The sequence below is a fragment of the Camarhynchus parvulus genome, chromosome 10 (genome assembly GCF_901933205.1).
Source record: "Camarhynchus parvulus chromosome 10, STF_HiC, whole genome shotgun sequence".
NCBI classification, from domain to species: Eukaryota; Metazoa; Chordata; class Aves; order Passeriformes; family Thraupidae; genus Camarhynchus; species Camarhynchus parvulus.
The window spans coordinates 8,883,943-9,028,121 of record NC_044580.1 but is presented as its reverse complement, the minus strand read 5'-3'; the positions used below and the strand labels follow the sequence as shown (position 1 = coordinate 9,028,121).

Sequence of the window (144,179 nt, the reverse complement as noted above, 5' to 3'; positions counted from 1 at the left end):
ACTTGTGATTAAATTCATCTTTGCCTGAATAAAAAAGTAGTACAATAAGTGGAGCATATGTACTTCTAATTGAGTAGGCAAGCATGCATATGAGAGAGTAAAGGCCACACTTAGGATCAACTATGACATTATTTACATTTCCAGAAAAATGTATGTCCAAAGATTTTTCCACTGTACTGTAGCACAGGAATTACATCATTATCTCATTAGATGGAAATAAATAAAATGTCCAAGATTTTGTTTGAATTTTCTTCAATTCTGTAAGTTTTCTTTAATGCAAGTTATTCTCCCAAAAAGTACATTTTGCTCTAGAAATATAAATATTAAAAAAATTATGCACTGTGGGACAGAAGTACTGACTTAATACTCAGTTTCAGAGTCCCACGTGCCCTATCATTAGTGGCAGACTGATTGTTTTCTACATTTCAGCAAAACACACTGGACTAATTATAATTTCACCAAGACTGGAGTTGAAGAACACAGATTAATGATCAGCAATTAAAACATCAACAACATCACAAACAATAATGCTTCATACTGTTAATTTCTGTTGCCTGAAGTCACGCTATTTCTCTTTGGGCATGAAATACATAATGCAGTCATTACTTCCAACATGAATAAAATGCTATCACATTACATGCTGAGATTCATATACTGTAGCTAATTTACAGCACCTAGACTGGAATGTGCACTTGGTGGATTGTGCATATGTAATAAGAAGCTAAATCAGTGTTAAGATCTGAAATACCAGAACTCAGATTGCTCAATCCAAACATATGCAGCACCAAACCCAGATTTTAAACAACCATAAGCTCAATGTAAACAAAGTACATCAGACTGGAATCTTTACCTTCAGAAGTTTTTCTGGCAGACCAATGCTGTCAGATTCAACTGACAGAGGTACAGCCTAGACTTTCGTGCTACATTTTCTTAGAAAACTAACATCACTGTAAACCTTTCTGTCTAGTGCAGCATTCAATTTAATCAAGTCTCTAGCACAAAGCTCATCTGATGTAATTTCTCATTTGCACCAGGAAATCAATGGCTGCAGCTGCAAGTCACTGCAGTAGGTAACTGTGGTTTGCCCTTGCCCTTTGAGCATTTGCCTGCAGAGTTTGGAGGCTGTCACCCTGCAGTCAGCATGGCTTGTGGTAGCACAACTAGGGCAGAACTTAAAACAGCCCTTTTGTCAGCATATCTGCAAGGGCATCCCATTAGCTATGGTACAAGCGATTGTGTGAACTCACTTGCTGTAACGCTGTTTCTCTTATGCTCAATATTCTCCGTTATCTTTTTCACCTACTAAAATTTATGTTGGGAGATGCATTCAGTAAACTGAAAAATAAACAAATGTACTATCTCTGTGTTGAATGTCAGCACCTTTATGTGATCTGAAACACTAAAAAGCAAGCTGGGGACAGCTTTGTTATGAAAGAATGGTGAGCAGAGGCAGACACACAGAGGGAATGAAAGCAAACACATGAATCTCAGTAGTCATTTTCAGATTGGAAATATCCCGTTCACTCAGATGCAGCCCTATCATGAAAATTGAAATGGATAATAAACCCAGCAAAGACAGGCATTAATTAATGTTTGCTACATTTAAAATTTTCCCTATATGATTCAACAGGATAAAGCAAGATGCCAGCAGCTGATGTGTTCTTTACTGATTGTTTATCAAGGACAGCTTGATAAACATGACAGCTTGTTATTCATGACAGCTAAGTCATCTCTTACCAAGGGTAGAGACTCCTGATGACTATGGAAGTGCTAGACTAATATGGAGCAAAACTGCCCATCAAGAGGAAATATCAACACTAGATATGTCCAAAACTGAAACAGGTGCAGAACTGTGAATGGACATAGAGATGAAGAATTCACCCATCAGCTCACAGGGATGAGCTGCCTGGTATAGCAAATATCAGATCACTAGGGATGTCATGAAAGTGGAAGGGAAAGTCAGGTGTTTCAAGTAACTGCAAAAACTTTCTGACTCATGTCTAACTTCAGACATTTCTTGTTCCTTTCTAAGCAGCTGGAATTAAAGCTGTTCATGAGCTGCCACCCACGAATAAAGATTCTGCCACTCTGACTTTCTGCATCAATATCTCACAAGTGTCATTAAAACCAGCTGGTATATTTATGAACAAAAATGTTACATTGTAGAAAGCTTGGCAGAATTTTTCCCTAATACATTAGCAGCCCCGGAGGCATTGTCACAGAGCTGCCAGAAAAAGGTTTGGTTTAACTTCCCAAATCCAATTCCCAGGAGCAGCAGGGATTACAGCAAGAAAGGTCTTTAGCAATTGAAAGAGACTTTCCTTATGCCACTTAATGGGATGCCCTCTGGCCAAATGAACATACCCTGTGGGTTCTGAATTCAGCCAGGTTGAAATTCACTGTGTTTCTTGCTATGATACAGAGAAGTAAGGATGCTTCCACCTGACACCTCACACATGGCATATGGGCAACTATCACAAGTGATAAACAGAATGTCTGTTACCATTTCTCAAACATAAGCATGGATGGCTGAAGGCCCAATCGAAGAAAATTCCCCTTTTAGAGCCAAACAACAGGTGGAACAGAATTATCATCATTTTCTTATGATACTTTATGGGCACTGTCAGATGCTCAGACAACGGGTCTGATCTGCTCAGCTGCACTGCTTGCAGACTAAGGAGTCGGGATATGGACTTTATATAGATGTAAAAACAAAGAGCTATGATTCACAAGTAGCTTTGCCAACTGGTGGATAGCCAAAGACATAGCCAAAGAGCTATGCATGGGCTTTATATACCAACTCAGGGAAACAGTTTACTCTCTGTTGTAAAGCTATTTCATTACTTTCTTCAATACCTTTCCTTAAGCATTACAATATCTATCACCTCCTCTTGAGCAGCATGTTCACACAGCATTATTTTTCATCATTCATGTTCCCAGTATGGTGGCATCCAGTTAAGATCATCATAATGGCAAACAAAGTGAGCCATTCTGGAGCTTAGTATTGTCATTACAGCTTCAGACAACTTTGCTTCAAATGCTTATTTGTGAAGAGTCTTTTATTAACCTTATATCCACCATCAGAGAAATTTTACATGACAGTAGATGTTCTTAAACATATTTTCTTAATTTTGCTTTTTTTTTTCCTCTTTACACAAACTTTTATAGGCCTTAAACTCGATACAAGGATCCTGGTAGAGGTGTTAAAATCACCGACACTATGGTGCTGATGTTTCATCACCTCATTGTGCTGGCCTGCCCTGTCAAAACCAACATTTCCTCCCTGAACACAACTGTAAGAGACATCCAAAAATCCTGCAGAATAGCCCAGACCATTCTGCAGTGCAACTCTTAGCCAAAAACATCTCTTCCTGGCAGTTCTACAAATCATATCTGGTGATACTGGTCAGAGGAGGACAGGCAAGCTTCATCCATCATGGCAGCAGTGTTTTTTCTTTTAAATATTATCTTCTGCAATACGTAATTGGAAGAAATATCATTGTAAGAAGGAACTATTTCAGAGGCACTCTCTCAGGAGGCCTGTGTTTGAAAGGTTTAGAAGTACCTGTACAGCTTGACCTGATATCAATAGCATCAGCAAATGCTCAGTTCCACACCTGGATATAATGGAATCAAACAAGCCACTGACAACAGCCCCCCAACAAACACCTCCCCCACCAGGCTCTGACTTTTGTTTTGTTTTGTTTTATGATGAAGCTAAACTCCAGCACAACCAACCCACAAAATGAAATTACTTTCCATTGCATTATTCATTTTGGATGTAAACTCAGAGTGGCAGATATCACCAAAGGATTTCAGAAATAGAGAGGTGTTCTTACATGGCTTTCAGCAGCAAATAATTAGGTATTTGCTCTCAGAATAATACAGTGAAGCTTTTGAGAAATATGTAAGCAAAAAGGAGGTTTTATACAGCAGTTTCACAGTAAATCAAACACATCTTATCAAAATGTGACCTATTCAAACTGCAAGTGATGTAGTGAAGAAAGATCATCCCTTAGCTGAGTACATGTTAAGTTCAGCAAAACTGTCAAAGCCCTTTAAGGCAAACAGCCCATTACAGCCCATGAACATTGTAAACTATTACCACTGCCAAGGTAATGTGGGATAATTTCTCCAGAACTGCAAAGCTGACATATTGTCATTTGACTTTTCCTCAGAACTCTACAGATAGATCATCCCTGCAAATAACATGCTTAGCAGCAGGAAGGATTTTTCCCTTCTCAGAACAGCTAACCGAAAAGATGGGAAAGGCAAGTCTGCACAGGCTACAGTAGCTACAAGCAGCCAGAAAAAAATACAGTAACAAAATCTCTTAAGAATTCCATAATTATATCTTGTTCTATGGCACAGAGCTTGGAAAAATCAGCTGATTTCTGTGTCAGGGGTAGAGAAATATTACAGCACTGACTTCCAGCAGTAGAATCCTCAATCCGCAAGTTTACATGATTAAGCTGCGACCATTTAGCTCACCAGGCATTTGATCGATATCTCTGTCACACAAGAAAGGACACAAATTGCTTTGGGAAATGCTAATGGACATCCTAAGGTGTAACTGCCTTCCAAAAGCGTTTTCCTATGTTTGTACACTAGGGGGATCTAAAGCAGGAGCAGGGCTGCAGTTGCACGGGAGAGCACACATAGGAGACATAATTAAAAGGTAGAGATAACAATGCAGAACATAATACTAACCGTGAGGCAAAAAGGGTTTTCCAAACATATTTGGCTGTTAAAAGCAAATACAAAAGCCTGAGGTTCTTTAATAAAAAGGGCAGCAGATTATCCACTGTGCCTACCAGAACAGGTCTTTCGGTACTCGTAACAGTGCAGTGTCAATGACACCTTTAGGGTAATTACTGGTTTATCCTGAGGTACTAAATACATAATCACTTCATAACAGATGCAAATAGATTATAAAAATCAAACATATATCCCATAGGAAACAAATAAAACACAAGCAGCTAATGGAAAACCAATATTCCTTTAGACCTTCAAATCACAGTTGTGATAGAAAATACTGCAAGAAATCAACTAATCTGGAACTTTCTACTCTCAGTGACTTTCCCACAAATTATCGCACCTTACTGAACTCTCACTGATTTGACATCACAGCACCCCTGATGAAAAATGGCTAAAGAGAACACAGAGAATTCACTGTGCTCAAGCGGCTGAAAACAGATGGTTTGTCCCTCAGGAGTTTTAAAATAAATAGAAGTTTAAAAGAACATACAACACAAAGCTGGGCTAAATCACTTACTGAGTAAAAGGTCACAGGCCACTGCTTTTGAAACTGAAATGCAGAGATCTGTACTATGAGTATGGATAATAGTCCTAGAAAAGGAGGAAATTTTTTTTTATAACTTTCATTATAAGCAGTATACCTGCCGATCATATGCCAATCAACGAAAACTAAATCATGTTTAGCTGCTAGAACTTGAGCTCATATCATAAAGAGTCATAGGTTGAGCTGTAAAAATTAGTCTCATTCAGACTTTAACCAATTTGGAAAAAAACCCCACTCACTGGACAGTGATTTGACTGACAAAGTGTAGCCCAGCCAAAACAAAAAGAAGGATATATCAAAACAATGCTGAACTAATTTCTAACAATTCTAAGTAGAAATTTCATTTTTAAATGTATTGTTTGTTCCAATGAAAACATCTCATATTTGTATTTCTTTAAAGATTTGATCTTCACAAAAAGTTGAATTTGTTTTTATTTAAATTAAAAAATCCCCCAAAACCCTGCATAATATGTCTGTTTCACAGCTGCTTTTCAGTATTGCCAAATAACAGAGAATTTCCCAATTCACACTGTTCATTTCCTCCCTAACGATTTCATTAAAATGCCATATTGCTCCTAAAATACTAATAGCCACAAAAATGCCAAAGATTTCTGCATCAAGGTGCAATTCCATTAAGCCTCACTTTGAACTTTCTAGGATATCCTATGGCTGAATTTTACACAGATCAAGTTGGCTTTGAGATTCAGATTGAACACTTACAAAAATGACTTTGTTTAAAAATTCACTATTCAAAGATTTTTCCGCCGAAATGAGCCCCTTTAACCTTCGAGCTGTACTTACTGTAGGAATTCACGTGAGCATTGGGAACTCCCAGCTCCCTCTTCTCACAGCAGTATTGTTTATGTTCATTGATATCTGTTCTCCATATCTTGAAATTTTTTCCCAACTGAGCTCTGCCTCTGGAGGGTACAGATTCATCCATTTCCTGATAACCAATATATTCTCTTTGGATTTCTAAGAGAGATGGCAAATACTGCAAAAGGAAAAAAGTAGAAGAAAGGATTTTTAATTTTAAATACATTTGAACTTTCAAAAATTTACTTGCTATTTTGTGTTTTGCTTGAACAAGTGTTCATTTCATTGAGTTTCATCAGCATGAAGGAACAAAAGTGAGTTCTTAATTTTCTTCTTTCAGGTATTCATACCAGCCACTAGACAGGTTAGACATCTATGGATAATGAGGACAAACACAAGTTTATTAGTAAGAACTGAATAAAAAGCATGCATCCTCATGCTTCAAAGCATTACAAAAATAAATCTAGAACTGGTATCCCTTTGCTCTATAAATAGCATTTGATAGAGATTAAAGAGAAACTTTTCTTTCCCATATTAGTGCCATAATTGCCTGATAGTACTACATTCTGAAGCAATTTTATCAGAGAGAAAATAGACACATACACACTTTGCTAAAGAGAAAACTAATTTGTATCACTTATTCTATGGTAATTGTGCATGTTTTCAGCTCATAAACAGGTGAGGGTGCTTATCTCTCAGTATAAAAAATGCAATTTATCTTGTTGGGTATACCAGGGTATGAACACACATAGGAAAGTTTCCCATGTCACAAACAAACTGACAATTTTCTCAGAGGGCCTTGCCCACGAGCTCATACCCCAGGATAAAAGACCTTCCTGTCCTGCACAAACCAGCAGCTCAAAGTTCTGTGGCAATTTGTAAACTCATAAACACCCACTTCAGAGCAGAAAGAGTGCCTGTACTCAGCTCAGAGCACACAAACACTCACAGAAAAGAAACCTTTATCAGAGAAAGTAGCAGATCTTAGAATGTATTATACTAAGAAAGAGTTGCAATTCATCAAGCAATTTTTTCACTGTCATTTATCAGCAGTAACCATTAATAGATGTCTGCAAACTTGCAGATGGCTCCATTTCAGCACACTTTTCAGGCCACTGTTTAGAATATCATGGCATTTAAGCAAAATGTTAGGAGGTGACATCTTGGGATGTTATTTGACATTGCATATGGATGGATAAACTCCCTTCCCCCTGCCAATCAGCTGGCAGTTCCAAGCCAAAGAATCAGTCTGCAAGTTCAGAGTTATGAGTCCAGAAGGAAAAACTCAGTGTGTAGAAGCAGTTCTCAATGGAGGCAAGAGGGATACTACAAACTTTACATGCTCCTTTTTCCACTGCCAGCTATGGGAATTCGTGAATTTACACAACATTTTATCTTCCAGGCATGTACTCATTTCTAATGTAAATGATATAGAAAAAAATATTGATTGACCATAAACATCTCCAAAAATAGTTTTTGTGAATAATGGACTTTTTCACAGATATTTTCATTTAGTGCCTTTGAAATAGTGAAGGCTGCAATAAATGTTTTAGTACCAGTAATTGCGAATAAATGATAGAAATATTTTATGTCTTTTCTTAAGGAGTAATTCACATAGCCATCCCAGACAAGTGTTACTACTCAGAAAAAAATATCTATAGCATAAGACAGCACTGGGTGACAGACATTCCTGAATCATACCACATTTTCCCAGGAGATCTGGAAATTTTCATCACAGCCACTTGCTATTAAAGCTCAAACAATTTCATAATGAGAACTGATGCATTTTAACTGTTGGTGCCATCATGACATTAAATTATATGATGGACTGCCCCAAAATGCTAAGCTTTAAATTATGAAAAAGTTTATGATGCATAAACTCCCCATCCTCTGTTAACATCTTTTACCAGTTCCAATTTCTTCCACTTACAGTAAATGTCACCAAATACCTTCATCCTTTTAGAAAACCACACTATAAAGTTGAAAAAAATTATAATACAAAAAACTACATTTTCAGTCTCTATCTTCCATTTATTGTGGTGTTAGAGTACATTTTGATAATAGGAAAACCCAATATGCAGACAGAACAAAGCAGATCCTCTCATGAGGTTACAACTACTAAGAAGAGGAACAAACTTTTAGTAATAATTCTGGAGGACAGAACACTTCATTTAGGTACACAGGGCGTATAGAACAGACAAAGTTTGTGCATTGTCTTCAATATACAAACCCACCAAAAAGCTCAAGGATACGGACCCTGTGGGGAAGTGAGTCAGCCTCCACATCCTCTCATTCCTCTGTCTCAGTGAAACTTTGTGCCACTCAGTGCCAGGTGATCTGGCCCCCATTAGGTGGCTCCCCCCGAACTGCAGACCAGGAGTATCACCAAACTCACTCACTGTCAGCCATGCCTAAACACGAGGCTGTGTCTAGGAACAGATGCTCATGTACCCCATTGCCAAATCTTCAATCTGTACTTGTTACATGAAGGATTTTTCAGTCCTTGTGCCTCCAAATTCTTTGTGCTTACTTTGGCTTTCTTGCTAATTCAAGTCCAGGGAAGGACAAATAAGGTTATACAGAAAAAAAAAATTATAACTGGGAATTAGAAACTTATTGTATTTAATATCTTTTCATAATAGTGTTTCAGATATTTCACACAGGTAGTGGAGCACTGACTGTTTTGCACAGCCACACGTGGAACAGCACGTGCCACACCAGCTTGCTGTACTCAGTTGTGTTCATTACAGCAGAAACAAGCTAATTTAAACATGTACACATGCATATTTTCAATGTAACTGTATCTAGGAGCGATTTCAAGCGTTCCCAGCATGAATGCAGAAATTCTGGACAAAGGTGCTATAAACAAACTTAACATTCAGATGAAAAAAATCTTCTCCAATATGACCTTTAACATTTTCTAAAATAACTGATAAATAATGGCAGTCATTTGGCTTTTAATGAAATAAAGACAACAGGAAAAATTCTATCTTGAAAGAGACTGGGGAAAATGCAGTTCTTGGTTATATAGACAGCATTCTACATCAATTTTGCTGGCTTGCAAATGTAAACAGTTTTGCACAAAGCTTGGCAACATAATAATCAAGCTGAGCTCCTCCCAGATAATAACAATTTTTACTTGAAAAGACTCTGATAACAAAGTTTCCTCTGCTGAGTTTCAAATGGAACTGTGAAAGTCAGACTTGCCTATCAAGTGTTTTCATGTCACTGCTTACTTACTGAAAGATGAAAAGAAAAACAAGACTTAACAAACAGGTACTAAAAGTAGAAAAATTAAGAAATAAATACCTGCAGCAAAAGACAGAAAAAAACTTTCCCTGGCAGAATACAATTCAGTTAAGGCTGACACAGTGTCCCTAGTAAAGACCCTGTTCTCAATCACTTGCATCATTGAGAAAGCTGTAATCATCTGGGTGATGTGTCTCCCCTAGCCTGAATTTCCTGGAAAATTTCAGTCAGAATACTGCAGCCATTCCTGAGAAAAAGGCAACGGGAAATAGCATTTGCTTAGAAAGTTCAGAGTCTGAAGACCTTTCTTTAAAAAGTCCCATGCTTTAGAATAAGGACTTGCCAAGTTGGCAGAGATCTTGCGCCTTTTGCTCTCTCATTGAAAAGCCACTCAAAAAAGTCCAACTTCAAGCCCTGTGGTCTGTGCACAGCCAGTACTTCCTGGACTTGTATTTCCCAACCTTTCTGTCTGTACTGGATGTGCTCCAGGGGCCTGAGAAGGCACTGAGAATTACAGCTCAGTGCCAAATTTGAGTTGAACAATCTGAACTAAGGCAAGTGGTCTTTGCTGCTATTTCAATACATTCCTTACTAAGTCCAAGCAACACCAAAGAGGCAGCTCTCAAACCCAAATATCCAGGGAGAGCACCAATCCTTCAGAGAACAGCCTGGGCAGAAGAGGAGCTGGAGGAATGAAAAAGAAACTGGGTAAATGTCGGGAAAAGACAGTTTGAGACCCAGAAAACTTGGACCAGAAGAAAGAAGGAGAACAAATGGTGAGCAAGTAGGCTGCTGGGCAGAGAGGCTTGAGTAAAATCCAGGAGAAGGAAGACAAAGTTCTGTTGAAGAACAACTCCCAGCTAGGAGAGATATCTAGGAATGAGGCTGGAGGAGCAGGAAACACAGAAGCCGTGTCTCTTACAGTACCTTTCCACCCCCCAACCTAAACATCCTGCAACTTAATATCACTATGTAAAGATAAAGCTTTTGTTCTAAGGTGGTTTTTTTTCTTCCTTTCTCCAACTTCTGATCATATTCATTATGTATATAGTCCTACTACCTTCCTCTGAGGCAAACAGCATTTGTATTTTTGGCTTACCTTTTAAGGATATAGGTATTTGAATATTTTCCAAAGTCTTTTACAGTCTCCTGGCAAATCTTTTTACTATTTTTAAAAATGAAAATACAACACTCAAATTAAAAAATAAGCTTTCAATAAAAATTTTGACTTCCATGAGTGTACATGAACTCAGATCAAAGGAACTTCCAGAAACACACCAAATTGACCTTTTTTTGTTTTCTCCTTTATAGACCACTATTAATTTAACAGTAAATCTATTTAGCTCAAATGCAGTGTTTGAACTGCTTTGGGAGAGCAAATTCAACTGCTTCTACAGAGCCATTTGATACAGAGTAGCTCTTTGCAAAACACTCCAATATTTCCATTTGTTTTTTAAGATTCCTTAAGCATCATAGCAGGTATGGTGTAAATGCATGTGATAACTAGTTGAGCGAATTTTTATTTTCTATAGTTTGGTTATAAATAAAATAATTCCCAGATTAATAGTATCTGACCCACCTAAGACAAATTCCACCAGGTTTGGTGTGGAGTATTAAAGTACTCCGATAAAAAATAGACGTTAAAATAATGAGGAGTGTTGCAAGTAGTTTGAATATCAATATAAATTTTCTGAGATTTTTTTCAACACTGAACAAAAATTCAAGTGCAAAATTAGCTGTAGAACCCTCATCTACCAATTCCCAGCACAAGAATATGTCTAAGTCCAGGAATGGCTCACATGTCAAATGTTCTCAACTTAATCAACAGGATTTCCTTTAGGATTATTAGAATAAAATATTCCAATAAGGAAATGTTCTTCAAAATATATAAAAAAAGGCACAAAGCTTTCTCAAATATTTTTCATTCCATTCACTGCTTCTGGCAGTCATCAGAAGAGCTGACAGCTGCATTTCAATTTTCAGATTTCAATATTGCTTTTGATAGACATTACTCTTTGAATATATCTGGATTATTTCTGAGCCTTATTCTTCTAAAAGTCCCCACGCAGTTGGATTTAGTTTTCACTGTCAGTGGCCTGAACAAGATGATCACTTAATGTGAAAAGACCCATGAAGCAGCAAGAGAGAAGGACATGTAACAGTGTCAAATTCTGTAAGATTGTTCAGTATTACTTAAGTTCGTGTGACTGAATCACAGTCTGGAAAACTTAATTTTGGAACTCAGTACTAAGTTTTGGAAGACAGTTCATAATTGAAAAGTTCATTTCTAATGAAAATATGAGGTGATGAAAGGTTGGACTAGCAGACTAGATCATTTGAGTCTTTATTAATAATATGAGTTCATTTTAATTCAGTGAAGCGCATAATTGGCATCAAGCTTTCCAAGATCAGCACTCTTTCCTGTGACTTGAATCTGTAATATTTTAAGACATTTTTAATGTTATGGTAGATGTTTTTATTATTTGCATTTTTAAATTAGGTTACTGTCAGATGGCTCTGAGGAATTATAAGCTTGTTGATTTTATTGAGCCCAGTGATATCCAGTGGCTAGTGACAAATCTTTATAAGCCTAAACCTGAATTCCTTGCAATGACTGCAGTCATCTTGCACTGTGGGGCAGAAATGAACAGGTTCCCCTGAGGTTACTCCACCTTGAACCACCAGAAAAGGGCAATAGGGTCAATTACTGTTGCAGTTTACCCCACAGCTGCTGCATATAAATCAGTTTACCAGAAGCTCTTAAAGCGCTTTAACAACATTGAATTAAATGCCATTATCTTTGTAATTCCAGGCATTGTCAATGAGTGACAATGAAATCCAGAAATAAAAATAGAGAGAATGCAATGGAAATGCTCTTCGCCATTTAGACTGAAATCACCTCTCTGAAAAGTACAGAAACTTTCTGACATTTGCCCTGCTATCATGCATTTTATTGAGCTACTTGTCTACAGGAAAGATATGCTTTAAATAACCTCATGTAATAAAAATCACTCAGTCACATCAGAAAGTCCCACTCTATTTGATATGAATTTTAATCAATAAGGTCCTTAGTACTTTTGCACTCTTAATGTTAGCAATGTCAGGAATCTCTGAATAACTCAATTTTTTTGCAAATCCATAGTCTGATTTTTAGTTCAACTTCCCAAAAGAACAAGTTCACAAGTCTAAATTATGTAATATTATTCTTTGAGGCATAACAAACTTAGGCCCAAAATGATTGACAACTAATAATCTTCAGCAAAGTGATTATCAATGAAATTATTGTTTGGCTTTTTTTTTCATAAATGGGTTATTTAAGTTATTGGAAATTGAGAATCTGCAGGGTATAGTTATTAAAAAAAAAGCTTAGAACTCAGATAAAGATAAAAGCAATCTCAAAGGACCAGTGGGTGAGTTGAAATTTACCATTATGCATCTCTGCACAGGTTTACAGCCCTCATTACCCAAATCATCTCTCTTTAAACAGAAGTAACATATTGGAAAGTGTAATTAAATACTCTGTGGTCTTTTTAGGTTTACAGAGGCAGAAATAAGAACTAGCTACCCATCTAGCAACAGAAAAGCACAAGTCTGAATTTTCAGAAAGCCTCAACTTGCCATGCTTGAGCAATAAGGTGAGGTTTTTCATATTTTAGCTAGGCTGATAAGGCTGGTGAAGGTGGCAAGGAGAAACAGATGGGGCGTGGCTGATGCAAGCAGCAAGTTCCGGCTTTCAGTTGTGCCAGGGCTGAACAGCAGCTCGCATGGCTTTACAGCATTCTCTCTTCTCTCAAAATACAGATTTGGACCTCAAACACAGCAACAGAAGCCGAAGATCACAGAACTTATGGAGTCATAAGGTCTTTAAAACCAAGATTCTCCTTTCTGGAGCAGCATCTCACCAGAGCAGGATCTGAGGTGGATCCCTTCTCATACACACTCTCTCTTTTGAAAGGGAGTATAAAAAGCATCAAACAGGCAACCTAGCAGAACTTTCTTGAAATTAACATTCAGAATGAATTATTTTCCTTGTGTTTTTAAATAATTCAGGAATACAGAATATCATATATTAAGCTGGTATTCTTCAAAAGGGAGAAAACAGGAGGTACCAAAAGGACAGACAGTATCTTAACACAGAACTTAGCACAGAGGAGTATTCAGCCAGTCTCTCAGGTCCTCAAGGTGAGAAGCCATAACCCATCACACTGCTCTAGGGTGCTTTCTCACCCATTTAAAGCACTGCATGAGAAATTGATTGCAAAACTTCAGCCCCATATTTTAACAACATTTAAACAATGGAGATACATTGCTTTTATCTGCTCAAAGTCAACTCAGAAAGAACCTGCAGAAAAGATACCAGACTGTTTTCTGCCACCCACTTGAAAATACAGTTTTAAAAGGGCTGACCCAGTGTTTTCCTTCCAATAAATTAAAAAGCACTGTTAAACATTTTCTACTAAACTGTTTTAATTCATGGGTTTAGTCTAAACTGTCTCTTCTCTTGCTGTGCCAGCAGCTATCATCATACTTCATGGTACTTCTTTAGAGAACATGTCTGCAGACCAGAACTCTGTAAAAAAGAACAAACTAACTTTGCAAACTCTGTATTCCACATGAGAAGCAAATGGATGTCTGCTGAGGGCAATGCTCTCCACTGTGATAGTGAAAGCTTTGAAGCTTGGTCAAACTTCCAGGACACTGCAATCTGCTTCGAGTGGATGACAGCATGAGCTGCACTCTGGCAGAAGCAGACGAGGGACAGGACACACTGTCACCAATTATCTGAGTTTTTGACTGCTACAGATCCAGCTTTGCTTCTTTATACAAGGATCCCAGCCCCACCAGTACTGTTCACCACTCATTCATCTCTTTTGTCAAAGTCTCTAGAAAGAGCACTTCAATCCTTCATTTCAAAACATCCCAAAACCTCAGCAGACCCCTGGGTGGCTGTTAAACACAGAGTACTATTATGAAGCTGATGCCACCTCCAAGGGCACAGTGGAAAGGGACCAGTTCTGGCTGCCCACCAGCTCCCAAGCAGCAGAGTGGGGGATGCAAACACAGACATGAAGCCCTTCAGTCTTCACGGGATGGGAAGCTCTGTTGGAAGGCAGTTTAGGAACCATGCAACATCACTGATGCAGTAATTTTTTGATAAGCTCACTCTCACCTGTCCACCCCCACCCGTCTTTTAGAAGGAGACAATTTCTACATGATGTGCTGAGGAGTTAAAAATGAACAAAACTTCAGATGTGAAGGACATGACATGGGCAGGCACGCTGGTGGGCTGTGCACCTCTAGTAAGGGAAACTCCCACTACAACTGCTGATCCCAACAGAGTTTAGGATCCTGCCAACAAAGGTAGTGCACTGATATTTATCTATACATACCATATTACGCCTTGATTCCAGTGTTAAAATCCTAATTGAGCTATTATTTCAGCATCCCAAAAGAAAGTATTACCTGGGCACTTTGGTTTGGGGATTTAGAGCCTAGAAAAATTCTATTCAGATAAGTAAGTGATATTGGAAGTCATCCAAGAATTGGTGACAAATGACAGTATTGTTTGCGATGCTGTAGGATGTTCCTTTCCTACAAAGAGAAAGTGCACCCCAGGATATGCCAAGTTCAAAGGAATTCAAACACAAAGGTAATGTTCTAGAAAACTGCATGCAAATTGAAAGCACCAAAGTGATATAAACAAAGAATATTTTTAATCAAGCCAATTATTTTTAAATTTAAACAAAACAACAACATTCACACAACCTCCACTCAGAGCAAAAGGCACAATAGTTCTCAGGAGCTGTAACTTGCAATTTCCACAGAATGTTGCTTGTGTCCTGATTCAGGCCCCTATATAATACAGAAGATTAATAAAGAAGATCAACAACAAAGTTGCAAGGATAAGACAAAAAACCAGTAATGGTTGCAGCTTTCTTATGTGGTAACTGCTGATCAGGAAAACTTTAGATACTGCCTCTCATGCAGTGGGGCACATTTCTACTATACCTGTGATTCTTAGCTGAGTTCATTCAATAAATCTGTGTCCTCAATTCTTGACAGCTGCATATTCTGCCTTCTCCCTTTTCCTCTGAATTGCCTTCACTCCTTCAGCACAGATTGAATGACTGATTAATTGTAACAATTTTAGCATTGCCTTTGTTGCTCACATTAGAGATGTCATTCATTTGTGTGAGAAAGCAGAGCTAAGCATTGCTTAGTTCACCCTTCTGCCCTTGTACAGGGCCTAAAAAGGAGGAAGCTCTAAGCGTCTTCAGGGTAATTATGCTGGTATTTGTTACTGTGGGTAACTCTGAGTGCCTTGAGGTGGAAGCATCTTGTTACCACAGCATGACCACCAACAGAAACATTCAAAATGCATGTCTTGCAGATAAAAACAAGCTGAGAATTTCCAGAAAGAACAGTTGGCAATTTTATGATAACTGGAAATTGAACATGTTTATGCTCCAATGGCAAAATATCTTACTTCCTGCCTATAAACAAGGCCCATCCTTGTGGTGTTGCTGTGCAGAAATGAAGGGGGAAAAAAGGGTTTTCAATACGTTTGTTATCAACCTGCCTTCCTGTATCCTGCCCCTTGTCCCAGGCTCTGCTGCATTAGCCTGTGGTCATGAATGAATTATAAAGATAAAATGTTTTCATTAGCAGCTTTTATTTTGCATTACTTCAGTGAGGGCAGATTTGTTTTAATTACATCTTGCATTTTAGTAGCACACATTCTCATCAGGCACTTTTGTCACCCATGAGCAGAGTGTGTGATCTCCATGAGCACATGGCTGCTCTGTACTCAGATTGAACAGGCATGAATGCAACAGAAAACCTTACATAGAACAGGAAGACCAAAGATTTTTTAATCCTACTATGACTTAACCATGGAGAAGCTGGCTGATTTTTATTCCCCTGTACCACCCAGTCCTGTCCAGATCCAGGACCAAAAGCGAAAACATTCAGATTTTCAGTCTTGTCAGCTGACACTGAAAAATACTGACAGATGCCCCAAAAGATTCTCAATGTCATGGCCCTTGAAACTTCTCTACCCTCTGCGTTATCACTCTGCTTGCTAGTCAGGAATTCAGAAATTATGCTTTGCTTCCTTTGCATCTAATTTACATCTCAGACAGGGCTGTCATTCTAAGACAAAAATGAACAATCAAGGAAAAAAAAGAATGGCTGCAGGAACACCAGTAAAGTATACATTATTATTAAGACAGCTGTTTTTAAATACACAAAAATTCTTGTAAGGCTCTGATGAAATCCCCTCACAAACTACCACCTCTAAAAACAACTTTCTGACCCTATGCTGATAGTAGGAAGGAAGATTGAAAACCACTAGGAAACAATTCTGCAGTGTGAAATTCAGTGTGTAATGAGGGGTGCAGGCTCCCTCACCCTGGGCATGCTTTGGTCAAGCTCATCAGGCAGCACTGCCACGGCTGAAGTACCACTGTGATTTGGGCAGTAAGGAACAATTCCGTTCACAGAAGCAACATCAAAGTGAAACATGCTTGGAGAACACAGAACACTGAATCGTGCTGCCCTTTAATGACTTTTATATCTTATGAGAATGGGGTAGAAATCTCTCACATTCTTTTGTATCTGCAATTCTTTGATACCATGAAAGACCTGCTGCATTTCTTCCACTCTTCTCCATCAACTTCTTTCCAGGCACCCCAAACCCAGCACATCAGACATGGGAACTCCATTCCTTCTATTTAACTTCCCCAGCGCTGTTTCAGACCAGAACAAGTACACTACTGGTTTCAGAAATTGCCAGGGAGGATTCCATAATGTCTTTAGAAAAAAAATGAGATTATATAAGCCTGCATATAAATATTTAAAGACTGGAATTATATCAGGAAAAGATACACAGGTAGATCCTAGCATCAGAAGGGCAAGAGTATAAACATTTTTAATGCAGCAGATGAGATGTTAGATCACAAACCTAACATTCAGTTAGTCAAATTCTCATGTGGTGAGAACTGACTTCCTAGCCTGAACAGAATTATGTCAGTCAAGGATGTCAGTCAAAGATGATCTTCATTTCCAACTGCACTGGCTTTGTAAAATTTAGGGCCTGATTCATCAATATTCAAGGCACTTTGCAAAGGCCATCTTTTCTGTGAGCTTTTGTGGCAGAGATAGACTGATACATCCCAATGGGTTTGTGATTCATGGTTGTAAGGTGGATTTGTTTTGGCATTAGTGTAGTCAATGATTAAATGAATTTAATTTATTAAATAAATTCTCTATCAAGTGCTACATTTAAAATAAGATGAGGTGGCTAGAAACTGCAAAAAGTCAGAAAACAATCAAAACCTATGTCAAATATTAAGAAAGCTACACAGAATGCACATTCCTGCTCTCTCTGACATGGATGATTCTATTCTTTTTCTGTCCTGTCTTCTCCTTCCTCCAAGTTCCAACTTATTTCATACTGCTACAGTATTTAAAGCCATGCAACATACAACACATCCATTTATTATAGTCACTTGTTCACAAGATAAAACCTAAAGAAGAATTTCCTTTCACTAGAATGCTGTTAACATCAGATTGTGTCATACATTCATGGGTTAAGGAAGGCATTTAAAATACTTTAAAATTTTAGAGTAATGCTAGTAGGCAGAAAAGTCTGTTAACGAATTCCCATCTCAGCAAGGAAGGAGCTAACTACTCTCATTTCAGACTATGATTGTCTTGGGCTTCAGGCAACAACTCTGGTCATGGAAACAAATACCTTGCAAAAGCACGTAGAATAAGATTGCATTTAACTCTGTATCTCTTCGGTTCTTGATAAATTTAACTTTTGGAAAGAAAGAGCAAGGATAGATTCTGTGGATTTAAATTAGTTTTATAATTTAATTTGAATAAAATAAAAAATTAAAAGCTATTGGCCATCACATCAGATAAAAATAGTGCAAACAGATGCCAGATCATGAATACAAATCCACCTAAGGACAGTTCAATATAAATACAGCAACCTCCATCCTCCAATCTTTTCCAAAAATCAGAATAATATCTCCTATTCCCCTACCAGGGTCATTCACAAAGTTTTCTATAAACTGCACTGACTGGAGTGAAGGTCCCCAAGAGCTGACCAAGTTATTATGCGACCAAATGTGGCAGCTCAAGCTGTGGGATGTGAGCAAGCACTGGCCTCCCAGCTGTCTCACTAACAGGAAGGGCTGTCATCCAACAGGAAGGTTTGATTCAGTCAGTAGATCATCAGGTGGCCACACATGAATTTAAAAGGCTAGATTTTAGATTCTCAAGTGGTTATCAGTCTGAAGGAAACTGGAGATGTATACATGATAACACAATAAAACTCATAGTTTGGGACTTGCAGATCACCATTAAGGCAATTTAAGCACAGCTATAACATTCTGTCAACAGGTTGTAGGTTTTTCTCACCCTGGGCACCCTTCAAAATAAATAGAAACCTAGTTAAAAGTCAATAGAGCTTATTAATTCATCTCATCCTAAAGCAAACATTTAAGAGTAGCTCAGATGGAACATTCCTTCAGTGTACCTATAAACACAGAACTGATCAGATTTGAAGGATTTATCTGGAATGCAAAGATTTGTGTTAAAGATTTTTGAACAAGGCAGAAATAATAATGTTTGGTTCCAGACCCTGCAATGACCATCCTAACTGAAAACTACAAGGTACTCTGACTCACCACCTACCATCTCCCTCTGCTTCTCACCTACACTTGCACTGTGCCTTTAAGACAGTCTTCTGAAAAACAGCCTAGGTTCTTACTATGAACCTTAGTTTAAAACAAACAGGATTTTTACTGTCATTTTAAAACATAAAAAATTAATCATCTAAATATCAAGGCAGCGATCTGTTGTTACAAGATTTTTTTAAGCCACAGGAAGGGAAGCCTGATTTTAGCAGTCCCAGTGTTCTTATCAGTTGAAAAAACAGCATGTCAAGTTATGTAAATTGTCACAGCATTCATTTTACTGGACCAAAGCTGTCTTAACAAAAAAAAAAAAACCAAACAAAACCCCCTGTATTTACTGAAATACAAACGGATCATCACATATGCATTTACTTTCACTTTTCTACTCCTCGGCCCAAAATAAACATTAGAGAATGCCCCCCCACCCCAAAAAAAAGAGATTGAAACAAACAAAGAAAACACAAATAAAAAAAAATCTGCATTGAACAAAACCAACCAATCAAAAACACCCTTACCTGACAGCTTTTCAACTTTTTCTTTGTCTCAAATTTGTGCTTGAAGCGCTAAGATTAAGTATTGGATAGAATATCATTTGAATTCACTTTTCATTAAAATATGCAGCAATTTTTTAAGGCATTTGTAGCTTCAAATACAAAAATGACTATCCTTCTTTCCCCCATAACACATAGTGTAAAGATGAGAATCAAGTATTGAACTAGGAAAAATGTCCAAGAGATCAAATAAGAATTAGAAAACGAGATGAAGCAGAAATTCAAAATTACATTAATAGAATTCCACTACTGAGAAAAAATTTAAATTTTTCCTACACTTTATAACAGTCTTCCATCACCAATATCCTGGATTTACAGATTATATTTTACCATTTATCAATATGAAATTTTATGCACTCTAAGTACATAAGCACTTTTTAGTAAATATCAGTCTTATTTTATGAGTTGCCTAGCAAATGCATGGATATGTCATAAATAAATAACATTTTTATTAATAAATTATTATGGCAATAAATAAGTAATGTTTCAAATTACCCACTAGCAAAGAACAGATACTGAGCAATTTGCTTATTTTAAATTCAGATTTCCTAATTTACTCCTTATTCCATGCTGCCACAATAGTATTACAGATTTCTTATCTGCAACTTTCCAAACTCTAAAGATTTTGTTAACTTTAACTGTCTCTCAAATTGACTGGATTATGAATTTATGGAATGAAGATATTTATGCAATGATAAACAAGAAAACAACAACAAAAAAGAAGACCCCCCAAATCAGACACAAAAATAAATCCAATGAAACAGAAATTGAAATTCTAAACAATATGTACCAAAAGTCAGTGGCTGTTTATACCTCAGATATTGTCCCAAAGTACTAGAAATGAAACATTTTTAATTAGAAGTAGGGGCATATCATATGAAACAATAAAATGGAAAAAGTATAGTGAAAGTTTTGAATTATTAAGATGAACACAGGTCCACTCAGGTATTTATCACATATTCCTTGCGTGGCACAGACTCATACTTTCAGTTCCCTTTTAATACTCTAGAAAGGAATAAAACTCTGCAGAGCAGAAGCATTCCTGCTGCAGCCAGCAGTAAAAACCAATCTACACTCCAATGAATAATCCTCCTCTGACTAAATACTGAGATAGCAACTCGTTGTAATATCAATATTCTTGGACTGCCCTGGGTGCTTTCTTTTGGGAGAGAGAATTTTCCTGGAATGAACATGGAGGTGGAAAAACTGGAGGTGGAAAAACTGAACCAACCCAAATATGTGATGAAATAAGGAAGAGCAAGGATGACTTTAAATATCATCTAAATTGTGAAATCATTCTCTAGAAGGATTTGAGTCAAACCCAAAGTGGATTGAGTGAGGATTTTGTGCAGCTGCTTAAATCTGTATGGTGGCCCAGAAGTGCTGAACTAGAAAGGAGGCACATTATCCTCTGTTTCATCCTCAGCTTCACACAAAGCTGCTATTGAGAAACACCGACTCTCTGAGTCTTCCTGACACAGGGAGAATGGTAGAGAGTTTTGGAGCTATGAACAATTTATCCTGAAATATTTTGGGAGAGGAGGAAAAAAGCATTTCATAAATGCAGTATATGCCATTAACAATCATCAAAGCTATTGCAGCCATAAATAATTTCCTCTGTGAGGGAAAGCAACCTCAAGGGAAATAATGCCTTAGGAGGCAAAACTTGCATATCTGCAAAAATAAATGCTTAAGGGGAAAACCTCTCCAGTAAAAATGATCTGCTGGGCTGTGGGGATGAAGTGACACAAGGGACAATCTCACACAGTGTTTATGGTGCAAATATGTAGCTTAGTGTCTTTAATGCAGTAGAATCTGCATATTGAACAATATGCAAATCACAGGCACTGTTTTCACAATCTCAGAGTGCTTAGACCTCCATCCTTAATAATCCCAATGAAGATCAGTGTCACAACCAAGCAACAACAGGTATATCTATGAGGACAGAGAAAAGGATGAAAGCCAAGCTCAAATGCTCACCACTGTTGGTTGAGCAGCTAAAAGCACATGTTCCCTGTCAAGTACCAGGCTGGCTCACACTGGAGCAGGGCAGGGAAATGGGCACAGACAGGGTGAACAGGACTATGGTTATTAGGCATTATCTGGTATTAAGCACAGAACATACCCAGAGAAATATTTCTTCACAAAACATACAACTGAACTGTGAAAAATTGCATCTGTGCCACAGTTGTTGCAAGGGCTAAACTATAAATGTCTTAAAAAGGTTTAGGTAAACTCCTGAAGGATAGGTCTGTCACTAGATATTTGATATGACAGTTCAGATATAACTCTTCACTTAGAAGTCCTTAAACTATTGATTGCTGTAAGAATATAAAATGACCCTTTTCTCAAAAGCGTCTTCCAATACTTTTCTGTGAGAATCTGCTGCTGGACTAGATAGAATTTTGGTATGACCTAGTGATATTTTTCTCATCTTACCCATCTTCTGCGAGTATATGTGGAATAGCATTGAGAGCCTTTGATTTGCCATCTGCCATAATCACTTTCTTTGAAGTTGAATTGACAAGAATACTTATAAAGCCACAAGGTATATGCATGCTGAATTACACTACAGAAGCAGTAGTTTTAAATTCCAACAAAGTAATAATTTTTGATGAAAAATAACTTACTAAACAATTCAACTCTAATTGAGTTGCTTAAAGGAGTACTATGCATAGACCGTTCCCTAGACTTCTATATTTTGATTTTTTTTTTCTAACAGTCTTTTAGTCTTTTATTGTGACTTGCTTAATCCTGGAAGAAATTGTCCCAAAAGAGATCACATTAAGGTACCACACTCTTTACCACATTGACTTGTATCTAAATTTTGCAAATCAAGAAATTAAATGAGAAATACTATCTCTCTTAGAAAGGCATAAATCTGACCCATACAATTTAATAAATGAGAGCTACTATGTCTGCCTTCCTTTCCTACCAGCACTAAATATTAGAAAAAGGAAAAAAGATTCTTCACTGAAAATCAGTTCAATGCTAAGAAGCACACTGGCATAAATCACATCAGGAGAAATCTCTATTAGTGTATAAATGTTTTTTGTAGGTAAAATCCTGTTATACTTAAAAAACTGTGGGAAAACAGTGTTGGGTTTAATCTGGCCACAGCTGCTGACACATAACAAAACTTGTGTTTCTGTAGACTTTGCTGTCATAAGAAATATATAGCTATTTCTCTCACCACATTCTTCTTTAAGAAACACCATAAGATCTGATATTTACATAATTTATAAGAAAATGGCTCTTCTTCATGAAGTCTTGTCTGCTCAGTAAAATATGCATTCCTTTCCACTACTGAGCACAGGAAAAATATTTATTAGAGCATGACTGCTTGCGCACTACAGGAACTGCGAGGATGTGTCAGCAAATATGAAATGGTACCTCCAGGCGGATTTAACCTCCCACAATACACCACCTTCCCTTCTAATAAAGGGAATTAGTGACTGCAAATCTGATCCCAGAATCACAGAATATTCTGAGTGGGAGGGGTTTCACAAGGATCATGGAGTCCAACGCTTAAGAGAATGGCCCTTACAGGAATTGAATCCATCATCTTGATGCTGTTAGCACCATGCTCTAATCAACTGAGTTCACACTGAAACCTGAGAATAAAACCTACCATGGATGGAAAAACTATCTAACTTCAATATATCAGAGCAGCAGTCAGAATTCAAACTGATTTCAGGTTCAGTGGGTGTTGGGGTTTTTGACAATTTATTTCCTGCACATGCTAAAAATTATCTAAAAGTAAAAAAATAATAAAACTTGATTCTTCCATTAAGAGGAATTTCAAAGTGGATATTTCAAATATCCAAGCTTCTCCCTTAGTAGCAACATTAAGGCATCTAACACAAAAATCTATGTCCATGATCTACTAGAGAAATACTGGTCATGTCAGAGTCTCCTTTATCCCTATCTCATCTAGGGAAGACAAAGCCGCAATAAAATTCCATTTCTGACTGAGACAAGTTGCAAAGCAATCTTTATTCACCTCTACTCTCTGAGTTCCTGAATTAGCCATATCCCACTACAAAAACTGATCATCAGCTTTGAATGTAGTTCCTCCAATGTGTATATCCCTGTATGTGCAGAGCCATGATTCAGAGCACAAAGCCTTACCTCACCTCATTAGGACAACGTTTCCAGCCAGCCCTTTAAGTGAGCTCCCCATTGAACACAGCTGTTCTTGAGCAGGAAGCAAAATAAAAGCACATCCATTTCGCCAGGGAAAATACTCCATTTCTACCATGTAGACACAGTGGGGTTACTATGACATTATGAAAAAGAGTGCAAAATTGATTTACTATTTACTTTGTATTCTGAACACTGGTATATATTATTATATTAGAAACTGGAAGGGAAAGTTTAGTCCTTAAGCAGGTGATAACTGGGAATGAGGGTGGGGGACAGAGCAGCTTTGTATTTAAAATTAACAGAAATACAGTATCAAAGGGAAATCTTCCTATGCTACACTTATAGTCCCCATATTAAACAATATTAGTATAAGATAACCCATCTACAATTAATACGAAGACATAACATATATGATACAGCTTAACTGCCTTCTCAAAATCTCTAGCCTTGACATTGCATGTGCAAGGAACTGACATGAAATGAATACTCCAGGATCCTTTCCTTTTGGGAGTGTAGGGGGTATGATTCTGCAATTTTTTGGCTTTCCAAGTCTCCTACAAGCTTAGTTAGACAAACATTTCATGAGTTAACAGTGGCTCACTACACTGTGTACCTATTTCCACAAAGACACCCTTCTATTGATCAAACTTAGTGAAGTGTTTGTTGACTGCCTCAATCTGCCAGATACGTGGTTGTTTCATGTAGAAGCCCAATACAAAGCAATTGCTAGGTAGCAATTAATTAGACTTGCTAAATATAAACTAAATAAATCAGAAAAGACACAGCACTGAGTAAGGATATTTGAATAATACACTTTTTTTGGCCAATCTCTTTCAAGCCAATGAGCTGCGCTCCTGGGACTTCTAGGGCACAAACATGGCACTAATCCCTCAAAGCATCATCTGCAGTGGTGACACAATCCAGATGCTCAAGCAGAAGCAGATTCAACATGAATGTGAATAATGCCATGGGAATTGCACTGAGCAGGGGTACATCCCTCTGCAGTACCCAGTGCAGGCCCTGCACAAACCAGGCCTAATGGTTGAGCATCACTTGGCATCTTTGAACACTCCTTGCCCTGGGGCCCTTAGTGTTTCATTTCTTGGGTATCAATAAACATTAGAGAAATAGCATGTTGAACAAGAACAGAACTCTGATTTTGCATGCCAAAACAGTAGTCAAAAGCATAAATACATTTTGTTAAGAACATCTATTCCAGGGTTTCCTTACACAGTTTATAGATTACTATAGAAAAAAAAATTACATCAGTAGAAGAATGTAAAATTTGACCTTCAGCTAGACAATGATTGGCATTGACTGTAATTCTTCATGAGATTTCACATAATCAACATGCTGATGCATGCAGGGAGAGTACATAATCAGCTGCTCTTGATCACAGACCATTTTGCCCGAGAAAAAAATCCAGCACTGGCTTTCAAGAGTGTAAGGTCTGTGAAAATTCCAACTAGAAACTGAAGTTATGGGGAAAATAGCAAAGGAAGGTTGGAAAATATGCTATTTGAATTTGAACAAAATAATACAATCCTACAAGGTTTATAAACTTCAGACTGAGAAGAGATTATTGACTTAATCCAGTGGTTTGGTCTGTGGGTGTTTGTGGCAAATTTGCAGAAGAGATTTATCATCTTTTACTTCTCCCAGCATACCAGACAGATGCAGTCCCTTCCCAACCAACTCTTTGTTTTATTCAGCAGTTCTTGGGGACCCTACAAATATGTCAGGGCTAAAGACAGACATCAGTTCCAGATAACAGTCAGACTGGGGAACAGTCCTGTTCCTTCTCCATCAAACATTTTAAGAAGTATATCCCAGTTATAAATATATCTACTTATTAATCCTGTTTGATTTTCATTCTTGTAATGATCTAGTCAGTTATTCTGCATTAGTTCATGCCGTCTCTCCTATGATGCACATCACCAACAAATGTTACCTACATTACCAAAAGCAGGGTATTGCCAAACTGTACAATTGTACATGTAAATTCAGGGGTTGCACATAAGCATTTAGTAATTGACTCTGCTCATTTTTTAATATTCATGTGCAGTTGCAATAACTGCATAGAAAAAGGGATACACAGACTAGAACAAAATCTGTTTTTCATTAATAATATGGCAATCACTATGATTAAATGAATATTTTTAGGACAGAAGAACAAGAAGTGTCACCAGGTTGAGACAATTCCCAATACAAATAAAAGAGTCTTGCACCTTTTATGGCAACTAACAAAGTTAAAAGTTAATAGTTAAGGAAAAACAGATTTTTTTTTAAGTGCTGAGCAGTTACAATTAGAACTTCCCCTTCAACAGACAAGAGCTTCAGGAGGAAAAAGTAGCAACACCTCGGATAAGGAGAACAGCCTGTGCTTCTTCCAGCTGCATAAACAAACTTCCCACTCTAAGTTTTACAAAGACACAGATGCTATGCCACACAGTTCAACACTCACAGGCATAAGTTCAGGATCAGCATTATGAAAGCTTTACATTTGCATACTAAATTTGTGAGTGTGTTAAATGTGAAACTCACCTGAGCTCAAGGTTCAATACAAATGGTTGACAAATTGAGAAAAAGGTGTATAAATCAAAATAACTTTCCTCAGTAACAAGATATGCTTTGTAAAATGCTTGATATGAAGAAAGGGAAAGATGAAAATGTCTCCCTCAGCGCCCTGCAATGTGTTGGATTTATGAAAGAGTGGATCAGGTCATCAAAAACTGTGTAGAGTAGCTGTTCACAGAGCAGTGAATCCAAAAAGAAAGGCAACTGTGAGTTCAAATTCAAATAGGCTTCTTCTTCCTCTGGTCAGCAAACAGGGGTTGTCAATCAGAACTCCTTCACCCTCGTAACAGTTTCAACCAACTTACTCTCTGCTCTGATCACATATGTACATAGTGCATTTTAATAAGAAAAAGGTGTCCCTGTTTCCTCCCTAGTATAGAGAGAATAGAATTTGTTAAAAGGACTCCTAATAAAAAAATCTTTCTCAAATAATTAAAAAGTACAAGGGTCAACAGAAACTTCCACTTAAGTAACCCTCAGCTTACACTTCAGTATAACTTAAAATAACCTGTTTTCCAGCCCAGAAGTATAATGCCTTCACATTCCCCATGAGGAACTCCAAAAAGAGCAGATATAACTGTATGGCAAAATGGCAAAACAGTTTGAATAAGAATTTTTGCACTGAATGTGTAAACAAAAGCAATTTAGAAAACGTGGTGAAATCATGCACCTTTGCAAGAAGAAACAACATTCTTTCTTGGTTATACACACATACGTAAGGAAGCAAGGCATTTCAGCTGGCCCTTTTTTAAATTATTCATTGTTGCACACACATATTTTTAGTTCTATAAAAGGTCAGTCTTCTTCTGATTCCACAACACTTGCTTGTGGAGTAAAGAGGAGCCCCATGAATATGCAGACACACACCCCTGTAACACTTCAGTCACTGTGCATTAATGTGTGTTCTCTGTATATTTCAAAGTCAAACAAATAATACCTGTCATGAACATGAATTTCTAATATCTTCTATATTTCATTTTAAATGAAATGTCAAAATGATGGAAAATATTTTCTAGAAATGCAAAGGGCAGTGTCTAGTAAGAAGCTGCAATATGCAATTCTGCACTAGTGCAAAACATCATTAAAGGGACACTGCCACAAATTGAATCAGATTTTTTAAATCATTATTTTACTTACCTTTATCAATCCTTACACAAACATTTCTAAGAACAGAAATCTGTAATCCTGATTTGTCATTCTTCAATTACAATAGCCAGCTAGATTTCCCTACAGCTGAGAAAATGGATGCCAGTATATTACTTTTCCTTTGTTATGCAGTATCATGTTGACATAATATTTACAAACTGCACTGAGCTGGAAGCCAAGTTTGAACGGGTGGTGTTTGCAAAAGATTGATTTGTCTGGCTCTGTCACCTGGCATGCATAGAAATGCTTTTATACATTTATTCCCCAATATTGGTTCAGCTGATTAAGCACCAAGGAAGTCTTAATCAGTTTATATGGATATTCCAGTCACTCACATTCAAAACCTAAGCTGCCTTTTACACCCACAAGCCAGACTCAGCAGCTCTCCTCAGCTCATTGACATCTTTCTCCTGTCCTTGGCATTCCCACCTTCCCCAGAGCACTCAGGTTGCATTTTCTGTAATCACTCCACACCCATGTTTCCTCTTTCAGCTCACACACAGCACACTGAGCTCTGCCAGGGGATCCTTGTTAACCCACTGAGTTCATCTTTCACTAGATTAGCTGTGTTCATAAAAAGAGAAGAAGTCATTAAGGCAAGTGACATAATTTTACCACCAGCTACAGAATGTGGGAGAGTGGGCTTTGGTGGTTTTCCTGGGGGTAGGGTATTGGTTTTTAATGTTGGCACAGTCCTAATTTCTTTCACCATTGTTATTTCAGACTTGTGAACCATCCAAACACAGTTCACAGAGACGAAAAGATAAATCTTAGGAAAAAGAGAAAGCATTGATTTTCAGGCAGTAAATGAATCTCTCATGTCCATACTACCTTCTCTGTGATCTCTAGCAGATAAATTATTAATGCAAGTGTATGAACATCATTTTGTTGTGATTAGATTTCACTTAAATTTTAATTTAAAAAAAGTCACAGGGGATTGAAGAAGCAGTCACATAAGATAAGTGAGTCAGTCAAAGTTTTATTTTTCATGTTTGTGTGCTGGGATTATCTGGAATCTTATCATTCATGCAGCAAATTACCAAGAACTACATTAAAAATGTGTATAGCCATTTTCATTTTTAAAAGATTCAAGACTATAAATAATTAAATGGGTGAGACATCTGTTATTTATGAGCTGAAATGACAGTTTTAATTTAGTTCTTCGTTTAGCTGAGCCTGACGTATTGAGACTAAGTAAGAGAAAACAGGAAATATTTTTAAATGACATCTCTCTGAGTTTAGAACTTCCAAGAGTGCAAATCACACACTTGGGGTTTTTGTTTGTTATATTTTCCTTCCAGATCCATCAAAAAACACTCTTCATTTTTGACCTAGCATTGCATATCCATGAGGATTCTGATGACAAGGTAGAGCAACCACAGTGGCTTCACAAAATAAATCAGCCATGTTACTTCTCTGTAAACATTCAGGAGACAAATTGTTTATTTAACACATGGATACCAGTCAGACATGTTGCTCAAACTACAACACGGTTTGAAGCAGATATTTCCCATACTTTTCCCCTTTATTTCTCTCCACTACCATACTAGTAGAACATTTATTGTTGTGCATCAAAATATTCCCTGTGAGAAAACAGAGGGCTCAGAAAACTCTGTAGCAAGGTCTGCACAGAGCTAGTTGTGTCAGATAAAAGTAAAAGATGCCCATCTCCCCCTTGCCCACTTGGGTCTGGGGAGGAAAGCTCGGCTTGCCCTAAAACTTCTGCTTTTCTCTTTTTTTTTTTCTTGTTTTTGATTTTGCTTTTGTTTTAATAGAAAGTTTACATACCATGAAATTATTCCTTAGGGACAGACCTTTAATGATTCTCCCTCATCACTGATTGTTGAAACTACTATCTCACATATCTGCTAACTTTGAAAGACAAGGGAACGGGCACAAATTATAGATTTAATATCCAAATTATTTTTGCAGGCTTCAGTGAACATAACAAAAAGCATCAAATGATCAGAATGTAAAAGTTGGGAGTTCTTTAGTATATAATACTAAAAAAGAAAAATAAGTAAAAAAGAATTTTTTCTGTGATTGCAGCTATTTTTCCATACTCCAGCTTCAAACAAGCCACACAGCCCCCAAAGCCAAAGGACCCAGAAATAAGAACTCTGAAAACAAATAAACTGAAAATAGATGCAATTATTTGTGTAAATCAACCATTAACTTCAGATCTAGTTTACCTGGGAAATGACTGTTCCCATTCTCTTTCTGAAAAAAGCAGATTCATAGCTTGAAGGTCTCTCAAGGGGTGGAGAGGTGGGATGGTGTGTGAAATTCTGCTGAGACAGAAGCTTTCCAACAGGAATGTCATAATTCTTCTCAAACTGAGGAGAATGAGCTCTTGGTTTCTGTGTGATCAGCCTGGGACAGAAGGGACAGAATTGCTTTTCAGAGGTGTTGGACATAAAGAGCTTTCTCTGAAATTCATGGGAGTCATCACTGCTCTGAGAGAAAGGGTTCATGAAACAGGTTGAATGACAGAGGCTGATGGAAAAAAAACAGGAAAAAGGCCTAAGCCTAGAGACTCGTAATAACAAGCTATCTTTCATTAGATCAGTCATTTGAGTCTGGAAAGGAGAATATTCTAGCTGATCTCATAAAAGATTTTATCTGTGCCCATGAACATAGCAATTCTTAAATCCTAAGCCATCACTGACACAACATTACTGCTGTTCTAGAACCTGCAGTAACTTTCTTTTGATATCTTACTGTTGCACAGAGGAACAACTATATATTCAGAATCTCAGGGTAGTATAACTTTCCCAATGTTACACAACGGTATTGTTTATTTTTGGTGAAGCAGATAGAAAACCAAAGCCTCAAGGTTTTGTTTCTTCACCTGCTGCAATGTAAGGAAAAAGGCATTTCAAAAACCTGTATATTTTACATCTTATCTCCTAAACAAGAAAAGGCAAAAGAAAGTAATACTGACATTTCATTCCTGCAAAAGAAAGTACAAGAGTCTTTCTCAGCATCTTATCTTATTTCTCATTGGTCATTTCCCATTTATTTACTAGGATAAAATTGAAAAGTGTTGGGGTTTTTTTTGCATACAGACAGGAAAGAAATAGGAAAAAAAACACCCAGCAAAAATGAGGTGGAGAAGGAATCCATTCTTTTTCCACTGGAAGATTAGCTTATCTATTAAAAAAAAAATCACAACCAATTTTCACATAACATAAGAACAATTACCTCACTCTCCCCCACTATACGTAGCAGTTGAGATACATATTAAAAGCGAATCAGCAAGGCAGCAGCAGGTGTTGAGGAGCATTCAGGCCAAAGACACCTGCTGTAGATGTCAAGAAAATTGAGAGAAATTAGGGACATCTACGAGGACAACCACAGGTGAAAGCTTGAAAAGTAACAGGGTGCCAGGTGAAAAAATAAACAGCGCTAATCAGACAGATGAAATTAAAGGCTTGCAGATAAGCACTGCTGAGTCGCCCACCCCATGAGTATAATCATTTGTAGCCACAGAAATAAACTTCAGAAGTTGCAGCCTGACGTAGATATACATCCTGTAACTTCCTAAAAAGCTAGATGAGCTCATTTCAAATCCAAATTTTTTTTTTTGTAAGAGGAAACCAATATATGTCCTGAAAACAGTGAATAAAAGATCAGAACATAAGCAGGACTGCACAAAATAGCCTGTTACAAGGTACCATTTCAGAGCATCTGGAAATCAGATGTCAAGTGGGTGGCTTTGAGTGATGAGAGAAACACCTGCTCGAGTGCCACCAAGGGGCAGCTGTTTCAGCTGTAGAGCTTAGGACTCTGATCTGCAGAAATGTACTGCATATGGAAAACACTTGCTGTTTAGGTGTATTTGAAATGGGGATTTCTTTGAAGGTCATACATTAATAAAGTCCAATTTTACTTTTGTGAGTCAAATTTTACCAGGAAACCCTAAAAGACAGGAAGAGCAGGAATCACATATGAAACTGCCAATAGCAATGCATCTCATAGTTCTGAAGCAAAACAAGGAACACTCAAACTGAACCAAGAGAACTGTTATTTGTAAGAGGGAGACCAACGCCACGCTTGTTCAGTGTGGGCAGGGCCCAGGGCTGTTCTGTACCATTGGACAGGTTGATGGAGGCACTGAGAAGATGTTCCTTGCCAGTCAAGCACCCAGTGGCACTGAGGGAGGACAAGTCCTGCTCCCTCAGGAGCCCCAGCCGAGGCTCTGCACAGCCAGAACCATCTGCTTGGGCCACTGGGCACATTCCACAGCCAGTCTGGGGCAAACACACTGCTGGCACTGAGGGAAGGACACACAGGGAATATTTGCTGACATTTACCAGCCCAAGGACAGCAACTAATTAAGAGCTGTGAGAGTTTAGGGTGCTGAAAATCAAATGCAGGACCATGCTCAGATTAGTAAGAAAAATTGCCATCATAGAAGATATTGACTGACCATGACATAAAACAAGGAAAGAGGCAGACAGGTGCTGAAAAGGGAAAAGATCTGCTCTGCAAACAGGTCCAGCATTCAGCACCTGAAGGAGGCATCTCAGTTTACCACTGTCTGGAACAAGATACATGTCATATGTTGCAGAGATCCACATTCCCTTCACCTGACTTCCATTCAATGTCTCTTGAATACCAGGCCATTTCTGCAGAAAAATATTTGGGCACCATAGAAAACATTGCCAGATTTAAAAGCAGGTGCATTTGTTATTCAGGTATATATTGTCTATTAAAAGCAGCAAAAAAAATATTCAAGTTGAACTAAAAGTTTTAAAGTTTACAGCAAGCTCACTTTCTTTAAAACCCTCAACATCTACAATAATGTAAATAGCATTCACTTTAAAGCAGATAAATGGAATACCCCACTATCATCAACACTGATCTCATATTAAAAAGGAAGGGAAAGTGTGTTAAAAAATCAAAGTTAATCTACCTTTCACTTGTTGTCCTCCTAATGCACCACTAAAGAGCTTAAATACTAGTGTGACCTTTGTAAAGTTCAAGGATTCTGTAGTTGTATTATGGTTAAAGTAACTAAAACAACCTACAGAATACCTTTTATCTACAGATTAGGGCTATGAAAAGAGTTCATCAAAACTTGCCAATTTTGCTTCCCCACCTAAAGAAGAGAGAACTGAATAATTTTCCAAACTGAAGTCTGAAAAAATATGCCACTTCCAAAATATTCTCAAAGCTTAATATGAATCATAGTCTTTTCAGAAAAAATTTTAAACAACCCAATAGTTTTCAAAAACATTAGATTATTATGAGCTAACACAAAGGTTTTGAAGACAGCTTTGCCTCTAGTTCAGTTTCTACTTCATCATCAAATGTCAAAATATCAGATTTAGTCATTACAAATACAAATGTGAGATCTTGATTTTAATTACAGGATGTTGATGTACAGTGAATGCTAAGATGTGGATATCAGAAAAAATAAATAAATAAAACTTAAAAATACAATAGCTTTTCTTTTTCTTTGTCAGGAAATGGCAGCAAAAGGACATAATGTATCTCAGTGCAATATCCCAGGTGTATCTTCTCCTGTACCTATACTACTGACATGTCAGGAAAACATGGAAAACCTAACAAGGTATATGAGCTCCTCTCCCAATAATACTTAATAGTATACCTTGAAAAAATAAATTGATATACACCAGAATATCTTTCTAATCCACCTATACAATAGAAAGAACACATTTCCCATTCCATAACAATGTTTCTAAAACGGAGGAAAACAACTTGATAGGATTTTAGGTTAGTTTAGTTTTTAATTATTTTGATAGGAAGAAAGGAAATCCAACTATAAGCTTTGACAGGATGAACACCTCTGCATGTGTAAATCTTACTTCACCACAGTTGAAGTACGTAAGTATTTCCAAGTGATTGTGTGCAAAACAAAAGTAATAGAAATTATCTATTCTCCTCCCACTTGCATAATAGCTGACTGCATTTAATTGAAACCTCCTTTAAAGCTTTTGAGCTGAGACTAATGATGGCAGTTTTGAGAGAGCAAAATTTTTTTTAATGTAGTTGATGGGATAAAGAGAGGGCTTTAATAAAAGACTGTTTGCAACATTAACTAGGGGTGTTTACTGGTGCAGAAATATCAGAAATTATCAACATACATCTTTGCTCAGGTAGGCTGCAGATAAAACTTATGTGGCAAAAAAAGGAAATTCTGCACTGGATTTCCACAAGCATAAGGAATCCCAAAAGCTTAGCATGACAGGGAAAAAAAACCAAAAACCTTTTTTTCCAAAAGCCACTTGCTAGAGTTCCCTGAAGCAGAGAAAAATGCCTTTAGATGTACAACAAAAAGTCAAGGGCAAACCTCGAACAAGTTAGAACTGTGTTAGCATGTCTCATGTGAGTTGTCCCAGGCATTGTTCAGGCATGAAATAAAGGGTTTGTTGAGCACAGTAACAAGAAGTGATACTTCATTATAGGGTACTAGAAACAAAAATTTCTATATCATTCAGATATTTACAGTTATATCTGGGAGGGAAAAACAACCACAACCAACAGATATTTGATGGAGAGACAACCTATCTCTGAAATAATTCAGTAATCTCTAAGTTAAGGTAAAAGGTACTGAAAAATAAGAAATTGTAACATGTCCCAGTGCATATAATATAGTCTTTGCAGGAGATGGAGAGCTAGATGCAGTAAAGGCCCAGGGAAGTCCAAGCATGAGCTCTCCTGCCTGGTGAAAAACACAGACACACCAGCCAGGAGAGGAATTTTAATACACAACCAGCCCTTGCTGGCACATTGCAGGGAAGGATGTGGATCTCATAAACATCAAAACTGGCACCAAAAAAATTTGCCATTTTCTCCAATTTCCTACATCTGGCTTCTTACACTGATTCTGTTGCCTTTTAAATAAGAATCTTCCTGATTTTCAATATATAAAGCATAAATAAATGTATAGGAAATAAATAGAAATATCCAGGCTTTCCTTATTTTTAGAAAATACTTAATAAAAGTTAAAAAAGCCCAACAAAAAGAACCACCAAAATCACCATCAAAAAAAATAAAAGACCCAAAACCTACAACTGCTTCATTGTCTACAAATAAACCACACAGAGAAAATATCTGTCATTTTCAAGCTCCTTCCCTTGGAGTTCTAGCACTGAGAACCCACTTTAGAGGTATATTTCTGTAGTGCAATGATGCTTATTCACCTATTAAGTTAATCAGTGGTATTTGTTCCCTCTGGATATGGTTTTGAAAAATTCTTTTAATCCAAGCTTTCTTTTCAGGATTGCAGTCAAGACTGGAGGCAAAATAAAATTAACTCTAATTGTACTTGATCTACCAAGTTACATGACTCAGCACTTCAGATACTAAAAATTCATCCATGGAAATGCACACAGCACGCCCAAATACCTGACAAGACCTGCTTTTCTTACTTGACAAGCTGAGTCTGAAAAAGCTCTTAATGGATTCATAGCAGTGAGGACAGGGAGTTAAGGCTACATTTGTATGGGAGCTGATCCTACACAATACAGCAGAGTCCCAGCCTGCATGAGAGCATCGGTGCTGTGCTGCACTCAGGGTAACAGGTCCTGCTAAGCTCTGCAAAATGCACCACCTGCACAGCTCCCCACTGCAAGAGAATCCTGTTTCACACAGTCCAGAGGTATTTATCTAGCTTGGCTAAAAAGCACAAAAAAGTAATCCAAAGTGTTGCATCCTGGGTCTCATGGGATATGGTAAACTACTGCAGCCTCCAGAATTTTGGCACACATGACCACAGAAAGATCAGTTCCTTAGGTGATGGATACTCAAAACAATGCAGGGAAAACTGTACCTGCAGTTGCCCACTACAGCTATAGATTCTATAGCATTGAGTACATGCAGCTGGCAACAGGCTGGTTTGTGGCATTTCAGGGAGAGCCCCTACAATGTCAGCCCTTCACTCTATCCATATAATAAACTCTTTAATGCTAATCAGCTGAGTTTTGCTTTGTATTTATATATAATTTTGCACATTCAATCCCTTCATTTAAATGCTCAGTATTACTGCAAATAATAAGGACTGGTAATAACAACTAAAGACACAGCAACTTTGAAAAAAGTTTTTTTAAAAAAATATCTTGAAGATATTGAACCTTTCCTGCTTATGAAGAAAAATGAAGGGAAAACCTCCAATATAAGACTGCTGATTTCACACCTTGTGACTAAGCAGGGAAAGGGAATGGAAAGGATGTGCATGCTATGATTCTTTAAAAAACATGATCCAGGTCATAAACCTGCCTAGCCAGATATGGGAATATACTGGACTCCATAACTCCAAGGAGCAGCTGCTTACATTTAAAATCTTCAAGTAACACAGGTATGTACAACAACTGAACTTCTGGAGCAAAATACCCCCCATGTCTGAGTGAAGAAACAGCAAAGCATTTCCACAGAGATGCTGAACTCCAGACTGCACAGGTCAGCCTGCTCCAGTCCTGAGTTCTGTGACCTTACACAGCTGCTGTGGCATGGATGACTGCAAATCATTACAGCTTAATAGAGCTCCAATGGAAGGACCAGCTCTCTGCTTTGCTCCCTGCATCTCTGGAGAGAGTGAATTGACACCCAATAGAATGGTAATCAATACAGACCTGACACAAGCAATGCACATAAATTATAGATGAAGGATCATTTAAATACATTCAAACAGCACAGTTAGCCCTTCAGATGCACTTGAAATGCAGATCTTGTTATATGAAAATTGGTTTGTGATATGTAATTGTACAGGGAACCTTTTTTCAACAGAGTTAGGTCACATTACAGGCTCTGGGATGAGCAAAAGACCAGCTGCTTCAGAGATACAATACCATCAGACTAAGAACACTGCCAGGTATTTCCTGCAGTTCCAGCTCCTTTACATTAACTGTAATTTGCCTTAAGGTATTGATTGCCTTCACCAAAGTGTTTCTTGCTTAGTGATTCTACCCCACTCATCGCCTGCTTCTATTTCCATCTTTCTGCTCTTTTGATCACTTGCATCATGCTGAAGGCATGACTAAGAACATTATTCATCTGTTGTCCATGCCTTAGTTCAAGGGCCTGATCTAAATAAAGGCACACATCATTTTCATCTTACTTACACCACATATGAACCAGAATAATTCCTCCCAGAGCAGTTCCTCAGCCACATCTCTCATCTTCAGCAGCACTATGCTGATTTACACTACTAAGCATCCAGTCTGTGAGCTCTATATAAACCCAAGAGAAAAATCAAAGCCCCGGGAGATCTGTTCTTTTGGAGATGCCAGTGAGAAATTAACTGAAGCAGTCCATTTGTCATAAGCAAACTTTGTTTTTCATCTTTATTCACCTCTATCACACATTTTTCCTTCACTCATCACTTGTTTCTCTTCTCTTCTTTAGATGCTCACTTACGAACACGAGAAAGAGCAATCCAGTTTGATTCAGAGGTATTCCTCCTCAGATAAACATGGAGTGAGCGCTCACAAGAATAGGAAACTATCTGGGTTTATTTTGCACCAAGTACCAAGGAAAAAGTTATTACTCCAGAGATAATTCAAGCTAAACCCCAATAGCTGCTATTTCAAACATAGATTAGTTTATCCTTATTTTGTCATATGCAAGGTGTGGACAACTTCAAATGGTAACTAATGAGCTATAAAACTGATTAGCACTAATTTGGTCACTAACCAAGCATTAGGTTGGTGAGGGAAATACCAAAAAATTTCTCATATCTTTAAACTTATCTGAAATATCTTTCCTTGTGTTCCATGTATACAATATAGTCACAGCTTGTACAAAGAAACTGCAGAAAGAGGCAATCCAGCACACTATGTTGCAAGAGTAACCAACAGAGAAAGTTTTGCACCAGCAAACACATTTTTATCACTGAGACCACGCCTACATTTTCTCACAAAGTTAATCCTTTTCTCGAGGAATACAATTAGCCTGCCCCAAACATAGCTCTTGCAGTCAAAATTACTTCATTCATACTTTGCCACCTCCCAGCTTTTAATATCTATTCAGCCATATGCAAAAGTGAAATATCCCATTAAAAATACAATCAAGCAGTTCTACTGAAAAACTTACATTGCTCTCGCTGTAAAAATCTTGTCTACTTTGAATTTAAGCTAAGAAAAATTGCTCTGCTCACAACAATGTAACAATGAGAGCCCATGAGAACAAGACTCAATTGGTTCCAAGAGTTTTACCCAGTACAAAATGGCAAAAAGCAGCTAGAAATGTGCTCAACCTTCTCAACCTTTAGCATTCCTGTAGCACAGAGGAAAACCCTGGCTGGCACAGAGCTCCTTCTACAGACAGCACGTGTGGTAGCTTGGGAAATACCTGGAGTGCAGTTTCTGCAGCTGCCAAGAGCACAAGTGCAAGGGCAGAATTAGTGCAAGAAAATGGGCTGCTCAACTGGCTACAGAGTGTGTAGCCTGCCTGGAGCTCTGTGCTGCCACATAGCTGTAACTGAGAATTCAATAAATTTCAGTCACCACAGCCACACATATACAAATTGGATCCTTTTGATCCCAAGTACACACAAATGCATCAAGTCAGCCATTTAATTGTTCAGAAGTCAATATAGGGCAGCACACAGCTTGAGCTCTTTCCAGGTCATATGTGGTCCTGTCAAGAATCACTCAGGACATGAGAGCAGAGGATGAGGTCTAAATAAAATAATGTGGACTCCATGAGGTCTTCCAGCTCTGCATCTTTCCCAGAGGGAACAGGGGACTGTCTGTTCTAGCCAAGGACAGTCCACAAAATGCCTTTTCTCACTCCCAGCTGCCTTGGGCGGTGGTGCGGCAACCCCTTCTGTCCAGCCACGTTGGCCACAGGAACCATTCACATTTCCCCGTTCTGCAGCCCTACCCTTCACTTCCCCTCTGGGAGAGCAGGAATGGAGACTAATAGAGGGGAAAACTGGTCTTGGGATTATTTACAGAATTACTATAGAACGTGCATTTTTAAAAGGAGGTGCCTGTGGGAGCATTTCCTTTGTGCAAGATGAGAAATCAGTTACATAACAGAAACCCACAGAGCAGGGAAGGCATAAAGCATTAATAAAGCACATTGAAGTTCACTGGAATCGAGGTGATGGGTTTGCACTGCCAGCTGGCAGTCAGACAGTCTGGCAATGTCAGAGGTCTTCCTGTCTCCTGATAACAGAGTCAGCAAAGGCTACATGTAACCTCTCTGGAGCAGTATTTGATGTGACTGGTGGACATTTAGCTAAATGTTCATTATGCCTTTTTAGCCAAGACTTCAGAATGCAAATGCCAGGTACTGTATTTCACAGCAGATCAACCTGGAAATTGTATCTCTTGATGAATTAAACAGCCAAAATACAGAAAAAATATTCTAGATCAGGCTACAGTGCAGATTTCTATGTACAGATGAAGCACACAAAACATGAAAACACATGCAGATGCTAAGTAGAACAAAACTGCCAGAGTTTAATTGGTTGGCAGTCAGTGTGACTAGGCGGAAATAGCTGCAGATTGTTCTGTATTGTGCAAGAAATGAAAGCAGCAAAAAAAAGTAAAATATTTACAAAACGACAAAGCAGAAACATTCCCAGTCATAACTGCAAATTTGGATACAGTAATTTATTAGGAACAGTAAAGAAATTAACCAAATGATAAGAATTTCAATACCAATAATAACAGTGTACTGAAAATTCAGAGGAAAGCAGGTAAAGCTTTACAAAGAACAACAAAACCCTACCCTGACCTCAGTATTTTTCCGCCACATAGTACACTAGGGTAAGAGAATGACAGTGCAGTCACACCTTTACACACAACTTCCTGCCATGCATGCCAACATTTGCAGTGCAGCCAGGATTTTATTCTGGGTTTAGTGGAGCTGTATGTAAAGAAAGAGAGAGATTGTGAGATCAAACGATGAGCTCAACAAGCCCTGGCATGAGATCCTGGGCTTAAATAAAGGCTCGAAGGTCAGGGAAGAAAGAGAAGGAGTTCAGAGAGGCAGGGCTATCCGCCTTCTTCAAGTACTACCAAGGCGTTCAGGCCACTTTTGCTTCCTGGCAAAGCCTACCAAATATTTAAGGAAGCACTAAGGATTTCCCCTTTTCTTCCTTCCTTCCCTCCTGTCTTCCCTCAAATGATTGCTATTCCACTATTTTCACCTTTTGTTCTACTTTCCCCTTTAAATTTATAGTAGTGCAAACTGGTTCTGCTCTGTCTTGCCAAAGAGCATTCAGGCCAAGCTTGACTCAGCATGAGTCTATCCTCTTGATAAGAGGGCTGAGTAAAATCAGAAAAAAATCCTCATTGCATAAAGAAAGAGAATCACTGGTAAAGCCAGCTTCAAGTCAATCAAAACTACTCATGAATAGAGCAAATATTTTTGGCCAAAGAAAGAAAAACATTCTGCATGGACTAAGAATGAAAATACTATGTCAAATATTTAAATTGATCTGGTATTCTAAACAAGGTCCCAAACTTCAATTAAATAAAACAAAACACTGTTGTTGACTAAAGCCATTTTAAATTATTCCATTTTATACTTGTCCACTAACAAAAACCTCCACTTCCCACAAGTGAACATTGCAAATCACTGTTGGAATAGTACACAGAACCCAGAAATCTGTACAAGTTCTTTTATCAATCATAAAAGGTGCCCATACACTGAGGGTGATGCTGTTATTAGAATTCAGTCAGCTGTTTTGTTACATAAAACACCACAGGGGGTTTTTTTCTGAAATAAGTCTGCAAATACTAAGAATTCAAAGAGAAAGGGATTTTGGTACTCTGCATATCCTCTGGTTGAACTTCAGATATTGCTGGTCTAGTGCTACAATAAAATAAACTCTTATGCTTCCCTACCTTTTCCTCATCTTATTACAAGTTTGATTTTCCTATCATTTCTACCTAAATAGAGTTTCTTTGACATTAATAACCAATATTTCCTACAATTACACCTCAATAACATCTACAAGGACATTTTGCTTTAATTTTTTAAGATCATGGTCTAGCCAAGACAATCTTCAATCTAGTACCTAACTACTTCAAGTGGAAATAAATGCAGCCCAAAAAATTTAAAGTTTCTACTTATACTGCACTTACTCTAAGCATTGCTCCCATTTGGCAAAGGGTGTCACAGCAGCTCTCCTGCACAAATAGTTACAACAGTAATCCATGGATGGCAAGACAATATAAAGAGACCTTGAGCATTGCAAGCTGTGCTCAGTAGGACCTTCTGAAAATCAAGACTATCGTTGAAGTGTTGCACTATCATTTCTTCCCAGTTTGGGGTTTGTGTATGTAGCCTCACTAGGGAAATTACTACCCAGGAAAATATTTCTGAAACACTGAGAAGCATGATGTTAAGTCTAGTCTGAGACTATATCTTGAAATAAGCCTCAAAGAGCCCAAATGATGGCATGCAACTAGAAGTAGGCACCAGACTGTTCTGCTTTATCAAGAGCACTGAACTAAAGCATGACCAAGGATGCCAGAGAAATATGTTTTTTAGTCACAAAAAAATGGTTTTTGTCTGGGTTTCAAGCAGACTTTGAAACTGAGCTTGGGAAGCAAATGAGATTTTTTTTTCCTAAGGACCACAATTTATGACTGGACTCCTAAATCCTTTTATGTATCCAGATTTTTATCTACTTTTGCTCAATCCCAGCCCCCAATATAATTTTAGGAAAGTTTTCAGCGCCCTCTAAGAGAGATCCAATACCTGCTCAGTGCTACTATACTCACTCAGTATCTGCCAAATGAAGGTATATCTCTGCAAAGGCCTGGAATTACCTAAACAGTTGTTACATGCAAATTCCCTGCAGAAGAGAGGCAGTAGGATATATTGCCATTTTTTATGAACAGCAAAGTTCATCTTACATAAACAACAGCCTTACTACAGAGCTACAGTGTCCCCCAGACTAGAAAAGCAAAATATCTGCCATATTCATAAATCCCAAATAGCCTTTGAATCCCAAGAGCTACTCTGAAATGAGTTTCCACCTTCACAGGAACTACATTATTCAAAGGACCTTGCACTTCTAATTTGTCATTGTAATGTGTTCTTCAATACCTGGCACTGACATTGTGTAATTTGATGGTGTTACATGAATTGCTCTCTGAGGACGAGTTATCCAGTAATATTCCCAGTGCCGTTAGTTTCACTGCTGAACACGGCCACTCTCACAAGAAGGACAGAACATGTAGTTATTGCAGAATAATTATTGCCATATTGGTTAATTTTGTTACAGAGAGTAAAAATGGCGTCACTGAAGCTTAAATAGCCTCCATCAGCCCCTCTCTCTCTGACAGTCTCTTAAAACAAAGCTGAAACTGCTGAGACAGCAGTGATCAAAATTTATCATGTTCTGCAACAGAATGTTCTATTGCTGAAAAGTCTTTGGTGATGACACTACTCTTTCTCATAAAATTGCACCTAAAATGCTTCATGCAGTTGCTCCACAGACTAAAACACATCCTTTAAGCCACACACTGCCAACAAATCACCAACCACCAGTAACAGAACATGGCTAAAGTGCTTCACAGAGCAAGAACAGACCTGAGGCCACTAAAGGAAGCAGTGATGACAAAACATACACACCAAGTCTGGCACATCCCAGGGCCTTGCTCTTCATCTGAAACATGCTGTACTCTTCACCCACATTCCTCTTCCAATAACACACTGTTCTAACACAGCTCGGGGTTTTGGTGGTTTGGGTTTTTTACAGCTGTTATCCATAGATTCCTCTGATAATGACTAGACAAACAATGTTATCACACATGTCCCTTAATGCATATTTTAACATAGTTTAATTAACAATTAAGAAACATCTATCACTGCAATCAGTGAGAAGTACAACTCATTAGACCAGACTACTATGGATGTGGAAAAAACCCTTATAAAACAGGCATATAGCTATTCAATGTTTTAAAAAATATCAAAACTATGATTATATAAAAATTACTGATAACAAATTTGGCAGAAAAATATATTGACATTTCAAAATAACAGCAGTCAGAAAAAATAAGTATGTCTTCTAAGCAAAGTATTAGGAATTTTCATTAAACTAGAGGTTGCAAAATTCTAGCTCAGTTCCCAATAACACAGTATGGTTCTCCCTCTGCTGGAAAATCCATCCTACTACACAATCCAAAACCATATAAAGTATTGCTATAACATACTTCTCTGACTCCTCCTGCTGGGAGAGGTAAAGACATTAATATAAACACAGCTCAGTGGTTTTATAATGAACACTGCATTTCCTCAATAATTTATTTGGGTGAGTGCTTCATTTTTGTGAATGACTTGCAATCTGAAGTTAAGGCATTTTAACTGTTACTATTCAAACTCTTACTTGATGACAACTTTAAAAATTATCATGCTTGAATTTTCATGGTTAAATTGTCTCCTTCCAGACAGATTTTTTTTTTCCAGAAGGAAGGGAAGGAATGTTGTATTTCAGCAAAATTCTGTAAGCTCTTTTTTAATTCCAGTGGTGAAAAAAATGAGTTGGTATTCAATTACTTTCTAAGAACGTCCACACACAGACACATACTAGAAAAACTCATCATTTTAGCTTCTATAGATGCTGAAACAAATGCTTAGATGCCAGCTGATGTTTGGTGCAAGTACCAAGTGCAGTAAGTGATGAAACTAATTTGGAGAAAACTGTTTACTAAGGTGAAGGATGGGTGGAATTAGTTGCTCTGTGGAAATACTTCACAACTAGCATAACTCATGGCACTATTTAACACTGCAAAGAGGCTTCCCTAACTTACTCAAGTACAGAGGTTCTGTAAGTATGTGTAAGCACACCTCTTAAGGAGGAAATGCATATGCACACATTAATTTTTTAAGACACATCTATGCTGCTGGAAGTGTCTGCTGCCAAAATCCAGATATTGATGAATTTGAGTTGGATACACATCCAGATTTCCAACCATTCCAATGCTTCCAAAAAACAATAACAAAATTTCTCTCAACTCATCAGAAGAAAAATCAGAGAAGAAAAAAACAACACATCAAAAGCAATTCCTTAGATGTGCACTTATTTTGTTTAATAGCTACACAACACACTTTAGGATGACAGTCTTCAACTTAGTTATCTAAATTGCATCATGATTGAACCATTTTCTGAAAAGAACAAACTGCAATGAGCTTCACAAAAGAGTAGCCTACTTGCAACTCAAAAAGATCTTATTAAATGGAAGAGTTAGTCCTCCATGAAATTCTGAGAATTGCTTTCAATTAGCAAGGCCCAGTTCAGACACCCTCCCGTGTTATGTCTCTTCTGGGAAGAAAAAAAACACCAAACAAAAAAGCCACACAAAAAAAAAAAGCGTAAGAGAAAAAATATTATTATCATTCCAGCTCTTCAGTCCTTTAAACCCTTCAGTTAGGGTTTAGTTAGCCATGGATCACCGGTATGCAGCCAGTTGACATAAAGCCCACCTTCTACCAGGTCTCTTGCTGAGAGGTTAAAAGGGCAGGAGGACTCCAGCCCTAAGAGACAAACATTTTCAAATCTTTTCATTTTTGGATCAACACAAGTCTTGTGACAATCCCAAGTCTCTGGTCCAGGGATAAACCTGAAAACCATTAATAAGACAAAACTGTCCTACTCAGGGAGCCCAAATCTTTGTGCCCCCATATTGCTCAGTCTGTGAAGCATCCAGCATGTACGAGGTGCTGTGCTCTTCAGCCCTGTCCATCCTGCAGGGCTCTGTCAGCGCTGCTCACTGGGGCTGGCACTCCCTGCCTGCTCCTGACCAGGGCTGGGTTCAGCTCCAGGGCCACGGCAGCAAACAGACCAGCAGGATGGACTGACTGGGTGTGCCAGCCCATTCTAACAGATTTCTATTGCAGACTGCAGGGACCCACAGGGAATGACCACCAGTATCTAGTGTAGAAAACCTGTTCAGCTGAAGCCAGGTAAAACATCTCATCTCTGCTCCAGAAGCCTTAAAAGGAAAAAGCTTCTATTCTAGCAATAATCATTAAACACTACAAAATTCCATTTCAAACCTGTCTGAATCACTAGTTTTCTCTTGCAAGTGGAAGATCCTCACAAGGCACACAAAGTAAGCAGTTCTGAAGACTGGCAAACAAGCTCCACCAGAACAAACACAGGCAATACTGGAGAAGTCCCTGAGAACACCCAAGAATATTGGCACCTTTGCAATTAGTACCTTCTCAGTGCAGGCAATGGCTCTTAAGCATGAGTTTCAATCTGATGAATATAGGATGTATGATAGACTGGAAACAGGAAACAAAACCAAATGAAAAAGTATTCACAGACTCATTCAACTCAGAAACAATAGGTAGGGGAACTTAAAAATTAACAAAGGAGATCTGAAAACTGAGATAACATCAACCAGAGAGGAATAGGAAACAAATTACCCTGCAAGTTCCACACACAGCTGCACAATGTTAAAAACAGACACCTCTGAGCAGAGGATACTTCTGCAGAGCTGTTTCAGAGCAAGTCCCAGCTATGAAATGCAGCAGTTTGGGGGTTAGAATTCAACAGATTTAGTTTAAAGAATATAAGAAAATACAGTATTTTCTGCCACTTTAAAATGCCAAAAGAAGTTTCCATATCTGCTCTTCAGGGCAGTCTCCTTTTTTCCAAACGACCTCAGATTTGCTCAAGTAAGGTATTAGAACAGGAATCAAAACTCATTAAACAATGTTAGTGCTTTGGCAAAACTGCCACATGTTTTTGACCAAAATGTGAATAAACCCAAGAACAAAAAGGGTACTCTTTGAAACAATACCTGAAAAACAGGACTGGTCTAGGCATTGCCTACATTTCCCTCTAAGTCACCACACAGGGTCTGTCAGCTACAGCCACCTAACAGTTTTTACAACAAAAAACCCAAACCCAATAAGCTACTTCTTCAAATGAACTACACTGATGATTTTCATTTCTTTTTCATTGCTCAGCTTGTTCCCCTATATTGCATCCCAGTTTTGTCATTTTTTAAAATAAAATCAATTTTCCTTTAGACCACTCTTTTTCAGATTGTATAAATAGAACAGAAGTCCACCCAAGTAATCTGAACATTTCCTGCAGACAACCCCTTTTTACAGGGTTTACCTTAAAGCATGGCCAAGTGACTTCCAAATTAAAAAGGGATGGTCACTTCAACTTGGGCTCTTTTTTCCAAGGATTCTTTTTTGGAGGACATAAAACAGCTATCAGTTATTAGAAGTTTAATCCATTTAGCAAACCTATATAAGCACTCTATTGCAAGTATGATTCTTCTCAAGGGAATGTTATAGTGGCTGCCCTGCAATTCAAAGAAGTAATATTTCAAATGTGCATTTCAGTTACAGCTTTTGTGAAACAATATTCTTAGAGCTTTTAAAAAATTCTGGGGAGATGCCAAAAATTAAATTATAAAAGAGTCCTATCAAATGATTAATCAATCCTTTTTATTTAAATAGTCTTTGGATTGAAGTCCAATATAAAAAAAGCTGCTGAGCTTTTTCCTTATATCATTGTAAGATGTGATAGAATGTGCTATAAAAATACACCACATTAATGGATTTTGTTCTAACAACACTTTTCAAGAGTTTCAGTAAATATTTTAAAATACAATACACACAAAACAAATTATTTACTGAATCTCTGTTACTTAATAGCAGAATATCTATCAAAGTTACCTTAATTGTAATTCCCATCATTTTGGTTTCTATGTTACATTTTCAAATCTGGAAATATTTTTCTCTATAAAAGTACCTGTGCACTCAGCTCCTACTCCTAGGCTGGGTAAATCTGTGACTATAGACTTGTCTAAATCTCATATATTTTCTTTTCATAGCGTGCACAGAAGAAATTCAGAACAAGCAGTAGGGCTTATTGCATAATTATTAGCTCCTGTAGGAGATTGTGTATGCATGAACAGCTTTGGAGTTCTTTTTTTTTAAAGACTACTTCACATCTAAATCTTGAAGCTGATTTTTATTTTTAATTTCATCACTGCATATTTATTTTGAAATGACTGCTGTGTTTTATAAACATTAATATTTCTTTTAAAAATAATAATTTTGTACCATGCTGTAATTTTGTAACTCAGCAGGCTTATTCACTTTGAGAAATATGTGTTAAACGTAAATAAATACTTAAGAAACCTCTAACAGTGACTGTTATGTTGTGAAGCAGTTTCTAATACATCAGAAATTAAGGATATTATTATTTGTAATGAAGAAATACTTGGCTTAGTTTAAACCATTTTTTCCTGAATTGTTCTCACTGAATATTATTGAGCAACTATTAATTGGGAATAATGAATGAATATTTGAACAAATATGTGAGTCTAAAGATTGATCAAGAATTGTGTGCTTTTCATTCTTCTCCCTTTAATTTGCTGTAATTGTTACCTAACTTGCCCCTTGACAGTATGATTTATCCTTCTGAGTGCAGAATGATAATAAGAAAAATAGTTTCAAATAAAGGCAACCAATCTACATTCCATGCACGTGTGTGTTTCTTCTTCATACATTATGGACTGGAATCTGGTGTATCTGAAGGCAGAAATAACAAATAGAAATGTCCTAAGCAAGACCAAGCAGCTGTTTAGAATTCAAATTGAAAAGACTCTGTTGCATTTGTTCCAGCCCAGCAGAACAACTCCACCCATTTGATTTACATACCACATTCCTTATATGCATAATATTTTTAAGCATGGGCCTGAATTTTTCCAGAGATTCCCTAAATCCAAAAATGAAATATGGCCAAAGGAAAAAACCCACCTCACTGCCTCAGCCATTTTCTTTATCTGTCTGCTAGTGCCAAGAAATGTAAACACCTCCCTACAGAAAGACACCACTGCTTGAAAATTGGATCCTCAGTACCAGCTTCATCATCTCTGCTGGCTGGTGTCTGAGTTGGATTACAAAAAAAGTAACAACACTTAAAAATTATGAGTGCTCATTAGTTAAGACTTAAAATATTGGTAGAGACTAAAAAATTCTAGAAATAACCCATAAGCTCCTTATAAAAAGTTATTCAGACTACACCACTCAGATGTGTTTCTATTTTAAATAGAAAGTTGTTGCAGAGGTGCTGTTGAAGATGCCTGCTCCTCCTCACAGTTGTTCCTCTTCACACTCATGTTCCTGTATTTTTTACCATTGGCTTCTGTGAGTGTGGATTCAGTCATCAAAAGTCTCTTACCCACATTCCATCCTTCCAAATAGCTGAAACTAGCCAAGAATTTTAAATACATCTCCTCAGCTGAAAGTTTTCCATGCAAAAGAAGAAATTCCTTTGTCAGTTTATTTAAATTTTTCCTATCAGTCATGATTTGAGAAGAGAAAGGCTCTTATTTAGAGGCATTAAAATACAATTTAAACTTAGAAATTGCACACACAATCAGCCAGAGCAAACATGTTATTTCATTAATGGCAGTAAGTCTGTGCTGCCTGAACCGAAACCTGTGCTCCCATCCAAGCTCTGCCTTGATCCCTCTCAGCACAAACCTGCACTCAGCCATTGGATAAGGCAATAACATTTAATCCCACAAAACCAGTGGGCCTCCACACACCCATACACTCTTCTGGTGACTTCAAGTGATCAACAGCAGGCAGATATTTCATTTCTATTTCCTAGAAAGGTCTCCCTTGAAAGATTTGGCAATCAGATGAATTTCATACACAACCAGAGCACTGTCTTTGTAATACCAAGAACTGTCACACCGAGTGACAGAGTCCTGTAGTGTCACTACAGCATCATTGCTTTATCCAGCTGAGGTGCACAGCCATGCTGTAGCACTTGATCTTCCACTCCCTCATCTCTTGTATTTAAGCCATCTCCCAACACAGCATCATATTTTTCACTAAAACTCCTGTTGTGCATAGGAGTCCTCACATTTGTGAGGCTGATAAGCTCCAGGCTGATAGCCTAAGGCTGTGTCTATGGCAAAGAAAGACTCCATCACACCTGTGTGGATGCTGCCTCACTGGAACACACACGTCACACCTTCACAAATGCAGCAGATAGCAGCTTGATTTTACATGACAGCAAAACAAAACACATTGCGCAACTATACCAAGAACCGCTAAAACACAAAATAGATTTAAAGTTGAGAGGTTTTAGAGGTTTGGAGCTGACAGACTGTGACTGTCCATCAGCTTTCATAGCCTAACTGAATATATGCTCTTTCAAATTGAAAGAGGATTAAATAACTCAGTCACCTTCAGAATGTTCCTAATTCCAGTCTCCCTGACAAGGCTGGATCCCAGTATTGATAATATGTGAGATGTATCAGATATCACAAATAACTACAAGTTAAATTTAGAAATACAAAATTAAAACTTTAATTAATAAGAACAGATGGTGTTGCTGCTTTCTATTCATACCTCTGTTTGTGTTGTTTGGAAAGTATGGGCTATGTTTACTGCTTTGTAAGTCACTATGACTCTGACACCTTGTTTCCCAGCACAATTTTTCTTATTCCATGTTGACTGGCACTGTCAGAGCACTGCAATCTGCAGAGCAATCTCCATGCTCATGATTAAATAGCTCTTGGTATTATTCATTTCTCTGGGAGACATGATAAATATATTCTGTACTTAAAGCTATGAATCTGAAAAAAACATGATATTTGAATATTTCAGCTCCAGTCTTGATAAAGCTAGACAGATATAAGAAAAATCAATCCCCCACTGGTCTCATTTCAATTTCACGGACTCTCCTCTGCAATCATAAAGCAGGGTAGTAGCCTGTCTGAATGGAAATATTACTTGTTCTAAACTGATCAATATTATACAGAAATGGATACTAAGGGCTATAGATACTATAAAGGCTATAGAGACAAACTTTGAGATTGGAGCGGCCTTCTACTTTGTGGTCAGCACATTTTGCTGCCCATGCCAAGACTGAAATCAGCCCCTCCATAGCATCATCTCTTGTGAAACAGATGCTGAAAAATGCAGCCATGGTCTGTGAGATTGCCCTTAGCATCTCCAAAAAAGGGACTAGCATACCGCTAGTCTTCCCTGACAATAGGAGCATTTTATCCTGATGAAAATCAATGAAAACATTCTCTCTCTTCCATAAAGCCACTCCTTATCCCCCATCAGTAAAAGATTTATTTTCCTTTCTCAGTGACAAAGAAGGCACAGCTTAGGTCCACCAAATCAAGCATGTGCACACTGCACTGGCCTGGCTCCATACTGTCTCCAGGATTTAATGTATTTATTCTCAAAGCCTGGGAAACACTGATACCACCACATTACACATCATGGGCAGATATATTTAGAACTATACAGGTTGCATTTAAAAGTAATAAACTGAACCTGAATTTCCCTCATAAAGCCTAAAGTTTAAATCATCCCCTAGCTGGACATAGATAGGCTCAGAAGCTAAATTTCAATATTAATTAGGTTACCTTCCACCTCACACTGCCAACCCAAATCATCCTTTCCTTTCTTTCTTCAACTTTCCAAAGCCCAGAAGAGTACTGGTAAGAATATGTCATCTTTGTGTCACTGGGGTACAAAGTCCTGCTTTCTGGCCTTTCTGTATCCTCTGCTGGAATAACTGTCCTTGTGACCACCTGTATTTAGGACAGTAATTTAAGGTTTTGTACAAATGCTCAGACCTCCTGCTACAGGTTGAGTAAAAATAATTAATCCTAAGGATTATTAGGATTAATAATCTTATTATTAATTATTAAGACTGGCTTCAGGAACAGGTTTTGCTTGTGAATAAGGCAAGAGTTGACACATGAAGACAATTTGTGAACTATAATTTCAAAACACATTGCAAATATTAATCAGTTGCTAAACGTATTTGCAAAACAACTAAACAAGTCCTAGGAAACCAATTAAGGGGGGCAATGAAAATAGACTAAAACAGCAATGAAGCTTTCTGTAAAGAGTTACCTAAGCCACAGCAGAAGAGAAGAATAAATCATACATTAATACAGTGTACTATTTTAAAATAACGTCAGATAAACAGGGAGGTAGCAAAGAGAAAGTAAAAATGGTTTTGCTGTGAGAAATGAAATCCTTTTCCTTCTTTCTTTCTCCATTGTTATTTAGTCCCTAATAAAATGAGAACCATTTCATAATAAGTTTGAAGTGTACTTTCCCTCCTTCATTTCCATTATTTAAGCTTACTTAAACTTTGGAGCCTGAAGTAGAGCCAGCATATATACCAGATAAAGACCCACAGACTCCAACAGTTTTTTCATGTGTCCTCTGACCTCCAGTTTCTATAAGATTTTTTTATAAGTTTATTCTAAACTTTTCAATGTCTATTGGTTCATGACCAAATAAAACCACTGGGTGTCACTAATGCTCTACAAGAACCGCAGCATGTTATTGAATTTCCCACGTATTTTCTGGTGGAATTACCACCACATGCTTTGGCAATCCCCCAGCCTTCATAAAATACCCACATATTTAGGACCAGCATTAAATTTAAGCAGATGACTAAGTGGGAGTACAGACTCTCAGGAGGTCTGTGTTTTCCTGAGAATCAATACTATCTCTTCCTCAACTCTTGACTGAATAGGATTCAATTTATCAAGCAACAAAATCCTGCCACAGAACAACAATACATGAAAGCAACTGTTTCTATGCAGTCATTCTGAGAACAGAACAACCTAATTAATTGGTGTCAAATAGAACAACAAAGCCAATGTGCTCCTAGGGTAAAAATCAAGAGATCCTTTGTTATCATTTTTTTATCAACTGATACTAAAATCCAGCACTGACAAGAACTATTCATTGTGCTTTGTATTTCTGTGGGGTTGATCTGTAAGTGAGGTTTAGAGGTGAGGGTCTATAAACTAGTTCTTTTTTTGCTGCCAGTAAATTAACTTTCCACTAGCAAAGCTCTATTTTAGTCTGAATAAAGCAAATTAATTAAAAGGTTTTCCTTTCATCAGGTTTAGGAAAAGGCTTTTTCAAGTGTCAGGTTGTCAACTTTCTAATCACTTGACAAATGATAAATCACTCAGGACAAAATATCGACTTTTAAAAAGTGTTTTCAGTATAAAAAAAAGGATATAGTTTCTACCAGAGTAGAACTGTATTTAACATTCAGTTTTCCAAGTACAATACTAAATAGTTCCTTTGATTCTGTATTAGCTGTGAAAACATCACTTCAAATATAAAACTACCGAGATCAGGTTTATCATTGCAGTTTAAGCACTTCCTTTTCTCATTTTCTCATTCTCTTTGATCTTTTCAGTCTGAAAAAAGTAGAGCATCACCCATTTCCTTGATTCTTGAAAACTGATTATTATTTAAAATGAGTCAATTTTTTACTTCTTCACAATCATTCTAGAATACATTAAGCATAAGAAATTTTAAAAAAAATGTTACGTTCACAACAATACACCTCAGTATAGTTTTATGTCATCACCAACAACTCCATTTGTTCCACACATCATTCCAAAGTAGTCCCATCCACATGAAAGCTACCTGCTGACTGACAGAAGACAGAATGTTTCTTTCCCTTTGCTCCGCTATTGTGTGATTTCACTTTAACAGCTGATGGCTGACGTGCAACACAATAGGGTCAGAGCAACACAAATGTAAAGTATGTGTACATCAACCATTTCTGTGTGTTACTGCTTCCCCTGCCACACCACTGGAACATCCAGCACATGTCCCTCACTCCAAGAAACCTTGCAAGATGACACAAACAGAAGCAGCCCGGTCAAAATAAAGCACATATAAGTTAACAAAGTTATCCTGCAACTTCGACCATACTTATATTTTTTATTAGCCATTAAAGTATGTTGGCTATGTTTCTATCAAAAAGGAAAGATATATGTATGTATAAAGAAAACAGAGATAAATATTAGAATGGCATTTCGATGAGATCGGGAATGATCCCAAAGTGATGCAAGCAGAGGTCAATCAAATACAACAAAGTGGTACCACTGCACATCCACTAAAGTCCTAAGAATCACTTTGGTACAGGTTCTTTCCAAATACATTTTTCTTCATTAGTGTATCAAGGAAAATCCTCTGGGATCAGAAAAAAGGCTTTATAACTGAAGGTTCTCTGGCATCAGTCCATTCCAAAAGAGCAAAAAATCACATACTTCTGGAAAGAAAGAGAGCTAAAAGCCTAACTGGTACCAATAGAGAAAGCCGAAGATCTTGTCTCCCTCTTCGGAATAATAAGTTTTCAACATAGGAAGCCCTATTCCTAAACAGTGATTGACTATTTAAGTTGCAAGACCCTTGTATATTCTATGGGTTTTGTACTCTTTCACTCTTATTGATGGGAGGGGAGAGAGTTTGCAGCCATCTATGTCCCTAGATATTTCCTTTAACTTAAAAAAGCTTATAAAAAGTCTCAAAGTCTTCTGCTGTGTCTCTCTAGACATCCATTCTGTCAGTATAAGTCCTTCCTGAAACATAATGTTATGTGAGGCTGCCTCTGAGGATACTTACGCAGTTTTCCAAGGAAGCTACCAAAGGATTCATTGGGAAATTATTCTGATCTATTTTGCAAGATTACTACTTACTAATACTAGCAAGGAGGGACAAATAAGAATTTTGGGACACTAATAGAAATTGAAGAATAAATGTTTGAGAACAGAATAACTGAGAATTAAGCACACAAAAAGGCTCATTTGTGGTTTTTTGGCTAGCACAAATTGTCAGAATACCACCTTGCACATCTTGTTCCTTAAGAGTTAATAGAGGAAAAGAATCCAGTTTTTTTCCAGCCTCCACCCCTTCATTTTGATTCTTCTAGCAGATATTCCATTCCTAGCCTAATCTTCCTACTGCTTGTTCAACTATGGGGAGGAGAGGATTTAATGAAAGTTAAATTCTCCTTTGATCAGTTACCGTAATAACAAGATAAAGAAAAATGTGGTGATTTTTTTGATTTTTTTTTTTTAGGAGACATGTTAGGTATTTGAAATCAAAGACATAAGGTCTGCTGAACCCTGAGAGAGAAATACAAGTGAAAAGAATTTTCAATTACATCTCACTGAGCAAAGTAATCAGCCGGAAAAGCTTCACAAGACACTTCCTATGTCCAGCCTCACATCTGGCGAGACCAGTGGTGGTTTCTACCACTGACTGGACCAATGAGTCAGAGGCTCCTCTGTTGCCATGACAAATATTTTACCAAATGAATCACAGAACTTACTCACAGCTAACGCCATCTGGCAGAGCTCTGAAACTCTGGTGGTTGTACTACCCTGTGGATACAAGCCTTGCTAAATACAGTACCAAAGACTATTTCCCTTCCCTCTACATCCAGGTAGCAACTGAAGAAATTTCTGAGCCATGGAAAAACAATATTCCAAACACACCTGCATATTTTTGCTGCCTTTTTGTAGTAAATGCACTGTCCTTGCAAATTAAAAAAAAAAAAAACTAAAAACACCAAAACCTAACAAATTATTCACACTGTCTGCACTGGCTCGTCATTTTTTCTCCCACTCCCATCTGTTCAGTTTCACTCAGCTGGAAACAAGAGAAAAAGCCAACAACATTCAGCCACTCTATTCCTTGGGAGTTGGAGCAGTCAAGAGACAAGAGTTTTAAAATGGACTCCTATTGCAGATACATTTTTTAAGTGCATTGACAAATTATACATATATTGGAAATATGTCTTTTACTACCAAAAAAATTACAAATTGTATTGCCAGGTGAACAGGACTGTAAAAGGACTAAAAAAAGGCATATAACACCATAATTCCCTTAGGCCTTTGCAAAAGATATAACCCATAAATATCTTTCATGAATTTAAAAAAATATTAGAGTTCATTTTAGTCACTGCAGTTGGAAGTGAAAAGTACTCCGGGTGCTTTTTGAGCATCTTCCAGGCTTCTAAGTTACCCACTTTTGGGGGTGGGAGGAAATTACATTTCAAACAGTTCAGCGTCTAGTACTCAAAATAATAAAAATAATTATTATTTCACATTTCTTTCAGGTTTTGAATTCCTGTTCAATAGTTGTTCTGGTTTATTCCCAATAAAATGTTTCCATTTTCTTCAGAACAGAGATTCCACTCAACAGCCAGGTCTATAAATTTATCTGGGCTCTTTACATTAGTACAACTGCACAGATGGAGAATTTACACTGGTGCTAGAGGTCTAAGCACCCAAGCATCAAATTAAGCTGTACAAACTATAATAAATAGACTGCAAAGTAGATGATTTATATCTACTGCCTTTCTTGGGGATGGCAAGACCAAACAATCCAATCATTTGTAGTGGTGATACAACTCTCCTAAGCATCTCTCCTTTTCAACATTATATGCATTTATTTAGTGCCAAGACATAATGGAAATAATTAATCTTTGTGTTGGAACTGGGCCCAGTACCAGAACCAAATGGAAACCACTTTGCTGCTTTCGAGCTTGTGAGCATTACTTTGACACAAAGCAGGCAAAATCCAAGGTTTACCTAATCCACTGCTTTCAGGAACAGAAATTGTACCACGGTGTTTTTTTTACCAGTAAAAAACTGTTGGAACAGACCGAAGTTCATCCTGAGTGTCTCTTGCTCCATGGATCCCCAGAAAGAACAGGCAGAAGGTCAGACATACCAACTATTCTCATTGCCAGCAAAATACTGGCAGATTCTTTAGCTAAGCGAAAGGTGATGGCTTCAAAACAAATTAATGAGGCACAAAGAAGTGTTAGGATAGAGAAAAATTAGAGAGCATTTGAACACCAGAATATAACTCCTATAGATATCACATGCTGTGCATGAGATCTTTTAGCACAGTTCAGTAGTCCAGCACAGCTGGTGCCCAAACAGCTCTTTGCAACAGTGTCTGACACTAGGTCTGAGACCCTCTACAAACAGACCACACCACAGACTTACTTGGGTTGCACAGCCAGTACTCAAAATAAAAATGTTTTAAATAGGTTATTTTGCCAAGAATAATGGCAAACACCCATCATTAACAAACACAACAGTAACTGTAATTATTCTATTTGATCTGCTTAACACTAAAGATGAAAATATAGACTGTCTGATAACGATGACTACAAGGTTATTCTGAAATGATCCTTTGTGGTTACCTCATCAATAAGATATAAAAAATACCGTATGATCCACATAACAAACTGTTTATCCTGCTGCCTCAATTACTGCAATTATGCATTTGCTGGAATTGAGGAAAAAAACCCCAATGTTGATGAGATATAGAAAAAAGTATTATTTACTTAGCGGAGGCTCCTTCACCTAAATTTGCAACATCCATGGAATATCAAAGTACTGTGAATAAAGACACAACCTGAATTCAGAGATAATAAACATCCAGAGAAAAAACAAAAGAAAGTTTTTCCACAACTTTTAACATAAGCAAAATGATACCATTTTCTGCTTCTCTTAATGTAGCAAATCTTTGTGAACAGATGGTAGCAGATCTGTGTGATGCAGTGGGCAGCATTTCCATATCACGCTGCTGGCAAATATCACCACCATTTAACTCATTTATTCCTGTGCACACCCTCACAACACATGGACACATTGCTACCTGTCAGAGGTGCTCAGCACCTACCATTTGAGTAATTAGTGCTCAGGTCTGGCTTCTCCCTGTATTGTGCCCAATCAACAGCCAGTTTTTTCATTGCTCCTTCAACAACTACAAAATTAACACTGCCCTCTGCTTTCCAGGCAAAAGCAGATAACCCAAACTCAGCCAGTCTAGGTTAGACCAAAAAAAAAAAAAAACAAAACAACTGAGGTAAAAAGAACCAGATGGTCTATGCTTAGGCTGGTGAAACAAGAGGAGCCCGTTCTTGTGAGACGAGGTGTGACATGAGGAGTGCATTGAATAAAGCCTGTCCATGGCTGCCACCTCCTTAGTCCCCTTCTTACTGCCCTGCCATGGCCCTTGTGACATCAACCTTCTATTTAATAGCATCACATCCACTCCCCTCCTGGGCCAGACTTTCACCACAGTTTGACCAACAGTGGGGGCCTAAATAAACTCTCTTCTCTATGCTGTCCAGAATTTCCTCAATATATACAAGGAACTTCAGCATTTTTTTAAACTGAGTTCGGGAATTCTGGAGCTTAGGGAGAGAGAAAGGGGAAAAGGGAAACCAATGGGAGGCTGGGATATGAAGCAGGAAAGCACAACAAAATCTCAAGGAAATAGACATAAATTTAAGAAAACCTGTACTCTTCCCAGCAATCAATTCACTGGCAAAATTATTTGCTTATTTAGGCCCAGATTTCACCCTTTATTTTGCCCTAAGTTATATGACTGGATAGCAGAGTACACTTGCAGTGTATTTGTTGCAGAACATAATTAACCATGGCCAGCATTACATTCATTTCTCATATCCTGTGTGCAGCTGTAGGATGAAGAGAAGGTCTTCCACAAGCATACATCTTTATTACAATCTCAGCATTGTCTGCAAGATCAGAACACACAGTTCACATCCCAAAATAACCCTAGAGATTCTCAGTACTATATGAGTAGTCAAACAAATTTCTCTTTTACATGTACTGCAGCATCCTGCAGATCAGTTTGATCCAATGTGTTGACACAGGAACCAGCAATCCTCAACTGCACTGAGAAGGTCCAGTTAGAAAAATCTACAGACCTCTCACATTCCCTGGAGAGAAGATACAAAGAACTAAATTGTTGCACATATAATCCTCTTCAGAAAATATTTATTGTCAACAGTTACTTGCTTTTCATTATTTATTACAAGTAATACAAATCCCAAATAATTCCGTCACCAGTTTGAAACTACGAAGTCGATGAAGCTTTGCATATCACCTGTCAAACTTACTGCTACCTCTTAGAAACCTTACATGATTCATTATTTATTTTAGCAACTGAATACATACATACACTTTGTTCTTGAGCTATCCTCCATAGATGCCATTTTTAGAATACAGCATATACCTTAAATAGTAATGCTCTTTATGTACTATTGCAAGAAACTTTCAAAGGCTTTTCTATGAACACAAATTATGAGCAGGTGTTAAACCAAGATCAGCTGCAAGGCAGTCAAATTGAAGTGGGGGGTGTATGGAATTTTAAAAAGATATTAATTTTCCCGAAGACTTGGTATTTTCAACTTTTTACTCTGATTGGAGGGTGAAGGAGAATATCAGACTTTCATACAGCCCCAGTTATTATTAACTATGTGGTCTGGTTTATATCCCCAGCTTTTTAAAAGTCAATTAGCCATAAGAAACTCCCTCAACATCTCAAAATAAATTTCCACACTAAGCAAAGCTGAGGAGAAGCCTCAGAGTTATGATAGTGAGATGGAATATTGATAACTGCTTCACTTCAAGTGATTCATATCTGTCCTGACAGACTGCCTGGAAATGCATAAAGCAAATAAAATACTTGTGGTCTCCAAATTACCCACAGCAAACACATTCATATCGCCCAAGCCACAGCCCACAGAGATAAATTGCACTGCTGAGCTCAGCACAAGAAAATGCCATTGAGTTAATTAGCAATTGTTCAGCCTGAGAGTTTATGCAAGAGACAGGAATACTTAAGAGTTAATGATTAGAGCCTCAAAAAACCAAACTAAACCTCAGCAACTGGCACACAGTGCTTCAGTTACACCTAACTGTGACATGTTGCACAGGGGGCAAATTCAGTCTTATTTTGCACACTTCTTTTTGTAATGCATTCCCTGTACAGACAGGAAAACAGTGAGACGTTCCAGGGGGCACTTCGGAAGACCTAGCTAAGTACTCAACATGAGGTGTTGATTTCCAAAGCCTCCACTGAGCATCTGAAGAACAAAACAAATAAACAGTGTGGATACTTCTTCCACTCTTCTTCCTCACCAAAAGCAAACATACCTTTAAAGATAGCATTTATTAGTTTTAATATTGCAAACAGAAGAATATACGAGGTTCACACTGACTTTCAGCAGCTAAATGCACATGATTGCACATGTTATTTGCATCAGCAGTTCAAAGGAAACAAAACTGACAGCTATAATGTTACAAGCTTGGTTGGTTTTACTTCAATTTAAAAACCCATACTACAATCTTCATAAGTATGGATAGCATTACAACAGCCATAAGGTAGTTAAGGTCTTACCAAAAGTGAGTATTGAAAATGTTGGATTAGGATGCATTCAGGCACCTGCAGAAAATGTTACGCAAAAAGCCCACAGCATGCAAACATGCAGATCTGCATGTTGTTTCAAGAACAGCCTATATAGGTGCCAGGAACACTCAAGAACAGTACCATATGGAAAGCGAAAAGAAAATCACAAATAGGAGACAAATTCCTCCCTTACAGATTCCTAATAACACTTATAAAGTGAGGATGTATTCATAACAGGGCACCTTGAAGTTGAAGAAATGCCCAGTACAAGAGCTACCAAAAAAGCAACACAAACCTAAACTCATAAGAAGCTTTTCAAATGTCAGCCCAAAATATTTTAGCTAAAGTTTCTCACAAGGGGTTTTAAATTCAAGCCTTTCTCAGCAGCATTGTTCCTGTGATGCTTGTAAAACTGCTGTGTTGAAGACCTAGCTGTGCTTGAAAACAGTCATTAGAAATTTATAACTGAAACCTTCTTTCGGGGTCCTCCAGTTCCTGGATGGGAATTTGCTCTGTAAATTCATGCAACAACTTTCATTACCTCCTTAAGGACAGAAACATCTACCTCTGAAATGAAGAATTGAAATCCTGAGCAGAATATGACTCAGAATGCATCTGGGATTTGTTTTGTGTTTTTTGTTCCCCAATAAAAGGGTCAGGGAAAATTCCCCAAACATCTTTTATATACACCTAGTGCCATCAGGAAACTCAGTCTGAATGCTTGTTTATGTATTAGCAAAGTTATTAGTGTGTAATTGACAATAAAATTTGTCATTCTATTAAGTCATCTTTTAGAGTGGAGGCTAAAGTACATGCTGCATGAGCTAATGCACTTGAATAAATTACATGTGGTCATTTGTGACTTTACTGGGGAGATTCTGCTTTCCAGTTGTTTGGAAGTCATATTGAAATGCAGGATACACAACTGATCAGAACTGAAAGGGAGCAGAGCACTAACTATTCTACTTGAAGAAAAATATTTACATTAAAATAACAGTGCCTCCTACTATATATTAGGATCCCAATGCTCTGAAAACTATTCTGACCACATTTGTTCAATAAAAGGTTCATTAAATATCTCTATAGGATACACATTTAACAGAAAGCACATGAATAAATTCAGCCAACAAAACTAGTTAAACAATCCTGTCAATAAAATCCAGTCATGCCATATATCACTATTAGAAGTAATTTATGTTTACTCCATCTCTGTTTTCTTAACATCTAAGTAGTTACAACTGAACAATTGCCAAATAACTCAACCCTATATTTTTCTTCTTTAATATTGGATTTGTGAGTGTTTGTGGGAATTGTAGACAAGAAAGGTTCAGGGAGGGAAACATTTAGACACTTATGCACTGCCAAAAGTGTTCAGCATTTTGATACCCCTAGGGAAGCAAGACAATCAGTTACCATGAACTTTTAAAAAAACATCAAGCAAAAGCTGTGTTGTAGCAAGGTCTTTTCAGGAATACAGTAGAAGTGACCATCCCTCTTGGGTGAATGAATGCCTTTAAGACCTTCTAGAGAAACACACAGAGATTGAACAAGAGAAATAAACAACAGTTTACATATTAAGATCATTCTGGACACAATCCTGTTCAAACAGTAATAACAAAGGTAGAGTAAAAGAACACATTACAGCTCAAAAATTAATAGCAGAGAACAGATACCACAACTTACAGATTTAAGTACATTATTTTCTCCAGGCTAACACCTGAATTTGTGTTCTAGAGAAAAACAGACAAGTAGCTATTCCAGAGGGAAAAATACACTTTGTTCAAGTGCACCCAGTGAAGATTTGAGACAACCATTAAGAATCATGAGGAAAATAGTCACAGAATCATAACAATATAGTGCTCAGAATCTGTCTCTCTCTTGTGGAATGATAAAGGCTCTCAGAAGCACAAACACAACTAAGTGGCTGAAACAGGGGATGTTCTTCAAATTTCAAGATACCAAGGCAGCATTTCACCTTTGAAATAAAAGTCAGTCCCACATACATATTTATATAGCATAATGCCTCTTATGGGTGTTTCTGTCTCTAAGCTGATCTCACTGTGAAACCTTTTGAAATTTCTGCCTTCCCATTAAACACTCCACCTTTTGCCAAAAGCAAAACATTTCTCCTAGCTCTTACCCCTAAGCAAAACTAGAAAAAGTTGTTAGATTTTTTTTTTACACAATGATGGTTTCTATATAGAAATATATTTACTTCTGATTATTTTCCTTAGCTAAGTGACAATTCTGCTTCCTATAGCAAATGGAAGAAGTTATTTTCTCCATAGCACCTATGTAGTTCAGAGTTTGCTCTCCAAATTTGGATCCCTTTCCTCTGCCTCCCTCTGTCTCTGGAAGCAGCAGAAAAGATGACTAAAGTCTCAGCCTTGGAATACCTCTAGATCTGTACCTGGAGAAGCAAAAGGCAAAGCTCTACAGTCACCCACATACCTGATGCAGACAGCCTCAAGAGGTCACCCAACTCGTCCTGTCAGACCAAGCCAGGAGCAAAGCACTCTCAGCATTCCTAACACCTGCTTAAACACCACCTAAAGCAGCTCCAGCTGTAGCTTATTAGCATGAATTAAACAAACCTGCTGATTGCATGCAGCTGACACTGTCCTGAGGTGCTGGAAGTTCTCTTCTCACAAAGTCAAGCCAAAACACAGAATTCCTGGGCAAAGAGACTCCAGCAGAAGGACTGCAGGAACTTTTGTTTAGAGTTAAAAAGAAAATAAAGTCATAGAATAAAGCAACAAGATGGTCAATAATTAAAGAGGAAATAAAAAGATTGACCCGTACATATCTTTACTATTATTTTACATTTTATATATTTTATATATATATATATATATACACACACACACACGGAAGAGAATGTTTCATGGTCTCACATATAGAAATCACAGTCACATGGACCAAAAATTACTTTAATGTAATGTATTTAAGTCACTAATAAGGAAGAATGATTTCAGGTGGGTAAAACAATCTGTCAGCAAAACTCAGGTGAAAATATTTGCTTTCAGGAAGAATGTGGAGGCCTTATCTGCAGATACTTAGAGAATGACTCTTGCTCAAAGTTCTGTGCGCAGAGGTAGCCACATTTCCTCAGCCACAAGAGCTACAGTCAGTCTTACTCTCATCAGAAATACTGAACTGAAAACCAAAACTCTCCCTTATCATGTCTGTACCTAGCCAGACAGAACCAATCATGCAGGTACTCAGCTTTCTCCGAAGACTTAGTGCCACCACAACCAGGAAAACCCTTTCCTTTAGATCATGTTGTTCATTCTCATTACAGCTGCCAATCCAAAAGCCAGCTGCCCTTTTTAGGCATTAGCTGGACTTTGTTCCACTCATTAAAACAAACAAACAAACAAACATCCAAAACAAAACAAAGAAGCCCCACCAAGCACTTTTTATTTAAGTCCTGTTGAAGGCATTAAAAAAAAATCTCACTCAAAGTAAAAATCAGTTTTAAATTACAGGTTTTATGTGGAAGAGCCTTCAATCAGAAATGTTATGGAATAGTGAGCTGAAGCACATGAACATTAGATAGTGCTTTCATATTTAACCAGGTCAACTGAAGATATCTAAATGGTTTTTTTTCCTTTTTCACCCCAGCTAGAGACACTGTGGCCTTTTTAAAGGGATTGCCTGTAACAAATATGGGAGTAGACAAAATTTGATGTGTTTTCATGACTATGTTTTTTCCATTACAATGTAACTTGACTTTGTGTTTATTTACCTCTACACTTTGAGCAGCATTTCATTTATGTAGTATGGAATTTTAAGAAGCAGTACAAGGTAAGGTGAATCTTGTAGTCTTGACTCAGGCAATACTGCCATAGACTTTAAAGGAGTGGGAGCTTTGCAGTTTCAATTACTAGCAACAGAGAGACTACTCTATTGACCTAGGACTGGAAAACAGAGAATTTTCCTTATCCCATGACACACAGCACACAGAGTATTTTTATTCCCCCCAGTCAGAGTTTAGAATCCCTTCCAAGAGATTTCCAGGATCCAGTCTTCTCCACACCTCTGAGACAGAGAAGGACAGGCATACTTAAAGGCTTTCGTTTTCTAGAGTGTTTGGCCATTACAACAAATAAAGCAGCAAGAGCCTGGCCGTATTTTCTGTGAGGTGCACGAAATTTAACTGAACACCTCAAGCAAAGTCCCCTCCCGGCGGGCAGGTCCCGGCCCCGCTGCGGGTACTGCTGGAACGACGCTGGTGCATTCCCGAGAGCATCCCAAGCTCTCTGGGATATGACCAAGCGAGAGGATTCTTTACGGAAACCAACCAATCCACCCTTAGAAGCACTATATATATACACAGATGTATACGTGTGTGTGCGTATGAGTGTGTACGTCTAACTACCGAGCGGCAGCCGTGCGAGCCAGGCAGCAGCGCGCCCGCACCTGCCGGGCTGAGGACGCGGCTCCCCCTGGGCGCCCCGCCCGCCGCGCTCCCGGGACACGCCTCCCGCCGCCCCGGGCCGGAGCAGTGCCGCCGCCGCGGCAGCCGTGCTCCCGTCCCTGCCGCCCGAGAGGCGAGTGGGGCCTGCTCACCTCCCGGCGCCGCCGCGTCCATGCCCGCTCCGGGCCGGCCCTCCCCTCCTCACGGCACCGACTCCTGCCTGCCCCCCGACACCGGCCCCGCGCGCGCCCTTCACAACCCCCGCCCCCCCGCGCCCAGCCCCGCCCGCGGGCACGCGCACAGCCGAGCCCGCCCCCCGCGCGCGCAGGGGCGGTGCCCGCGCGCGCGCGCCTCACCTGATCCGGGCGCTGCCCGGCGCGTGCGCCGCCGCGCGCCCCCCTCCCGCCTCCCCCACTGCCGGCCCTCGCGCGCGCGCCCGCGGAGCCATCCGGGTCCCGGCGGCGCGGCGGGGCCGGGGCCGGGGCCGCGATGCATCTGCACCAGGTGCTGACCGGAGCCGTGAACCCCGGAGACAACGGGTACTCCGTGGGCAGCGTGCAGGACACCCCCTTCACGGTAACGGGCGCCGCGGCCGCGGCCGGCCTGGGCACGGCGGGCGCAGGCCCGGGGACAGCAGAGGGAGGGGAGCCTGGCGGGCGGGGGGCGCTGCGGGAGCGGCGGGTCTGGGGGCGGACGGGGATCGCCCGGCGCCCTGGCAGCGCCCCGTCCTCTGTATCAACCGGGGAAACCCCCGGTGTGTGTGCTCGGATTTCGCTGGGTGCTTCTGTCTTTTTTTTTAATTTTTAAAAATATATTTGTGTGTGTGTTTATATCTCATCTGCAAAGCGCACATAGCCAGTTGCACTGGGGCTCTGACGAAGCCTGCCCGCTACTGATGAGCGTCTGCCTTCCATTACTGAGCCTGATAAAACACAAATTTGTCCAATGCTCCTCTCAAACTGGAAAAGAAACAGGAAAAGATGATAAAGAGACACACTAAGTGAATTTCAAGAGCCCCGTAGTTTTTAAAGCAATCTGTTTCTCATTCACAGGCTATTTTTGTTTATTGTCAATTTCTAATGTCAATTTCACTCCGTTAGGTTATGCGTGCTTGGTATGCTTTGATTTTAGTGAGTGATCAGTTTCTGCAGTGTTTTCCTGCTGCCATCTAATCAGTATCTTATTCTTTAGGTATCACTTGTCTTACTGCATTTTATATTAACGAGATCATCCCAGGCACAAACCAGTTCCAAGCAAAATGATGCAGAGCATCCTTTCTGGTGTAAGATAAATGTCAGCAGACTCGTGAAACATTTAAAGCTTGCAGTGAATTATCACAAATGTCTTATTTCAGTAATGAATGCTGGAGAGTCTTAAGAAATAAAAGGTGCCATGTTTGTCTTTATTTTCCTCGTTCTGCTGCTATGCAGCCATACTGCTATTAAAGGGACCTCTTTTACTTTTGATATTTATATAAGAAGTCATTTACTCATATTCACATTCTAATGTGTTTCTTTTTACTATGACAATTTGAAGAGTCAATCAAATAGTATTATGCAACATACCTTTATGCCCATTCTTGTCATAGCTTTGATAACATCAGTAATGAATCATAATGTATACTGTGGTTTATACAAGAATTTTCCAAGAGCAAAAGGTAGCATCTTTCAAAATGATGCAGGATTGCTTGGTAGGATTTAAATAATGGAACTACATATAACAGACCACACTGTTTTTCTGGCTGCTGTATCCAATTTTTTTGTAATACAGCAAACAAGGAGTTAAAGAGATAAGTATGTTTTAATAAATGTATCTTCTGGACTTCCCTAGCTGTAACTTTCTTCTTTGCTTTTTCTTCATTCTCTATATTCATGGCATTATTTCCCGTTCTTTTAGGCCTTGATCCTAGAGTAAACTGTACAGTTAAAAACTGCCTGCAAACAGTTTGAGGTCTTATATCCAGATTCTTAGGAAATTGGTTACCTGTGTGACTTGGTAGAATCATAATCTAGCATTGACTGCAGGAGTTTCATTAGTGCCTAACCTCAAATTCTGTCAGTCGACATCGCCGGTATGGACAGAGCTTTGTGCCCCCAAACCACTGAGCTGTTTGGAGCCAGGACTTCAGCTCAGACCCTGAGGCAGGTTTTGCAGTTCAGGTGACAGAGCCTGACTCTGCAGACCTGCTCTGAAGCCCCAGCACCTGTCAGGCACTGGCTCACAGCACCAGCAGGGCAGGGAGAGGGCAGGAGGGCAAGGGAGATGTGCACAGCAGGCTGTGGGAATCCATAGGTGTCTCTGGGAATCCATAGGTGTCTGCAGGAATCCATAGGTGTCTCTGGGAATCCACAGGGCTGTGGCACAGGAGCTGCTGTTTGTGTGCACATGTGCCCACTCACGTTTTGGTTGGTGTTGGGGCGTTGAGAATGCGTGAGAATGGTTCAGAATCGCTACAACTGATTCATCACAGGCACTTGAAAATACAGCTTTTTTGTGTGCAGAAATGAATCACTGCTGTTAAAAATACTCTGCTTAACAGCAGAATAATGGCTTGGGTATGTATATATATGTACCCACTAGTTAATAGGTTTGGAACTATTTCCCTTTTTTCTTGAGGAGGAGTAGAAGAAACTTCCTCTTAAGATGAATGTACTTTAAATGTCTAAGTCCAGCAATCTGAGTATTCTGAGAGAAGAAACACATTTTCTTCTAACCTGATTAGGGACATTGCAATTCTCAGGTTCTTCATTCTTCCCTTCTCTTGTGGTTTGTCCTTAGCTTGTTTACATGGCTCCTTGCTGGGGATAAAGGTAAGCTTTTAATTTCCAAGTCGGTGTAGCTGGAGGTAAGATGATAACACAGTCTGCCTCAACTTTTTAAAGCTTTGGTTAAAGTCATGTAGGTATTCTGAGAATAAGACAGGGAAATAATTTTTCCACTGTTTTTCTCTCTGCCTGCTAAAACAAGTCTTAGCAGCTCCATAAAACTACAGAGATCCAAAGAAATAGAGACAGGTGTCTGTAGGTTGGTTACAAAGGTTTTGTCAGTGCTTATTCTGGAATGTGCAGAGTCCTTTCCTCCCTCAGCTCCCACATCTGCCTGCAGCAATCCTGACACATATCCAGCCTTTCCCAAGGAAGGGCTGAGGCCCAGAGATGTGTGGTGCCTGCTGGATGGTCTGGTAGAGTGGGTGATACACAGGAAAAGCTGTTGGAGGGGTGATTAGAAGCAAAATAGGTCCATAAAGCTATCTTGTACCAGACAGTCTCCTCAGCCTCCTTCATCTGAGCTCTGGAAAAGACACTGCTTAAGCAAAGGGTCGAAGTTGTGAGTGACAGAAGTTCTGGGAATAATTCTGTGCGCTTTTCAGCTTGCTGTTAGTTCATGTTCTCATTTTAGCAAATATTGCTGTGTTCCACAAGTGAGTTCACAGAAGGTTGAAGGTTGAGCTTTAAGCAGAGGGCCTTACAGCACAGACTCTGTCTTGACAGAAGAGGTGTTTGTACCTCACAGTCTAACTGGTAGCTAATAAGCTTTAAAGGGAGTAAAATGCATTTTTTAAACCACAGCTGATTTAGTTTAGCTTTTGTTCTGAAAGAGCTGGCTAAGCAGCTACAACAGAATGTAACTGTTTCTAAAGTTAGTCTGGGTTTAAAAATGAATAGATTAAAATAGCTATGTCATTTACCTAGAGGCTGGATTCTGTAAGTATAAAAATTTCAAGTGTCAGACCAGCAGGAAATAATATTTACTTTTGCACTGATTGCGCAAAATACAAAACTATAAACATTCTTAATGAAAAATCAGAAGGTCAGATTTTAGGGATATCTAAGAACTTTACTGATAAAAGTGAGAAAAAATTCATTTGTTATTTTTCATTTTTGAAAAGGACAAGCTTCTTAATGTATTTCATGCCAGTATTGATGCTTGGCCTGGAGCTGCGTGGGGTGAATTCTAGAAGCTGTTGCAGATGAGTTTCCCACACCCCTGTAATTTTTTTTTACCTCCTTGAAACCAGCAAAATCTTCATTCACACAGATGTCCACAAGATACAGCAATTGAGAATAGGTTTGCTCTGCTGTGTTGGGTTCTACTTTTTCACTACTTCATCCTTCTTAAAACACTTGTTTGCAAATCCCTCTCAGTTATTTATTACTATTTACATATATCTATATGTTCTGCACTGTTTTTATGTAAACTGGATTAGAGATACTTAATATCTGAATCCTTACTAAGTTTTCTTATCTCTGTATGTTTAAGCATGTTGTAAAGTATTTAATCATGAATTTGTCTGAAACGTCAGTTTAGGAAAGCCTGTTTTACAGGCCATGGGCTAGTAGTAAGTTAGGAGTTGTTTCTCAGTTATTTTGCTAGTTTGCATTAAGTGTATGTAATTCTAGAAGTACTTGAAAGGAGGAGGGGGAGGAAGTGTAAGTGATGTCCATTGATGAGAGCTTGGAAACGGTTCAGGATTCAGGTGTCTTCATTGCTAAGTGGAAGGTGGAGGAATTTCTGCCAGAAACTTAAAGATGAGTGTTGTTTTACTAGAGGAGTCCTTTAAGCCCAGTACAGACTTTCAGGTTTCAATAGATGTTTTAATTTATGTAATTTTAGATGTTTATGAGTTTCTGATTTTTAATAGCACTGATTCTCTTTCTTCCCCATCATGTACCATCTTGAAATGCCTCTGCATCCCTGATAGTACACACAGGAGCTTGAGGACTTGTGTTTGACTACGTTTATGCCAAATTTGTAAAGAGATGCAGGTTATAGAAAGAGAATTTTATTGGCTTTTTTTTATACAGGGAGAAGTATTTGTATAAGGAAAAACCAAGATGAGATTGTGAAGGAATAATTGTTTCCCTGTCTCTTAGTTCCAGAAGCAAACTGGAAAACATGAGCAGCTGAAAAAGACAGAAGCATGTGCTGCTTTCATATTATCTGAAAACTGAGGATATAGCATAAACTGTTAGACTAGGACACAATGTCCTACTTCTGTGTGGTGCTCCTGCATTCAATTAAAGTTTTGTAATTGTTCATTTCAGTGGTCCCAGATCCTGACAGATAGAGCAAACATTGGCAAACTACAGCTTATTAATTGCTTATGGATCCTGCAAGTCATCCTTGCATTCTGGCGGTTTTGCAACTCCATTTAATTTTCTCCTTGAAGTTATCAGTGACATTAGAAATGGAGGTTGGCAGATACTCCATGTGGGTGGTTCTTACTGCACTTGTTTTGTTCAGTCACTGCTCATAATTCTGTTTATTTAAGAGCTCTGTGCTGCTCTCATCCATTACTATATCTTGGTGCTGTATTTTTCATCTTTCCTGTCTGTATGTCTTACCAATTTTCCATTCCTTTTATCAGGTTAGGCAGATTGTCAGTCTGCTACCACCAATATTGTGGCCTCTGTTTCTCTGGCAGGAGAGACCTGTGGTGGCACAAATGACCTCCTGAAGATGTTGTCAGCTGAATCCTTAAGGAACTACTGATGTTAAATATTATGACATTTCCCTGTTCTTTGTCACTGTGGGGTGTTTCTGCTGCATTACCAGCTTAAGGACAAAAGAAAAGAGGATTTAACAGAAAAGTGTTCTCTTGAAATATAAACATGTTAATATAATGAAGACATCAGAAAATATGCACAAAAGCAATCAAATGAAGAACTTGTATTTAGGCATATATGAAAATGTCTTTCAATACATAAAACTATATGGACGTTTTTCAAACGTGTTCTGATGACTTTACTTCATAAAATAATTTTAAGATTTCATATACTTTCAAGAAATAAGTCAGATTCTTAGAACAAATATCTACAGTCAGAAAATGACCCCAGAACCAAGAGATAGCAGCCCTTGCTCTAACAGCCTAGAGCTGAAGGCTGGTGTCCTGCTGCTGGGAATGGGTTCTGCCCACCCCCCTAACCAAGGGGTCCCCACTGTTGGCACAGGGCACTCAGTTTGCTGAGTCACTTGTTGGTGCAGCAGTAAACACAGGCAAAGAGTAGGATGGCTACAAGTGACAGTAATAAGATTTCACAAAAGACAGAGATCTCTGTATCTTGATGAACAAGAACCACCTTTTTACTCACCTGTGTAAAAATATGCTAAATAGCTAATAATTAGCTGAAAAATTAATGCTTTGTTGGTGGAATAAGTGCAGGTAGGGGACAGGAGAGATGAAAAAGTAAAATGTTTGAAGAGAAAGACACTGAATTCTTTTGCTTCACAGAATAAACAGACATAGCCAAGTATAAAATATTTTCTGTTTCATGCATTATGAGCTGTACAAACACACACAAATGGGCATGTTTAAGAACACTAAGCATAAGGAAACTGAAGTTGATAAGCCTTTTATAATTTGACACACACATACATGTCTCTTGCTAATAAAAATACAACTAATGATAAGTTATGTATAATGTAGTTTGAAATTTGCAACTCAAGTTATGAATACCAACAGTGAATAGGGAATTTGAAAGGTTTAAGTCCTTGTTTTAAGTGGATCAGCACCTCTTTTTATTTAGATAATTTAAGTCACATCTTTTAGTAGTTTTGTATTGGTAGTTATGAGGAAGGCTGTTGAAAAGAAGATGAGTCAATTCTTTTCTGTTTCAATGCTCACCCTTTGAAGTTTAAGTAGGAGAATAAATTTCTTGTGAATATTCAAATTCTGAATAAATTATTGGAACAAGAGGATGTGCTTTTATTTTCCTGTCTACTTCTGGGCATTCACATCCTGGTCTTAATCTTCTTCCTTCATACTAAGGAGCCTGTACTGTTTCATCCAGTATTCAACACTGCAGGAGAAGCTTGTTTTGTAAAGAATCCCACTATAAAAATAGGAAAGCGACAAAACAAAAGGACTTTCTGTTCAATGCCAGAACTTATTTCAGAATCTCATCTTTCTTTCTCTTACATTCTGGAAATTATCCTCTTGAATTTTAATAATAACTTATTCCCTTTCAGACTGAGTCTAATAATCACATAGCCAAGTCATCAAGGAGCTGGGATATTCTGTTACACAGATAATCTCGCTCCAACAACCTTTTAGCAATGCTGCTTACATTGTGAATCACTCCAGTATCAGTTCCTCAGAGCTTCCCAGAACAGCAGTGTGGGTTATTATGTCTCACACAACACTGTGTCACTCTATTTTTGTGAGGTGACCTTGGAAATCTTTTAGACAATCTGTCTTATCTGCAATTTTCATTCTTGTCTGTGCAGTTGTATGGTGTATTATTTTCTGGGGACTGAGTTTCTGCTTTGCTGCTTGCATTGCTGTTCCTTTCTGTTCCATGCAGTGACGTACTTTCACTAAATTAAATTCTTTTTTTCAGCCTTTCTCGCTTGTTGCTCCTTCCCAGGAGAATTAGAAGTAGACATAGAAAGTCATGAGACCTAAACTGTCCATTCTGATTCCAGTGGTTGTCTTGCACCCTTAGTGCAGCCACTGAGGGACACTGGTGGTAAATCAATACAAATACAACTTTCATACATTTACAATAAAGTAGCCTTTACACTGATTGATCTCTAAGTAGAGGGCAAGGGCTGACTCAGTATTTTGGAAATTATTGTGAAAAATCCAGTGGACGAGTTAAAGCGACAAGCAATTTTGTACCATCTGAAATTCACTGTGGAGGACTTGCACTCTCTGCTTAACTCAGCTGTTATAAATTTCTGCCTACTGTATTGGAATCACTGGAAAACTTGCTTTAAGGAAAGAAACTTTCAGCTTTAATGGGTTGCTGTAAAAGGCTTAGTGGAGATTGATCCTAGGGAGATATTTCTATGTCTGAAGGTGGAGCTCAGTGGGACAGATAATCTGGAGTGATTAAACTTTTTAGAACAGGTGAAAGGTTGGCAGACAGGTATATATTTATCCTGCCAATAAAAAGTGCTGCAGGCTGTCACTGTTCTATAGCTACTACGTAACAAATTCTTTAGAATATAGAGTGTATTGCACAACAGGATATCCAAAAGAAATCTTTGTTGTTTTACAGTCTTATAGTAATGTGCACTTCTTAAAACTCAGAAAAGCCCAGAAATTACATTATTATAGACAAAAATCCCATAACAATCTTGATTTTAAAAAAATAATAAAGAAGGCAGGTGGGGGTGCAAGACACACCTATTGAAGAAAGGTACATGCAAATTCATTAAGAAATGCTCCTGGTTTGGCTGCCTTGCTCTAAGAGGCAACCAGAATTGGAGGGAAGGAAAAAATCAACTAAAACCTAAAACAAACAAAAGAAAAAATAAACAGAGAGCTCAAATTCTTGATTTACATATGGGAGTTTGGGGTTTTTTTTTACTCTTGTTTGCTTTGATTTAAGCCCTGATAGAGTTATGGTCTCCCTTGCTACTTTGTTTTTCCTTGTTGCTCATTGAATTAGTGAGGAACAAACCCACTACATTGTAACTTCCTGTTTAACTGGGATAATCACAGCTTCCGAAAACATCGGGCCTGTAGCAAGTGTTCAGTTAGCTTTTAAAATAAACATTTAATTTTATTTCTTTTGAAAATTGTTTCAGGCATATGGCTCTGGTTGTGACATTGTTATTCTGGCAAATGACTTTGAATGTGTGCAGATTATTCCCGGTGCTAAGCATGGAAACATCCAGGTCAGTTGTGTGGAGTGCTCCCAGCGACAAGGCAGGGTAAGGACTTCAATAAATCTGTATAGAATTTTTAAAATTTGAGAACTCTAAATTGAATAATTAAACAGCAACATGATGCATTAAGGGAATGAAAGAGTTAGTTTCCCAACAAAGATCATGGTTTATTGATCTGGACTTTCTGAGTAACACCTCTTGTGTTAGTCTTATTCTTTCAATTTATTAGCAATTTGGGGGAGGGAGGAGGATAGAGGAAGCAGGAGACATGTTGGAACAAAGTTTTCATTCCCTTTCCAGGACCTGCAATAAGAGGTGTGATAAAATGTGAGCAGATGCATTAGTTACAGTACAGTATCAGAATAGGAATGGTACTGAAATGATGATTACTCCATTTTGTGTGCTTCCATCTAATAAAAGAAGAAATGGATAAATCATTTCTCTATACATATATATACACATATGTGTATGTGTCTGTGTATCCTGCAAAGTCATGAATTTGAAATACATTTTAGAAAGGCTTCAGCATGTTTAGTGTGTTTAGAAGTGCTACACTATGAGCTGTCATAACTGCGTGGCCCCTTGATTTGCTTTGTGGTTTCATTTTAAATCCCTAAACAATGCTAGAGAGACAGGTTAGAAAGAGGAGGGGAAAAAATTTTCTAGGAGTTCCAGTAGTACACTGAGCAAATTTTGTTTGTCAGTTGTCACTGCTGACTAGAATTAGCTGGGTAAAAATTGGTACTAGTACTGAGGAAGCCCTAGTTAGGATTTGGGCAGATTTGGTTGGCAGAGCCCTTGAACTTCAGCAGCACAGTCCCAGTAAGAGTGGGAGAGAGATTCCAGCTTCTGAGATGGTCCCTACAAGACCACCACAAACCCCTGGGTGGTTCTGCATTCAGGACTCTGAACTCACAGTCTGTTCTTTACTTTGGGACTGACTCTGTTGTTGCAGCCTTCTCTCCCCCTCCCCCTAAGGAAGAAATAAGATTTCATAATAAATGTCATGGAACTTTTGCATCATTTCCGTTTTGAGGAAACCAGATCCTGGATGGGAAGGACTTAAACAGTTTTTTTCTAAATCTTTTAAAGAAAAAAGAGAAGTTTTAAAGGTAGTTAGAAGTATTTAAAGGATATGAGTATTAGGAACAGGCCCAGATAAATACCTAAGAAATACTATTTTGTGTTTAGAGATTTCCGTGAAATAAGTGGGTGAAAGAAACTGAGGGGTTCAATGGCATATGTGCTTCAATTTTTCTATTTACCATTTATATCTTCTCAAAATGTATTTTTGTATTTGAATGTTAAAAATAGAGTTGCATTTCTTTCTGCTTTTTGTAACTATTATTTAGTGATTTAGTGATACAAGATGGAATCTAGGGACACAGACACTAATAATTAATGCATTAGTTAGCTGTGAAGTACACAGAACACGAGCAGAAGCAGTGAAGGCATCAACTTTCTCTTGTGCATTAAGAGGAGTTGCTCTAGAAGATTGTGACTGTGTTTGTGCCACTGAAAGAGATGTCTGCCCTGTTTAGAGTTAAAATGTGAAAGGTGGGTTTATGCAAGAGTGTGTTTTCCTCAATTGCCTTCAGAAAATATATCCATAACACAGTTAATTACATTTGTATTAATTTCACTTTTCAAGAATCCTGGCACATAGAAGAGGTACTGGAAATTCTTTAGCTAATTTGGAATATTAAGGAGCACTTACTCCACTTGCCTCCTAACCTTACATTTTGAGTCTTCAACTTTTTTTTTTCTTTCCTTTCCCCAGATTGCTGCATCATATGGAAATGCTGTTTGCATTTTTGAACCACTTGGTATAAATTCTCATAAAAGAAATTGTGTAAGTGTGTATTTCATTATTTTAATTCTGTTTAGGCTCTGAGAAGAGGCAAAAGTCTGTCTGCCAGTTATTTTTATTATATTATGTCGACAGACAACAGAATAATGGATAAACAGTTTCCACCTTTCACAATACAACTGGATGGGCAGTCTCTTCCACTGAATGAACTGTGGACTGCACTTCTCCTGAGTTCCCAATATTTTGTTCTTGAGTCTCATACTAGAATGACAAGCTGGTATTTCTTATTTGAAGAGGTTGTGAGAGGTGCAGGACAGAAATACAGCACAGACTTATTTAGTGCACCCAGACTTGTTTAAACAGCACAGCCATGGCTGAGCACTTGAGCACTGAGGATGTTCTCAAGCAGATTTCACAATCTTTGTGGTATCTATACTGCCATCCCTTATGTTCCTGTAAATCTATGGTCACAGTAGTTCAAAGTAATCTACAGAAATATTTGTATGTGGGACAAGTCCAGATCTGGTTTGCAGGGCACCCTGGGATGCACTTACATTTTACAAAACAATTTTAAAACATATTAAAACTAGATTTAGCAGTCTACCACTTAAGACTTTTGCAGCAGGCTTAATAGCAATTTCTTATAGAAAGAAATACCAGTATCTTTATTTTTTTGCTGTTGATGTGAGACTTAATTCTTGACTGTTTTTACACTACAGCAGCTGAAGTGTCAGTGGCTAAAAACTGGGCAATTCTTCCTCAGTTCTATGACTTACAACCTGGCCTGGGATCCTCAAGGTAATGCATCATTTGTGAAGTATTTGGTCAACATTTGTAGTTAGACAAAATATTTTTAATATAATAAAATGAGAGCTTGAATATGCAGATTTTAAATTACCTCTTCTCAGGCAGTATTGCATAAAATGTGAGGCTACAGTTAACATTTGTTAAGATGCTGTGCCAAGTGTTTGCCTCTCTTATGTAAGATCTTGGTTTGGGAATCACAGCGCTAAGTTGTTAACTGACTTAAATTGTCACTAATAATCATTTAAATAAAATTTAACTCAACTGAAGTCAACAATGTACCTAGACACGAATCTTTATAAGATGTCTGTGTATTTATTTGAGATATGAATATCTATTAAGCATCTGCAACATTTATTGATAAACACAATTCTATGATTCAAAGTTCTCCTTTTAACAATGCAAAAAGAGGAGCTAAATAAATAGCCTTGGTATTCTTTCTTGAAAGATACTATAAATTCAAAATGTTTTAATAAAACCAGCTGGGTGAGATGATGGAATACCTTATCATATTTAAAATGGACTAAAGTTTAGCTTTCAACCTGTTCTGGATTATTCACAAAATATGATGAGAGGCTTAATCTTTCAACATACCTTCATCATCCTGGTTCCATAGCTTTGGTACCACTCCTTTTCAGGTAACAGGTTATTGACAGCAACAGATTTTTTGCAATTGTGGGCCCCTCCATCTGATGACATTCTAGAGGAAGACGAAGATGATGATGCCAGCAGTCAGATCAAGGATGATAAAGTTCTCCCGGTTCTAAATGACTGGAAATGTGTCTGGCAGTGCAAGTGAGATAATTTTTGTTTTAAGACAAATTGCAATGCTACCTCACGTATATTTTAAAATATGTTTTTAAATATCCTAAAATTCGAACAATATAAGTTATTTCAAGTAAAAAATCCTCACCCCTATTGAATCTAGCCTAGGCTTGCTGTACTTAAACCAATTTTTTGAGCTGTCTTTTCAATAAACTATGAAAATACTTTTATGCTCCTACTATTCAAAAAGTATGCTTAACAAAGCAACTATAAAATACTTAATCTAATTTTTACTCAATTTAATATTAAATTTAAATAATGAACAGTAATGCTGAATCAACTGAATACCTGTGGAATAATATTTTAGAATAAATAGACCTTACATAAATTGTTCTCGTGTTCTGTAGGACTGCAACATCAGTACATTTGATGTCATGGTCTCCTGATGGTGAATATTTTGCAACAGCTGGGAAGGTAAGGACAAAAAAGAATAATTAAGTTTCTGAAGTATTTTTTGTTTGTTTGACAAAAGTAAGTAATATGAATAGTCCTGGACCATACATTCTATTGTAGTCTTAGCAAAGGTAAATTATGATCTGTGTAATTCCATGGATTTCATCAACAAGAAATTGGATTTATCTGTATACTCTTACTGAAAACCTGAATGAATGACAGTGATACAGACTTGTATATATGTATGTGTTTTTTACATATATATATATATATACACACACACATATATATATATTTGAATTTTTTTTAGATGTAGTATACTTAGATGAATTTTCAGATATACATAAACAATTTTTTCTACTTCTGTTGAAAGTAATGAGATCATTATTATCTGGCATAATATGCAAATATCTGGATAAATTAGAGAAGGTTTTTATTTAGTGAATTCTGGATTCAGTTATCAATTCTATTTCAGTTTGTAGTACTTCTTGTCAAATCACTATTCAGGCTAAGTTTTCAATTAATAATTCTCTTTAATGTCACCCTCTCATTTGAATGATTTCTTTTGGTTTACAAGTCCTAATAGGTAAGCACTTTTTACTGGCACCTACTGTTAGTTGAACAGCGAGATGAATTTTAGTTCTGATCCAAATTTTCATGAACAATACCAGAACAGCAGTTGCTTATTGCTTGTGATTTTCTTTTTGTTACATTTTTAATTATAGCTACCTAAACCCCTGGCTTTTTATTGCTTTACCTAGGATGACTGCCTCTTGAAGGTTTGGTATCCTATGACTGGTTGGAAGTCATCTCTCTTGCCCCAAGAGAATGAAGAAAAGAAAAAAGGCTCAGAGGATGTGCAGTTTTCTTTTGTTTATTTGGCACATCCCCGAGCAGTGACGGGATTTTCCTGGAGGAACATCAGCAAGTACATGCCCAGGTTTGAAAGCTGCCTTTTTTCAAAAAGCAAGCAAGCCTTTGATCAGGTGTTTTTTTAACATTCTGCTTAATGTTTTGCCATCAAGAACATGAGACTTCTTATACTTTCAAGAAACAAAGCATACCAACACCTTCCCATTAAGTTCTGTATCACCAGGTTTAATAATGATAGTCATGTTAACTTTCAGTTAGGGGAGAAGCAGAAATTTGGATAAAACAGTAACTACTAAATTCTTGTACACTCTCCCAATTTCTGCTGTGTCTATGTAGCTAACTGAGTTACCCAGGCAGTAATTTTGCTGTCTCTGCCATCAGGGGCTTGGTCTGTAATGTGTTACTCACATCATGCCTCGATGGCATCTGCCGGCTCTGGGCAGAGACGCTGCTACCCGAAGATACTCTCCTGGGGGAGCAGATCTGTGAAACCACCACTTCCAGCATCAGCAGCACCATCTCTCAGTCTGGAAAGCAAAAGGACACTATACAACATGCACTAGAGGTACATGTAAATACTTAATTTGTGACATTTTTATTTCACTATTCTTAAAACTTTAAATATTTAAGGATATAGAGTTCTAAGAATGTATATTATGTAATACCAATATGCATAACAGAATAACCTGAATTATTCCATATCAGGTTTTGAAGTCTATTACTAAACACTGAAAAAGTCAGACTCCAAATCTGCATTTAAGCGCCATGGTTTTAAAACTCAATTTGCTTTTTATATGGTTAACTAACAGTGACGGGAAGAGACAATGTTTAATGTGGAATAGTAATGATGGTTTCATTCTGATTTGGTCTGAAAGTCTGCAATTGTAAAGACAAAAGAGTAAATAAACTCTTTTAAATTTTAGTTACTTCATTTGATAATTTTGTTTCAGTGACAGTCTTATATTCTTAGTGAGTCTATAAAGTTTACAGTAAGAGAAAACCTGTCTGTAGAAGCAGCTGCTCCTGGTCAACCTTAACAAGCACCTTTTTCTCATGAGAAAGTGCATACCAAAGATCATCTGCAGCTACAAATGTGAGTGTGAGAATGTTTCAATTAACTGTGTGGGATGTGTGAGAGTGTCCAAGATAAAAGAGAAGGAAACATCTCTTCTTCCATTTAGTTGTGTGAGTGGCTGTACAGTCGATCCTTCTTGTACACAGAAGAAATATATAAATACTCAAGTGTGTTTAATAAAGACAGTGCTGCTAGATGACAAAGTGGTGGTCTGTTATCCCAAGCACTACACTATCAATATAAAACCAAGGAAAGATAAGAAAACAAAAAAAATCTCACCACTCATTTGTAGACCATTACAGTCAGATGAAGGTTTTACTTCTTAAATATTATGGCCATCAATAAATAGGGAGCTAGGGAGGAATTACACTTCAGGCTGTTAAATCAGTTGTGCTTTTTATATGCTCAGAAATTTTCAGTCATACAAAAATAATTCATTGTAAAATTATATTACAGAAGTTACTGCTTTTAGATTGTTTTCACCTTGTTCATGAACATTGTGCAAAATCCTGTGTATTTTTGTGGTGTTGCTGAGTAGAGATATTAAAGGAACTTTTAGAAGACTGTTAGAAGAGCTTTACTTTTGGGTAGATCAGATGTACAGAAGTGTTACTAATCTGTGTTGAAATATATTTAAAATAATCCTTTTGAAATTAGTCTTCATTTCTTTAGTAGAAAGAAGCTTTATGCAAGTGTAACTTTTAATCTTGCAGTGGTTTTTGGTATTTATTAATTTATTTTTTATAACTACAACAGACAATTCATCATTTGAAAAATATGCGAAAAGGACAAAGGAGATCTTCAGTTCTTGTTACCCACACAGATGTACTGCCAGATCAGCAGGGCACTCACGAAGTTCAGCGTCACATTTCCCATCAAGCAAATGCACTTGGTCACTTCCACATAGCAGCAAGCATCAACCCTAATACAGGTGAAATACAGAAATACAACTCTTGATTAGACTACAATAATGTCTTTGCACAACATGAAAAAAATAAAGGAAGCTGAACTTAGCCTCATTAAATAGAGGGAGCTTACAGGAAGTCTGTTATTTGGCATAGAGTTCTTTAAGACAAATGAAGCTGAATTTATTCTGAATACCTTCAGCACCTTTATGACCAAATTAAATTCATCTTTGCAGATCAGAAGGCAAAAGAAGCATAAATTTCCAGTCTGGTTGGTGTTTGATTCTTGGTTTGGGGGGCCATGGTATGTGATGAATAGAGTAATTGCATCCTAAAGAATGTAGTGATTGAAAAAGAGCTGTAAGAGAGTCTTTTTGGTGGGAAATCAGCTGCTTTTTGTAGAATAATGCAGAATATTTTTAAAGAAGGAAAAGATTAAATAGCAGTTACATGCTTTACCTAAAATCCATACACCCAAGACAACATTGCAACACATGAAACTGAGCAGTTAGAACCACTAAATGTCATTTACCATTCACATAAGAATAAATTTTCATGTAAATTTATTGACCTTAAAATATCTTTACTGTTTTCATTACAATTGGATGTAAAATCTTGATCTTTACCTTTTTTAATCTTGCAGGCACAAATTATGTTATACCTAAAATAAGTGAAATGTGTGTGTGTGTACATACATATATGAATAAAAAGATGAGTGGTTAATATTTAGCTTAAGATATAGTTTTATATATTTTTATATAGTTTAATGCATAGGTTTTTTATTTGTTTAAAATGTCCACAGATATTCCTTCGGTGTTGGCTGGAACTGCTTTTAATATAGATGAAGGAAGTGGAGGCTTTGTTGTCCACTGGCTGAATAATAAAGAATTTAATTTTACATCCTCTATTGAAGTATTCATGCAGCATCTAAGACAAATTTCAGAACAACAGCTAGAACAAGATTTTGATATTGAAGCTGAAGAGGAAGAAGAAACAGAAGAAAAAGAAAAAGGCTTACACATGAAGTTAGATCATGGTTAGTAATCTGGTTAGTTCTGTTCAGCTAGTACTACTAGCAGATTAAAATCTGTGTTTTGAATGGAAACAGATAGGGAAATCTTTGCATAAAATGACACATTTCTGTTGCAGATTTGTCTATAGACAGAGAATCAGAGACCGGGACTGGTACAGGCTCTTCAGAACATGAAGATGGAGAAAGAGAGGGAAGCCCCAAAACATCTCTGCTAGCGGGCCCACGCCTGCCTCTGCCCACAGTTTTGTTGGACCGGAAAATTGACTTGCTCCTAACAGAATGGAACAGGAATCCAGATATGCTTTTCACTATCCATCCTGTTGATGGGACCTTTTTAGTGTGGCATGTGAAGTATTTAGATGAATACACTCCAGGCATCTTTCGACAAGTTCAGGTATGGTATATTTGAAATGGTTTTATTATTTTTTGTGTTAACATTGTCCTTTGCTTTAAAGCTGAACATCCGTAGGAATTCCGTTTTAAGTGCTTCCTTTAAAATAGCTGGCCTTTATTTTGGCTGAAGCTGAGAAGCTGAGTTCATATATTCTAATTTCTTTCTTTCTTTTTTTTTTTTTTTGTTTTTCATTTTCTTCCAGGATTCCTGTTGCATTTCCATCTGGAGATGCTAGCTCCCTTAGTAAAAATATTATGATGTATGCCTGCCCTGTCTTTGTAAAAGACAGCAGCAGTGCTGCACAGCAGAAAACAATGGACTTTACAGATAATACTCTAGCAAATAAAGGACCAAGCTTTGCCCAGGACAATGTGAATATAATTTCTCCTGTGGTAATGATGATTTCCAAACACATAGATGGCTCTCTAAACCAGTGGGCAGTTACTTTTGCTGATAAATCAGCTTTCACTACTGTGCTAACTGTATCCCATAAGTTCAGGTACTGTGGACACCGCTTTCACCTCAATGATCTGGCCTGCCATTCTGTTTTACCATTGCTGCTGACATCTTCTCATCACAATGCTCTGTTAACTCCTGAGTCAGACACCTCCTGGGACTCTGACAGGATAAACAGGATGATGGATCCTATTAAACATAAGAGAGGTTCTTCTAAGCAGCAGCTTAAAAATGCAGCAACCCGTACATTCCATGACCCAAATGCAATCTACAGTGAGCTGATTCTGTGGCGAGTAGACCCCATAGGACCTTTATCCTACACTGGAGGAGTGTCTGAGCTGGCTCGAATTAACTCTCTTCACACCTCTGCTTTCTCTAACGTAGCCTGGCTTCCAACACTCATTCCCAGCTATTGCCTTGGTGAGTATACCTGGCCTGTTTCCATATAGAAGAACAAGACAGAGTTGACACTGTGTCTTGTAGAATTAATTTGTTACAATAAATTACTGTTTTATTCGGACTGTATTTACATTTACTTTTCAAAAATTTCCTTTTACTATGCAAATTAAGCATTTTTACTTTGTTTGTGGCTAAGCTACTGCAAATCACTTGCAGTAGTCTGAGTATGTCTGCAGTCCCTGTGGATCAGCTGATACTCAGGAACTCCTTTGTGTGAGTAAGCACTCCTTGCTCCCACAGAGAACAGGATGCTGCCTTTCCCCAGTGCTTCAGGCAGCTTCCTTGAGTGCTCTCTGCATTGATGTGGTTTGCAAATGCAAGTGTGCTGATGGATTAGGGTGCTGGCCTCGTGCAGCTGCAGGGGCACTGGCTTGAACAGAGCTAGTATTTGGACCACCTGAATATCAGAACTATAGGGGAAGATTTTCAGCCAAAATTGGCATTAAATTGGCTCAAATCCCTTTAACATGCTGGCTTAAAACTGCTTAGGAGGTCCTGAAGCAGTACTGAAGTTCTTCAGACAACCAGAAGCTTACAAAAGCCTGGTTGGAACCCAGGATATTTATAAATAAATAAACTACATTAACTTTACAGAACTGCAAAGAACACTTTTTCAGAGTTCAGACTGTATAACATCTGATGTATGATGCCCTTGGCCAATTCTTCAGTTTTTGTTTTTAATTTTAGAGCTTTCCATTGCAATTAAGAAAATTACTTCTACAAATGTTATTCTATCAAGCCACACAGATACTTATTTTCTAATTATCACAAAGATGTGTTGTAGTAGTTGTCATCTTTGTATACAGTACTAAAAGCCATCTGTACTGTGGGTGTAGCATTAAATTTTATACTAATGCAAAGTTATAAATACATAATATATTTGATTTAAAATAAAACAAATTCATTTTCTGGTCTATATCCCACAAAGTTTTCTAAACACAAATAATGAGCTGCATTCTTGTAGTTCAGAGGAAAATGTATATCAGAGTGTCAAGCCTGTTATATATACTGTTGAGAAAGAAAAAAAGACACTCTTACAATTTTTCATATTTTGTTCAGAACTGTAGACGTATCTATTTCTCCCTCCACTTTTATGTCTGCACTTTCAACTGCAGGGCATAAGGGAATATTCACAGAGATTAATTTTATGTAAAGAGCCTAGGGTCAATAAACAAGGAAGAAAGCTATGGCTGAATAGTTTCCCCTTAGACTCCTACCCTGAATTGTCTGTGACAACCTTGGGAATCTGGAGTTGGCTCTTCCAAGCAATGCCCTGGAGGTGACAGTGAATCAAACATCACCACAGTAAAGAATGGCAGCATTTCCTTAGGTGTACTACAGACTGGGGCTTTTGTGGAGTGTTTGTAAACATACATGAGTTCAGCTTAGATTGTTGAACCTTTTTCAGGAGTTCTGGGTACATTCAGGAACAGAAAGGGAATTATTTCAAAGTTCAAATGATGTTGTATTAATGCACACATTTGCTTAGGTTTTTTGCTTCAATGCTGATGAAAATTATGTTTGAAGCATGTTCACATACTGAGTGAGGATTGTAATAGACTGCCTGATGCCATTGGCTGCCATTTTTTTCTTCATTGATTTTCCTGTGTCTCCTACTAGGTACCTATTGCAACTCTGCTAGTGCTTGCTTTGTTGCATCAGATGGCAAAAACCTGAGGCTCTATCAAGCTGTTGTAGATGCACGAAAGCTGCTGGATGAATTATCTGACCCTGAATCATCTGTAAGTTCTACATAGCAGTGGTTTGATTTGAAACTGTTAAAATACAACTAATGTAACTCACCTTTTCCCCCTTCCAGTGGTTTGTCTTCCTTTAGTTCTGTGTGATTTTTGTGCAATTTCACGTATAGATCTTATGCATTACATCTTGCATAGTTGCATGTTTTGCAGCTCTCTTTAAGCATTAGCAGAAAAAATGCAGCTATTACTACTAAAAGTGTCTGCGCTGAACCAAAATTTCCATACAAGTTTCTCCAACCTGTGGCAGGTGAGAAAAGGAAAAATAGGATTTCTTAGTTTACCCTCTCAGAAAAGGGGAGTCAAGAGCAAGAGGGAAGATGAAAACAGAAAAGCAAGGCTGAGGTGTATCCACCTAAGTTACATCTATATATGAGGAAGGGCAGAGATGGTGGGATATAAGGGAATCAGCTAAGGGTCATACTAGCTTTCTTTTTTTTTCAATAACTAATTTTTTCACTCTTTTTATCTTTCATTTCTGTGACTTTAGGAAAAGTAAAGCCTGACCTTGTACTGTTATTGTATAAAGAAACACATCTTTAATTTTTTCCCATTCTTCTGTTATTTTATCTTGCAAGACAGGGCCTGTCAGTATTCAGATCAGTCTGAAGAATCTGTTCTAGGAGCAGTGACTATGAACATTCCAGCAAAAATCAATAGAGCTTTCAGCTTATATATAAGCTGTACTGAAGGTGTTTTCTACATGTTGTGACAAAAGCTTGAAAGAGAAGTGAAAGGGTATATTGTTTCTCATTGCACAGACACATTATGGGGTGTTATGCAAGGATAAATCTTTAAATTAGCAATATTTAGCTTCCATAAAAACTGGTGTTTCATCCCTGTGAAGAGCTACTGACTCACAACAGTGCACATGCTTTGATAAATACATTATTTATGAGTGTCAAAAGTGACAACTGCAAGAACTCTGTTATGCTTTGTGCCAACAAGAAAAACTTGAAGCATCAGTTTCTCATAAGGAACTGCAATTTTCTTTTGTCCAAAGGAAAAATATACTAATTCTACTTCTTTTTCTCTGTTTCAGAAACTTATTGGGGAGGTGTTTAATATTGTGAGCCAACAATCTACTGCTCGACCAGGATGTATCATTGAGCTCGATGCAATAACTAACAAAGTAAATAAATAGTTGACTCTTTAGGGTATCACATAAGGGTGTTTAATAACTTTGTTAATTAGCCTAATCTGTTGAAAAGATGTTTTGCAACATCACTTTGCCCACTCTGTTTTGGGGATATATTTTTCCTTACCATCAGGGAAGAATTTCACCATGAGCAGCCTTCTCTGTAGCGAGGTAGAGTTACTGCAAAGAAATATGTTGCTGACAGAAAAGACAGATATTAAGATATCTGAGAGAAGGAAAATCTGCTATTTCTTCCCTTTTTCAGATTTCCCAAGCAATTTGCTGCAGTCATGTCCTCCCACTGAAGTGGGATAGAAGTCTGAGACTTTTTGCCGCTGTTATTTATTCAACACCAAAGAAATAAAAATGAATCAGATACTAATTCATCAGTCAATAACTGCAGCAGAAGTATTATTACAGAATTTATCTGTCCTGGCAGACCTCTGTAAAATTATTTCAATATACAAATGATGAGTTCTAGAACATGCTGTTCATAATAGGAAAAGCAAATATTTGGGTTTTCTGATTATAATTTTAAACTTTATAGAAGAAAATCTTGCTCAGTGGTAGCTAGATTGCATAGAGGAAATAATTAATTGCATTAATACTAAATGTTGCTGTACTGTTCTGGAAGCATAACAATTGCTCAATGTTTCAGTGTGGCTCAAACACACAATTGCTTCATGTCTTCCAAGAAGACTTCATTTTGGGATACAAACCACATAAGGAGGATGCAGAAGGGAAGGAAACTGAGATATTTTTCCAGCCATCACAAGGTATAGCATGAACTATAACTAATATGAATTAAATTGGTAGCAAAAAATGTTTTTCAGGAATACTAAAATCTGGCTGGCATGTGGTAATTTACTTTTAAATGAGAATCTGTAAAATTTAGTGAAATGGCTGTCATGTATTGCTCATATGAATTGTTGCTAAATGGTGTTAAACAAAGACTTTCTAATTGCTTAGAGTGAAACAGCTTATGTGACAAAGTACATTTTTCAAAGTGTTTATGTCGTATATAAAATGTGAACAGAAGAGAAGCACATTTTCTGCATCAATAGGTAGTTGCAGGTAATGATGGCAATATACCTGGCTTTCAAGTTAACACAGTAGAAAGTCACTGGAAGGTTTGGTAGTAGACTTAAAACTTCAAAAGAAAAAGGAAGACAGGTAGGAGAGTCTTTATAATCTGGCAAAATAGTTCAAACTGAATGGAAAGGCAAATATCTAATAAAATAGATTTGCCATTAATACTCAGATTGTCCGTAAGTCATTATCTATTTTGTAATTCTTCTGTTGTCATGAGTAATCAAAATGTCAGTTAAAGCATGCTACTAATGACACTGTTTCAATATTTGGTTTTATAATCTAACCATTTATTTCAAAGATGAAAATGGGGATTTTATTGTCAGGTTTTAGAGAATCTTTTGCTATGGAAAAATTATTTCAGTTAAATATAAATTTAATGGCCTTATATCAATATATATGTTTATATATTTTATATACGATATGTAAATTACAGGGTATCGTCCACCACCTTTCTCAGAGAAGTTCTACCTGGTAGTGATTGAAAAAGATAGCAGCGGCTGTTCTGTTCTTCAAATGTGGCATCTTCATCTCAAATCTGTTCAAGCCTGTTTAGGTGAGTGAGTGGTTGTAATTTTCTTAGACATTTCTATCATATTACTTAAGATAAAACAAATTTTGGTGGTTTATTATAAAACAAATTGTATCACCTTTGCCCAGAAGAAGCCTAAAAATCAAGAATCTTCAGAATAATATATCAATGTAATAGAAGCAGTAAACTTCCTTACAAATATTGATGGCATTTTAAACTACTAACGATATTAAAACGTGTTGATGGGATAAGTAATGTACTTAAGCAGTGGCTTCTTTATTTCAAACTATCAGTATTTCAGATTGTTATGGATGTCTTAAATGAATAGTCACAGCATGCAATAAAACTGACACAGCATGCACACATCATATAATTATTTTGTGTGCAACTTGAGCTCTTGTAAAAACAAATAAATTTGATTATCAGATATTAATCCTTTGTCCTTACAATTTTTTAACACTTCTGGCATTTTTAATATAGCAAAATCAACTGAAGCATCTTCAGCAGATAATAAGCTTAGTGTACCTGAGCAGAAGACTGTGGATTCTTCTCCAGATGTATCACCTGGCATAAGTCCCATACCACGATCTTCATCAATTGCTAACCTTCAGACTGCCAGTAAACTCATTCTGAGCTCCAGACTTGTGTATAGCCAACCCCTGGATCTTCCTGTTGGCGTGGAAGTAGTGAGAGCAACTCCTTCAGCAGGTAACTTTTACAATTTTTGCTATACAGTTGGTCCACTGATTTATCTCCTAGTTTATAGAATTGTATCTCCCCAGCCTATAATACTCTGATTTACTGATACAGAAAACACAAAGGACTGAAAAGGTTCTTTCAAATCATCATGCCCATGTCATGTTACTCTTCTGTAAATGTATCAAGTCCCCACAGGAACGCTGTTCCTGAAACTTACTGCTCTAATAGTTGGAAATGTAATTTTTAGTGTTAATCTATTAATGAACAGTTTATACCCAGTTGCTCATTTGCCAGCATTTGATATATAGTGGGTTTTTTTCCTGATGCACTTACACCTTTCTTCTGTTTGTCTTTGTATTCCTCTCATTGTTCTAAGAGCCCTTCTCAGAATTAGTTCAGTTCCACTTTATCTTCTTTGAATAGTGACCAGAAATGCAGATAATAGGTAATGTTCAAGCTGAAAGACTGTTACCAGCTCTGATATCATTTGCCCTTATCCAAACCCAAATTTAAAAAATAACACCAGGTTGTAAAGTTCTCTAGCAGTAGGTAGACAGCGTTATGTCTGCTTTAATCATAAAGGCATTCTATTGTGTATTACTAAAAGTAAATATGTTTGTTCTGACTTAGGTCACTTGAGTTCCTCATCCATATACCCTGTCTGCCTCGCACCATATTTGATAGTAACGTCCTGTTCGGACAACAGAGTGCGGTTCTGGAGATGCACTGTAGAGACTGACCCAAACAGCAGAACTGAGGAGAAGGAGACCTACCACTGGAGAAAATGGCCTTTAATGAATGATGAGGGGGAAGACAACAGCAGTACAGTGAGCATAGTAGGAAGGCCGGTTGCTGTTAGCTGTTCTTACACAGGACGTCTTGCAGTGGCATACAAACAACCCATACAGCATAATGGGTTTGTTTCCAAAGAATTTTCCATGCATGTTTGTATACTTGAATGTGAGTCTACTGGAGGATCAGAGTGGGTTTTGGAACAGACAATTCATCTGGATGATTTAGTTAAAGTTGGAAGTGTACTTGACTCAAGGGTCAGTGTGGACAGTAATTTATTTGTTTACAGTAAGTCAGATGCTTTTTTGAATAAAGACAAATACCTAGTGCCCAGTATCAAGCATTTGGTGCATTTGGACTGGGTTTCAAAAGAAGATGGTTCACATATACTGACAGTTGGAGTGGGTGCCAACATCTTCATGTATGGAAGGCTTTCAGGGATTGTAACAGATCAAACCAGCAGCAAAGAGGGAGTAGCTGTCATCACCCTGCCACTAGGCGGGAGCATAAAACAAGGTGTGAAGTCAAAGTGGGTGTTGCTGAGGTCCATTGATTTGGTTTCATCCGTGGATGGCACTCCTTCCCTGCCTGTGTCTCTGTCCTGGGTGAGAGATGGAATACTGGTGGTGGGCATGGACTGTGAAATGCATGTTTATGCCCAGTGGAAACACGCCGTCAAGTTTGGTAATGGAGAAAGTGACGTTTTTCCTTCTGAAGACTCAACAACACAAGATCCATTCAAAACAAGCGCAGTAGTGAAGAAGACCAGTGTAATTGATGGGGCAGGTGTTGTGGATGATGTTTTTGGCACTCCAACTGTAATTCAGGATGGGGGCCTCTTTGAAGCTGCTCATGTTCTTTCACCTACTCTACCCCAGTATCATCCAACCCAGTTGTTAGAACTGATGGACCTGGGTAAAGTTCGCCGAGCCAAAGCCATTCTGTCGCATTTAGTTAAATGCATTGCAGGAGAAGTTGCAATAGTCAAAGACACGGAAGCTGGAGAAGGAGCTGGTCCTAAACGCCATCTTTCCCGCACCATCAGTGTGAGTGGCAGCACTGCCAAGGATACCATTACTGCTGGGAAAGATGGGACCCGAGACTACACAGAGATAGACTCAATTCCCCCACTGCCGCTGTATGCACTGCTTGCTGCAGATCAGGATGCCACCTATGTTGCCGAAGAAACTTCTAAAATACCTCAGGGCTCTGAAGACCATGCAAAGAGAAAAACAGAGGATCAGTACTCAGATCTGTTCCAGATTCAACCTGTTACAACCGAAGACTTTATAGATTTTGAGCCTGAAAAGAGAGAGAGTAAATCCAAAGTTATTAATCTGTCACAGTATGGGCCAACTTACTTTGGCCGAGAACACGCCAGTGTCCTTTCAAGCCACCTGATGCACTCAAGTTTGCCAGGCCTCACTCGGCTGGAGCAGATGTTCCTTGTAGCTTTGGCAGACACTGTGGCCACGACAAGCACTGAACTAGATGAGAACAGAGATAAGAATTACTCAGGTTAGTAACTGACATATTATTGAATTGACATTCTTACAAAGGTAAACTTAGTCCTTGGGTATTTTGGGATAACAACGCTGAAAGATCGCATCACTTATCCAGGTTAGATACAGCAGGAAAGGAAAACAGACGTAAGTAAGAACTTGTAGTTCATACATAATAAATATCTTGTAGTTCAGGTTCTCAGCAGTCTTATGGCACTTTCATACATTCCTCACACACTGTTATGATAGCTTGTATCTATGCCTGCTGTAGTCAGCTACATGTTTAAAAGTGTGTTTCCTATGGCACAGGAAGAGATACCTTGGATGAATGTGGCCTGCGGTACCTGCTGGCCATGCGCCTGCACACCTGCCTGCTGACATCCCTGCCTCCCCTGTACCGTGTCCAGCTGCTCCACCAAGGTAACCCTCACAGCGTCTGCTTGCCTTTCATTTATAATGCCATACTTCTATTCTCTGCATATTCATTTTCTATTTCATTAAGGCCATTATTCTTGCAAAGGCTTGGTGTAGGCTTCCCTACATGCACTGTAAATAGCAAAAAAAGGATAGCTCTAGAATAGAAGATTCTGACCTATCCGGTTTGAGGCATGAATAAATTGCCCAACCAGATAAAACACAGATGGTATATGTAATTCATTGTTTCTGCTAGAAGAATTGAGACATTTACTTACATGAGCATGGGTTTATCTTAAGGAATATTTTATTATTTTCATCACAGTAGGGTGGGGTTTTTTTGCTCAATCTGAGTAAATGTTGGTAATACAGCAATAAGAAAACTTATTTCACAATAAAAGCGAAGAAGTTACCACCTAAAGAGCAGAGAGAAAGGTTTCTGGCCCAAAATGGGTCTGCCTCTGTGATAACAGAATATTTTTCCTTTGGTCCTTCAACATATAAATCTTTCATAGTTATGAATGGGGTACTGGAAAATTTTGAAAGAAGTACAGAGGAGAGGACATCCCTAGCAAGCAAAAGGTACTTCAGCTGTTCCTTTAAAAGCTCTACTTCCTTTTGAGGGAATCAGTGTCTCTCAGATGTACCCAACTCTTGGGTTGGAGGCCCCACTTTGCATCCCTGAAATGTTCCATTTACTTATTAGCAACTCTTAGTCTTCTGAATTGTATTGGTTTATGTTATTGTTTAGGCCTGTCAACTTGCCATTTTGCATGGGCTTTCCATTCTGAGGCTGAGGAGGAGTTGATCAATATGATTCCTGCTATCCAGAAGGGAGACCCACAGTGGTCTGAGCTGAGAGCGATGGGCATTGGTTGGTGGGTCAGGAATATCAACACTCTCCGAAGGTGCATTGAGAAGGTACTTTTTACTGGTTACAGACTCTAGCTCCATGCTGTTAGATGTGCCTACTACACTAAATTTCCAAGCCATCTAATGTAAAAATACATTTTTAAATGCTACAGTTTATTCAAAGAATCCAGGGGCAAAACAATTATCCTAGTACTCCAAATCCAATTACATAAGAGTCCTATATAAAACCCAAACAGTGTTCATTCAAGAAATACTGCTATTAGCTTAAGCATTTTTAAGCAATGGATTGCCAGAGGAATTTCACCTAATAGTATGAGTTACTGTAACAATTTTAAAGAAAATCATTTTTATTTGCACATTGCTAATGTCCCACTGTGCTTGAGAGGGGTTGCTTTCTGCAATAGTGCTGTATTTCTGACTCTTAAAAGCATTTGCAGCATAGAACTCTGTTAGATAGGAATAAAACATTCTCACAAATTACTTTGCTGCTTTGTAGAGATAACAGTCTACCTTCCCATCCTCTGTGACAAAGAACACAGGTTATTTAGCTAACAGCAGCTTTTATATTTTCTTCAACAATAGTAGACTTTGTTCACTACAGGTTGCAAAAGCTTCATTCCAGAGGAACAATGATGCCTTAGATGCTGCACTTTTTTACCTTGCTATGAAGAAAAAGGCAGTGGTGTGGGGTCTGTTTAGGTGAGTTCTGCTGACTTGAAGTTTGATTAAATCTTAATTGAACCAGGAATGCAAAACAGAACTCATCCAAGAGTAGAGTTTAATTTCAAGTAATGTTGTTCAAGTGATAGTATGCTAAGGTACATAATAAATAGCTCTATACATTGCATTTCTTTATGCAGGTCCCAGCATGATGAAAAGATGACTGCCTTTTTCAGCCACAACTTCAATGAAGACCGATGGCGTAAAGCTGCTTTAAAAAATGCTTTTGCTTTGTTGGGAAAACAACGTTTTGAGCAGTCAGCTGCATTTTTCTTGCTAGCAGGTTCACTAAAAGATGCTATAGAGGTATCTGCTTTTGAGAAATTAAGTTTCAGTTTCTGATTTGACCTGTTACTGCATCCTTACAAGCTGTCCTCTAATGAAGTTTTCACAATTTGTGGCAGCAGAAATGGGATGGTATGTCTACACAGGACCCCCTTTTGCCCTGCAGACATACCATTTACCTCCACACTACTGTGAAAAGCAACTGGGAAGCTGATTTGAAGGCCAGAATAATTGTTCAGATACCATTTCTCAGTGGAAGTACTCTTGGGAGTACTTGGAACTGTGACCCTTCTGGCAAAACTTTGTTTGAACTGCACAGTTAAGTTGTAGCACTCTGTTCAGCCTTGAGCTATTCTGCATGACCTCTTGGTTCAACATTAAGTAAAAAAAAAGAAGTCAAGAGTTCTCTTGTGAAGCAGTTCTGGGATCCCCTTTTAGTGAAGCTATGATGCCGCTTGCCACAAGGGAGGTGGGAACTGTGAGAAGGATCATAAGCTAAGCACTATCTCTCAGGAGAGGATGGCATTTAGAGAACTTTTAGACTATCTGCCTATTTATTTTCAGTATGTTTGTCTTCACTTGAGAATGTGTTTTCCTCAGAGATGTAATTCTACATGAGATGGTGTGAAAAATATCTTACCAGTGACATAATAACATGAAAGTTGGAGGATGCAATTATTCTACTAGATGGAATAAAAATAGACATCCTTATCTTCTGCCATATTATTTTTTTAATGCTATGTACTGCTATGCTTATTGAAATCCCTAAAATAGAGGAAAGTACACCTCTTTCCAAACAGAAGAAAATGTTACTTGGATATCTATCACTTACCACATTTTTGACCTGAAGATTAATTTATACTTCAAAGAACAAATAGGAGGAGAAAAAAAAATCTGTTCTGTAAACATATATTGCTATTCACTTTATTTTACAGAACTCCCCTTATAAAACAACCTTTTCCCCACTGCTTATCATAGGTGTGCCTTGAGAAAATGGAAGACATCCAATTGGCCATGGTCATTGCTCGTTTGTATGAATCAGAGTTTGAAACCTCTGTCACATACACCTCCATTCTCTATGAAAAGATTTTGGGTTGCCAGAAGGATGGAACTGGATTCAGCTGTACTAAGTTGCATTCTGATCCATTTCTGAGAAGCATTGCATACTGGATAATGAAAGATTACACACGAGCACTGGATACATTATTGGAACAAACACCCAAAGATGATGATGAAAACCCAGGTAAGGGAAAAAATAATAATCTGATAGGGCAAACATATTAAGAAAAAGAAGAGATGGTCTTCAACCTTCTAACACCAAACTTAGTTCCCGCTGTCAGCTAAGGTCAGGAGAACTGTCTTTGTTTAGCACTTCCATACAATCCTTTTCTAGTAATGAATGCTGGTTAGTCCTTTTTCCAGTGGACTTAAATTATTATTCTTACTTCTAGGAATTAGCAATATTGTAGCAAGATTTCCTATCCCATCTATTCAAGATTCATGTTAAGTGACAGGTGGCCACATAGGTTTCATATTCCCTCCAGAAATTTCCTTGGGGAAATCTCTACCTGGATGATCATCTCAGCTGCCTTACAGCTTAGCTGAGTGCAATGTAATTGCAAGGCAAATGATAGAATTTGTATCTTTTTATTCATTCAGCTGATACCTTTATTCTTTTTGTGGAGAATAAGTAATTATTTCATTTTATTTTGGTCACTAGACCCAAAATTGTCTTTGTGTGTTTTGATAAATCTCTAATGCAGGAAATAACTGCAAAACAGAATAACACCATCTAAAAGGCATTTTCAGTAGATGTCATATCTGTTTAATTCCTCAGTTATTGTCAAATCCTGCAATCCTGTGGTGTTCAGTTTCTACAACTATCTTCGCACCCACCCTTTGCTCATCCGAAGATACTTCAGCTCACCAGAAGGAACTCTCGCCACCTTAGGTCTAAAAACTGAGAAAAGCTTTGTTGACAAAATTAATCTTATAGAAAGAAAATTATTCTTCACTACTGCAAATGCTCATTTTAAAGTAGGCTGCCCTGTACTAGCCCTTGAAGTCCTTTCCAAAATTCCAAAAATAAGAAAAAAGTCACCTCTAGCTGGAGAAAAAGATCCATCCAGTCCTTCGGTCCAGGCTGATGTTTCAGATTCCAAAGCCCTACAAGATGGTGCTGGAAGTGGTGATATAGACTGGTCAAAACCCATTTCAACTTCGTTTGCTTTGGAGAGTACTGTTGAATCTTCAGCACAATTTGACTGGAGTCAACCAGCAGTAAAATTTGATGATGAGCCCCTTACTCTTGATTGGGGTGAAGACAAGAATGGATCAGATGAAGAAGACAAGGATCTTGGGATAATGATGAAAAAGTCTGATTCTAAGAGTGAAGATGAGAGGACCTCAGACACCAGCATGGCTCAAACACCACATGGGGAGGTTTCTGAGGCAGGAGACACTGAGGTTGATGTTATTGCTGAGCAACTGAAATTCAGAGCCTGTTTGAAAATCCTTATGACTGAACTGAGGACTTTGGCTACAGGTTATGAAGTGGATGGAGGAAAGCTCAGATTTCAGCTGTACAACTGGCTGGAAAAAGAGATTGCTGCTATGCATGAAATATGCAACCATGACACAGGGGACAAAGACTACTGTAAAACATATACCAAAGTAAATGGGGATCTGCTTGACCCTGAAGATATTATGGATAAGCCAGACATTGGCTCGTACGAACGGCATCAGATCGAAAGACGCAGGTTACAGGCAAAGCGAGAGCACGCTGAGAGGCGCAAGTGGTGGCTGCAGAAGAACCAAGCTCTGCTCAGAGTTTTCCTCAGTTACTGTAGTCTCCATGGGGCACAAGGTGGAGGTTTAGCATCTGTAAGGATGGAGCTGAAATTCTTGCTGCAGGAGTCACAGCAGGTGAAGCAAATTCAAAATTCATTTCTGCTGATGAATGTGAAGAGTTCTAGACTGTCAGTTATGTCAAATGCATGAGTTTGTGCCTAGATAGATGTTGCTAATGTTCTGTAAGTCTAATGGTCTTTATAATTTTAATGTTCCTGGAGAAAGAATTTGCTATTTTAGTGTGCTGCTTTTCCCAATACAGATTATTTGGTTCTGAAGAATCTGCTATATGACACTGAAGATCAGGCTATTAATGATTATGGAATATAAATGTTGCTGGTTTATATTGTTGCTGCAGCAATGTATGTGTTACTATGACATAATTTTCGTCACAATTTCTAGGTACCTATGTAATAAATTAAATTCACAGTTAGTGAAATAAAACAAAATCTCATTCGTAGACCTCTGCAAATCATGCAAAGGAGCTAGAAGGAATGGGGTGTTAGCTTCAAGGCTCAACAAATAATATAAAGTCAGACAGGGTACTACTCTCTTTACTCTGTTGTGGCATTTTCTACATTTCATACAAAAAGAGATATTTTACAGCAAATGTTAACTACACTGAGCTACAGCAAATAATCTGATACTGGGCAAGTCTTTTCACATGCTCTAGTCCTAGATTTCTCCTATTTAAAATAGGGGCAAAAGACAGCTGTTTTGGTGGTACTTGGCTTAGAATGTACATGAAATAATTTTTTAAAGTTCTGTTTGTTTCCCCTTGAGAAACTCAGATGAGTACATATTTGGCTTTGTTCCTAAACTCAGACCAGTGACCAGTTGTACCAACTTGTGCTACTGCAAGTACATTTTTAGTTACTGTTTCTTAACAGACAATGTCCACACTTCCTAATGAACTACATGAAAATACTCTTCCTGCATGAAATCAAAATGTGCTCCAGCAAACATGGCTGTCAGGTCTGAACCTTATAATTATAGTAAATAATAACTTGCTTTTGACAGTAAAATCTTGTCTGTACTGAGTAGACAGCAGTGGAAGAGGATAAATAATCTGGGAAATATATTTAAGATGTAAAATTATCTCTATTTTTTTTTCAAAGCAATGATTTAAAATACAATCTTTCTTTTAAAACAGGAAACTACTGTAAAGCAACTTCAGTCTCCTCTTCCACTACCCACAACACTACCACTGCTTTCTGCAAGCATAGCATCCACAAAAACTGTGATAGCTAATCCTGTGCTGTACTTAAACAACCACATCCATGATATACTTTACACTATTGTGCAGATGAAGTCACCACCACATCCTAATATTGAAGATGTCAAGGTAATTCATAGCTTTAATCTAAGGCCTAATGTTTGATGAAATGTAAGGGTAGCAGGAAAAGACAGGAATGAGTACAGGGTGAGTTTAGGAAAGTTTGCTTTTTTAACAGTTGGACAGTATCATTTTCTTCACACTGCGGATTTCATTGAACTTTCCAAGAAATCCTTGCATTTCCTCTTTTTAAGAACTGGACTGTTTCTGTTGCATTGTGAGGCAGAACCAGTTATTTTGTTATTCCTGGAGACTAAAGGAATTCATAAGCACATAATTGAGGTAAGAAAAGAGATTTTAGACAAAAATATTATATCATGACTACACAAACTTTTTGTATTTTATGTATATTGAGTAGCTGTTACTACATTGAACTGCAGTGTTGTGCAGCTTCCAGGAACCATTCCATCAAATTCATTGTCATAACAGGACATGCTTAATCACTACTTCAGTATGCTCATTTACTGTGGCTGTTCTGTATTAGAATCAAGTTAATTATCTTGAGATAATATTAGAAGGTGTTTACTGCCATCAAATTCTCTTGAACAAATAGTGTTGATTTTCTAAGCACTGTACTGCAAACTCAAAGTAACATTCAGTTACTATTTCTTGCACTTGCTTTAAAACTAGGACAGTCCTGCAGAACACGTTTCCAATACCCTTTAGAAAGAAATGTATTTTACTCACCTTTTATATGAAACATATTGCTCATTGGTTCTCTTTATTTTAGGTGTACACACTTCATTCTTTAGCAGCTTCACTTTCTGCATCCATTTATCAAGCACTATGTGACAGCCACAGCTACAGGTAAAGAGGGAAGTTTTCATACAGTCCTACATTTGCAGTATACTTTGGGCATCCTAAATGGAAATTCTTCCTGCATGTGACTTAAAAAGGGATTAAATGCTTGTTTATGGGTGAAGATACTTTTACACATTAAACATTGCTAACTTTGATATGCCCGATCAATTTTACACAGATAAAATAACACCATTCAGGGGTTTTCAGTAAACAGTAGGAAAATATGTCACTTGCACTTGGTATACTCACTTTCTCATCAGAAAAAAAATTTATTTGTATGTAGCAGTCAAACAGAAGCAAATCAGTTTACTGGGATGGTCTATCAAGGACTGCTTTTGAGTGATCGACGCAGACTGAGGACAGAAAGCATCGAAGAGCACGCAACTCCAAGCTCATCTCCTGCTCAGTGGCCTGGTGAGACTAAAATAAGGTTACTTTTAGCTCCACTGGACCAGCTCCATGTGCCAAAATGATTTCACTGTCCTGTATGAGGGATGAAATAGTTGATAATCCATGACAGATGTTTCTAGCTTAATTCTCAAAACAGTAACAGCCTTTCACTTTTTCACATATCAAAACAAATAAAAATAAATTGTGTACATGGAAAACACCTTCTTTGAAGAGGAGACCATGATCTTTAGGATAAACTTAATGACAATTTGTCACCACAAAATGTTTTCCTCCAGTCTGCCTAACCCCTTAGAAATGCTGCCTCTATTGTCTCCACAGTACTGTCCTGCATCTATGCTGTACTTCAAATAGCTGTCAAAGCATCTAATTCTGATGTACAAGCATAAACTGTGGAAATGGTGCAGGAATTTCATAGGCACACTAAACTGCCCATAGTATTTTCAGAGAAGTGCAATGGAAAAGTCCCAGACCCAAGAAGGCTTTTTATAATTTTGATCTTTATAATTTTAAGAAAACTGTTAATAGTATGTTTCATCTGAATAAAAGCATCATGTGGCTACTAGTGTTTACCATAAAGTGTAGCAGTAAAACATTTTCTTTTTGTCCATTTATCCTCCTACTCATTTAATCCCAGAACTTTTTCCTCTTTGCAGGTGTGAGTTCACTTATCAACCTGTTAAGTTCAGCTCAGGATGAAGACCAACCAAAGCTGAACATCCTGCTGTGTGAAGCTGTTGTGGCTGTGTACCTGAGCCTGCTGATCCACGCCCTGGCCACCAACTCGTGCAACGAGCTGTTCCGGCTGGCGGCGCACCCCCTCAACAGCCGCATGTGGGCTGCTGTCTTTGGTGGGGGAGTCAAGCTGCTCGTGAAACCCCGCAGGCAGTCTGAAAACATCCCAGGTACACTGCTCACCAAAGGTCACACCCATGGTGTGCATTTTGGGCCTCTTCTGGTAGGAGAGCCTTCCTTCCTTTTAAAGAACAGAATTTAAGAAACTACCAGCAAGAAAACACATTAACTAAAAAGCTGAAATAAATAATAGCCTCACAGTTGTCGTTTGTAATGGTATACAGCACATTTTGAATTTGCATTAAAACTGTATAGTTATTATAGCAATAAAAGTGATATTAGGTGCTTATTTATAACATTTTTCAGGCATTTCAGCCATTATTTTTAGGGAAAAAAACCCGGGTGATATAAATCAGTTAAATAGTTAAATATAAATCAGTTAAATAATATAAATCAGTATAAATCAGTTATTAACACATAAATCAGTGTTAATACCTATGGGTTTTTTATGGGAGATTAGTGTTGTTATTTAATGACTGCAATAAGTAGGAAACAATATTTCTGAAATCAGTTTCCATTGCAAGGTAGGATTTCACCTAGCACAAGACCACAGAGAATACCAACTTCATCTGGCAGAAAAACAGCTATGCATATGTAAGCTCCCACTAAACCCAGAGTTCTTCAAAGATGAGCACATGTTAATATGCTGCATGAGGAAAAGCAAAAGTGGAGATTGAATTCAGACTCTGAAGACAAAGACAGATACAACCATTTGTGATAAACTTCAGCAATACTCAAAATCACATCACACAGACTTTCAAATCACCAATAGGCTTGAAACTTATGCAAAAATTAGACATTCTCTCTCCAGAATATAAAACCAAACACTAATAAGGCATTGCACCATTACAAGTATGCACAACAGGTGTTTGTCATTCATGGAATAAGTTAAACTCATTTAGGGCAATTATGTTCATAAGATAATAGCATTAATAACTTCTGTAAGTTGTGTTCATTTAGATGTATTCTGTTTTTCTTTAACCTTCAAGCTGCTACAGCTTCTGATGTTTCAGAGGATGGTAATGAAGGTTTGTAAAGACTTGCAGTGTAGATGAGTGTTAGTAGTGGCTTTTTTGGACAACAGAATAGTTTTTAAATACCTAGCTCCCTTGTAATAAAGTAAGTGTAATATTCAATGTTGCCAGGCCAATAACACTTCAAAAAACAAATTCCTCATTAATATTTTGGTTACTATTAAGGCATTTTAAATCATAACCTTTAATTGTCAAAAAGCCTGTCTTTCTATTCAAATATTTTCTTTGCTACCCTAAGAATTCCTTGGTTTATATTTGAGTAACTTCTAATTGTGCAGCATATTGTTTAGTGATATTTTACATATTACTTTATTTCTCAACAAATTTTCTGACTTTTTCTCTCTTGAGAAATTTTTCAACTTAAAGACTTTTTAAAAGCTACATCTCCTAAGAACTTAATCCAGTATGTAAATGTAAAATCTATTTTTCAAAATATACCCAATGTCTAAATGCCACAGTTATTGAATTTATCATAATGAAATTTTTTTATGATTACACTTACTTTATGTAGGCTGGCTTTGATTCTAAATCAGTAGAAATTAGTACCAATAACAGTGGTGTTAGTTGCTTCAGTTATAAAATACAGACATTTTAAAGATGCAATACTAATATCAGCTTTTTTAACTACCTGAATTTAGCACCTCCTCTTCCTTCAGAAGAAATGGATAAACACCGCCGTCGGTTCAACATGAGAATGCTGGTGCCAGGCAGACCAGTAAAAGACAGCAATGTACCACCACCTGTACCTGCAGAAAGACCCTCTTACAAAGAAAAGTTTATTCCTCCAGAACTCAGCATGTGGGATTATTTTATGGCAAAGGTAATTGAAAATTCCATTAAGTTTTAAAGGACAAAAATAAAGTGAAAATTTTGAGCACTCTTAGTAGTAAGATGCAGAATATTATCCTGATAATAAAGGATAAAGAGCCTCCAAGTCCATTACTTCACTTTCAAAACATGCCTCTTGTCAGTAATAGTGATTAACACTTTCCCCCCCTTGCTAATTAATTGTATTTCTAGGGACATTGACTTATAGGTTAAATTGCTGTCATTTAAACTCTGTGGGAGTCATAAGTAAAGTCAGAGAAGAGATGAGAATATTGTTTTTATACAGACTTTTGCTTTGCATTGCAGCCCTTTCTCCCTTTATCAGACAGTGGTGTTATATATGATTCTGATGAAAGCATTCACAGTGATGAGGAAGAGGATGATGCTTTCCTCTCTGACGTGCAGATCCAGGAGCACACAGATGCCAATTCTTACAGGTCAGCAGAAATTGTCACTTCTGCACCATCCAACGTAATTGAAACAATTTTAGTACTGTGGGCAGACTTGTCTATGGCAATGGGATTACAAAAATTACAAATTCTCATCACAATAACAGTTCCCCATTTACTTGCCAGAAAAAAGGGATTAGGAAGTTAAAGTTGTGTGGTTTGCAGTTTTTTTGGGGAGGGGAAAACAACTGAGAAACACCCATTTTCATTTTTAAGACTCAACATAACGTACCACAATGCCAGCTCTAGAATAACGGTTTAGACTGCTGATTCAAGCATGCAGCTTTTCAATGAGGTGCAGGTTAATTACAATCTTTCTACAGTGTTTTTCTAACCTGTGTATTTGCTTGAAGAAGAAAAATACTCTGTAGATAACTCATAATGCTTTTTTAACATGACTAAATCTATTCTTTTTATACAGCTGGGCTCTTCTACATCTGACAATGGTAAAATTAGTTCTGCACAACATTAAGAACTTCTTTCCCATTGCTGGTCTGGAATTTACTGGTATGCTAAATCCTGCTTTACGTTTTATTTTTCTGTATGTATGTCTTTCTGTCAGACTTCACATTTTAATTCTAACTTTAAAATTAAAATAATCAAAAACGTTAAATATTACAATTGCCAGCATGTACATTTCCTTTTCAAGATTATTTTGGATGGTTATGTTATTATGAGGGTTTTATACTCACTGTAGCTTAATTTTTTTTTCTCTGAACCTTACTTCATTAATATTTCTGTTTAGATCTGCCTGTAACATCTCCATTGGGCATTGCTGTAATAAAAAATTTAGAACACTGGGAACAGATCCTTCAAGATAGAATGGACCAGTTTGAAGGCCCACCTCCAAACTACATCAATACTTACCCCAGTGACCTGGGTGTAGGGGCAGGACCAGCTCTTCTTCGCAATAAAGCAATGATTGAACCTGAGAACACACCTTTCAAGTAAGTATTTTTTGCCTAGAAAAAACACATTCTTTGATCACAGAAATTCTAAAGAGCATTTCCTCCTCATGTTAAACAGCCAAACAAAGATTGCTTAGCTCTTAGGTCTAGTAGCCAAAGTTTTACATAAACCATTTTCCCACATCCCTGTGTTCATTCTTATGCAGCTGCCAGTCTCCTGCAGCAGCCTTTACTTCCTCTGCTGCACCTCTCACAGCTGCAACAAGAAAGGAAAATGAGGAAAGAGCAGAGGTTGTAGGAATAGAGGCCAGTGGCTGCTGCTGGGAACACACTATTCAACCTGTTTTACTATCCCTTCAGTAGCTGTTGTCTCTCACTCTATCCAAGCAACAGAAGAGTTATATAATACATGCAGATGTGTGGGGGAGGAGAAAGACAGTTGTACTAAGGTCCTTTTAAGGCTAATCCTCTTGTGTTTAGACAGTGTCATGCCTGGAGGTGTCTGTAAATGCAGATAGCGAAGTGTGTTTTCAACTCAAAAATAGCTTGCTTTTCTCAATATATTAAACTACAACTGAGTCAAACAGTGCTGGGGGCAATTTTGGGTGCCACAATACAATAAGGATATAAAACTATTCGAGAGCATCCAAAGGAGGGCAGTGAAGGTGGTGAGGGGTCTGGAGGTGAAGCCCTGTGAGGAGTGGCTGAGGGCACTGGGTCTGTTCAGCCTGGAGGAGACTGAGGGCAGACCCCACTGCAGGTACAGCTTCCTTGTGAGGGGAAGAGGAGGGGCAGGCACTGATCTCTGATCCCTGGCAGTGACAGGACACAAGGGAATGAATGGCCTGAAGCTGTGTCAGTGGAGGCTTAGGTGTGTAATTAGAAAAAGCTTCTTCACCCAGGAGGTGGTTGGGCACAGGAACAGGCACCCTCCCTTCTGCTCAGGATACTCTGTGTTTCTTTCTTTCTTCTGTTTTATCCAGATCAAAGGATTACTCAGCTCTTCCCGCAAAAAGGCTCTGGCATTTTCTTGTGAAGCAAGAACTTCTTCAGGAGACTTTCATAAGATATATATTCACAAAGAAAAGAAAGCCGAGTGAGGTAAACAAAGGATGTAACTTTTTTTTTCAAAACAAAGCTCAATTATAACTGTTCCTCAGTCTTCTCAGTATTTAATTTTTCTTCTCATTTTTCATTGATATTTCAGTTTCTCTTATTTAACAATGTTTGGATTTTTTTCAAAATCAACATGACTGCCATGTTGTTGATTGGGATATCAACTGAACCAAATATTTTTAAACAAGACATATCTAACCTATATTTGAATACTAAATAATAAATAATAAAATAATTATACTAAATAATACAATTTAGTATTTGAATACTATCCTAATAAACAGAACATTTGCAATAACAGTAATAAGCAAAGAAATTTGAAAATTCTCTTTTTTTGGTGTTTTATACTGAAAAAGAAATTTAAATGTGCTATTCATTTCTGTATATGTATATATGCATGAATAATATATACATATAAAGGTAATATTATATAGTAATATATAATATGGGGCTTTACAAATTGTACCAGTTATGACTGCTGTGTTCTAACTGAAAATTTTAGCAAACACATAAATATCATGGGAAATAAGTATATTATTTAATATCTTTTAGAATTCCTGTAAGTATGGAGTTTGTGTGTGTATTACTCCTCCATTTATTTACTATATCATACATTTTGTGTTCATTTAGGAGGCATTACATTTTAAGTGAGTTTGTTTAGATTCCTGTCTTAGCTTCTGTGCCTTTTATAAAAAGTTAAAAATACATTTGTCATCATTTACTGACAGAGTGGCCTTTAAAATCTAGTTTGGAATGTTTCATTCTTTTTTTATATTTGTTTGTGCATGTGTTTTGTGTTTGTGACTGTGTGATGTTATGTAGTCTGTAGAAGATCGTGTGGAGCAGGTCAAACAAAACTGCGTAGCAGAAGATCACAAAAACAAGGTAGTATCCCTTCTCCCAAACCTCTAGCACATTCTTAAAAGTTCTGTGGAACTGGCTTTTTTTCTAATGTGACTAACAGAAGCTGTGTGTTCTGTGTAGTCTGTGTGACAGGCTTTTAATCCATGAACTAACTTCGGATGTCCTGACAATTGGGATGAGTGAACACCTTGTAAATAGTGTTGCACACACAACTTTGTGTTTCTTACACTCAAATATCACTTTTGGCTACTAGAACACCAAAGAGTATGAGAAGTCTAACGTTTAGCTACAGAAACAATGCTAAGGCCACTGAACTTTTCTTGCATGAATTTTGTTTAGATTTTTGCACTCTGAATGTGTCACTACAAAATGGACTTTCACACTAATTGAAGATTTTTATAAATGTTTTGTAGGTTGAAGCAGATCTTGGATACCCTGGAGGAAAAGCAAAAATCATTCACAAAGAATCAGATATGATAATGGCATTTGCAGTTAACAAGGTAAGCCTCAAATACTACAAGAAATGTAATAAAATATCTTAATTATAGTTAGTATAAATTTTGTGTTTGTGCTGCATAGGCAAACAGCAATGAAATTGTTTTGGCATCTACACATGATGTTCAAGAACTTGATATTTCAGCTCTACTGGCTGCTCAGTCATTTATATGGATTGGGGAAGAATATGACAGAGAGTCTAAAAGGTAGGATTGTTTCTTTGTGGTTTTATTAATAAGAATATTGATTTTCTGTGAGGCTGTGTCTATGTATGGGTACCTGTGTAAGCACAAATGGAGCATACAAAAAACATTAATAACTCTTCTTCAGTAGGTTTCAGATTGCTTTGCAAGTGAGAGAAGGCAAAAGAATAATTACTGTCTTTAGGAATGCATGCACTGCACAGTGGAGTGAAATCCCATGTGGTGCATAAGATAATGAAGGAAATGCTACCTTGGACACCCTGCAGTTCCCTTGCATCAGTACGGTGTGGAGGGCAGCTCTGGGAGCTGATGCTGGCAGTTCTGTCCCCTCCATTCCTGTGCTGAGAGCTGTGAATGCATCAGCTGCAGCAAGCACTCCTCTGTACCAGCTCCCTGCATGCACAGGTCAGGGGCAGCCCAACAATATTCTTCTAAGGGAAGCTTAGATTCTTATATTGGGATCATCTCTTGAGATTAAACATAGATAGATTTTGGGGCTCATGGAAAGAATTTGTACAGCATAAGTGCAAGAATTATCAATTTATAGCCTCATTATTGTCACTTCCTCTACCCACTGCCATTAGGCTCTTGACAAATAATTAAAGATTATTAGGAGCAAAGAAATTTTTGTTTAAAGCAGAACTGTTCTTTTGCAGTTCCGATGACGTTGACTTCCGTGGTTCTACCACAACACTGGCTCCCTCAAGTGCACCATCATTTGGAGTGAGTCAGATCCAGCCATCTCCATCCATGCCCTGGCTAGGCACTGGGCAAACCAGCACCGGAGCTGGTGTGGTGAGTACTTCTGTGTGTGCAGCTCAGGAGAGCAGGTGTTTATCATCTGTTATTACTAGAGAGACCTAGTGTGCATTAGTCATCATACTGTCAATCCAGTATTGACATAAAAGGCCAACAGCAACCAAGACCTAGCCAAAAGAAGGCCAAGCTAAGCGTTTTCTCATATATTGTGGCACAGAATTATTGTGATATAGAAAATAATGGGTCAGTCTGGGTGGTTTATTGTGGGAAATAGTAAGGGTAAGAAGATTTTCAGAAGGCTGGGAAAGTAGGCCTTAGAAACAGAAAGAGAGAAATTGAAGCTAGGTGCAGCTGCAAAGTCTGAAAGTAGAAAAGTTACAATAGTACAGCAAGCAAGGATATGAAACAATAGTTTAAGTGTTAGGCTTGGCCAAGATAGATCTTAAGACTGCAGAAAAATATGCTTAGCAAGATAGCAGAAGGTTTTAAGCTTAGTAATGAAGTATTGTGTATTGTTAATAGAAAGCATACAAGCAAGCATTGTGTGAAGTAGGTGTACATGTGCTTTTAGAGATTTGCTAGAATAGTTGTCTGTAAGCTTTAGCAATATGCTATTGGCTAGAAAGTTTTTAAAATGCTCTGTAGCAAAGAAATCTTTGGCTGCTGCTGGCAAATGTGAGCTGTTGCCATCTTCCAATATCTCAGCCACGTAATGAGACTGGTGCTGCAATAAAGCTCAAGGAACATATCCCAGCAGTCCCATCCTGTTTGTGAAAAACCACCAACAGTTTTCTTTCTTATGGGAATTTTGATGTAGGACCGTTCAAATAATGTTAGCTTAATAGATTATTTTTTTTAACTAGGGGACACTTACCATGTAATAGTATAAACAAAATTGAATAGTGTGTTTGTATTTTTCAAAATTATTTTAATTTTTCTTTGTTTCATATAAAGCTGATTAAAAGAAATCTGAATAACGTCAAGAGAATGGCTTCACATCCAGTCCATCAATATTGTAAGTGAATCATTAGTATGGAATTTGTAATTTTCTACAAAATACTGTACTATTAATTATCATCTTTTAATCTTAGATCTTACAGGAGCACAAGATGGAAGTGTCCGAATGTTTGAGTGGACAAGGCCACAGCAGCTGGTGTGCTTCCAGCAGGCTGGGAATGCCAGGGTGACAAGGATGTATTTCAATGCCCAGGGAAATAAGGTAAGTACAACATGTAAGGTTTTGGTGGGGGTTGGAGTTTTTATTCATAAGGAAATGTTTGGTTGTGCTGTGACCTCTAAAGCAGTTTTACTGCTGCCATGCAGAACTCTTAGGATGCCCTAGAACAATGATGTTGTGTTGTGCATTTTGGCTGCATGTGGGAGCTTTGTAATAGACCCTGACCCTTATTCTGCTTTCTCTTCTCTCAGCTCCACACTGCTATCCCATATCCTATTTGGCACATTTTCACACTGTTTGTTCTCCCTCTTCAGAAATCTGTGTTCCCATGTGGTGACCTTTTTAAATTAAATATTTTTTAAAAAACTGCAGAGATTCCTTATTTTATAGATGCACAGTTGTATCAATAATAGAATCATTAAGGCTGGAAAAGACAAAAAGTTTGTCAAGTCCAGCTGTCAGTCAGTATAGGTCTTCAAGAAGTGCCTCCCACTTTGCATTCTGGCCAAGATAAAGTTTTCACAGAATGCAATACCTAGAAGAACCTGGAAGACAGGGATAATTCAAGCCATGAGTTGAAGGCTGTGAGTGTACTCCACTAGAGTGGAGAGCAGAAAGTACAAAAAGACATGCTTTGGCCAGAAGTGACTCTATGAGGGCTATGAAATGCAGAAAGAGGAGTAGAGAAAGAAATTGGGAGGAATATCCACATCTTCAGTTTTTCATGTTGACCATTCTATTATTTTAAAAGGTCCTGTCTGCACTTTTACTCACAAAATATTTCACTTCATTATAGTTAAAAACTATAAAAAGTGAATTAAAGGTGTTTGGGCATGACTGTACATAGCTATGAAACAGCACAGGTGAAATATCTCACAGCATATCTATTTTCAGGTGGCATAGAATGTCATTTAAACTTATTCTAAAAATGTGTTTTGAGATACTGCAATCTTACCATTTGGTGAGAGTCAATCTTAAGTCAGAAATTAAGATGTACTTGTTGTTACTGTGCTTCACATGAAGGTCATTCAGGCAGGTCTTGTGAAACACAACTAAAAAGAGCAAATATAAAAAGTATTTCAAAATATTTCTATGATTATTTTGTAAAATACAGAGCATGCTGATTGAATATACAATATTAAATGTTATTCATTTGCTTAATAAATATAGCTCACTCCTTTTACCATTCATGACTACAATCTTCCCACAATTGTTCTTATCATGCTTTTATGGCATGCTATCACACATCTGACTTTTTAAAGCATTTTCAAGTAGAGTCATGGAGTAATGATGCTTTTGTTAGCTTTAGCATCTAACATTAGGATTTGAAAAATAAGCTTCCATGCTTTCTCCATTTCCAGAAAAGAATGGGGTATGCAGGAGAGCATCAATCATTAAATAATCATTAAAAAATCAGCACTGAACTTACTTGGCTTCTAAATAGTTTTTATTTTTTATCTTGATAATCATTGTTATTGATATTCAATTTGCAGGCAAAGGTTTGGTGGTTCAGGGGTTTTTTTCCCAGAAGTTAGCAGTTTACTATCATGAAGCATCCAGTAACCACCATGTCATGCTAATAAATGCAGTTTATTCCTTGCAGTGTGGTGTTGCTGATGGTGAAGGTTTTCTAAGTATTTGGCAAGTAAACCAAACCACCTCAAATCCTAAGCCCTACCTGGTAAGTAAACAGATTTTTTTTTGTTATTATTATTATTATTGTAGAGAAAAGCAAAGTCTTTGAAACTTGAGACAGGCCCAGAGCACAGGAATTAAATGAGACATATTTGATTTTGCTGCTTTTTAATTGGCACACTTCATCAAAACCGCGGAGTGTCAATGATGCATCTTTGCAAAACCAATTGCACCATAACCATAAGCTACAATGTAATTACAAATACTCCTTCAACATTGCCGGTGTTTAAATTAATAATCAGAGCCACAACTAATGACTTTATAACCCCAAAACTTAGTAAAAATACACTCTTCAATAAATTTTACTGCTTCTTAACATGAAGACCATGCTTAATTTAAAACTCAGGCTGTTGTCATACACTATACTGCAGATTTGTTCTTTGTCACTTATTGTAATATCCTTTCATTTTGTACTGGATTTTAATCCATTGATCCATTCTCAGTTTCAAACTGTCAGTTTTTAAGTTCTGTTTCAAAGACTCATTGTGTTTTACTATCACTGACATCAGACTGTCAGTTGTTAACTTTTGATGCAAATAACAACTGGTAAGATTGCACTTATTCTGTTTGTTTTGTTTTTCATAGAGTTGGCAGTGCCACAGTAAAACCACAAGTGACTTTGCATTTATAACCTCCTCAAGTCTAGTTGCTACATCGGGACAATCCAATGATAACAGGTGTGTTTAAAGAAACAATGAAGAATTTCAAAACTACTTTTTCATCTCCCTTAACTTGCTAAGCTCTTGGGCATTAATATGTGGCTGACATTTTAAGGCTCGTTGTTCTAAGTTTTGTTACAGTTTGAACTTGCTGGATAATTTCTTTGAATATAATTTCTCCAATTGCTTGTTTCCAAGTTTTGTTTGAGTGAGGAGTTGTCAATAATTAACCAGTTTTTTCAGGTTGTATTGCCAATGCAGCTACTTTGACATGATGCTGTTGCTGGGGGTAGAAATCTGTTCAGCAAAACAAGATAATTCTTTTTCTCTCAAAAGAATAATTTCTATAATTATTTGATACAGTCTTTGATCTGTGCACATTTTAAGGGTAGAAGGTATAGTTCCACTAAGCAGCATAAAAGAGCAAAGAAGATAATTAAAACTCTTCGTTCTTTGGAAATGCTCTCCAATGACTGCAGAGTGTTCAATTCTGCCTTCTAGACTGACATAAAATGGGAGCACTTTTGAAGTCATGTCACCCCATGAATCACCTGGTAATAGGCCATAATGATTTTGGTTTTTTCTCCCTCAGAAATGTGTGCCTCTGGGACACCTTGGTTTCATCTAGTAACAGTCTTATACATGGTAAGTCCTGTGGTGAAAATTAAACCTCTGCTTCTTACTGACTAAGGAAATAGAGCTTGTGTGTGCGTTTGGGGCAAGGGGAAAACCTTATCCTGGGGAACAGATCTAAGTTTGTGTTGCACACTAATACACGCACCTGGTTCTGCATGTTCTCTACCATGATGTTAATCTGCTCTATATGGAAAAGTATGAAGAAAGAACATTATGATGTTTGGGTTGGAAGGCACCTTAAAAATCATCTCTTTCCTCTCCCTTTGCCATGTGCAGGGATGCCTTTCTCTAGACCAGGTTGCTCAAGATCAGCTATACTTTTTCTAAATCAGGAATTTATCCGAACTTCATATAGTGAATTTTATATTTTCTCAAACTTTAAATTCAGGTATGACTCTCTATTCTAAAGTAACTTAGACTGCATATCATGCTTTCTTGTGCATTAGATCTAGGTATTTCTTATGAGAGCACTAAGCTGTCAGCTAAGACATTACCCATATAAAGGAATGTGTCTGCAAAGTTAGAAAATATTCAGGTAGCAAGTTATAGAAGAAAGTCATTTTAAGATTGAGAGCTACTTACAGTTTCAAATCTTAAATTCTGACATCCTTCTTCCTCAGCCTTCACTTGTCATGACCATGGTGCCACAGTACTTCAGTATGCACCCAAGCATCAACTGCTCATTTCTGGAGGTAGGAAGGGATATATCTGCATCTTTGACATCAGACAGAGGCAAATCCTTTTCACCTTCCAAGCACACGAGTCAGCTGTTAAGGCCCTTGCCCTGGATCCTTCCGAGGACTATTTTGTCACGGGCTCAGCCGAAGGCAACATGAAGGTAAGGCATGGAGGAGCTGGCTTCTGGAGGAGGGTATTGTCTTATGGAAATAGCCAGAGAAATGCAGTAACAAACAAAAACAATCCTCAAAATCCCAAACCTATACTTAATGTATAGCCTGCTTTACATTTATGCTGTGAACTGAAATGTACTGGTAGGCTTCTAAAGCAAGTAGGTTTTTTCCCCCCTCTAAAGAATAGTCTTCTTAAGGTTGTGAGACTAATTTTAAGTGGATAAAGCAAAGTGCACAGTTCTGAAATCTTACCTTTGTTTTTCACTCACTTAAAAATATTCTGGCTTTGCTGTTGGACATTTATTTGTAACACAGGGGGCGCTCAGCAACTTCAACATTGTGTGAAGTTTCTGTATCACCAAGTTCTATTTTTTCTCCTGATGCTGTAGCCCCAGACAGCTACTGAGAGGTCAGAGTAACAAGGAACAACCACCAACATGAAAACAAATGAACAAAACAAACAAACACCAAAAAAACCCAAACCACCACAGAAATACAGTCCCTGTTGTAAGGGCCATTTTACCTGAATACTAAGGGAAGGAAATACAACGTGGTAAAGGGAAGGTGGATACAGTTTCTTTCCTTTTCTGGATGACTGCTTTACAGGGCCTTTCATGGCCTGGCCTTGCTGAGGCTCCTGCTACTTAGGACACAGCAGGCAGCTATGCTTCCTAGCTCTCTGCACATTTACTAATTGTGCAGCTTACTCTCTGCAGCATTCCTTAGCAGGAAAGCATTTCCAGCTGCTAAAAAGCTGACAGTAGTCATCTTGAATGAAAATGCAACCTTTCTATTTCTGCATCTTTCCTGGGGGGCAGCTGGGAGAAGGACTCTGATCAGGAAACTTCACCCTGATAGGGAAGCTTCACCCTGCCCAATACCCAGCTGGTCCACAGTAAGGCAGCCTTACACTGCATCAGCAGCCTCTCAAGACTCTTGGACTTGTAGTAATTATTGCAATGAGGCAATAAAAAAATATCCTTTATCTTTCTCAATAGAGTTTAGAACAGCCAGGAATCTGAAACATTGGGGGGAAAATACAAATCCTTTAATATTTATCTCCTTTTGTAATTCTTTTGATACAGGTGTGGAGACTGACCGGCTACAATTTAATTCATTCATTTAAAAATGAACATGCTAAGCAATCCCTTTTCAGAAATATTGGTGCTGGTGTCACCCAGATTGAGACTGTGCAAGGCAATCGTATCTTCTCCTGTGGAGCAGATGGCACACTGAAAATGAGGGTCCTTCCCAATGCTTTCAATGTACCTTCAGGCATTTTTGACATTCTGTAGCGTTCTGTGAGCTAATCCTGGTTTCTATAATGTCCCTATGAGTAGCTAAAAACACAGTGATATGCACTGTGGAAAGAAACATTGTGTTTCCTTTCAAATCAGTTACTGCAGCATTAAGTGTTATGGGGAGAAAACCAACACTTTTACAGCAGGTATATTTTGAATATGCCCATAAGGATCACTGGGGAGGAAATGCATGTACTGGATTGTAAAAGCAAGGAATTCAACCCAGTATTGTTGGTCATGGGGGGTTATTGCTCAGTAACCCACAAGCTGCATTTTGTGAGTGTTGTAAAGATCCTGACAGTTGTCAGTCACTTCACAAGCACTGTGGCTCTACAAGTCAGTAAGCATTTCTGACGTGATTCTGATTACTTTTATTCCAGTTTTTCCCACTAAATGAAGCATGTATACAACTTCTCATTGTAAAATAGTTTAGTTTTAATTAAGGGTACTCAGTGTATTTGATTTCTGCAGGAAGTATAATGGATGCAAATGCCGTGGAACATGTGCAATCAAGGATGTACTGTGAGAGATGTATCATTTTATGCTGAGATTCTTTTCCCAGTTAGTATTATTGCACAGTTGATACTGTAACTTGCACATCAATATATTTTTAAATGCGATGGGGTTTAATTTGCACAGTATTTTCCTTTCTTTCTGAGCTATGTTTTCTATTGGACACCTGCCTTTACTTTAGGAATGTATTGTAAGCACTAAATGTTTGTAGTGAAGACATTCAGCATTTTAGTCAGCTTTGAGTTTTGAAAATCATTTGTCCAGAAAATACTTCATTAAATGAAGCTGTTAAGAGAATACCAATGGAACATATAATGCCACATTTCAGATGAATGTCAGGCTTTATGTGGCCAGCTAGTAAATAGTGGATAAAACTGGTAATTAAATTATTACCAGCGTATATTGTATAAACTATGCAGAGTTCAATATTGTTTGCTTGTAATATAACTAGCTACTGTTGTCAGATGTATTTTTCTGTTGTAAACAAAAAACATGTTCTTCAAGGACTGGAATGGATGTCTGTGTATTTAAATGTTAACAAACTGTCTTATTCTTCCAATGAAATTTTGATGTCTGTGCTGTATTGTAAGATATACTAGAATAAAAATCACCTATCTCCAAAGGTGATTTTAAATTGCAGCTTGTGAAGTAGGAGAAGTATGAAAAGGAGGAAGGGTAAATGTCATTGTTTAGTTTTCCCTTTGTAAGTTAAATAAATTACTTTTATTTCATGAAACAGCCCATTCTAGAACTCTTCCTTATATTTAAACAGATTTATCTAAATCTCCAGTACATTGACTGGATACTTCCTTTAACTTGACCTCAGACTGTACTGAAATAAAAAAGATTAGCTGTTTACATTTTCTTTTCAGCTGTTCTTGACAAGTGCAAGGTTAACAGAATTAAGTTCCACAGCTGCAAGAAGAAGACAAAAGAGGTAGAATTTCCTTGCTATTCCTCCTCCAAGAGATTGATCCAAGTGTTTCAACAATGTTATGCAGGAGTTTACCATGCTTTGAGATAGGTACATTATCTAGAAAATACCACATCTGACTTTGTATTTGCCCAAGTATATTGCTGACTTTAGGGGTATTTTAGCTGTATTATGGTATTAGTGCCACAATTCCATTTTTTAAAAAATAGCACAATCAAACAAACATGAAAAAACTCCCAACCAAAACCTTCATGCCCCCATAAAAGTCACAAGCAGCCCACAGAACTGTAGCTCTGATTGTGAAGTGTCACACAGGTGTAGGTAGAATTTTTAGTCTGTGAGTTCTGATATATAAGCTAGTTCAAAGTATTAATTATGATTTTCTTTTCCCTTCTGCATCTCTCTCCTTAGCATGCAAGGCCTTAGTGATAACAGCAAGTATCCTGAGAAGAGCCCAGCCATCCCTGTGCCACACACTGGAGCTTAGCTGCAGCAGAGGGATTCCTCCAGCACATTTACTAAACAAGGTTCTGCAGGCACAGACATTCCCAAATTCATTAATCCCTTCAACAGGGCCTGGATCACACAGGTATTAAACAGCTCAGTGCAGTTCAGGATTTAAGTAACACTTTGCTCCTAAGTATTTGAGTGCACTCCATGAACTTTAGGAATATGCACAGGCAGCTTAGAAATTCAGGCAGACAGATAGATAAAACAACAGGAGAGAATTTTGTTCCAACATTAAATTTAGAAATCTGAAATACCAGAACAAAATTAAAATAAAAAAGTTCCTATTATTTCTCACCTTTAACTCAAAAATTTGAATGTGAATTGGCAGTCTCAGACTTACAGTTAACAACAGATAAAGTCACTAAGCAGTATGATGATTCTAAAAATAGCAGCAAAAAAGTATACCCTTCATTTTATGATTTCATTTGTGTGGATGCATGTGGGGACATTTTATTTTAGTAATATGCCTTATTAAATAGCTATAAGCAAGTTATACTGGTATAGTTTGCATGGCAGTGAGAGCCAAGGAAGAGTCTGCAGCAACACAAGAAACTCAAATACTGTTAAAAATGAAATTTTAATTATAAAGGTTATGTCTTTAATTTTAAAGAAACACAATTCGTGTCTATTCAGTTGTATTTAATGGCATTATTCCATTTTCCTTTAGCTGGATTTTGCTTTTGATTATTAACACTTGATTTGACTTGTCAAATTTTAAGCTTTCTGCTTTTTTTTCTATTTAAACAAGTATTTCCATTCCCATTATTTTAAGAGTTTTAAAACTTTGTCCAGAAAAAATGGTCACACAGAATCCATGGAAATTAAATGAAAGTGACAAAGGTATTTGTACACAAAAGTTCGTTATTTAGGTGTTTATTTAAGACCATCATCACTGACTAGAAAATGATTGCAGAGAAGATGATTGTAAATAAAAGTTACAAATAGTCTCTGCTGAGCACATCACCATGGAATAATCAATATAAATTAGACACAATTATCAGCTGAGTAACGGGAAAAACAAAAGTACGTCTATGCTGTGTGTCATCTGCAATAGTGAACAACAATTTTTTTAAAAGATGAGGATGGCCTAGGTAATTGAAGTGTGTTTATACAAAGGCACCTGATCTCCCTTTCATACACACTCACAAACCACCATCAGCAAACAGAAAATTATTCCAAGTGAAGAGACCCCCATGTGTATGTCGAAGAGCTTAAACAGATCTTTTAGTCAAAGGTGGCATGTGAAAATATATTCATCTGCCAAAATGGACAGGGTATACCATTAAGCTTCCATTCTCCCACGTGTACAAATTCTTGTCTCGCAGACTGTACGAAAGCATAGCAAGAACAGACTGTGAAGACCGTAACTTAAACCTTGCATCAATCTGCTTCCTTTTCAGCAAATCAAAAGCAAAACTTACTGTCGTGTCCTTAGTGTCAGTAACATACAGAATGCCACATGCTATGAATGCGTTACCAGCCTTGGACTTAGGATAGGTGGTATTGATATCCCAATTGACTGAGAAGCTTTCTTCATCAACGTTGGCTACCATTATATTTTCATCGGTGCTTGAGGCATATATAATCCAAAGACCCTTCTCATCCACTGCTATGTTGAAATACGTCTTGGAGTTAGAGAAGAGGTAGTTCTTGCCCTGGTGTAAGGCCTTCTTGATGTGCAGGGTGTGCAGCGAGTCTTTATCGAGCCCAAACCTGAAATGAGATACAGCAAGGATTCAGTACAGGTGACCAGAACTCATCACACACACACAGGGTGGTGAATCACTGATAGAGGTGGTGTTGAAAATACCTGTTCAAGGAGCATTCTGATGTCTTTTAAGACTAAGTTCTCAAAGGACCTTCCAAAACACCAGGAGAAAATTACTAAGTCATAACCAATCTGAAAGGTGTACAAGAGCATGGATTTGCTTTTGATAGGTTTCACTTTATTTAGTCTATGAACTTTATTATCACCAAGATGAAAGAAGCAACTTAAAGGAACGAGTATGAAAAAGAATTGAATACCAGGTAAAGGCCCAAAATTGGGAAATGGAATCTATACAAAAGTTTGCTTATGAACTAGCTGGGAGCTAAAGGAAGAAAATGTGATTGACCAAAGCAGCAGGAATTCTGGGCAGCTTCACCTAGTCTTGGAGTTCCTCTGATGAAAACAGTCTAGATAATGTGGTGGTTTACTCAAGTAGACATCAAAGGAATTAAAATTCTACTTTTGCAGAGCCAAAATTGTGACCTTATGCTGGCCTCAATGGGACAGCCTGAATACTTCCATCTCTGATGTATAAAATTGTTTTTATTCCTTGAGATTCCTTAATAGGTTGATAATCTGAGGGCAGGAGAAGTGAGCAGCTAAATCATGTTCCTTTACTGGTTTAGGAGGGTAATCAGCTCTTCCTGAGACACATCTGCTGTCAGCATTAATCACCCAATAACACTGGGCTTCAGCAAAGGCAGGGAGAGCATGACTATCTTTTTAAATAATGCCCTCTGCAAAGAAGCACGTTTCAGTGTCTGACTTCTCTCTCACTGTATAGCTCCATGCTTCAAAGAGAGGAAGGAAAAATACCACTCAATAAAGGAATGTGCTACACTTGCAAGTATTTTTTCTGAAAGATAGGCTTAATCACAGGAACAGTTCAGATCCAGGAACATACAATACTGGAAGAATAATTTTTCTGTTTAAGCAGCATGGATAGCATGTATTGGAAAAATCATGTTAAGAAAAGTCAGGAATACCCAACTTAGGTCATTCCCCTCAGCTTTTGTAAAACTCACATCTGCATTGGCAACTCCATATTCCAGCAGCAAGTATGTGCAATAAAAAAAATCCAGTTAAAGGCTGGAAGAGATTTGAGAAATACATGTGTCAACCCTGTTAATCTTGTTCATTGTTTCACATCTATAAATAACCTCATGTAAGGGCTAGAAGGACAGACCTTACCAGGACTAGTTGGTCAGAAATGGAGATTTTTTTCAGGATTCTTTTCTATTAAAAGCCAAGATAGAAAGCACCTCAAGATTCATTAGAAATACACAAGTTCTGCAGCACACGACACCCTATTTTTTCCTGTTATTTACACATGAAAATCTGGAAGGAAGCAAAAAAGTGAAGTTTAATTCCCAGGTTATCTTGGGCTCCCCCAGTCAGGGACAGTCCAGCCTGGAATTCCAAATGGTTCTGAAATTCTTTAATCTTCTGACATCTTGGGGTAAATGACAAGATATAGTGTAATAGTTTCATCAACCACCAGAAATCAAGCTACAAACATTTTTCTGATCACTAATATCAACGAAGTCAATCAAAAATAACAAATAGTAAAGCATGTAATGAAACAAAGTAAAAAGAATGAAACTATCACAATGTTGGAGGTCTGACCATCATGAGAAAGTTTGCCAAGGTTCAGACAAACCTAGTTTTACCTGCTTTTACATATGACAAGAAACTCTTTTTGAATGTTTTTTCAACATTTGCAAAACAGACTAACCAGATCCTCACCTCTACTTTCCATTAAAACAATACAACAACTCCCAGAAGCTTTTACGGAGCCCAAATTCAAGGACTTCCATGTCACAGAATCCATAGTGCCTCATTCTGTCTGTGCTGAAAGTAAATAATCTCAGAGTGAAGAACAGAACAGAAAGGCCATTTCTCAGCAGCTCCTTGAGAGGATTTGAAAATTCCACAAATAGTTTGTGTTCATCTGTACATGAAGGCATTTCCCGATTAGCGGTATGCAAGCAAAGGTGACAAATCTCTGCCCTATCACTGTGTATTGCTTAGACAGTGATGGTCTTTTACAGACTACCAGAGAAAAAGCCAAAATATGCTTAAAGGAGGCTGCCAAAAAGTGAGCTTGTGCTTGGCAGAATAAATATTATAGAATCCTTGCAGCTTGCTCACATTCCTTGGCATGCACATGAGTATAGGAAGGCAGCACTCACACCTGCTTGGGAACAGACATCAAAGTATAGTAAATGTTCTTGGCTCAGACATCAGAGTCGTGTAAGAACTTGAAAGAACAAGCAATCTTTCACTTGCCCTTGGACTGTTTTTGGCTCTTCCTACAAGGTGAGATTCTGGGGTTGATTTGTATTGTTTGTCTCTGCCCTCAGTAGAAAGTTAAAAAAGAGATGTAATTCTCAGTTCTAGTTTGGGGAGATGTATCAGGAAAGTAGTAGAAACTTCTTATTATGAGGAAATCAAACACTGGAGCCACTCCTCCCCGGTGGAACGTGCAGTTCTCCAGGTCACCCTGTCCTCAGCAGGTGCCTCAGTGCACCCCTCTGTGCCAGCAGCATTCCCTGCTGCTGCCAGCCAGAGCGGAGAACAGCAAGGGCTCTGCAAAGCCAAGTTTCATGAGTAGGCCACAAAACCACCCACCTGCACCTCACACACTGCAGCTGAACCACTTCTGACTCAGATGCAGGTAGGTGCACAGCGTATTCTTCTAAATGTAATCCTTTCTTCTGGTACCCAAATTCCTTAGTCAGTTCTTATTTCTTTCTTGTGATTATGAACACAGCAAAGAATCCAAGTTGAACACCCACAGCAATGTAATGTTCAATAGAACCTGGATCTACCTGGTTGGATCCCAGGATAGCCAAGAGGATAATTTGTTGTCCTCTCTGCACATGGCATCTTGTTCATCCTTGGGACCTATTGCTCTGTGACATGGTGACTGCAGAGGTGAACCCCTGAGACACAGGGCTGAACAATGCCTAAAGAATTGTCACAGCAGAGTAGTGGTCCTGAGCTTTTCTCCCAGTTTTCCTCTTCCCACAACACCTGCACACACAGAGTGGAAGGCTGGTGGCCCATATTTTTGTTACAGATTGGAGAGAATGAGTTCTTCTGTTCTGGAAAAAGCTCTGAACCATTCCTCTGTTATCCTGTTTAGGTAGGACCAAAAAGAAATACAAAACGCTACAAGGAGAATGATCTGCTTTTCTGAGGTTCAGCTCTGGCACTCCAACCTATTGCTCCTCCTTTCACAACTTCATTTGTCTTAGCCAACTATCTTTGACTTACTTCCGAATGTAACTGGTTCCTCCCTGATGATAGTAGAGATGATTGTTTTGTACTGCATGACCACATCCATAGAAAAATCCTGTGATGTTAATGATCCTGTAGCTGCCATTCAGCAAGGCATCGAAATTTTCATATTCTTTTATATAGTTTCCTAAACAAAGAGGAGAACATTGAAAAAAAGGACTATCATTTGGTTCATCTAATTTTGAGATCTCTATACTAAAGTTCAGTCTCTACTCAAAGTCCATCTCAATTAACTATCAGACAAACAATTGTATTTGTGTTTTCAATAGTGATTCAACTTGTTGGAATGTGAAAAAAGAGTCCAGAGACACACAAAAGTAATCTATAGAAAAGATGATCAAGAGCCTGCTTCCCACAGACCAAATAGGTCCTCATTCTGAACACAGTTGATGTGTATGCAGAAATATTTCCTTTTCCTACTTAGGTCCTGGACATGTTCCTGCTCTAAATGTAGCTTATGGAGCAGTTGCCTCATTTTCATGCCCAGCTAAACGAAAAGGCAAAACTCTGAGCTACAATTTAGGGAAGTAAAGCCATAGGAAACAGAAACTCTTGAAAGAAAAGGATAAAAGGCCACAAACAATAGACATTTAAACTTGGATTTAGTAAAAAAAACCCCAAACATTAAGCTATTTTAAAAATCTGATGTTGACTCTGAAAATGTCTAAAGATATGTCTAAAATGCCTACAGCCATATGTATAGTGAAGTATTAAAGAGGTAATATGGAAATTTTTCTGAAAAAGAGGTGGGTAAAAACTCATCATTCTTACAAGTTTATGTTGAAAGGATTAAGGAAGCAATGTCAGATAACAACAGATTTTTGGTCAGTGACTACTACTAAAAATACCTGAAAAATGCATGGTGAGCCAAATCCTTTCATCACTTATGTTTGCAGGTTCCCTCATCCAAGTTCCAAACGTTTGCTGTACACTGACATACTGATCAGGACTTCCTACAGACGTTATGACACATTCTGGTGGGGAAAAAGCACATGTCCATGATCTGTGACACTGAGAGAGAAAGTAACACTCCAGTCACACTTCGTAGCAGGTTACCAGCTTTTTTTGAAGGGGATTCTGGGGTTCTGTCTTCAGCCTTTCCAGCGAGGGTATCATCATTTGGTACACCACATATCTCATCTAGGGTGGAGGGAAAAAGAGAAAAATGACGTTTTACCCTATTTGACATGATAGATGAACATATCAGTGACTCCACTAAAATAAAGGAATGATAACTCGGATTTTGCTTCATCTGGAAAAAGAATGCTTATGTTGGTGTGGTCAAAAATGAGATAAGAAAATACTTGCTCTCACTTCTGCCAAGGAAATGAAGTGTTGAGGCTGACAGTCAACTTTGAGGAGTAACTAATTAAATCAAGAGATTTAGCTCCTTAGCTGTGAATTTCTGAGTAGCCCCTTAGGAAGAGAGAGTTGTCCTTTTCATGACATAGCTTTGGGCAGCTGAGGAAGCTGGAAAATGGCTGATTTAGTAGTAAGAGAAAAAGCATTTTCTTGGGAAGGAGTAGTTGTTAAACACAAAACCTTCATGCACAAATCCCCACAGACCAGAAGAGAGGGTGGATCCTGTTGGCAACAGAACATTTTGTTCACACTGTTAATGCCCAAGACAGCAATAAAACAGGTACACTGAGTACATAATGCATGAGCTTGACATCCATGCCACTAAAGAAGCAGGATGAAATACTAAGGGAAATGACACATTATATTATTTACACACATAGAAATGGTTAGAATACCGTTAGAATCAAACACCTGGAAATATTTTTCCCCGCCCCACAGCAATTTAAGGACTAGCTGGCTGGAAGTTCTCATCTTTCTGCTGGTTTCATTGTAGCCTTGTTTTCTAATTCCATTCTTAACTTTTATCTCCAGCATTTCACACAGGCTGTGCTTTACACACAGGATGCACATTTTTTAGACTTGCGTTTTCATTGTTGCCTTCTAATATATTTCTAGGATTTACAGGTCTGTGATGAAGTTTAAGTGACAAAGATAGTTAAAAATAGGAAAAAAATATAAAGTAATGCTTTAAAGGGTACCATGACATTCAGGAAAGAAAGGACAGATAATACTGCATTGTTGTTTTCTCCTTTAGGTCATATCCTCCTTTTGTTCACGCAGAAGAAAACTGCTCCAAGATGGAGCAAGAACAACATGTATTTCTCCCATCCATTATCTAGGGCATTTGGTGAGATGACGTTGAAAATTTGCAAGTGATCACAGTGTATCTCCAAGTAAGGCACAAACAGTCCACCCAGCCATGGTAAGCTGAATGCCTACAGAGAGAATTTACCAATCCCTCGAGATCCCCTTCCAGCTTCTGATCCCAAAATACTTCCAGAATATTTCAAAAAACAAAATCACTCAGCAGAAATTATAAATTGCAATGCGCAAGTTGATTTTTTGTGGGCTGAGTCTAATAGATGCAGTTGACTGAAGGAGCAGTTCCCTGTACAGCAGTTTATCTAAAACTATAGGATAGCCAAGGGCCAGGTCAGTGTTTGTAGCAGAGCTGGGTGCAGTATTTGCCTTTGGGAATATTGCAGTACTTCCAGCTGCATGGATTAGAAAGGAACTAAAATTAAAGAGACAGTTTTCAATCAGAAATTCTTATGGGAAATTTTCACTACTTTCTTCCCATCAAAAACCAAGATAAATATCCTGCTGCTTCCTATCATAAAATATTCTGGTTGAGAGTTAATGGAGTTTAAAAGTCATTAGACCTATTCATTTGGTCTGTTGGGGGAAGGTTGGAAGGATGGAGCAGAGATGTTTTGTTTCTTACAGAATTCACTAAAGTACCAGAGCAAAAAAAATATACCTGTACTTCCAACTAATTATTCTCTTCTCTTGAAGAAACTAAGTTTTACCAGATTCAAAATTTATTCTGAAAAAACAGGCTTGTATTCTTATGCAATAAGTTAATTACAAGTGTAATTCAGCATATGTATTTTCTTTCCTTGAAAGAGTAATGAATATTTAATTACAAAATCTCGATTATTCATTGAATTTTGGTAATAAGATCTCATGGTTTGCTGAGTCATAAAACATAAAAGCTCATTGAGGAAGATCTCATCTTTGCAGAGTTATTTGAGTGTAACTCCCATTTTCCTGCTGCAATTTAAAATCCATCAGAAATCCATCAGAGAGCTTATCCTCCAAAGCATTTCAGTTTGTTTCAAGACTTAAAAAGAGGCCACCTGAGCAAATGGCCCAATTATCTCATACAACAGTTCATGCATTTCTGAATTTCAAATAGGATGAGATTTCTGCTCCAGCTCTCTCCTGTCTGTTGTAAGGAGGCTCCCTGGGCTCTGTTCTGACACTTCCGTGTCCCGAATCAGGGGTTTATATTTACATTTAAAATTCAATATTCATTATCTAAAAGCCAACTGTTTCAGCTGCATTTCTCTTACTTGCCAAATTTATCCCACCTAATAGAAAACACCATTTGTAAATACTTTGCCTGAGCATTACCAAAACACAATTAAAAGACCAACATGAAGGCAGCCTGCTGCCTTACACAAGCTGTATTTCAGCAAAGCACCTGAGCACATGTTCAGCTTTAAGCTTATGCAGTTTTAGTGGTGCCAGCAAACTAAACTCATGCTGTCTGTTTTGAGCCTTGAAGCAATGGTTTAATCTTGGTTTAATGGAAAAGAACACTGGAAAGCACTAACCTGTGCATTTGCTGCTGTAGATGTTCTCCTGAAGCTCCACCTTGGCTTTACCTTTACGTTTTCCTGGAGGCCCTGGGGGTCCAGGAGGCCCAGGTGGTCCAGGCTCACCTTTTGCACCTGGGTATAAAATGCAGTGTCAGGACACAGCCCTTCCCCAGGCAGCAGGAGACCTGCAGAGAGCTGTGTGCATCCACAGGACATCCACAGAACAGCCTCTCTTTCTAAGAGGTTCCTGAGTACAGAATATGGTGCAATAAACTCTCTGAAAGGCTGTTTGTTAGAAAGTGAACCAGATCTTCACAAGGAGTAGGACATCAATGCATTTTATCTGTCTGGATTACAGGCCCATTAGAGAGTTACCATTTCAGATGCTACACTGCTGTAATTTTACACATCCTATATTTGCCTGCTTCACGTGTTCCTGAGTGGAAATCTGCCCCTCATTTTCTAATAGAAAAATATAACTACACTGAAATAAGGAGTAGGAGGAAGTCAAATGTATGAAAGCATTCTGGAAAGGGTGAAATTCACATACACTTCAACCCAAGGGCCAGGCAGAAAGGTTTTTGTGAAGACTTGCCCTGCAAAGAGAACAATCTCCTGTGCATAGCAATACTCAGACTTCCCTGTGTATAGAAACCCTATTTGTACAGGTTGGTCCTGCCCTTGCAGATCACATTCATGCTTCAGAAGTAGAGCATATCTTTTTCTGTCAAGTACACTGTTGCAAGAGAACTCCCAAGAGCACTTTTCTCTACCTTCTAATATCACATCATTGTTTGCATCCCCCTTTTTTCTCTTGGATCCCCTTGCACCTTTTCCTCCTGGTATACCATCCTTGCCAGGCAAACCCATTTCTCCTGGTTCTCCTTTCTGTCCTTGATCACCTTTTGGTCCTGGTAAACCTAGAAATAAAAACCATTTCATTATCAAGAGCACTGCTCCATATTAAGCACCAATTAATAAATATTTTTACCACAAACCATATCCACTCTAGTTATATTTTTCACCTGTATTTAGCTGGATAGCTGTAATTTCTTTGGATTTCAAAGCAGCATTGTAACCTAATACGAAGGGAAACTGTACCTATTTTTCCTCTTTTGCCATTTACTCCTGGTTCTCCCTTTTGTCCTGGAGTTCCTGGGATTCCATCTGATCCATTGTAGCCAGGCAGCCCAGGAGGCCCTGATCAAACCAAAGAGCATCACTGAATTTTCACTGTCAAATGCAAGTTACCCTGAAATCTACTATATTTACATGCAGCATGTTTATTTATATATTTAAACCCCAGCAAAATGTAACCCATACGTTTCTGATACAGAGAATTGCTCCAAGCAGACCCACAGGTTAAGCAGCACAGAAAGAAAACAAGTAACCATTCATAACATAGCCTTGCAACCACCTGAGTGAGAACTGAGACAGAATTCAATAAGAAAGGAGGAAAGTTATGGGAGAGGTGGGAAGATGTAATCAGTAACCAATATTTTTTAAAAAGATGGTTTTAGTGTTAAATTATAATATCAATTTTCTTGGGAGGTTAATATATAAATTAATCTCTTCACCTAGATGCTACTTAAACATATTGATTTGGTTTTGATCAAATGTTCTACTCCCTCCACTAGAAAATTAAAATGTCTGAAACCTCCCTCTCTCAGAAGGGGCATGAACTGACTTAAATACAAGCATTATAAAAGCAGGCAGTCATTCAACCCTCCCTTTATCTAATTAGCAAAGAAAGACAATTTTGTGAAAGATACATTTCTATATTTCAATGTTTTGTACCAGCAACTGTTTCAATTACCCCCGAATCTTACTGCAATTGTCCAGGCGTCTTACCTGGGGGTCCTGGGGGGCCTATAACAAGAGAAAAAAATTTAAAAAAAAACCACAAGAAAGAAGAAATGGTGAGTTTAACCTAGCAAGAAAACAAAGCAATTCCAAACTGAACTGATGAGCACTAGATCAGAACAGTAAAAGGGTAAGAAAATCCCTCCAATTTCAAAATGAGCATTGATCTGGTTAACTGCTTTGTATTACAAATACTGTCTGAGCATTAGCAGTAACTCAGACTTGCCAAAAGAGTAACACCTTTACATAAACATGTTTTGCTTTTTTCAAATTTCAATTGATAAAAGTTTGGCAACAACCTCTGCAATGTAACCTCACTGTCAGGGGCTTTGGTGCCTTCACAAAACCATGGGTGCGAGACACCTCACAGTCATATTTCCTTTATGTGAGTCTTCTTCGAAAACCTCTTCTAGTGGAAGAATGTTGGCTTTACAATACTGATGAATGTCACAATTAAGAATTCTGTTGGGAATACACATTAAAAATACATTCCACTCTTCTCTGTGTTTTAATTCTGATTGCAATTCAGGACTCAGACTATTTAAGTAGGAAAGAAAAGTCTTGTCATTCATATCAACAGTCAGACTTTTCACATGTGACTTATCCAGTCTGGATCAAGCTTCCCACAGAAACTGGTTGGTACATTTAGAAATTGGACTTGCTTCAGTCATTCAGCAACTTGTAATACAGAAAAATCTGCCTCGCTCTCAGACAGCTTAGATGTAGGGCCCTAAAGAGAAGCAAGCATAGCAGGCAAGAGTAAAGAAAGATTAACCAGAACAATGTCTGTGATTCCTCATCTGTGATCCCCAATGCACATCAAAAAATTTATTAAATGGAAAGCCAGTTGGAGAATACAAAGGTGACAGTTGCAATTAAAGAACCAAATTAACTCTGTGAACATTTTTATCCAGTCAAAGTACTGTCTTGTTTCAACCACTTTTTACAACAGAAAATAACAGTAATTACTGGATTTCCCTAAAGATTACAATTTTCAGCATTAATTATGAAGCATTATGAGTAAAGTGAAAACCATTTTACAATACCATTACAGGAATCATCCCTTTTAATCAGTACAGGCAGTAATATCAGTTAACATCTTTCTGCCAGTTTTCCAGTAAATGGCTATTTCTTTCACACTATGTTACATCCATCAGTGCATTGAATTCCTTCCTCATCCCTAAAGCTGAGGCTCCTTGTACAAACATAAGATACAGAAGAAAGGTGCTTGAAAAGCCACAAATGTCATTGAGGCCTGCAGCAGAGAAAGCCACTCATGTAATGGTGTTAAGAGAGAAAAAGGTGCAAAAGGCACCAAGTAACATGAATTTACAAGTCTGAAGCCCAAAAAAACCAAAACTTAGATTGTCTGTGCTTCAGCCACTGTTGCAATAAGAGCTGATGTATAGCTCCAGAAATGTTATTTAACATCTGTGTGTACAATGGTAGTTCCCATTTATGTTTAATTAGTTGAGTCAAATGGACCTTATTGAACATTCAAACCAGACAGCAAGTGAAGCATTTTCTTTAACTCATAAATCTGGCTTCTTTCTAATCTCCTCATTCTGTGACAGACCTCAAAGCTGAACCATAGCTCTTAAATTGGCTGCTACCAGACACTCTTCACCAAACCCTGCAAAACTTTCCACACCTTCTTGTGACTCAGCCATCAGCAGCTCCAGGTCCTCACTGGTGACATGTGACTTCACTAAGTGCCACTGCTTCACTGCAGTTGTAACAATGGGAGCAAGTTTCTACCCCTTGCATGTTCCTCCTGTGTTAGGCCTGAAGTGCGACATTTGCAAAAATATTGTGACTAAACCTCAGCTGGTATTTCAAACACCCAAGTCTAAAGATTTGCTTATGAAAATGACATCAAAGAGAAATGGCTCCAAGTAGCATCAATTGAGCTCCTTAAAGTCCAGCATTTGTATTCAGCGGGTACAGCGAAGTCCCAAAGTGGTACATATTAATCTTTTTTAAAATTCTGATAAATAGCAGTTTTTTGACACAGTTATTGACCTCAGGTTCTTTGAAAACACTGTTTCTGGGTTCCTGGAGGTAACATAGGTGCAATGCTTAAGGCAGCAAACATACCTGTTAAACATATCCCTTTTGTGCTGTTACACAAATCCACCATCACTCGGACCTAATATTGCAAAGAAATTAAAGTTGAAAACAATGCATTTCATAAAAGTATCTGGTTCACTTTACCTACAGAAATAATTCCAAACCCAAAGATACAACTGACCCTCTGTGCTTATTAGAATAAGCTGTTCAGAATACTGTAACACTGTGACACCATCCATCTCATTGGGCTGTGTTTCTCTCATAGGACTCTGTTCAATAGACCTCAGTTTAATCCTTACTGAAAATATGGATAAAATATTGGGCAGACAACTCCATACATCACTTAGTCATTAAACGTCACACATTACTGGAACACATATGGTTGTCCAAGCATGGACTTTATCAGTAGAAGGTATTAAAATCCAATTATCAGCCAATAAAAAGTACATGCAATCTTATTTTATATTTGTATTAAGTGATGGAAACTTTTCTAATGAAGCATACCCAGGGAGGAAGATGACCTGTGTTCCAAGTAAGTAATTTCTTATCTCTGAATAACCAAGGTATGCAAATTTGAAATGGACCTTCATCCACTCAAAATAATTCAAGCAAAAAGACAAGTCTTTATTAAATCAAGCTGGAAGACACATTCATAAAGAGGCTTTTAATCTAGAATAGATTAAAATTTATCAATAGAGGAGTCAGCTTTACAAAATACACAGTTCTTGGCTGAGCAAACATTCACATTACATGTCCTGCATAATGAGAGCCAACACTAAAACATTTTGCGACTCATCAAAACAAACAGCAGAAATATTATGACCATGATCTCTGGAAGTCCCTCAGCTCTCTATGGGAAAGTCTAATGTTTATAGCCAGAAAACAAAGGGTCACTATTTCAGGGCTGTGCGATGAGTGATAATTTATGAACCATTTACCCAGAGCTGCACATTTGTTGATCTTCGTGCAGTTACTCTATCTCCAAATAATAGAAATTAGTGGAATGCACTAGTCCCAACATACAGAAGGAACAAGTGCAAGGCAATCTGAAAGGCAGACTGAAGTTTAATCCTAGCAAGGTTATTTGCCACTGTCAATCGTTATTTTTTAAATTAATGCATCATAAGTTTCAACTGCCAAATCTAACAGACTCAAATAGAAGACAATTAGTTTAGTGGAAAGTATCCTTTTGCTGCAAAACCAAACCATATTTGAAAATGAGTTCCTGTTCTGTCTGATACCTGCTGAGAATGTACTGATTCCAGACTGTACCGGAACAGTACATTTAGAATTTCAGACTCAGTTTAAATTAGCTGAGAAGTGCTAACTGATTTTGAATATCAGAATATGCTTGTTTTCTTTCCCCTAACACTCCTTAAAAACACTTGCCTCCTACCCTGTAATTTCTAAAATACATGTTGTCCATGTGCACTCTAATTCTAACTGCATTTTAATTTAAATAGTTCTGTTGAGGTTGTTGAAGTGATCACAGCTTGCTTTGGGGCCCTCAAATTATCTCAGCCGCACTACTTTTACCAGTCAGTGCAACTCAGGTGACAATTAAAAAACATGGCACTCAAGAAGTGCAAATAGCGTGTGACAGAACCTCCAGCTTAGCTATGAAAGATACCATTCACAACCAGCATCATCACTAAGAAAAGCTATAGATAAAAATATCTTATTTAAATGCTAAAATCTGCATTTTCTCATGGAGAAATGGTGGAAAAATAAAAATAAAATAAACCCCTAAACCATGAAATATTACTCAGATAATTGGTAGCCATCATCTCTTGCACTGTCTTAAATCACACTTTGAATCTTGGCCTGTTACCCTCCCATCAGCCTTTCTGCAGCAGCAGATTTGCCAGTTTCCTATTTTTACTCATTGCAAAATAAATATACATATACTTAAATAAGAGGCCCTGAACAAAAAATATGTTCATGTTATTAGAGCTAACATGATTTAGCTCTAATCTAATCTCCAGAGAGAATCTATTCAGACCAAGCCTCTGTTCAGGCCCACATTGAACAGGGGCCACCAGTGCCACAGAGGTCATCCCACCAACTCTGAGGAATTTGTCTCACACTACAAAAGTAGCCAAGTCTTCAAATTACATTAGTGGGAGTTAGATTCAAAATACAGAAATGCATGAGTGGGAGGAGGGGGTGCTTGAATATTTTTCTAAGGACTCTTTTCCCCTTGAGCAAATGATTCTGCACATAGTTACACACTGTGCAGTGGCCAGAATGAAAAATGTTTGATGGGAGTAAGAATAAAAAGGCATCAAACCCTCCCGAGCAGCTCTCTGCAGGATACACAGATTTAAATGAAGCACATCACACACAGCAGTAGCCACAGTGGACATTTAGAGGCACAAGCGCATAGTCTGGCCACGTGCTGTTCAAATATACACAATGTGCTCAGTCCTAGTTGGAGAGGGAAATAAAATTAATGTAATGTAATTAATATAATCATGGTACCTAGTGACAGCAGAGTGGCACATTTAATGTCAAAATTATCCAGACACTCACTTGCAACTAATGATCCCAGTCTGAGCACCTAGCAGTAAATGGCATTGGCTGTCTTCAAGCCCTATCAGGATCAGAATCCTTTCCCCAATAATTTGTGGATCTTTTGGACTCAAAAAACCAATTCATATCAGATATAGAAAAACTAAAACAAACTGCAGCTGCCAAATTCAGGGATGACTTCCTAAAATAAGCTATTTAAAAGACACTTTTGAGTACAAGACCATGTGACTTAACAGATTTTTACTTTTTGCAGAAGTCTCGTGCTGCAAATTCTAAACTTAAAGCACAACAACTTAGCGGGCCTAGCTAAAAAAAATATTTGAAAACCCAAAGTCATTATCAAGACTCCATGCTTTGAATACCTGTGCTTGACACTCTCAATAGCTTTAATATTAATGGAGACGTTATCACTGTAAAATGAGGATTGCAGTAGTTTATTAACAAAAATACCATCCCAACATGACTGAAGAGGTATTTTCTGTAAATAGTTTTTTAAACCAGAAACATTAATACACGAGTAAAAGCCTGAGTTACACTTTTGTGCATGTAGACCTGCAACCCTTACTGGGACAGTTTCCACTAAAGTTCTCTCAATGGTAATATTTTTCTTGCATTTCTTCTAGCTCAAAATTCAAAAGCATTTCAATCTATTCAAAATTTGTCAACTATAAAACCTGTGTAATTTTTCAACTACATGACATTAGTTCCTACTGAGCAAGATCATCTTTTCACTGATGTGCAAAAAACTGTGCTGTTCCACCAGAGAAAGGACATACAGTTCTCCTGATCCATCAAATACTACTTCAAATTTAGCACTTACTAGAAGGGCATTATCAGTTTCGAAGAGATGCCAGGTGATGTCCAGTGCCTCACGCTGAGATGCTGAACAGCACAAAACACACGAGGGCTGTTAGTGGTGTTAGTTTTAAAAACCAGGAACGCTGGAAACTGGAAGGCTTCTTATTGCGACGAAATTTTGGAGTTTCACTAAACCCCCAACTGTAGTTATGATATTTTTTGAAAAATCCTTTCGTTAGGATTTTTTCTCCTGAGAAGCTGAGAGGCCTCAGGAACAAAATGTAAGTAATAATTATCTGCTGCTGTGGAATGCAACAGGTGGATCTGTGATTGGTCTCGTATAGTTGTTTCTAATTAATGGCCAATCACAATCCAGCTGTCCAGACTGTCTCAGTTAGTCACAAGCTTGTGTTATTCATTCTTCTTCTATTCTTTGCTAGCTTTCTGATGAAAACGTTTCTTCTATTCTTTTAGTATAGTTTTAATATAATATATATCAAAAATAATAAATCAAGCCTTCTGAAACACAGAAACATAGAGTCTCATCCTAAGACCCCTGCCAACGCCCATCACACCCAACCTCCCTCCCTTTGTGTAAGTCTGGTTTGCAAAGTTGGGCGGTACCCTGCGAGCTCTGAGCGCCGCATTCACAGAGCAGGCAGCGGGGCAGAGCACCGCGTTCTCTCCAGGTAAAGCCGCCGAGCAGGAGCCAAGGCGAGTGAGCGCCCGCCCCGGGGCCGCAGGCGGGCCAAGCCCGGCTCTCCCGCCCCCCGGCCCGCTGGCAGCCCTGGCGGGGCCGTACCGGCACCATGGAGTAGGTGAGCATCATCAGCATCTCGTCGCTCTCGGCGCGCACGTGGCCGCGGGCGCGCTCCCCGCGGCGGCTGCGCTTGGTGCGGGCGGCGGGCGCGGGGCCGGGGGGCAGCCCCCGCACGGAGCCGTTCCCCGCCGCCTCCAGCTCCCGCAGCGCCGCGCCCAGCTCCCGCCACTGCGCCAGCAGGAACAGCGTGCCCGCGGCGCTCAGCGCCGACAGCAGCCCCACGGCGGCCAGCAGCGCCCGCCCGCCCGCCGCCTCCATCGCCCCGGCGCGCCCGCTCCGCCGCGCATTTATCGGCGCGGCCGGGGCAGTGCGGGGGCACGGCAGGGCTGGGCAGGGCTGGGCGCTGTCCCCGCCAAGCCGGGCAGGACGGGGGAACTGCCCTCGGTCGCTTCCAGAGGGGGATGCGCCTGGCGCAGCGCGTGACCCAAACGTGCTGTCAAACGGCTGATGTTGTACATGGGTTTTTCCAGGGGTCAAGCAGTGAGACTGCATAATAAAAATCCCCCCCCGTTCGACGGATACTGTCATCACACGGATCCGTGACACGGGTCCTGCAGTTCACAGCATCACTGAGCTCTCTTAACGAATACCATGTGTCATTCACTTAGAAAAATTGACCCGTTGCTTTAGATGTTCAAGCACAGACCTTTCCCAAATCACTACTGCTAAACCTTCTGTGACATGGGATATCTTTCATATAGCAAATTTTATTATCAGTTAATTCATAGCCAAGATAAGAAAATGCATTACAGCATATAGCAGAATCTGACTGAATACCAAGACTTCATGAAGAATGTGGAAGCTCTTGAGCTCAAAAACACTTTTCAAAGAAGTTATTTTTAAAGTTGACATTTCAAATCAAAGCCATGCACTTTGTTACACTGATACCACTTCAAATCAACCTCAAGAAACCCCCAGCTTTTGAATGCCAAGTTTCCTATAAGAGAAGGCTTTGATCCTTTGTCACAGTGACAATTCTCTGCTGCAACTAATCACATAAATTTTGTCTCCATTCTAACTACACCATTGACCTGTAATTCATGCTAATCCCGTGGTACATTGACAGATGAACTATTGGGTCAAACCAAATCTGAACTTAATACATTCAGTTCTGCTACAGCTGCCTAAGCACAGTAAAGAAGCAGAGATAGGAAAACAACTCCATCATATTAAATTTCTCATCTCTCTGAAATAAAAAATTACTGCAAAAAGTGCTGGTGTCCTCAGGCATTGCACTGGAGAGTTTCCTTATGAAACCGCCACAGGTATAGGTCGAACAAGATGAAAGAAAAAAGAACAATCATTCCATCTCATCCCATGCTGGCAGATGAGAAAGAAGACAATCACCATACACCCAAAGGCATAAGGCTTATCAGCACAGAAACAAAGAATAGTTTGGGCTGAAAAGCACCTTTAAAAGTCACCTAACCCGAGCCCTCTGCAGTGAGCAGGCACACTTTCAAACAGACCTGGTTCCTGAGAGCCCCATCCAGCCTGGCCTTGAATATTTTCAGGGATGGAGCACCTATCACCTCTCTGGACAACCCATGTCAGTGTTTCACCACACCTACTGCAAAATATTTCTTTCTTATATCTAATCTAAATGTACTCTAAGGTAGTCTAAGGAATAATTACAAAGTCCTGCATATATGTGAATATATATTTCTGATGTCAGTGAGGGTTACAAGAATAATTGCTTCCTCCAATATATCTACACCAAGCAGGACATTTCTGGGTGTGGAAAATGCCCTGGCCAGGTGGGGTCAGCTGTCCTGGCTGTGCTCCCTCTCAGCTCCCTGTGCACTGCTCACTGCCAGGGCATGAGGCTCTGACCAGCCCCTGGCTGCAGGTGAGCGCTGCTCAGCACCAGCCAAGGTGTCACTGTGCTCTCAGCATTGTTCCCAGAGCTCCAAAGTGCAGCCCTGCACCAGTGCCAGGAAAACAAATCATTTTATCCCAGTCAAAACCAGGAGACTCTGCAGTTGATGTCCCAGCTTAGCATAGAAGTGCATATTTGAGTTTTGCTTATAGTATTACACTTGTAAAGGAGAAAGAAGAGAAAGAAATAAGACCTTGCATAGAATTTCCCAGAAGACTTATCTTAAACAGGCTTAGTTTATAATTCATAGGCATAGCAAAATGAGTAAGAATCTATCACATCAGCAAACTAAAACTTTCTGTCCAAGAACAAATAGAACTGCACCCCAGAGACCATACAGCACAACAAACAGCAGTTCTTCATTTTTATTGTCCATTTCAAAGTGCAATGATTGAGTAAAAAAAAAAGTATAGTAATTATGAGCTACAATTTGGAGAATAACAAAAGCAGCACAGCGCTCTTCACACTCTTGCTTTCCCATCTGCCTAATTTTTCAAGTTCTTCTTGCAATTAAAAAGCAACTGAACATTGTTCATTTAAAAAATGGGCCATTGGATCACCACAGACACCCTATCTGAGGCTGCAGTCAGGAGCCTGCTGGGATGGCAGAGTGGCACAGTTCTTCCCCAGGCCCCAACCTGGGGTTTGTAGCAGTGTGTGCAGACCTGCCCTTGGCTTGCTAGAACACACAGTTGCATCTCTGGTGAGAAACTGCCCCATTTTGGAAAGCCAGGAGTCAGCTGACAGCTCAATTTTATGGCAAAGAGGTTCCCAAGACTGCACTTAAAGTCCTTTTAGCTACTCCAGTGGCAGGAGCAGCTGACAGACTGGGCTGTGGACATTCCTGTCCCTGCTTTCTACTGAGTGTTCCCCCAGCCCAGGGGAGACATTTGAATGAACAGCAGCTCATTCAAATGTCTCCATGTCACCCTCTGCTACTGCCTGACAGTCCTGTGTCTCCTCCTGGATCTCTTTTCCCTGTGTAACAGCTGAGATTTTGGTTCCTCCATGCAGCACTTGTTACCAGCTGCAATGCACTTCATGCATAGTGCCTCTGTTCCTTCACAGTGACAAAAACCAATGGTCCCAATGGTGAACAGCAAAGCAGAATGGAGGCTTGGAAATGCTGTTGGTAAATTCTAGAAACTTTACAGCTATTTTCTTACCAAAAACCAGAAAAATTTTCTCAGTAGCAATTTAAACCCATGTGAGAAAAGTGTTATCCCCTGGATCCATCATTTTCTCAGTTAGGTAGAATGCCAGCAAGCAGCACTTCAATTATTTCCTGGCATTTCAGAGCCTGTGTCTCTAAAGCACATCCTAACACAACTGTGCATCATAACTGACAGGCCCTACCAAGGTCACATAACTCTGTCCAAGTAGTACTGGGACCAAAAAGAAGCTACCAATATGCAAACTGCAGAGGCAACACCATGTTTTTTCTTTTTAGATTTCCAGCTTTGCAGAGCTGAAAGAAATTCCCAGAAAATAAAACATAGCATTCCCACAAGAGGTATTTTTGTATCCAAATTACTCACTATGTGTATAATAAAAAATATTCCTTGATTATCCTCAAGCTGACAATGTATTCAGATGGTGTCACACTTAACTAATGCTCCCACTGATGTTTTACTTTGTAGAAGTTGTTATTACTAAAATCTCATCTATTTTGGCAGCTGCCCCAGTGATAAAGCACATTGGAGATTGGAACATTATTTCACTTGGGTAGATAATGCTGGAAGAAGGACCAAGTTGCTGAGGACAATGCTCTTATGAGACAGTTAAACTGCCTCTGATCATGCCATGACAAGATCAGACAGATTATAGTCCTTATGAATGCTAGCAGAAAGAGGACAATCTCTTTTCCTGAACTAGTTAAAGGGAAAAAATGATCTTTTAAAGCTTTCATAACCTGCCATGATAAGTGACAGATTTTACTGGATGTCCCTTCTTCTCAAGAAATACACCAGAGGTTTGATATATTCATTTTACCACTCCAAAGCTACTATACATTCCAAGCCCACAACGTAGAAGGAGAAGATCATTCTTTGGACTGTCAAACTGATGAACAATTAAGGCTTTTCAGTAAATTTCTTGTGCCTTCCATTGCCACAGCTGACACTGGTAAGTGCTGCAGCCATGTGGTCAGCAGGGATGTGCTCAGGCAGGAATCCCCAGGCAGGGCTGTAAATGCTCCTTCTCCTCACCCCTGCTCCCACTGCTCAAACCATGGCATGCACCAGCAGCTGAGCAGAGCTGCTCCATCCAATCACAGTTACACTTTGATATTGGCACTGAAACCAACATCGCTTCTACAGCAAAGAATTAGCTTAAAAATATTAAAAGGCTTCTGACTGCAAAAAGAGGCTTGATTTTGAAATTCATATTAGGTCCTGGCATATTCATGTTCAGAAAAACTGGAGCACGTAGGTTTGAAATGTCTTTGCAGCAGTTGTAGGTCAGGCACAATAGCAGGTTTAGTGATCCAGACCACACTAAGTTGTGTGATCAACCTCACCCCACAGAATTAATTCAGGCTTCTATCAGGCACACACACCAGAATGCCTCCTACTCCATTTCTGCACATACATTCCACACAGATTATGGCATGTTGGATACAGGCTTGCTTTTCAAGGAAAAAAAAATACTGGAAGATAAAAATAAAAAGGAAATACTATAATTCTCATTATTTTGTATCAGAGGAGGTGTGGAAAAGATGGAGTAATACCCCAACCCCTTAAATCTTGTATTTTGCTTTTCAGTGGTACAAATATATAAAGCTCCTCGAGGAATCAGCCACAAATACCTTAAAAATTACTTCTGATTTCAGGAAATTCCTACTTAGTACAGAGCTGCAAGAATAAGCAAATCTATGCAGAGGAAAGAATATGCCAGCTGTTACTCTGGAATATCTGGCCTGATTATAAATCATAAATTAGGACTCAGTGAAAAGTGTTTCTTAATAGGTAGGTCAAGTTGGTGCTTGAAGTTCAAAATAAAACCCATAAATATCTGCAAGGGCTGCAGCACAAAGGGTACTATTCAGTGGCATCAGCAGAATGTCTCATTGTCTTTGAATGCACATTCAATAAATTGGAGGAAGATGCCTTTGAGATGTTTCATCTGGGCACTGGCAGCTAAAGACTATTTTCCCAGAAAACTGCTCAGAATTCCTCCAACACACATTAGAAAAAAATCAAAGCTGCACCATAGACTAAGATGACTTAAGGAGCAAAGAAAGAGAACAATTCAGACACCATGGCTACAACAACCCATTCATAATATAAATTATGGGAGTAAAAGCAGCTGATCAAAACACATGACAAATAGGAAGTGGCTTAAAAGATCTATCACATCTTTGTACCACCACTGAAATCTGAAAACAATGAGAAGAACTGAAGAAATCCAGACAGCTATTACTGAAAATAGTCCCTGTTTTTTGCAGAGAACCCTGGAGCTCAGTAAGGAAGCAAAGGACCAGGACACTCCTCAACTACCCTGAAACACAGTCAGGAATTAAATGTTAAATATTCAGTATCAAACAAATCATCAAACATGTGTTATATCCATATCATGTTGAGATACAAAGCAACAAAGAATATTTTTTGGTAAAGGTATTCCAACAACACATTAAAAAATTGGAGTTTGCATGCTGGAAACTCTCTTACACCATCCACTCTTAAGAAGTCTAAGGAACAAGAGTGGATATCTCTGTGGCCCAGGTATAACAGACTGGGAGAAATAAAACAGCTGGATATAAAATAGAGCAGAATTAAGATTGCCTCTCTGCTTCCAAAACCTCTCTCCACATAATTTCACTGCATAGCAGCCACCACCTTACACCTCTGCTGCCCAGAGCTTTAACCAGCTCTGCCACAATCCACTCTCTGCAGCTCTTGGCAATTTCCAGCCAGGAAGCACTGAACACAAGCAGTACTCCAGCTTTTTTCCCCTCAACTTTTTGTCATTCATATTTACCACTGTGATTCACAGAGGATTAAATATAATTTTGCCTATTTGAGCACTTTTAACACATTAATTGGATATATAACTCTACACACCATAAATATATACTTCATGACTATTTATAAAGCCAAGAGAAAGAAATAGCACTATATAATAGCACTGTTTAATATCCCATACAGAAGAAATGTCAAATAATGAATTTACTCCTGGTGTCTTTGACTTTCAGAAAACTGAACACAGTCATAACCAAAAACACAGCTGAAAAATAAATGGACTAACTGCACTGGGATAATTTATAAATGGAGAACAGCAGTGTGATCTCAGAACACTCACAAGAAAACTGCTCTGTTTTAGGTAGATTTTTATAGGCCCTATATGCCAACTCATATCAAAACCACAGGACATATTCTTTGAGGTCCTGATAGGAAAACCCATTGAAATTTTAGAGACACAGAGAGGTAACAAAGACAATTAACAGTACAACCATGCATTAGAGTGACATAAAAACCAGCTGTATTAAAGCAATTTCAATCCATCTGCCATTCTCATCTTTAAATTCTAGCAATAATCTAGATTTGGTTCTTCTTCAGTTAGAAGAGTTCAAGTTGCCATCAGTAACCAAATAATTGCCAACTATCTATTCACCCAAAATCAGGATAAAAATCATATACACTGGATTAACTAAAGAGGAACCTCTAATGATCTTACCCCTGACACCTCAGTGCCCTTTACAGACAGATTTGGGATCTTGGGGAGCAGACACAGACCTGAGAGTCACTCCAAGAAATTACTGCTTTTCCTCTACCAGTGACAAAGCAGGGCCAAAAGACAGGTTTAGACCTAAATATCTAGAGTTCAGGAAAATTAATCATATTCACAGAAGTATTACCACCCTGGGAAAGTCTGATACTAAAACAAACCTTGTTCAGACACATTTCCTTAAAGACTCTCTCTACTCCAGTGACTCCATAATCTCAAGATATAACAGAAAAGGGAACCAAGGCAAGAAACAGGAGATAAAATATACATTTTTCTTGTTAGATTGGACGTTAAATAGGGTTTTCTAAATACAGATTATCTAGAAGCACAATTTTCAGAAAAGCTGAACATACAATAATAGAAGGCACAGATATAAGGCTGTATTTTGAGTATTTTGCCCTATTCAGGGAGAAAGTGTGGAAGGCACTTGGTTTTTCCAGCCAAAGGAAGGGGTGCATTCCCTTCCCCCAAGCACCCTTGTTTCAGAGCTGTGTATGCCTTGATTTGCAGAGCAGAAAATGTGCAAGCCTGTGCAGATCTGGAAATGGCACATGGCTGTGCCACAACATTCAGATTGTTCTGGGAGCACAGGATGGAGGGGGCACTCTGGCAGAATACTCAGTTCCCTTGCAGGCACTGGCGCTGCAGCCCACGTCAGGCAGCAGTTTGGCACATTCCCTGTCTGGGAAGAAGCCTCTCAGACTGTCTGAATCTGTGCTTCTTGTCTCCGCAGTGAATGATCTGAAGATACCACAAAAAGACTATAAATACCACAGTTGGAAAAAAAAAATTCTGAACAAGAAGCTCAAGTCAGAAAGACTGTTGAGAAAAGAGTAATTTTATCAGATTTTTGAACATGAATGGCTGGATGCCACAGCACTGCATTCCCAACCCACTTTCTGTGAGTGCAGGGGTCCTCTGTAAGGACAGGTTAAATGGCATCTTGGCATAGATGAGCACAACACTTAGTGTATGCAGTGTATTTGTGATCTGCATGTATAGTTTGTAACTAATGTTGGGGTAGGTTTAATCAGCCATGCAATTAAACATGATAATACATTTCTTCAGGTGGGAAAGCTGGAAATCTGTGCTTAAGCTGCCAGGTAGGGGAAGTGCAGCAGTGAGGAAGAACTGCAGCATTTCTCCAGCTGGATCAGCTACTAAGGGATAAAAAACCAAACCACCCAACAAAAAACCTGATCCTTCTGGAGTGATTCAGCACATTATATTACTCTTCAGCAGAGATGAGATGCAGACTGATTGTGGGCTAATCCTCAACATTTTTTTAATATTCTACTTTTGATGTAATTTGGATGCTGCTAAGTGTCTTTGAATATTTAAGTGACTACACAAAGCCACCTAATTTGTCTGATGAGATACTAACTTTAGAATTCATGCTCATATGCATGAGGGATTGCCATTTATGTGTTACAGAATTAGATTGGGATTTATTACAGGTATGTACAGAGTCTGGCAAGCAGAGGTGAGGATTATTTAATGCATAAATATTTATGTGAAGCAAAGCCACAATGATGGGTTTGGTTGTTCATTAAAAAGAGAATAGTTGTGATCTAGAATACTCTAACCTGATTTTTACTGCTTATCCCTCAAGCCTTGGATCAATGATTTATTTAGTTTTATGGAAGACTTACTGGACCTGGCCTCTCCTGGGCCTAGAAATACAATCTAAGCCATTAAGAAAATACAGACCAGGAGATTTCCTCTTGATTACCCTCACCAGCCAGTGGTTTCAGTCACCCAAGCACAGCAGAGAAACTTCATCTGAGAACACTTACAGGGAAGCAGAGGGAATTATCACAGGCAGAGACTGAAGTAACACAACCATTCTGCTGCCAAGGTATTTCCTTCAGAGTTAGCTTAGCTAATACTGAGAGTACTGCCCTGTGCAGTGCTGGTTTGAGACTATTTACAAAGGATTCATTCAGAATCCCTAATAATTCTGAACATTTCAGGTATTAAAATTGACTGAATTCCACCAAACACTGAAGAGGATTTTGCACCATTCCCCTTATGCTGCTGTCTTAGACATAATCTTCAGCAAATAGGTGTCTTCAGGTGAATAAATTTCAGTACTGCTTCTTCAGCTTGAGTTTATCTTGTTACAAGTAGGTTTTTAGAAAATACATTGTGTTTTGCTTGTGTGCACGTATCAGTAACTGTGAGCAATTTTGCAATGGACAAGTAAACATTTCACTGTATGGCTGACTGATAAACATAATTACAGATAATTCTTACCTGTGCAGGTTATGATACATTCAGCTTTGTTTGCATTCCAGAACTTATCAGAAATGACCTGAACTAAGCATACTTACATACAGCTTTAAAGATCATTTTTGAGATGATGGCCTTTCCCATACATTCTGGGTCATGGATTCTGGGCTCACAACCAAAGAGCAATTTTGGCAGTTTTGCCACATAGTCACAGGTAACTCTGCCCACAGCTTCTTCTGCAGATGGTTACAATTGTCACACTGTGTTGTGCAGCGTGAAAATGTAATATTCCATTAAAATCTTGCATGAGAGAACCTAAACATAAAACACATGTTTCTACAAAACTGACTTGCAGCTTCTACAGGGTGGAGCCATAATAATACAGGAGGTTAAAAGAATATTTTTCAACACAGAGGGAATTATCTTAAAGGAGCATTTTCAGCCTGAAATTCTACACAGCTTGAAGTTGGATTCATTAATGGTTATGGAATGTTTTTCCTCCATTGATCATTTCAAAATATATGTTACTTGTCTTTAACCAAACAGCATAAATTTAAAAGGCACACTTTATGAGAATCTGATAAGCCACAAAATACTTCATAACTTGGTCTGAAACACAGGCAAAATTACATAGTCCTAAACCACTGAAAAATCCTTTTGTACAAACCACAAGCCCAGTGCACAGAAAATGTTTTTGCAAACCTGCTGTGCCTACAAGCAGCACACTCTGCATTGTGCAAAGCAGAGAGGCCTCTCTGGAGCCTCTTCAGTTCAGAGACTGTGCAGCCAAAGCTGCCTTAACAGAGAAATTGATATCACTAACAGCACTTGAAGAAGCAGATTAGAGGATTTAGAACAGTTAGAAGCAGTTGAGTTTTAACCTGATGGCCTCGTACCTTTTTTCCAAGCTAAACTTTAGTATTGCATTCAGTGCTTTAATTCCACTGAGAAATTCCTGCAGCACCTTCAGCACTGCAGATGCTCTTGTTCTCCAAGCAGGGCTGCTTGACTGGGAGGTTTGGCTATACTTCCATTTCAGCAAAAGTTTAGCATGTTTGTTTTGAACTTTCCATGGAAAGCATCCCCACTTGTTAAAAAAAGTTGCCTGAATCATCCCACAATATACCCAAGTGAGCATTAAAAAGAATTTGATGTGATATAATGAAAGAGCAGTGGATTCAGGTCCTCACTGTAACTGCCAAATAACAGAAATTTGCTTAGAAAAAGTAAATGGACACTGGAGCATTTTCTAAATGTGGGACCAGTAGATGGCAAGTGGGGGGAAAAACAGGGGAAGTATTTGCAAGTTTACAAGTTTGAATCACCTTTATTGCACACATAAAAGAACACTGCATGAGACTTGCAAAGACATCTCTGTGACAGCAGAGCTTAAAAAACAAGGAGGAAAAAAGAGTATTTAACTGACAAAGAATCCTGTAACAATCTGAAGACTCATCCTGAACTGCTCTGAACATCTTGCACATTTTTCCATGACAAGAGAACAGATTGTCTCTCAAAGCACCTTTCTCCACTCTCCAAAGTGTTGCTCTCAAATTATTCTGATGCCCACGGACAAAGACAGAAAATCTAAGACAGTCCTCCCTAGTTCTTGCACATCAAGGACAAAAATCATCACACACCTCGTTCTTTTTCTCACCAGCTGAAATGCCAGTTCAGGAAAAGGAATAAAATGAAAACAAGTTGACCAGCTAACAAGCTGAAAGTGTAGATGCTCAGGCACTTAATAAATAGAAAGTTAGTTTTAGACAGTGCATGCATGACCTGTTCCTATAATTCACCATTACAGCTGCCTCTGCCTGTGACAAGAACACACTGTCCCCTTCTTCAAAATAGGTAGTGCTTCTTGAATTAACAAGTGTGGTCTACAATAGTCTCAAGATTTGAACTTATGTAGGCAGACTAATAGGAGAAAAATATCCATACTGTTAACTCTTTCCACTTTGGCTTTCATTAGGACTTTTTACTGCTATTCTATCAATCTGATATGGAAAAAATGAGAAGGGTGATTTTTGGGGGGAATGTGAGAGATGCTCTTGACTGCTTAAGAAAATGAGGTGTTTGGCCCCAAAGAGGCAAAGGCCTGACCCAGAGCTGGGCCAGAAACCCCTCCAGGACACCCCCAGAGGAGGAGGGGGACCCAGAGAGCAGCAGTGCACAGAGTCCCTTATGTAGTTTGACTGTGAGCCAAACACTTCACTCCATGAACCTGGGAGGGAGTGAGCTGCCTCTGGGCCCTCCCTGCTGCGCTGCAGGGCAGAGATCTCCCCTCCAGCTTCCCCAGGAGGCTCCTCAGGACACACAGGCATTCTGCTAATGACAGAGCTTTGGATGAGTCCAACCCAAGCTCCCTCTAAATTGCCCCTGGACTGCACTCCAGGTGACCCTCCCCTTGAGCAGGGACACCTCTCAGGGTTTGAGGTTCCCTACCCTACGATAGGAGATTCTTCTTTACAGATTGGTTGTGAGAATGATCCTCAAAAACCAGCTGAGCCAGCCCCCTGGCTCCTGTGCACCTCCTCACATATGGATTATTCAGGGGAAGAGTGGTTGTAATAAAGCCCAGAGCACACAAACATCATATGAAACCTGTTTTGAAGAAAATTACATCTCATGAACACAAATTAAGGAGCTGCATTCAGTCATACTGAAAACTGACCATTTTGCCTGCATTTGTTCCAGACCAAAGAAATCACTGAAGAGATCTTTTTAAGTGTTCAATGCCACGTGGAACATCTTTTATAAAGCTCCTTACATCAACAACACTTACAATCAAAAAGAAACCCACCAAAACCATAAACACCAAACCCCAAGTACCCAAAGGTGGTGTCTGAAGACTTGTACCTGTCTCCAGACAGTAGAGGCAGAAAGATTTCAAGAGGCTCTTATGGATTGTTTTGTACCTGACAATATAATGAGCGTCTCCTAAAACTTTTCTTTCCTTCCAGAATAAGAGCTCGTGTTCTTTTTTGAAACTTTGCTGACCATGACACTCTAGATGCTGAGCACCCACACTTCCCAACACACTCTAAAGTTTGGGGGTTTGGACAATAAGCCAGAAAGAGAATTGTGAAGATTTGTGAAATAGAAGGAAAGGCACAGAGAGGAAAGTAGACACATTGTCCCATGGTTAAACTCCCCACCTGGCATCTGATTCTGTCCAATACCCAGGATGGAGCAACAATCCCCATGGATCTCCAGCAGGACCCTGTGCTGACAGTTCTGTTCACACAGATGTCTCTGCTTCCTCTTTCTTTGATTGCTCACACAGCATGGGGTACAGCAGGGACAGGTTCACCAGGGGCTGTGCATCCTTGGGGCAAAGCAAGCATGTCCCTCACACCTTTGAGACTGCATTGAAACCACCAGGACATAAAAATAATTAAGATCTGATGTCATCTCACAGTTTCATAATACTGGCTCTTACACCAGTGATTTCATTGCCACTGATTAAATGTAAGTAATTTTCTTTCTACCTAGTTACTAGGGGAGAATCAAGCCCCTGTGACTAAAACGCAACTCTGATCATGTTATCATGGGAGTCACAGGGTCCCTAGAAGGTTACATACCCTTCTGCTCAGCTATGAAGAGCATTTTGCATCATTTTCCCTCAACAGCCTATTGTGAAATATTTAGAAAAAAAATCCTGCTTAATTTTTGTTTAATGGTATAAAACCCAACTTTGTTAATTCAGTGAATGCCTACTCAGGCTCTGAAGAATTTGTAGTATTCAACATAGACCTTTGTAGTGAACAACAAGTCCAATCATTCTGGTTGCATTATGCAAATTCCAGGAATTCTTTGGCATGAGAGAAAGATACATTTTGTCTGGCATATGGAAATATTATTTGATTTAAAGTTGTATCCCACAGAAGTCAGTCTTGACAAAACCTACTTTAAATATAAACAATCACTTTCATGCTATTTTACCAATTTTGAGACTACTTCATGACCATCTTAATCAGCTTCCTACCCCTGAATTCATACACAAATTCCTTATATCAGTAAGTAGATACATAGTGCTCTGAGAAGAAGGACCTTCAACAAAAACAGCTTTTTTCATTTTTAGACATGTACTTTTGGTTAAATAAATTCTCATGGAGCAAGGAATGAAAATGTGCTTGTGTGAGAAAGTGGCCATTCTTGGTCTCCCTTAAACTTCAAGCAACACTTGCTGACCAAGAAAAAAACTGAATTTCTTTCATGTTCCTTATATTTTCTTTATATTAACTTCGTATTTCACTAAACTCATTATACTGATGAGCTTTTAAAAACGAGTACTTAAGTAGTTTCTTTTGTGCACGTATAATAAAGAATATCTAAGGATTTAGGTACTTCCACGTAAAGCTAATATTTATTTTAGTTTCAATCTGTCACTAATGAAAGCATTAGTAATAGATTGAAATTAAAACTTTGAAATGAGTGATAGATTGAAATTAAAACTTTGAATTGCCTTTGAGAGCTCTTTCACCAATAGCCAAGCTACTCTCTAATGCTAAAGCCTGACCCATCACCAATAAAACAAAACACCACCAGTGAGAGGTGGCTGCAACCACAAAAGCATTGGGAGTGTCAGAACTTCCCTTTGCCTCCTTCCTCCACAGAATACAACAGCAATGATGTGTTTGCAGTGGCAACAAGGACCAAGTCTGGCTTCTGAAAAAAAACCACATGGGGAACAAAAAGGAAAAACACAACCGGAAAACCAGCACAGAAAGTTCAACACAAGCTGCTGCTCTTCTCAGCAGCTGAAACCACAACCACACTAAATGCCATAAACCAGTTCCAAGTCATGGGGAAGAGCTGAAAGCTTTCTATGACAGCTTTCCTGTACAAGGCTTTCTTAATTTGGTGTCTCTGAAACAATTATCCATCTGCTTCAGAACTGGTCACTTATATTAGCTTGCCCACATTAACAATCTATAAGAAATGCATCATGCAATGGACCAAAACCAGCCTCAAACCTCAGCCCCTCCAGAATGTAAATATCCCTAGTCTACAAGCAGTAAGAACATACAGTTGGCTGGTAAAAGAAAAGAAAAACAGCTAATGCATGACTTTCCTCTAAACTTTCAGGAAGGCCCAAAAGTTACAACCAGCTATTGTGTCTTTTTGAAATAAAAGAAAGAAATTTTAACACGTTCAGAATATCAGACACTATGCCACAGGTGGTAACCAGAACACAACAGAACTGAAGTTCTGCCCACTTTTGCTTGTACTGCAAACAAGTCTCTGCATAATAAATAGACAAATAATAAATGGAAGGGTGTGTACACATGGAAAGAGTTCAGTTGTCTGATTGAAATTATGTTTGTTTCTGGCTGTCTAATCTGAGTCTCTTCCACAGGTTTGCAGTAATGCCACAAGAATTTGTGCATGAATTCAGCCCTTATTCTCCCCAAACTGTCTGCATTATTTATTTACTTTAAGAAAAGTTTCTCAAAAGAGATTTTGCATTCAAAAAAATTCTCAGTCTCTTTCATCCTTCCCTGAGTTAAAAAGATTCCATCACTGGAACTATTGCACAAAAGCCTTAAATGCCTTCTGTTCCAAGTGAGATCACAGTGCTCTAAGACCCCTTTCCCCATTAGATGAGTTTTCTTATTCAAGAAATGCTAATGTTAAAGCTTTGACTGAATTCAAAAGTAATTTTCTTTCTTCTTCAGAAGAAGAATGAAAACATTTTATGAGACTCTTTTACATTTGTGGCCTGACAGTGGAAGACAGGGATGCCCAGTGTCTTACTGCCGCAGGATATAACACAGCCCTGCTGGAAACAGAACTGAGTCATTGAACTTTCCTAACTAGAGAGTACTAGGAAAAAAAGATGATTTTGACCTATTTCCCAAAACAGTCTGCTTGGACTCATGGGGTAAACTTACAGAAGAGGCAGCTGAGCCAGCCAAGGAATTCCCCATGCTGACATTGAGACAAATTGGATTTCTCTTGCTTCAAACCAGTAACAGGCACAAGCACCTTATTCAAGCTTCTGTGTCAGTCTGCTCTATTAGCATCATCAACACCTATTCCTATAGATCTTTGGACATTACTTCAATGTTTCCTGTAATCACATAATGCAGTCCTTCAAAATAATTGGCAGTTTGTTTGAGTTGCCCTAAACTACACCAAAAAGAAGAACCACAAAGCAGAGAAACCAGCCTTAGTTTGTACAGTCATTCTGGGAGTTATCAAACCAGCTGGGAACAGAAAGCAAACAGCAAATACCAAAGTATACAGGACAGCAGTCAATCCTCTGCAATGGCAGTGAAGGATTGTGTCCTACAGAATGTCATTGACAACTCCATACATTCTTATTTTAGAATAAAACATTTGGACTTCCTTGCTGTTGGGAATTGAAAACACCTTTAGAGACACACAGCAAAGAGTTCACATAATTTCTGCTAATTGTACCTCCGGTTAGATGACAAATCAGTTTCCTTGTTCAGAGCCGCTAAACACAAACTATAAACTTTGTTTAATTCTCTGTTTTACTCTCTAGTCAAAATTCTAATCAGCATTAGGCATGTGTATCTCTGTCACTGGCTGTTCTGCAGCAGATACATTGAGCTGTAGAGGTAAAATTACAAAATTTTCTTTTCAAAGAAACAGCCCCTGATCTATCACAATAAACAAACTTCCATCTCCAAGCAACTGATCTCTTAGCAACAAGAAGCACCTGCATAAAAGATGCTACAGGGAGTGATCATCAGACAACCTATCCAGACCTGTGAGAGGAGCACATCAGGAGCCAGGACAGCACTCTCCACCAGCAGAAACCCACAAGTGACAAGAAGACACAGGTACATTTTCAATTCATATTCTGGCATTTTTCTTCAAATGGGATTTATTTTTTGTTTTGAGTGGGAAGTATGCCTTCTGGAGCTGCTTTGATCTGCTACTGTAATTATCTTTGTGTAAATTATATGCTGTCACTATCTAA

General features: G+C 38.3%; 2 protein-coding genes across 5 annotated transcripts; one reads left to right on the top strand and one right to left on the bottom strand.

Annotated features, from left to right (window-relative positions):
* Nucleotides 1-63,336: 63,336 nt before the first annotated feature.
* DMXL2 (Dmx like 2) lies at nucleotides 63,337-111,270 on the top strand. 4 transcript variants are annotated; one of them, XM_030955031.1, is made up of 45 exons: nucleotides 63,337-63,495; nucleotides 71,455-71,580; nucleotides 73,316-73,387; nucleotides 74,065-74,143; nucleotides 74,788-74,944; nucleotides 75,322-75,388; nucleotides 76,129-76,307; nucleotides 76,622-76,805; nucleotides 78,072-78,246; nucleotides 79,023-79,256; nucleotides 79,370-79,648; nucleotides 79,834-80,523; nucleotides 82,183-82,304; nucleotides 83,362-83,451; nucleotides 84,116-84,233; nucleotides 84,983-85,102; nucleotides 85,559-85,786; nucleotides 86,408-88,087; nucleotides 88,381-88,491; nucleotides 89,237-89,406; nucleotides 89,960-90,057; nucleotides 90,219-90,384; nucleotides 91,342-91,606; nucleotides 92,201-93,288; nucleotides 94,367-94,558; nucleotides 95,280-95,356; nucleotides 95,634-95,764; nucleotides 96,415-96,663; nucleotides 97,603-97,641; nucleotides 98,286-98,467; nucleotides 98,782-98,912; nucleotides 99,346-99,431; nucleotides 99,670-99,871; nucleotides 100,816-100,933; nucleotides 101,771-101,833; nucleotides 102,226-102,312; nucleotides 102,392-102,513; nucleotides 103,167-103,305; nucleotides 104,224-104,284; nucleotides 104,361-104,488; nucleotides 106,050-106,127; nucleotides 106,727-106,818; nucleotides 107,393-107,445; nucleotides 108,057-108,274; nucleotides 109,373-111,270. In XM_030955031.1, the coding sequence occupies exons 1-45, from the start codon at nucleotides 63,409-63,411 to the stop codon at nucleotides 109,580-109,582; spliced, it is 9,243 nt and encodes a 3,080-aa protein (XP_030810891.1). In that variant the 5' UTR covers nucleotides 63,337-63,408; the 3' UTR covers nucleotides 109,583-111,270. The 4 variants fall into 4 exon arrangements, with proteins under 4 accessions (XP_030810891.1, XP_030810892.1, XP_030810893.1 ...); XM_030955032.1 differs by lacking the exon at nucleotides 97,603-97,641; XM_030955033.1 differs by lacking the exon at nucleotides 101,771-101,833.
* A 1,169-nt stretch (nucleotides 111,271-112,439) lies between these two features.
* Nucleotides 112,440-128,413, bottom strand: GLDN (gliomedin). Its single transcript, XM_030955181.1, has 10 exons — nucleotides 128,368-128,413; nucleotides 124,263-124,314; nucleotides 122,154-122,171; nucleotides 121,404-121,502; nucleotides 121,076-121,222; nucleotides 120,318-120,434; nucleotides 117,673-117,756; nucleotides 117,465-117,590; nucleotides 116,593-116,743; nucleotides 112,440-113,258 (listed from the first exon to the last, which is right to left on the bottom strand). Exons 1-10 carry the CDS (start codon nucleotides 128,398-128,400, stop codon nucleotides 112,799-112,801), a joined length of 1,287 nt encoding a protein of 428 aa, XP_030811041.1. The 5' UTR covers nucleotides 128,401-128,413; the 3' UTR covers nucleotides 112,440-112,798.
* Nucleotides 128,414-144,179: the final 15,766 nt, after the last annotated feature.

What these genes read in the sequence shown, in the direction of transcription:
- GLDN (XM_030955181.1), bottom strand. Translation starts at nt 128,400, where the DNA reads ATGCTGATGATGCTCACCTACTCCATGGTGCCG. An exon ending in TGGCAAAAGAGGAAAAATAG is followed by an intron (nt 121,223 to 121,403) that starts GTACAGTTTCCC and finishes TTTTATTTCTAG; the next exon opens with GTTTACCAGGACCAAAAGGT. An exon ending in GCTCACCATGCATTTTTCAG is followed by an intron (nt 116,744 to 117,464) that starts GTATTTTTAGTA and finishes CTCTTTGTTTAG; the next exon opens with GAAACTATATAAAAGAATAT.
- DMXL2 (XM_030955031.1), top strand. Translation starts at nt 63,409, where the DNA reads ATGCATCTGCACCAGGTGCTGACCGGAGCCGTGAACCCCGGAGACAAC. An exon ending in CTATACAACATGCACTAGAG is followed by an intron (nt 76,806 to 78,071) that starts GTACATGTAAAT and finishes TAACTACAACAG; the next exon opens with ACAATTCATCATTTGAAAAA. An exon ending in TGTGACAGCCACAGCTACAG is followed by an intron (nt 95,357 to 95,633) that starts GTAAAGAGGGAA and finishes ATTTGTATGTAG; the next exon opens with CAGTCAAACAGAAGCAAATC.